Source organism: Leuciscus leuciscus, assembly GCF_965113295.1.
Source record: "Leuciscus leuciscus genome assembly, chromosome: 7".
NCBI classification, from domain to species: Eukaryota; Metazoa; Chordata; class Actinopteri; order Cypriniformes; family Leuciscidae; genus Leuciscus; species Leuciscus leuciscus.
In genome coordinates this window covers 31038737-31182915 of record NC_138731.1, presented here as the reverse complement: position 1 = coordinate 31182915, position 144179 = coordinate 31038737, and the positions used below count along the sequence as shown (strand labels likewise).

Sequence of the window (144179 nt, the reverse complement as noted above, 5' to 3'; positions counted from 1 at the left end):
ATGACTTGCAGTAGTTTTTTTTTTTTTTTTGACATATGATTCACTGCGTAAAATCTTAATTTCAAATGCTTAAATCTTTGGGGAAAATGATTTAGTTGCTACAAAACTGACAGCCACAGAATGTTCTGGCAACTCCGATCAATCTGTCAGAAACCGAAGAGCTGTGAAGAGCTTTTTTTCCCCGTTTACATGCATGTGCATTTGTGTGAATTCGTGGGTGCGTACAGTGTTGACGGGCATTCAAGCAGACGCCAGGTTCCACTGGCTGGACACATCCACGCCTCCCCCGTCAAACGTCCACCTGCAGAGATGTGAAGACAAGACTGTTAGCACGGAGACAGACACAAACCAGCTCTCAAGTTCATCTCCCTGTTACCATGCGGCAGCCATTTTAAACAGATGGTACCCAAACAGCCTGTCATGTTTACTGCTGCCGCCATAAAAGACAAGAGTCCAACAACACGGTCCTGCAGAGGCCCCAAGGGAGCAGCCAGGGCCCCGCAAACAGCTGCCTGGGGGAGCGAAGGGGCCTCAGCCCAGGCTGTACCCCCTCCTTCACAGGCCCTCAAAACTCTTTTACCTATGCGGACATGCTACATTTACTACAATTAAACAAGCACGCCATTTGAATACTTGGTGACACCTCGCAACCTGCTCAACGGGGCCTGCATATAATCGTGTCCCCATGGAGCCAAGAAGAAATTGTCCGTGTCACTATTAATGAAGGAATTTGCATTGTGATCTTAATTAAGGGTGGAATAATGAAGCTGACTTCTGAATTAGTTAATCGGCAAAAACTTGTACTAATACGTTTGCGTGGCCTACAGTATAGGAATGGCCCTGCGGATGATATATATATTCCACCAGAGGTTGGCGGAGGTTACGTCAACTGAAGGTGGCACAGTGCTAATAAGGCAGGTGCCGCTGGGCTTTGCTTCTCTTCATCGAGTGAGCAAGATGGTGGCCTGACCCCCGTGCAGCCTCCTGGCACTCACCGACTGTCTTTCCCCGACATATCAAAGAAGTTCTTGGGCACAGTGGTCCAGGTGTTCCACTTCACTACTTTCTCAAATAACAGGTTCAGTCAATTCAGGCTCTGCAGCCTCCTAGATGTACAGGACTCACTATGATCTGCCTCTTACAGTGAGCGCCAGCATGTTTTCACACTGCAAACAACCCAAAAGGCCATCAAAGTGCTTATGGTGGTTCAAGAGTCTCAAGTGCCCAATGAATTATTTATAGGCCCTAAAATGGACGGAGCAGAGAATTATTACACAATAGGTTGCGAAGGAGACCAACACACCATATAGTGAGTGACATCCCAAATAAGCTTGAGTCTTAAAGACATTACTAGGAGGAGGAGGAGGAGGAGGAGGAGGAGGAGGAGAAACAGAATGATCAGGTTTGAGGGGGCACTCTTGGGATTCCTAGAAACATCTTGAGCAACTGACAGACAGAGTAGCAGGAAAATGAAACATGCATTTTGGCATCTCTGTTTCTTCTTGGTGGATTGAGAACATGTTTTTAATTTGTCTAAGGCTTTAGGTAGGTGTTACAAAAAATGGCTGAAAACAAAACAATTTTAAATGTGTCAGTAGTTGTGGCTACCTGTGAGACAGCCTAATTCAATCTGAACTGTAATCCCACTCACTGTACCAACAAATTAGGCATAATTAAAGTTGCTTACATGAGATTCAGATTTCTCTTGCAAATTTGTCAATGGCTAATCTCCTTGCCTTATGCTGTGTGTTGATTCAGGCCTTTGTGCTGAATTTATAAGGTTAGAAGGAGCAGCTATATATTTCCCACAAAAGTAAACACACAGTAAGTTATATATTAAATATTTGTTATCTTGTTCAAAACCCTTGAAAATCCTAAAAAACGAAATATTATAATTCCAATATATAGATATTGTACATGTAAATGGACCACATAAACTAGTCAAAATGTGAAAAGTGTATTTTAAGAGTTTTTCCAAAATGTTCACATGGTCAAAACGCACATTATCGATGAAGAAAACCACCCTATAGAAACAAGCTCTGTCTCTCACTCATTACTCCATTCCAAGGAAACCCAGAAAGTTACCAATTACTTGCATGCTGGACAGTGACACTGAACTTGCCAGATGTCCCAAAGGCCAGATCTAATGCAGAAGTTAAAACGGAGGATAAATGTCTCAAAATCAAGCTTGCAACTGCTTTCAGCTAAAGAGACCTCAGTCTGACGGCAGCATTATTTACAGATGAGGACAGAAGAACCAGGGGGAGATGAGTTCCATGCCAAGCCAGTTGTGTAAACACTAGCTCCCGCTTGGACAAAGAGGAACTCTGACTTCAAAACAACAGTAAAACTGTGAACCTTACAAAACCTTTGGGGACTGGACCGTTTGAAGTCTTGGCAATTCTGGGTATGGGTGAGTGGAGTATGAATTCTATTGCTACAAACCATCATCAGGCCCATATGATTCCCTGATTAAGACCATGTGTCAGAAGGCTGTTGGATTATTGTTCCTGCTGAGTGTCTAGTGGAGCAGTGATTGGTCCAAAGCTAGGGGCACACGTGTCAAAACAAGATGAGGATTGGACTCTTTGGTCCAGCATGTTCAAATATCTTAAAGGAAGCATCAGGTGTCAACTGCTTCGGGATCCAAACACATAAAATAATTCTAATCGACTAACAATTCAAGTCAATGTAATGACTTCTATTCACTTCAGTTCCATTTAGAGTGTAAACCAAGTTTAAACTTACACAAAATATAATTTTCAACAGCCATTACTCCAGTATTTAGTGTCACATGATCCTTCAGAAATCATTCTAATATGTTGATTTGACACAGATTTCAAGATTCTTTAATAAATAGAAAGTTCAAAGGAACAGCATTTCTTTTCTTTCTTTTTTTTACCAGTAATATTTATTAAATTTTTTTGTCCAAAAGTTTGTTTTAAAAATGCTGTTCTTTTGAACAGCATGAACGTTCTATTTATTAAAGACCTTTTTACTAAAAGGACAGAAACACCCCCCCCCCCCCCCCCATTTCTTTTTTTATAGACATGTTGAGAGAATATTTGTCATCATCAGCGACGGCGTATAACACCACTGGACCCTTTAAATTATTCTACTTGGGCTGCTTTGATGCAACATGACAACAAAGCAAGGGTTTTACATTAAAGGTCAGGCCTTACAGACCAGCCATCCAAATACACTACAACAGATCAGTCCTCATTACCAATCCATAAAATAAAGAAGTGTATTTTCATGAAACTATTCCTGTCTACCACACAAAGGTTAGACAATCCAAACAAAAATCTAAGTTTAAAAGCCAAAAACATATCTGCTTTGCAATGAAAACTACATACACCACTGGAAATGGAGAGATGGATTATGTCAGGACCTTTGAGAAGAGAGGAGGCCAGGCCTGGTGGGCAGTGAAAGGGCAGAGGATTCCACGAATACATATGCGATTTTCTTTTAACATGTTAAAATTGTATTGGCAGTAATCAAGGCAGATTCAGGGAGAGAGGGGTCACGGAGCTGAAGTGATTGGAAGAGGTAGGATGAGGTAGATCAAAGGGCTTGGTGCGGGGGCTTCTCGGGGGGGATTAGACCCCCTCCCCGTTTGCATTTTCCTGCTGTTTTGCTAGCAACCCTGCACACGCCGCCTTGCCGAGATCAACCTTGGCTTGTTATGACAACGGGAACAACAAACAGAATAGCAGAATACAGCTAAATCCACCAGATACCACTCTACCGTGACTTTGTAATGAACTTTTGTTCAGATGGCAGGTGATGGATGTCCTATTGGCCAGGTACCCTGAGCCCCGCTGCACCCCAGACAGGTGCAGCTCAGAATATTGACGAGCCAATAAAACATGAGCAGCACAGGATGTGGCAGCCTTTCTGGTTCCTTTCTCTTCACTTTGTAAATGCAAACTGGACGTTTGACAGCTGAAACCTTTGGGAAATCACAGATATTCATTCTCTATCAAACAGAAATCAAAGGGAAGAGTCTACAGCATCCATACCTTGAAGAATCTGTTGTCAAGCCGTTGTCACTGTAGAAATATTTAGTACTCTGGTTATAAACATGCAGCTTTTTACCTACTGAAAAATTTCTTATTTGAAAACCAAAACACAAAATACTATTTGTAACATTTGGAAAGACATTGACAATGTTAAAATCTCTTCAAATTCTGACTGCCTTGAGCTTCCTCCTCTTTGTAATGTATATCAAGCAAGCAAACGCATGTAGATCTTTAACTTTTATCAGAAAAAGCGACTTTTAATTGAGCTAAATGACTTCATAAGGCTCGCACAAAGCGCATTTGGTCAAGAGCGCTTGTAATTAAACAAGTTTTAATGAGTTTTGTAATGAGATGTAAGACATGTAATACTCTGTGTACATGTTCTGTATTTCCTCCAACGTGTATCCAACACAGCGCTCTTGTTTGATTAATTCTAATCCACTTAATTAGAAACCATAAGATTTCCCTGAAGGATTTAATTCACAAGGCTGCATTCGCTGATATTAAGCCGTAGGTTTATCACCGTGTTGCCTAGTACAACACCGAGCGCACCAAGAGCAATATAACGCTAAGGACATAATGTCAAAATTCCTATGTCCCCCAGCCAAATTTCGATAATTTCTCACAACGTGACATTTTTACACCATTACACAATTCCGCCAAGAAAGTGCATGCTGGGATCACTGGTGCACAGTTGTATAAAAACAAGACAAGGGGATGAAACACTCTCAGAATGAAATGTTTCAATACCAAACACCATAAAACCAGTGAGTGTGTGATGTGGGTCCAAAAAGATTTTACTGCTCTGTGGGGTGAGGCATAAAACCTTGTGTATCCCACCCCCACACTGATGTTAGTGTCAAAGCAGAGAAACATGGGCATCTGTGCCAGCACAGAGGTGAACAGGCATCTCTTGGACACAGCTTCCATGTTAATTCTAATGTTATGCCAATAAATTGGTGAAAATGCCACCAGTGAATTGCATCTTACAAGTTGTTTAGATTTAATTTCTTAGGTCTGAAAGTTTCATGACAGACTAGCCAGTAAGTAACCATTATCTGTTTGTGTATCTGCCAGTTAGATCATCTCAATTGTCGCAGTTACACAACCCCTCCAAAATGTAATAAACGGCATTAAAATTGACCCTTTTCACATTTTTCGGGGTTCTCAGAATCGGAAGTCATCATTGTTGGGTAAACTTCTATCATTTGCAATGATAATTATTTTGGAAAAGCATCATCATAGTCTGTGATAAGGTTCCATTTATATGACTGGCATTCACAGATAAAATGACTGTTTGCAGACAGATTTCCATAGCTAACAAACAGGCTTTTCGCCTTCTGCATGCATTGATCGGAGTCCATGGCTTAGGTTTACTGATAGGGATGCACACAGATTAAAATTATGGCTGATACCCAGATAAGCCAATATTAAACATGTACTATTTGTTTATTATTATACAATTATATAATAACAATTATATATAACAATTAATTATATATATATATATATATCTCATCCTAAAATTTCGGACCCACTGCTCCTTGTTAAAGCCAATTTTTAAACATAATATGCTCCCACCAGTCCCGAGATCTCTCTCGCACACAATAACTGAAGCATACGGTATGCGCAGGCTGCAATGATGGCACTTTTTGTCCTCCTCCGCCTCAAAATCATGGTGATGTTTGGCGAACTTCGCATTTATTGCAGAGCTAGCATCAAGCATATTTCGTTCATATTTCCCGTTCGTCCATCTGTGCAAGAGAAGTTAACCATTTAAGCATGCGCAATGTTTCAGATAGTAGCCTATGGTAAGAGTTAACACATGAATCGGATATGGGTCACAGTTGAAAGAAAGTGTAAACGGACGGTCAAAAAAAAATCGGATAAAGGTAACAAATCAGAATTGGGCATAAAGATCTGCAGTATAAACGAGTTTTGTGCTGTGTTTCAGTCCGACGCAGTTATAATTTTTACGTCCTGCGCCACATTGTTTAAATAGCAAATGCATTTGCGCGCCCATGGGCGTGCTGGTCTGGAAACAAGGTGTGTTCTGGCGCATTATTGGCGCATTGCTATTTTGAGGCCACAAATAGACTGCGCCATTGACCAACTGAAACCTGGTCAAAAGTCAATGGTGCAGTATTTTTTATTTTGTTATTTAAAGGGCGTGTTAGTAATGTGCGCCTAGGCGGGTCCACAACGCGCGTACACTCTGCTTATTAAACACACAGGGATGCACAACAGCACACAAACATGCCAAATGTTTAAAATAAAAGGATTACAATGTAAAATATTATTATTGTGTACATAAAGATATGGTGGAATCCAGCTCGTCCCGTAGATGGTCTGCTTGCGCACTTTTACCTCGCGCACGAGCAGTTCCGTTTGCACTCTGGAGGCGGCTTCGGTCTTTCCACTATCAAATTCCGTCATGTAAATAGCGAATCTGCCATGGCGCGAGCGCAACTGGCATTTAAAGGGAATGGGAGATGAGACTCTGATTGGTTTAACGAACGTAAATCTCAAAACACACCCATTACTCATGAAGAGAATAGTGATAATCCTTTTAGACCATGCGCTGGGCGCGCCGACCATTTTTCCCATCGTTAAATTAGCAAAAGTGGATTCGGATACGCCCAAAGTGAACATGCGCCGTGTGCTTTAGACCATGCACCTCGTTTACACTGTCAGTGAAATGTGACCCAATTCCGTTTTTTTGCTCATATGTGACACAGATCGGATGTGTTGTGTTCTATGACATGGTAAACAGTAAAAAAACGCATGCATTCGGATATTTCGAGATCGGTTTCAGGCCTCATTCATGTGGAAATAAATCGGATAGGCTATGTGCAATGCGACTGTCATGTAAACAGGCAGATCGGATTTTCTGAGGCAGAAAAGTCTCCGTGGTTTAATTACGAGAGAAACCCCGACGCACATCTGCAAAGGGACGGATGGCCCGACGAAACGTTGTGTCATCATAGATGAATGTGGACAGGGGCACGGGAAGTGTTTTCACAGGATTGTAAATGTAACGAAATTTTTTGTTCATTTACATTTATTCATTTGAAGCATTTAGTAATGTATTTGTAATAAACACTTTAAGTAGGCTATTTAAAAAGTTCTAGGACTATTTACATGTTCAATTATATATTTAAAACATGCGCGCAGAGTGTGACGTCATATTGTGTGTGCATAGATAGAATTCATCCGCAGCCGCTCAAAAAAGAAAAAGAAAATCTTCCACAGCTGCTCTACTCCTGAGCGCAACTCCACTGTCAAGTGTTGTGTAAGTAGGCTACAGGCTCTAGGCAGTTTTTTGTGTTCATTTCTATTTCCTGTCGCTGTGCAGGCTCTTTATTGTATAACAGTGAACAGCCCAATAACCCCTTATTTTAAGGCTTAATTTATGTCTCGTAGATCGGTCCCTTGCATTACGAATGATGTGCAGTCAAGTTCGGGTGTGTGTATGCTGTTTTAACGAGTGTTCTCACCCAGGCCCGTCGCGACAAGGCAGGCAAACCAAGCAATTGCTTGGGGCCCCGAGCTGGCCTGGGGCCCCAAGACAACGACTGGTTAAGAATAAAATGCAACGACAAACTGTGTGAGCGCCCCTTTGATAGTCAATGCAGTAAAGTGCAATGACACTGTTATCGGGATCCCCCTCAAGGGGGCCCCTCTCAGTAGTCGCTGACAGCAGCCAGCCAACCACGGTTCGTTGGATCATTTTTCCTGCCGACCAAAATTTCGTTATTTCAAATGTAGGCGCGTTGCGCGTGGCAAGCGCGCTCATAATGTAGAGACGCCGGCGCGACCACAACAGCGCCCAACATCAAATGGCAAACGTAATGTAAGCGGAACGAAACTGAGCTACTCGTTATTGTGTGGTTGACGGACCGTTGTTTATCAGTTTGGACCAGTGCAGCGCGAGCCGATAGTGATCATGCGACACTGTTACTACACAGCGCTAATAAGAGATCCAGTAAAGAAAGCATTTGAATTCGCCACAGAAGTAATAACATCGCTGCGAGATCTAGTGAGAAACATTCACATAGTTTGGCAGGAATAGTAGGCTATAATGCCTTCAAGTAACATTACGTCGGTTTTATTTTGACATTATGAATAGGCTACAATGCAAATGTTAATCTTAACTAAAATAAACATTTGTTTATAACTACTACAATATTACATAAATTTTTTTCCAAGGAGCTGTTTTGTTTTATATGCTCCTAAGAAGAGCCAATTATAGCTCCAGAATTGCTCAAAGTAAAAAGAAATCATATTTTATGATAAAAAAAAGAAAGAAAAAGAAATAAATCAAGGAAATTGGCATTTCTTTCTTTTTGCTGTATCGAAAACATACCAAACCGTAATATCGTGTATCGTATTGAACCGAACCGCGAATTTTGTTACACCCCTAGTGGTAAGTGATAAATTACACTGGATAAAATAGCTCCACTTGTCTTGTACAAATGGTGTAATTTTGCAGCAGGTAGGCTAGAAAAAATATGTTTATGTTAGCTACCTGCCTGACGGCAAATGCTGCTTGTAACAAACAGTTAGTGCAACTTTTTTTCGAACGGACGGAATATGGTTACATATTATAATATGTTTTTTATTGGGGGGGGGCCTCCATGTCCATTTTGCTTGGGGCCCCCAAATTCCTTCAAACGGCCCTGTTCTCACCGATACGCTTGTGATTCGTGGAGTTTTATAGACATTGTTTCTTATTCAAAAGAAGTGTTTGGCAACTTTGCATATGCAGAGCATTAAGCATATTTCGTGTTCGTCCATCTGTGCAAGAGAATTCAACCCTTTAAGCATGTGCGATATGTTTCAGATAGTAGCCTATGTTAAGTGTAAACGCATGAATATGGGTCACAATATAATGTGTAAACAGACAAAAATCGGATATAGGCAACAAATCAAAATTGGGCATCAAGACCTGCAGTGTAAACGAGGCCTTAGATTGTTAAAATAGAGCCCAATGTGCTACAGTATGTTTTGCGTATCACAAGAGTGTGTTAAAAAAGCAAAAATCTCTGTTTGGAATTAAGTTCAATATTACATTGAACAACACTGTCATAACTATACTTTTTACTATAAATGAAATCAACAGAAGGCAGTTAGCGTAAATCATAATTTTCTATTTTAGTGAAGAATTTATTTCCGTGCATCACACAATTGAATGGCTGTTGAATCTAGGAAGCAGGGAATAAACAACAATGAATATGTCTGATATATAGAATGATCTAGAATAGTTGGAGGCAGGAGGGTAGCAGGGGGTTGTCTGTATAGGATCTGAAGGTTGATGTGAAGTGCAGTCAGACCCCTGTCCACCAAGATGGCTTGCTATTCCCACAACCTCCCCCTGTCCTCCTGCTGAGACATGGCGACTGGGTGAAACAATACTTCCATTATTCACTGTCCCTCCCCAGCATCCAAAGAGTAACGTGTACTGAGTCTGTCGATTAAACCCAACACTTTCTCATTTATCACTCATCCTTAAATGTAGGCTGGAGTGTGGAGCACACACAACAAAAGAGGTGCTGAGTCGGACAAAGGTACGTCCTCGGCGCAGTCACATCAGACTGCCGTTTGCCTTAAATATCCTTGAAATTTGCTTATCTTCTGATGCAGATGTACAGATGCTTGTCCTTAATTCTGAAATATTGCTTGGGTTTATTAAAAAAACACAAACATGATCCATTACAGCTCCCTTTGCTACCCTCGTGCACCCACATACGTAAAGCAAACGCATTAGGAACCGACAGCCATTTGTTTGCATCCACTTTACAAGCTTCTGGGAGGTTCCACTTGGTATCAGGTTCCGTCAAAATTTGTAATAACTTAATGTGACCTAAACTAGGTCACGGGCAAATTTGGAGTTAGCTCAAAGATGCAAAGCAAACAAGAAAGAAACATGAAAACAACAGCAAATGAAAACTATTTTAATTTATATTGGAGTACTTTGAAGTCTACTTGAACTACGAAAATCCTCAAACAACTATAACAGAATGTCTGTCATGAGTATGTCTTGTCTCATCAGTCAAAGCAACACAAATACTGGTTCATCTAACATATGGTGTGTCTTTGATGTCAATGACTACAATTATGGACTCTAAAAGGCCCAAATTTGGTAAAACATTTATGTTTGAAACACAGTCAGTTAAAAGTAATTATTTCAAACCAACTATCATCCCGATTTTTAATATTTGTCACCAATGTTCCTTTAACGTTCCACCAACATTCATTCAACAATACTGCATTTAATGCACTTGGAAGTGAGACGCTTTGAGTTCAGTGAGCTCCTCGTCCACCGTGAGGGTTTTCTCTAATGCTTAGCTGGCTACCGGCCTACAACGGTGATTGTAGACTGGCCTGATTCCAGTTCCTGTACCCTGCCCAGGAGAAAAAGACACGACACAGCATCCTCCTCTTCCTCTGCCCGGCTTCTTCCAGACACAATGCTGGCGCCCTGACAACATCCATTTGATCAAGACAACTCTGTCACTCAGAAACCACCACACTACAAATGAATGGCAATATGTTTTAATATTTTATACATTTGTGGCAGAAGATCTGTTGCGCTGTTTCTCATCAAACAAGAATTCCCGATTTGAAGACTGAAAAGCAGAATACTAGAGAAACAAAACATTTAAAATCAATTACACAACTGCATTACCAGGCACAGACATTCCATTCAGAATACAATGCCTTGGCTTCACTCTCACTTACCATCCGTTCCTCTGCTCTGTTTAGTTAATAAAAAGCTCTAACTGTTATTTTTAAACCTTTTGCTTACTGAAAATAGACTAGACTAAAACCCTTTCCAGATTGTCTGTGTTGGCACTTGCCCAGGCTATTGTGAGGGGCAGATTGTGACACCAGCCGCTAAGCGCCGCATCCCCAGTCTGCTTACTGTGCAATCAGCTAGATGAGCGCTTTAAGACGAGCAGCCACTGAGAAACACCACAGCTCTGTCTTCCCGAGATGACCTGTGTGGTGCCTCTGTGAAAATACTGTCTTTGGCAGTCTGCCAGGGGATTCAGGCAAAAGCAACCTCGCAGACGACCACGGGTCATTATCATTTGAGGTGTGCCGTTTAAACAGCGCAAACATGCATCGAGGTGATGCAGCTAACGCCCGTGTGGGATGCTGGGAATTCAGAGCGTGGCACAAGCACCGTATTTGGCTGTGATTTGACTGACTGGAACATTCCTGCATTAGTGTCTGTGACATCCTGATTCCATAACCATAGTTACAGTACAAAGCAACAATCTCCTCCCATCTGTAAATGAGAGTCATGTAAAACATTTTGAATGTAGTTTGCACAGTACATAATGTGTAATGTTTGCTAAGGCAAACATCACTTATCTATTGCACTTATACACACACACACACACACACCACACGTTTACATACTGTAACTGTAGCTGTCTAAATGGGGACATTACATAGACGTAATGGTTTTTATATACTGTACAAACTGTATATTTTATCCCCTTACACTAACCCTACCCCTAAACCTACCCATCACAGAAAGCTTTCTGGATTTTTACATTTTTCTTTATACCAGATTTACCAATGAGGATGTCCCTAAAGGGAGGTTTTTGGAGATTTTGGTGACTTCTGGGTACAAATTTGTCCCCAAAATATAGTTAAGTAGACACACACACACACACACACACACACACACACACACACACACACACACACACACACACACACACACACACACACACACACACACACACACACACACACAAATAAAGCCTACAGGAAATAAATGATGATCCACTATTAGACCATTATGAGGCTGGTAGTAAGCCATGAGAACCTCTACTCAGCTATAAGTCTGACCCAGTTGCATTAAACACACCATTTTTAACATTTATTGGCCTATAGAGGGAAAACTAAAAGAGACATATTGACTTAAAACATTGTTAATAGTCAAAGTGTCATTAAGGGATCCTTCTTTATAACTCACACAGCAGGGCGTCTGAAAATGATCTGGAGTGATGTACTGTGCTTTGTGGCCACAGCAGTGATTTTCTGCATTCAAATCCACAACGAAGGACACAACGCAAAGGATAAGAGAGTGAGGGAGGGTGTAAAGAGAGAAAAAAGCTTCAGAAAGTTGGGCCATTCATGTGAACAGAGTTCAGAGAATTTGTAGGCAGAGTGAAAAAGATATTTTATGCAGGCACATAGCTGTATTCAGTGGGGGTAGGCCGAAACGGCTACATGGAGACTACAAAGCGTGGCTCCCATGGCTCATGAATAAGTCGAGGAAATGATCAGAAAAAAGGAGGAAAAAATTGAGAGATGTTTAGACAGATGGGCACTTAAAGCAACTAGGAAGTGGCAAAAAAAAAAAAAAAAACCCTCTAATGCAACTTCAAATTCACCTAATAATTGATCTTTATTCTCTCTTTCTATCCACCAAGAAAGGTTAGATCAAATCTGATGTGTTATGAGAGCCTGTCAAAGAAACATCAAAGGACATAGCTGCTTGGAGCCCCCTAGATTAAATTAAATTGCTATCAAGAGAATCGGTTAAAGAGAGAAAGAGAGGGAGTCGTGGAATCAAATAAAGGACTTTCAAAAAAGACTGGGGCACAAAAAGAAAATAAATAGCAAGGGGAATTTGTCGTCTCTTTTGGACCAAAAAAAGAAAAAGAAAAAGAAAAAGAGCAGCATATATTTGAGTGAAGCATGTTCCGCAGTATTTTTAGAAATATGATTTGATGAGATTCTGGCAAAAAAAAAAAAAAAAATTCCTCAAGGCCTTTAATGTAATATCAAATGTTGCCTTACTGGGGACAAGATGATATTATGAATTTAGAGAACATGATTTATTAATGCCAAGCTCTGTATCAAATGCGTGAGTAATTACTCAGGAAAAAAAAAATCCAGGATATTAAATAGTAAGATTAAATCCAATAAGTGATTTCATTTGCCTTTACCAAGCATCACAAACAGCGACCTATTTTTAAATGTTGTGGTAAAAAAATGCATTTCAGATCAAAGTTGAGAAGTCGCTACTGTCTTTAGACTGAGGAGTATGGTGCTGGCTGCTCTACCAAACCTCATTCATCACATTCGCCATATCACAGTCTCTCTGTAGTGATCATAATCCATTTCCACAGCTAGCGTCCCCTACGGCCAGGCTTCTCTCCACAGGACCAACAAACAGAGGTTAGGGGAAGCCAACCTTCTGCTTAACTGTTTTTCACACTATAAACCAATGCTTTGGTTCACGCCCTCGCCCCTGTGCCAGTCATATGCTCACATGTGAGCTAGTAAAAGCACTAATAGAATAAAAATCCACCAAATATCTATAGAATGAATTGGGTTTAGGTGGAGAATTTACCAGTGTTGCGCCATTAACCCCTTTTAAATCCACCCACGGCCCCTCCACAGCCCGTCGTGACCCAAAGGCGTTCTGCTTGGCTAGTTGAGGGCGAAAAAACTGCGACTCCTGAGAAAATTAGTTTGTTGCAAATCAAATTAGTAAGATCTTGTGTTCCTCACCACAGAGAAATGAAAACAAAATTTGGTAGACAGACCTCGACTTCTAATCAAATTCGTCAGCAGATGCAGCCCACCATAGCTGAATCTACTCTTCCAAAGGAAGCATCACTTAAAATAACCTGAATAAAGACAACTGAAATACTAGTTACTAAACCAACAGCCATTGTTATTCTTCATTACAATAATAAAGTACCTGTAGTACTGTATAGAGAGAGTGTAATTTAGCAATGATTGATTTACGGGGGGCTTTGTGATGACATTTAGTGCCTTCATTACTTATTCTATAACAATCAGGTGTGCACCTTGCTTAAAACTTGTGAAATACAAAAGAAAGTTGCAGTGTGCAGAAAAAACTCTGTACAGTGATTACATAAAGCTGTATGCAATTTTCTCTGAACTGTTGTTCATGTGACCACCAATTGCCATTTCTCATTTATAGAATTATCTGTAGCTGTTAGGTACTGCTTGAAATCACAGCACCACAACAAAGAACTGCACTGCAAGATAAACATGCTCCCGTTTGACCTTTAGGGGGGTGTGTGATTGTGCCAGCATCGCCATTAACGTAAACACCTGTGTTACAGGCAGGGGTTGGCAGCACCAGCTCAATAGATCAACATTGATTTCCACTTAAGCTCAATACAGCTACTGTGCACCTCTGTCTCAGTACTGGCAATATTTATTCAGGGGCCAACAGGGGACATCCTATTGTGGTGCAGGCAGAAGAACAAAGGAAGTCACAATGGCTAAGAATCATCCCACCTGTTGACACCAAGCTTGTTCCCCAGCTTATTCATCCAGGCTCCTCAGGGGACCTTTGTCTGGCTCCTTTTTGTCCATCCTTGGTCTCCCCGATCTTTTTTTCTTGATCTGACTTCAAGCACTTCAAGGTAGAGAAATACTCTCAATTGTCATGTCATATTCATTCAAGTGGATTCAGAATGGATGAACAACCAGGAAGGATGGAAATTGATTCACTGGTTGGATTTGAACTAAATTAAAATACTCTATAGAAGATTCAATATAAGATGGTGACACATTTATCAAGAATTTATGACATAACTGAATTAAAAACTGATCAAACAATGTTCTTATACACACACACATATATACACACATACATATATATACACACACATACATACATACATATATATATATATATATATATATATACACACACACATACATGCATACCATACATACCATACATAAATAGTGGGGAGAAGATGTATTTGATACACTGCCGATTTTGCAGGTTTTCCTACTTACAAAGCATGTAGAGGTCTGTAATTTTTATTATAGGTACACTTCAACTGTGAGAGATGGAATCGAAAACAAAAATCCAGAAAATCACATTGTATAAGTGCACATTTTAAATAATTAAGGGCGCTTTCACACTGGCAGTTTAGTGCGGACCGGGGCACGGTTCGCATGAAAAATCGTTAATGTGAACGCTGTCATCGGACCCGGGTGCGCACTAGAGTACCGAACCCGAGACTAGCTGGAGGAGGTGGTCTGAGCTCGGTTGCTCCCGAACCGTGGTGCGGTTCGCGTTAATGTGCAAGCAACACGGACTCGGGTGCGCGCTTGTTCAGGAAGTATATTATCCCGCGCATGCGTATCATTGTCGCATCAGTGAAAAATCTTCTGCGAGCAGCAGAAACACGGCGTCCCCTGGATATGTGCTGAATTACACCATGTAATGAACAGAAACGTAGTTGTCTCTCACTATGTTGTGCATAATAGCACCAAAAAAACAGACAAATTACAGCTATGCTCAGTCGAGTTGTATTCTCCATGCGTTTTCCGTGTGCGTTTGCGATGACGTAAGATCACTGCAAACGCACCTGGGTTCGATACAACTAATTGAGTGTGAAACCAGACCAACGCTGCGGGGGGCGCCGGGAACTAGCGCACTCGGGTTCGGACCGCAGCAAACGAACCCAGTGGAAAAACGCCCTAAATTGCATTTTATAGCATGACAATTTGATCACCTATCAACCAGTAAGAATTCCGGCTCTCACAGGCCTGTTAGTTTTTCTTTAAGAAGCCCTCCTGTTCTCCACTCATTACCTGTATTAACTGCACCTGTTTGAACTCGTTACCTGTATAAAAGACCTCTCCACACACTCAATCAAACAGACTCCAACCTCTCCACAATGGCCAAGACCAGAGAGCTGTGTAAGGACATCAGAGATAAAATTGTAGACCTGCACAAGGCTGGGATGGGCTACAGTACAATAGGCAAGCAGCTTGGTGAGAAGGCAACAACTGTTGGCGCATTAATGATCATGAGGAAGGTGTGGGATCAGCCCAGAACTACACGGCAGGACCTGGTCAATGACCTGAAGAGAGCTGGGACCACAGTCTCAAAGAAAACCATTAGTAACACACTACGCCGTCATGGGTTAAAATCCTGCAATGCACGCAAGGTCCCCCTGCTCAAGCCAGCGCATGTCCAGGCCCGTCTGAAGTTTGCCAATGACCATCTGGTTGATCCAGAGGAGGAATGGGAGAAGGTCATGTGGTCTGATGAGACAAAAATAGAGCTTTTTGGTCTAAACTCCACTTGCCATGTTTGGAGGAAAAAGAAGGATGAGTACAACCCCAAGAACACCATCCCAACCGTGAAGCATGGAGGTGGAAACATCATTCTTTGGGGATGCTTTTCTGCAAATTGGACAGGACGACTGCACCGTATTGAGGGGAGGATGGATGGGGCCCTGTATTGCGAGGTCTTGGCCAACAACCTCCTTCCCTCAGTAAGAGCATTGAAGATGGGTCGTGGCTGGGTCTTCCAGCATGACATCGAACCAAAACACACAGCCAGGGCAACTAAGGAGTGGCTCTGTAAGAAGCATCTCAAGGTCCTGGAGTGGCCTAGCCAGTCTCCAGACCTGAACCCAATAGAAAATCTTTGGAGGGAGCTGAAAGTCCGTATTGCCCGGCAACAGCCCCGAAACCTGAAGGATCCGGAGAAGGTCTGTATGGAGGAGTGGGCCAAAATCCCTGCTGCAGTGTGTGCAAACCTGGTCAAGAACTACAGGAAACGTATGATCTCTGTAAATCGCAAACAAAGGTTTTTGTACAAAATATTAAGTTCTGCTTTTCTGATGTATCAAATACTTATGTCATGCAAAAAATGCAAATTAATTACTTAAAAATCATACAATGTGATTTTCTGGATTTTTGTTTTAGATTCCGTCAGAGAATCACAGTTGAAGAGTACCTATGATCAAAATTACAGACTTCTACATGCTTTGTAAGTGGGAAAACCTGCAAAATCAGCAGTGTATCAAATACTTGTTCTCAATATACACATATATACACATACATATACACATATATACACATATATACATACACACACACTTTTTTTATATTATTTTTTTTTATAAATGTATAATCTTACAAGAGGTTAAGGTTAATTTTATAATATAAATAAAATCTATGTCAAATAATGCCCATTTATATTTTGTTTTAAACCACTAGTATTTAAAACACTGGGGTCAGTATGATTTTTGCTTTGTTTGTAAAATAAATTAATACTATTTATTCAGCAAGGATGCAATAAAGTGGATTTAGAACTTAGAATATTTAGAACTTCTTTTGAACTTTGTATTCAAAGAATCATGGGAAAAAAACATTTGTGTCTACAAAGATATTAAGCAGCACAAACATATTCAACATTGATATTGATAAAATGTGTTTCTTGAAAATCGAATCAACATTTTAGAATGATTTAGACACTTGAAGACTGGAGTAATGGCTGCTGAAAATTCTGTTTTGCCATCACAGGAATAAATTACATTTTAAAAGATATTTAAAAAGTAATATTTTGAAGTATTATTAATTTAAATAACACATTTTACTTTTTTTTTATCAAATAAATGCAACCTTGGTTAGCATAAGAGAGACATTTTTACCAACACCAAACTTTTGAACAGTAGTGCAGTGTAACCTTGAAATTCAAGACATCATGGATTCTATTGTGTAGAGTCAGAACAAGTGTGGCCCAGTATCTATGACCAGCAGCCTTTTCTGCAGGGTGATGGATGTATCAGGACTTAGAGGAGACCAGAATCTCTCCAGGTGGGCAATGGTAACCTGGTGACCTTTGTAAAGGAATTTCTCGAGCAAAGGTCAAGCGGCAGGAGCGAGGTAGCATGACATGTGTCTGGGCTTAACACACTACAGATTAATGCATGCCTCCTCTGTCCCAAAATGAATTTACCAGCCCAGACACCACAGGGAGCACCATACCACAGGAGGGCACTCTGAAAATGTAATCAATAGCAAAACAAAGATCAGAACTGGAGATATTTGCAGCGAGAGTCCTCCCTATTTTTCTGCTCATCGTGAATCCTAAATAAGTAGATTCACAGCCATGACAACTGCTGAGACAGTGGGGGTAGGATGCTGTTATCCAGGTAGCCAATAGAAATGCATCTTGGTCACAGCCCCAGCCAATTGAAATGGACACGACAATGGAGAGGCAACTTAATGGCCTAAAATCTCAAATTACCATGCAGTGCTGATCAATTTATTCAGTCAGAACTAAAGGGATAGAGTAAAATAACTGCAAAAAAGCATAAGAAATGGAAAATGGTCACTCCACAGGCATTTGTCCAATAATTTTTTTTTTTTTTTTAAGAAACATCAAACATTCCATGCACCTCTAAACATGCATACATAGTTAAGGCTGAGGCAAAACTGGGTTGCAAACAATAGCATTACGCTGTAAAAAAAAAAAAAAAGATCATGAATTGCAGCATTAGCTATTTTAAATGACAAACTGAGAAAGCAGCCAAAACCATTGAGTGCACAGTCATTACAGGGTACATCACAATATAACCCAAATATAACTTCAATAACTTCAAAGGAATATCTCCAATTCTGGGACTTCATTAACAGCATGCAGCCAATAGCCAGAAGCAAGGGTCATCATTTGACCATCTACTCATGGATAAAATAACCAAACATGGATTCCAAAATCAATTCTTCACTTAAACATAATGTTAACAAAAATTTGTAAGGACGTCAGATCTATTCAGAAGATGTTCTATATTCAGATGTCTTGAAATTTGATCAGATTGTCCAAATTTTCTATAGTGGTGCTTTCCTTCCATGTTGCAAGGATGTGGCTGATTGCTCTGCTAAACCAATAACAGTCATGTATACAATGGCATCTGTGAGCTGTTACGATATAGCCACTCGCAGACCTCCTGGTAGGCACTTCAAAGATGTGCCACTTAAATCTATTAACATACAGAAACAAAATCAGACACCACAAAGAACGCCCCACCACCCACCCCAACAAACACACGCCCAAACACACGGTAAACTCCATATCCCCTGATATGTCTGAACCGCACATCAAAGAAAACATCCAAAGCATTGTGAAAACATACAGGAACAAGCACTGAATAAAACAGCACAGCATATAGAGTCTGCTATCCTTTGTCCTTGGCATAATACCAGCCTTAAATCATCTTCTGTCCATTTGAACATCATTACAAACATCAGACGTCAGGAAGAAGAAAAACACTCATCATCTGAGAGATTAACGACACAATTAGATCTGGAATTTTGTAATGATTAAGGCAACAAACCGTTTAGTCAATGTTATGCCTGATCCACTTAGTGAAAGAGACCGAATCAGAGGAAGATAACGAGGGATGGAGATGAGAAGCATAGAAAATCTTATTGTTATAAAGATGGGAATTATGATTCATCCTAACTTTTTCAGTAGGGCTCTATGAAATTTCTCAACTTATTAAATTTTTTCCTAAATTCTGTTTATTTTCTGCACATTTTTTTTCCATATACATTTTTTTCTGGATTCTATTTTAATGGCTTACTTAAATTTTAAATATAAAGGATTTCTAATCAATTGAATTCAAAGATCTTTAACAAATTAACATTTTTCAAAAAATAAAATGTCTGTTTAAATTTTTCTGGATTCTGTTTTATGATTTAACAAAAATGTATTATCAACTGTGGTAATTTAAAGAATGAATAAAACTCCAACAATTTAATTAATCATTTAAAATCAAATGAAATTTTTCATCTTTCATCTTTCTGCAAACAAAGTACTGCACAACAGAGGCTTACAATTCAAATTAAAACATGGAAGATTTATGATATTCCTTAACAAAATATTTTAATAAACTGGATTATTATTAAATTGAAAATTCTACTGTACAATAGTAATACATTTAAAATATCATATCAACATTTTAGAATGATTTAAACACTTGAAGACTGGAGTAATGGCTGCTGAAAATTCAGTTTTGCCAAAACAGGAATAAATTACATTTTAAAAGATATTTAAAAATATCATAATCTATCTGTATCTAAAACAGTTTGGAGTGTCCTCTTATAATAAGATGGCAGATGCTGAAAACATAAGAGTCACACGTGCTTGAGTATGACAAAACTGCACTGCTGACACAAAGAAATTTAGGGCATGTGGACTTCATGTTTAAATTTCATTTTGTGGACTCTCGACTCTAGTCCATAACGTGGATACAAATTCACTCATTCGGTAATCTGACTACACTAGTTGTGATGTATATTTTTGTCACTAAAAAGAAGTTCATAAGAGTCATTCGTTTGGGAATTGGACCACACTGATTGTGCTAGGCTATATGTTTTATGTTATATGTTTACTCACTAAAAAGAACTGGATCATAGGAGTAATTTATTCAGGAATCAGACAACATTAGTTGGCAGAAGAATGCAAGAATGCAAGAAGCTTTAACAGAACTGAACGTCATTTAGTTCTGGTATTTTTCCCAGTTCCAAAGCCCATCAAGGTGTTGATCTGATAAGGATATCAGACAATAGAAGAAGGCATGGAATTAACATTATCAAGTGAAGCAGCTGCAGAATAACCTGAGACTAAAGGATAAATACAAAGCTCTGTCATAAAACTCTAGATAGCGCAGGCTAATGGGTTCTTAACTCAACCTGCTTGCATTCACATCATTCTCTAAATCAATCAGCTGTCCCCTTTAGACTCTATAGGGCACAGCTGATTGGTTCCTGCTGTATCAGTAGCCAATGAGCTTGCGTGCTCAACTTTCAAATACTTGGTCTGCATTTTCTGTAGCAGTGCAGCAAGTTTTCAGAAACCCTCCACCTTCCCAAGCTCCACCTGTATAGATCTGCTGGGGATAATTCATGTACACAATATTGTACAGCAGCAGCAAGTCTTAGCAGCAGCGTGTATTGGCAGTAGCAAGTCCCGTACTTTCTCTGCAGCAGCAATAACCAACAGCAGTTTAGCAGATCTATTCCACCAAGACCAAATATATCAACATTGTCATACCCATTACCATGCCAAACACTCCGAGAGTTGTCATGACACAACAATAATACTGATAAAGTTGACGTGCTTTCAGAGGCATTGTTTGAAAAACCCCTTGAACAAAAGGTTTTACAAATGCACACTAATTAAGAGTTCACTAATTAAGAGAATTAAAATTAGCAGCAGCTGGATCCAGTGGCAAACAGTCAACTTTATCAGCAAAAGAGAAGAAACGCCTATCATTTGTTTCCAGTAAGAAAACATGTACAGTTCAATCCTTCATGCATAAAGTTGGTCCTAGCATCGGTACCATGCTCTACTTGACAGGTCAAATGACACCTAACACTTCCATAAACATAACATAACAGGCTGCCTCTTCAATTTGATGCTACCTGCACACAAGCACAGAGGGCAACTGGAGATTTAAAAAAAGAGGCAAGGAAAAGGAAGGAGAGAAAGGTACATGTCCCATCATCTATTTTTATGCTTCTTTTAATTTACATTTCCCTGCCCAGCTGATAAAAGCGGACAGGGAACACAAGGACGCTGACACCTGGATATCTGGCGGGCGGCAGAGGTCAGCTTTTAACCTGTCAAAAGTGCAGTACTTATTAGAATAAATCTCCAGACTCACCAAAGGGCAGCACTGGCCCCTGGTTCTGGCTGACCCAGGGTGGGGCAGAGGGCCTATGCTCTGATGTGCAGATATGAACTGAATGTCCATAATGAAAAGCATGTTCAATGAAGGAGGAAAAAAGAAGGGAGAGGGCTGGAGAGATGTAAGGGTTGAGGGACAGCACAAACATAAAGCCAATGTAACAGGGATTATCACTTCTTTTAGACACCTTTCTGTGGTTTCTGTAAAAAAAAAAAAAAAAACTAAAACTAAAAAAAAAAAAAAGTTATAAACACTAAATTCCAGGGCAAATGTCAGTGGGATACAAAACAAAAACTGACATTGCACAGTTGAGGTCAGGGCACCATTTTCAATTAGGAAAGTACGTCAGAGGAAAAACAAACGCACCCAAACCCTATAAAATGTTGATATGGATACTGGAAAATATCCTGAATAGTCATCAAACTTTGGATCGTTTTAGGTATATTTTGTGTTTTATATACATATGCATACATACATACACACAGTGTGTATGTGTGTATGTATAAATAAATAAAATATCACTTATAAAGGAAAAATCACTTCAGAACATTTTTACATTGTGCATCATTTCCAATCAACTTCTAATTTTGTCAAATTATGCAAAAAGTGGGAAAATATTTAATTGTGTTGTCAATACGGTCTCAACCATACCATTCCAAAAGTATTTAAAATGTTATTTCCAAAAAAGAAAAGAAGAAAATTTATTTTTTATTCTCAAATGCATGGATGTCCACTCTTGGTCAAATGATGACCCTTGCTTCTGGCTATTGGTTACACATTGTTAATGAAGTTCCAGAATAGGAGATATTCATTTGAAATTAATTGGGTTATATTTTGGGTTAAAGTTTTTGGCTGCTTTCTCAGTTTAACACACAATCAGAGAATGGCAGAGAACGGAGAGACAACACTCTACCAAATAGATAATTGCCCTGAAAATACTGATGACCTCTGACCCCACCAAAGAGGATGAAAGCAAGAGATCGTCATAAACGATAGAATGGAAAAATCAGCCAGCCCGCAAAGACAAACACCACACAGGAAGAGCTGGAGGCAATCGCTCGGCACTGAATCAACACAGCGTCAGTGCCCTCCCGAGAGAAACCGCATTACCACCACACCTGAGGATCGCTCTCTGAATCGCCTATAACACAGCCAGAGGGAAATGACGCCTGTGTCAGGCTGCGTGTCTGAGCTGACCCTAGAACAGATCCAAAGCTTTAATTGTGCTGCTTCTGCTCTGGCTGTGGGGAAGAATGAGGTCAGATCCGATGGATTAGACTAGAGCATAAATAGGGAAAAGTTAAACAAAATGGTGGCATAGGTTGAACAATGCAGCCATCATCAATCACTTCGAGAAGTTTCCTGCAGGAAGCACACTCACTCTGCTTCCCTACACGCTTGGTGCGGCCGTAGGGTCTGGTCAACCAGGTGACCCCCAGCGGCCCTTTGCTATGACATCAGAGGCCCCTGATGCTTTGCTGGCAGGCACTGAGAGGAAGCCCCTGGAGGTGGCATTTGCCACAGGGCCCTGGAGTGCAGCCCATCCTACTCAACAGGAAGCAGAAGCATATCAAATAGTAACAGGGCACTTTGCGCAGAACTGCATGAAGATAAAACTCAAAACTCTAAAGCCCGGACACACCAAACTGACGCCAAAGAACTAGCGCTGATGAAAGCCGACTGTGTTGTCGCCTGCGTCGGGGGGAAAAAGCTGCACTTGAACACACCGAGAGAACTACAGCCGACTGTCAGCTAGAACGCACGTTCTGCGCCTGCGTGTAAATGAGACAACTGTCTATTTCTGAAGATAATTCATCTTTATTCGTCATTCAAAAAGGGAAACCGACGCTGCAGATTTATGCTGCATGAGTTGTGTTGTTTTGTATATTTGTTTATTCTTGCGTACAGCACTTTGGTCAACTTCGGTTGTTGTAAAGTGCTTTATAAATAAAGTTTGATTGATACACAAACCATAAACAAAGCAGTGCGTGCTAAGCGGTTTGAATATCAATCCTGCTAAACACTGTCTTTATTCCACTCCACTCATGGTAATATTGAAATATTCGCCAAGGAACACTCAGGTAATGCTGGGTACACACCAAAAGATTTTTTACATCTTGTAAGATTTTCAAAATGTGATAAGACCACAAACATGAGGACTAAAAAATCCTAGATTTAACCGTTTTGCTCCTATAGTGTGTGGTGTGCCATGATATGACAAAGACAGCACACCACACACAAACAGATTTTCAACCAGAGTCTCGACTGTGAACACAGGAAATCTCGCAAAATCTTGCGAGACCTCAGAATATGCATGGTGGACGATATGCAGGAAGAAATTGCGATGATAGTGTTTGGAAAGGTTTTACACAACACGTTGTATAAACATTTGTGCTGTTGCCACAAATCAACAAGCTGATCCTCCACCTCTGCTGTCCACATCAATTTCACTTTGTGCTGCGCCATGACTGCGTTTGTTATTCTTCCATCATCTCGCTTTCTGATTGGATATTGTTTCGTTTCACGTGATAATCTCCAGAGCGTGCGCGCGTTTGTCCTCGGGGTTCCCCCCACACATCAGGATTTCTGATCGTAAATATTAAACATGTTGAATATTTACGATTCGCGATCGGGGCGGCTCCGACGTTTTTCCGATCAGGTTCGGACACTCTTAACACACCTCACACCAAGGGAAAATCTGATAAGATAATCTGTTGAACCATCAAGATAATCAGGACATAGATTGTCGGAAGGGGGGAAATCAGCCCAAAATCAGCCCGATTATCTTTTGGTGTGTACCCAGCATAAGATGACGTAACATTAGAACAGCCTTCTATCTGTACCGTTTTGACTTCTTTGCTCGCTGTTTTGCTATTATGTCGAATCGGCCGAAAGCAGACAAGGACCAATTTCAGCACGACTGTGCGGAACACACTGAGAAAACGTAGTCAGCCAACGCACAAAAACTGCCCGATGGCCGACCGTCGGCTTGGTGTGTCCCGGGCTTAACACCCAACGCAGAGACTGTGGATCATGCCTTGAAACCTGCATGTTTAGATCCAGCGATGCTGAGAAGATTTCCACATCATGAGAGTCTGGCCGTTGATTTAGTAGGAAGTCTCCAGCTTTAATGAGTGGGTTTTTCGATCATTTTGAAGCCATGGACCCACAAATATAATGATCTTCTGCCTAAAATATAAAGGCAGCCATAAGTTTTAGGTATACTACCGATCAAAAGTTTGGGATTGGTAAGATTTTTTTATGTTTTAGAATGAAGTCTCTTATACTCACCAAGGCTGCATTTATTTGATCAAAAATAAAAACAGCAATATTGCGAAATATTATTGCAATTAAAAATAGCCGTTTACTATTTGAATATATAATTTATTCCTGTGATGGATGAATGAATAGATGAATTTTCAGCACTTTGTGTCACATGATCCTTCAGAAATCATTCTAATATGCTGATTTGGTGCTCAAGAAAAGTATATATTTTTATTATCATCAAGGTTGACAGCAGTTGTGCTGCTTTATATTTTTGTGAAAACAGTCATACAACAATGCATTTATTTAAATTAGAAATCTTATGTAACATTATTAATGCCTTTTCTGATCAATGTCACTTCTGATCAATGTAATGCATCCTTGCTGAACAAAATATTAATAGTTTTATTTAAAACAAAACAAAAACACTTACTGACCCTAAACTTTTGAACGGTAGAGTTTAACAATAAACAACAACAAAAATTCACCATTAGAATACTTTTAGATGCATTATGCCAAGGAGATACAAAACTATTACTGTCAATATAACAAAATAATTACCCAAGGATCCCAGTTTGAAAATCCCTGCCCTAAGTATTTTCTTCCCCAAGTAGAAGTACTCTGAAATTATTTAGTAAAGGTTAAAACCTTCAATTTTGTGGCCTCCAATTAATTGAACATTTTCAAACAACTTGAAGAGCTGTCACTTTTAGGCAACAGCACAATTACATCAGTGTAAGTTATAGAAAGAGGACAGGAACACTTAAAGTGAAGATGCTGCAGGAAAGACAGAAGGTTGCTGCTTCCTTCCCCTCAATGAGTGAGCCATGAGCTACAACCACTGATCCTGAAAGCAAAGCACCAAAACCGCACTTTAAGCTTCTTCTGATAAAAATGACTACTTACTCGGTAACGGACCAAAAAACAAAAGCAAATACTCTGGCAAATCCATCCTCAGTCAATCAAACACACGTGGCTTTGTCACTGAAGTTGACACCACTGGAGAAGATCAGAAAAAGCCTCTTTTGATCTCCTGACCTGCTTCCTCTTCAGAGGAACACAGCATGACCTGAGCTCACCCCTGCTTTGGACAGAGAGAAGATCCCCTGTCTGCAGCTTTCAGGGCTGTTCGTCATTAGTTGCTTAAAGACAGCCCTCAGTCCCTAAAAAAAAAGAAAAAAAAGAAGACTACTTCAGAACTTTCTGGTTCAGCCCTCTCTTTACGATTCTGACACATCCATCTTCTCAAGGCCACAGGTTCACAACGGCTAATTCAATTTCACCCTGCTGCCCTGGCCGCCAGGCTGCAGAGACGTGCATCTACAAGATACGGCCTTGCAGCCACCGCTGGAGATCCAGGAGGATTTTGGAAGCCCTCGGGCGGCCTCGAATGTAATAGACACAGTTAACGAGATTGTAGAGGGGGCAGAGGAGGATGAGGCGCAGGTACAGCATGCCATAGGCTTCCTTCGCACCGGTGTGGTGAATGTACGGGCTAGACCACCCACGTGGAGAATGAAGACTCTCACTCGGCAAACTTTTATCAGGTGGAGGCCGAAGTGTGTGCGACTCTCTCAAGGAGATTTGGAAGACTTAGAGGGGAAAGTAGCGGGGGCAACATCTGTGTGGTGCACCATCGGCTTCGGTTCACTTATCGGAGCGCTCGCTCCTTGCACCAGATGTGACTCGGAGGTGGGCGTGTGTCGTGGCGAACGGCGGCGCAGCAGCGGGCAGCCCCCCTCTTCTCCTCTCAATACCTGACAGCTGCTGACCCAGAGGAGCAGAGGAAGAAGAGAAAATTAAAGTCAGACAGAGAAGAAAAGGAAAGAAATCACACTCTATAAAATGCATTTCGGTTCCTGGAGGGCCACTGATAAGATGTGTCATTCCACAGGTCTAAGTGTGGCCAGTCGCTGGAGCACAGTAAGTTGGTTACTGCCAACTCATTTACATCTGGATCTGGAACCTCAAAATGAGGTCACGTTGGTTATTATAAGAAATGCATAAACTTAATCAATAATTAGCACTAATTTGCTGACTTTTGGTTAGTTCATTTAAAGCATACTGATCGCTTCAAATGAAAATTTAAGGGATGAGAACAAAATTTATCTATTTTTAGCAATATTCTCTCTATTTTTATCCACAAACACTACCCCTCCCACTTCAAGCTTTGACGAACAATCACACAATTAGACAAACAATCTGATGTGACGATGAAGAGACAAGATTGGAGGAGAAAAGAGAGAAGAAAGTCTTGCTGTGCTGAAACACACCCCTTCAGATGCTAGTGTATAGACCCTCAGCAGGAAACACTGCTGACTCCTGGAGAGAAGTGTGGGTGAACAATGCCCAGCGCAGAGAGGGAGTGTGTCACTGAAACCACAGGACTCAAAGGGACACTTATAGTTACCCCACGCGTCCACTATAACAAACACTTCCTGCCCTGTTTGCACAAACATGCTGAGAGCTTCCCATGTAAATGTAGCAGTCGATATGAATGTGTGGAGGTGCACAACTCAATCTACATTCAATCTGTATAGGCCTCTATCTCAATCATTATTTACAGAGAGACACAAAACAAAGCAGCACTCTGGATTCTGGAAGAGGTAAAAGAGAAACAGTATTCGCCGGAAATAAACCATGCACGCACCTCATTGAGTGGTTTTTGCATTTACAGCATAAAACTGTGGCAGTACAATATGATTAGGGCTGGGCAAAAAAATCGATTTTTCGATTAATCGTTTTTTAAAATGTGGTCGATTCAAAATCGATTCTCAAACGCCAAGAATCGATTTTTTTCCATCTTTATGTATTAGTTTTCCTCCACTGTTCATAGGCTTGCAAACTCAATTTTATAGCTAATGCTGTGAGATTTTATGGTAGTTTTATCTAAATCATAAAATAACCTCAATTAGTGCTGCACGTTTAATCATATCGCAATCGCTATGACAAGCCTAGACGCAATTAGGCTATATGACCAAAATGCTGCCAAAATGCTGTCGTGACTGTGACAGAAAAACTTGCGATGATATCGTGCGTGCGCACAAGACAGCACAGAATAGAATTATCTTTCGCGCTTGAACGAAGAACACACACAATTATGCCAAAATGTATTTTTGTCGAGTATCTTTATAACATAAGAGCAGTCTTATGATGAACGTGAAGAGTTGTGCCTCGTGAGAGAATGAGTCCGCGTGTGAGTTCCGCGTCTCTGTCAACAGCGGCTGGTCTTAAAGGGACAGTACACTGTAGCCACTAATTATCTCTGTCATTTAAGTTAATCAAAGAACAAAGAGAACAGAGAAAAACACTCACTGCTCTTGAATAAAGAACTTTTGTAACTTTGATTAGTCAATATATAATTTATAATTAATGCAACACAGACTGTTTGATAATTTTATTCAATTTCTGTATGGCCTAGCTGTTAGACAGGAAGGGCACATATTATATTATATGCAACGTTTTTATATGTGGGTTTATGTGAGGATTGTTAACCTGTTTGATCAAGACATGCGACTGTTCTGACTTGTCCAATTTTCAGCATCAATTTTTCATCTTGCATCAAAATCCTGTCTATTCATTGTATGCATTTGAAATATAGAGTTGGGTTCTGTTTTAATGTACCCAAGTGTACCTAAAATAAAAAGAGTTTAATATACAGGTTTGTAGCTCTTAATTTCTTTTTATTAATTAAACACTTGAAAACTGGTTCACTTTTTTTTCTTTTCTTTTTCTTTTTTTAATAAATATAGGATTTGTATTTAATATTCATTGAGTGAGTCGAATCGAAATTAATTTAGAATCGAAATTGGAAACATCGAATCGAGAATCGAAATCGAAAATCGAATCGAGAATCGAAATCGAATCGAATTAGAGCTTGCGAATCGAAATCGAATCGAATTGTAACATCTGAATCGATACCCAGCCCTAAATATGATCAAATCCAACATTCAATAAAATGTCAAATTTTTTTAAGATCTAAAGAAATTTAGACCAACTTCGACTTAAAGTGCTACTGTATATATCAGTCAATGTGTGTATGCATGTATGTCTCTAAACAACCATGAGGGAAACATGAGATGACAGACAGCCAGACACATCAAAAACACATGCAACTGAGAGAGAGAGAGAGAGAGAGAGAGAGAGAGAGGCTGTTATCCACTTTTAATTAATATTTAAAGCCAAGCCCACAGTTTAGGTGCACCAGAATCTCATCAGTATTAGGGCAACATGACTAAATATCAACAGACAATATCAAATGTCCCCCAAGTTGTCACACTCTTATACACTCAATTGTGGCCAGGTGGAGCCACCTTCAAACACAAAAAAAATGGATTCTGAATCGGAAATACAGGTGTATGTCAGATATCTAATTGGGTAACAGACTCTACAAGTTTTAGGACTATAGTTAGATCAGTTATAACCACTGCCAATAACTTCACAATCCTCTGGTGCTGGTGACAGCCATGTCATCTGCTAAAAAAATGTATACTAAAGCCAACTTCACCACATCTAGTTAACAGACAACACGTCCTTGATACCTGCAGGCGCAAGCCAAAAGGCAAACCAGTGAGATACGGTTTCTGGAGATACTGCCATGTTATAAATTATCTAGAGATCATTCCATCTACTGTTTGTGAAGCTAAACACTGTTCTGAAGTCAGCTGAGAGACAAACATCATGAAAGCAGAGAGGTTTGAGCCTCCAGCTCTGTCCTTACCACCTTCTGTGAGCAGACGCCTGATGAAAGACTGGTGACTTCACTCAAGCAATTGATCACATCAACAGACCTTACATCAAATGAGGTATGAAGTAAGCCTAATGCCCAGCCTGAACTAGATCCTCGGTCATTACAAAACGAAGAAGGGACCACCCTGTAGAAAAAAAATAATAAAAAAATACGGAAAAGAGGTCAGCTACATGGTGGGCATACAAACTGTCAAGAATCATACTGCTTAAAATCGTACAATGATGATGGCAGTACGAATAATGTGTGTCATTAACTCAACTCAAAAGGATCAAAAGGATACTATGAAGTCCACTGCTTTGTGCCTACTGCTCAGTCTGATTTACTATTGACCAAAAAAAAAAAAAAAAAAACCTTTTTAACCTTCCATTGGCCAATTACAAGATATTCAGTCCATCACATGACATAATCAGCACAGTGAGGTTAAACTTTCAGCTTGTCTTTGATGTGAAAGAACACTAACAAGCTCATGGATTGCCAAAACAGTAGTACTTCCTCAGAGAAAATAAGACCACTAAAATACTAAAATTATAAAAAAAAAAAAAAAAAATAACTTTTATATTATAACAACTAAATTAATAAAATCAATAAACAAATTATTTTAATATTACATTATATTATGCCTAAAGGAATCAAGTGTATAGAGTTCTCTTTGTTTATTTTATTTCTAATGTTAAGATGCTTTTGTTAATGTAGCTTTTCCACAGACAGTCAGAGGCACCCCGCCAGTACTCAAATATAGCATGTAAAAAAGCCATAAAAGGCTTTATCAAACCTGTCTAGAACGAGCTGGACTACTGCCAAAATGTCTACCCGCCCCCCAAAAAACAATGCTCTCCGAGCAACAAATGACATTTTGTATAAAAACGATATACATAAAAGCCCCTTTAACTTCAAAATGACCAGTATCAAAAGAGTGTAACATGTAAAAAGTGCTATTTAAGGCTAATCAATAATGATCTCACTGTAGGAAAACAAAACCTTCACATACAAAACCCTTACAGGGTTGTGTTTTTCTCTCAGATCTGTCCATAGATCATTCCCTTCAATAAACCCAACCAAAACAGAAATTTATAAAGTAATAGTTTCAAAATGACCTCTGTCAAAGTTCAAAGGTCTCCATCTGTGTATGAATTACAGTGACACAAAAGAGTGATGACCCTAGAACGGCTTCCCTGTGACTACCTGCTGCTTGAAAAACACTGGCCAGACATTAAACCCAAGCGTACTGAAAGGATCAAATGGGGCCAGCAAATACTCCTGATCTCAGACAAAATGGAAGACCGGAGCGAAGGAGACCCTCCTTCAGGACGCTTCAGACCAGATGCAAGAAGAGAAATAGTCAGGCCAAAGAGAGGAGAAAGAGACAAAGGGCAAAAATGGTGATTTTAATGAAACACAGTTAGACTGATAGTTGATAATAACTTTCCAATTTAAAATTTAAACAGACCCTGTTTTGCTCTGATAAGAAAAACTGGCCATTGTGCAGACTATTAGTCTGTAACATCTCATAGAAAATAATGCAAACTCTTAAAAAGGATCATTCACCCAAAAAATTTAAATTCTGTTTTACTTATTCAAAACCTGTATGACTGACTGACTTCTGTGGAACAAATATATTTTGAAAAATGTTTAAACTATTTGGTTACCAACATTCTACACAATATCTTCTATTATGTTCCACTGCACATAAGAAGAAAAAAAATCATACCCTTTGTAACAACATGAGAATGAGTAAATGACAGAATTTTTTTTCATTTATGGGTGAAATATCCCTTAAAGCTACAAATTTACACTCCTATATCCACTCATTATAAATGACTGATGCAAATGCACACTCACTGTGGCATCAGGACACGCTTACATTATCCCTGTTTATATTACACTCTGCTATAATACACACACGCAAACACGCACAACAGCTGATCATCTGTGGTAAAGAGCTGACGGGGCCGTGAAATGTCCAGAATAGATCCTTCCTCCTTTCATTCATCCATTACCGCACGGACGAGAGCAGAAGGACAAAGAGGTATGGAGAAAGATGAGCTGAGAAGCTCATGATTCAGATGTGTGATATATAGGAGTGCAGAATGAGGCAGAACGGCCACAGGGGCTGCTCTTGGAACATCAAATGCTCCTAATCTTAACCATAGAGATAATCTGAACTGTAGATTAAAATATAGTATTACACAGTGATACGGCACTGGTTACGTAAAGCTTTTAAACTTGGAAGCTTACACAAATCAAAAGACTAACCATTACAGCTATTTTTGCCAGTCGTGTCATTGAGGTGATCTAACATCCGGAGGAAGCAATCCAAAGCAATAGTTTTATGTTTAGTTAAGTCTCATGATATCAAGATATGTTATTAAGAATCTTTCCTGACCCGATTCTGTAAATGCATCGGCCACATTTACAATTAACACTGCACACGCTAACACCAAGATGTTCTGCAATCTCACAAAAGCGCGATGCACAGATATTGAAAGTCACAATGAAACCGAAGCAGCAACAAACCTTTCTTTCGTGAAAAAAAGAAAAAGACGACTTGGTTTTATCCATCGGTTGTCGATTGGATGGACTATGGAGGCAGATCTGAGTGCAAGTTTGCAGGCAATTGTAAAAAAGGGACAGCGTTTTTAAGCAGAGTAAATGAATGGAGAAATCTGGCATAAATCACCAGAAAGAAGTCTTCATCATTTCACTGGAAGGTTTAAGGTTATGACATTTTGATGAAAAATAATTAACTAAAAAATTTTTTTGAAGAAAATTCAACATATGCATGGATTAATCGCTTACAATAAGATCAATAAGATGGAATTAGATGAATTTAGATGAATTTCCACTTCATGCAGACTTAAAAATTCTGAACAAACAATAAATGTCAGATATTATTATAAATAGGCTATACTTCTTTGTTAACAAAAAGAAAATTAAAACACACAAAATATAGGTTGTATGCTACAAGTAAATTTAGCCATTAAAACATTATAATGTGTATCGAAGATGGATAGATATCCCTTTTGACCGTTAAAATTGTAAAAAATGTCTTTTCAGGAAAGATTTTTGAAAATCCTTGGTAAGATAATCCTTAAAAATATAGATAAAAGAGGCCAGAGGGTGATAAATTAATTTAAATTATAAGTTAAGATAATGAAAAAGTACTTTAAGAGATAATGCTCTTATTGGGTTAGTTATTTTATAAAGATAAAAAAAACTTTAAAAAAAACTTGGTGCCAATATATTGAGCTTTCCTGTCAAAAAAGGGCTAAAATTCAGTTTTACATATAGACTCATTGTTTAGATACAAAAATACTTAATTCCTGCAACAAACATGCACAAACACACCACACCCACATGCGCCTTAACCAAATATAAAAAATAAGCAATTTTTTGGTGTAAATGTAAGTCTTTGGGCTTTCAGTAAAGCAATGTGTGATATAAACATTATCTTTTAAAAAGAGATGAGCACAAAAGCAGATCTTCACTGACCCAACAACTTCATCAAGCAATAATTTCTAATTTAGAAGCCTGTTACCGGTGTTGTGTTCCTGTGTAAATCTCAGAGCTGGAGGAGACACCTGGCTCGATGCTTTCCTCTCCCCCTGACACTGCAGCTATCTCACTGTAAGCATCATTAATGCAAGCCTGTGTCCCACCTGCTGGAGGTGTGAGATTGACCTCTCCCCTTGGCCGGCAGGACTGCTGACACAGGCACCTGCCATGGCGCCCTGCCCCACGCTGCAGTTCCCTGCGCTGGGCCGAACTTACTCCAACCTGCCCTGGCCAGCCCGGAAGTCAGATCCCACAGTACTTCATTATCTTAGCAGTTAAAGGACAACGTCTCCCCTCATCGGCTCTGTTTACTGAAAGCTGTTACGGGGAAATGAGTCATTCCAGATGACCTGAAATGGATCCCAAAGATTAGGGTTGAACGCTGAATGCGATCAGTAAATTATTTAAAAGCATGCGAGAGAACATAATAACGCACCACAACATAATAATAATCATATTGGAAATGAACAGATATGGAAAATGTCACCATAATCACATAACTGTGGGGGCAACTGATAGCAATTGGCAAGAATGATAAAAGCACTTGTGAAAACCCTATAATTTGGTAAGATGTGTATTATTTTCTCTATAGCTTTTTACTTTGTACTTTCATATCAGGCTAAGTGGTGCTAAATTCTCCTGTTTTCTTGCTTTTAAAAACCGAACAGTAAGAGATATAATTTCCATTCATGCAAATGAATGCAAGTCTTTACACATTCCAATTTGTTGTTAATCGACTAAATCATATTCAATTTGTTAGTTAGAACCTGTTCCAGCCATTTCGTCCTAACTTCCACCAGCCCTTCACACCGGGAATTTGGACCACTAACCGACAGTGATATAATTGTTTTGTGCCAAAGCCGTTTCTGAAACTCCACATATGGTGCCAGGTATCTCATCTATTTGACTCAAATCTATCAGTACTAAGAATTCCTTAGCAGCTCATTTTCATTCAGTTATGCTTCAGTTTTATTCCAACGTGGAAAAAAAAAAAGAAAAAAAAAAGAATCAATTTGATTCGAGCTGGTTTCAATCATGATACAATGTTTAGAGGCCTCACCATGTCTAAATGTCATTGCATGCCTTGTTTAAAACAGAACCATGTTACTTTAGCAGTCACATTTCAGGCTTACCTTGGTTTAGAGAATCCCTGGAGGGTTTTTCACACACCTCATCCAAGTTTATGTTCAGTGAAATTCTTCTTCTTTTACACGTTATAGTATATTCAAACACTACAAAGGTCTGCTCTATGAATTCAAAATGAGCAGCTCAGCCACATTATCTCTTGGTCAATTCAAAAACAACGTTTCAGACTAAGCAATGTACACTACAGCAAGGAACCCACACTGGACATACTTCATATGCACAACGCTTCTCAGTAAGGAGTAAGTTGTAGGTTTAAAGAGCAAGTAAACAAACTTCTACAACTTGAAATGATTAAGGCAGAACAATTATGAAACCATAATTGCTAAGAAAATTCAGATGTGTGTCATTACAGCTTACTTCAGAAAACAATATTTGTCAAATGAAAAATGTATAAGCTTAAATTGTCATTGTGGTTTCTTGACATAAACGATAGATACACACTATAGATGTTTCAAAACAAAGTGAGTAGCAACCTTTTAGACATTAAAAACATGAAATGGTTTGACAAACATGTTTTCTTTCCTGTGTTCACACATTTCCTATTGAAACAGGAAGTTGGGGCAGGACATATCACTGGACTTTTTTGGTCAATTTTCTTATATAAGAAAAACTACATCTAATATATCTATAACTTTTATTTGTCTTTTAGAAGTACTGTTCATCAGCATATAGTAAAAAAAAAAGTTTAGACAAATTTGTATTGTTTTTTCAGGTAACAACTTAAATGTTTCACATAAATTTTGTATCCTATAAATTCATGCATAAATTGTCAAAACTTGCCATTGGCTGTTGCGTACATGAAATTGTGGGCGGAGCAACGTCATCAGCAGCAGAGTCTCACATCTCTCGCTGCTGATTTCTGAGCAACATTGATGCACTGTGTACTAACCAGCTTCTAGTTTTGATCTTACGTGTTTATCCCAGTTTTGTTTGTGCCAGGCCCAGTAAAGTGCAAACTTGAGTGACCATCCATCTGCTCTCAGTGTGATTTCATCCACACAAACACACACAGTCACATATATAATTTTGCCGATATATATATATATATATATATATATATATATATATAATGCATGATTTTCTGTCTTCTGCGGAGCACCAAATATATTTTGAGGAATGTTAGCCAAATACTTTTGGTGCCCATTGACTTCAAATGTATAAAAAAAAAATTATAAAAAAAAGACATTCCTCTAAATATCTTTCTTGTTACAAAAAAAAAAAAAAAAAATCATATTGGTTTGGAAAGACATGTGTGAGTACAGAATTTTTGGGTGAACTATCCCTTCAACCAGAAGAATTAGTAAGGTTTTTGTGTACTGTATAATACAGCCTGAACTGTCTCTCTCTCACTGCAAGACATAACATTCTCCTCCTGTCCTACTAAATGTCTGCCATGTTTTCCTGAAGCATGTGGAGGGAATGTATATGTCTCTCCTCGCAAAATGGCCACAAGCACAACCATTAGTGTCAAACCTGCGCTCCTGGTAGAGAGAGCCAGGGTAAATGGCAAGAAAAAGTTATGGATTCACTTTTAATCTGCAAAGACTGGCCTCACCCCAAGGAGGAATGGTTGTCTCTGGGCTGTCCATCAAACATACATTCCTTTGAGACTCACCCAAGTGTAAAGGCAACACTGCAATCACACCAAAAAAAAAAAAAAAAAAGACAACATACAGCGCTAATCCATATCACTTGATATTTCAGTCATTAGTTGGTATACTGTATACATCCATTGCACACAAAGAAAAAAAATGCACCTAACCCATGTTAACAATAGAACTGGGCTCCACATTTCCTTTAACAACATATAAAATAGCCTGGTTTCTTGTATATTCCACAAGGCCAGAAAAAGACTGTAGACAGCATGAACGGCTCACAGTGATGCTCAGAGGCAGGCTGCTGGAGGAAATTATCCCTTTGATACTGTATTAAAGAAGCCAGACTTGGCTCACCACAAACTGTAGATCTAGTCTCATTAGCAGTCCATGGACTTGCACCTCAGACATTCTGCTTCCTGTACACTGCAACAAAGAGAAAGACAGAGGCAAAGGAGTTCAGATAAATAACCACACAGCATCACCAACAATCCAAATGCTTAAGACGCATCTGTGAGATATAGATGACTGGCTGAAAATGTAAAAGCCATCTGTACATATGGCCTTTGTTAGAAGTTATTACCAAAGAGGAAGCTCACAGTTAGAATAAAAAAATCATTGCACAGCATTTTGTGATCATGCAGAAATATTATGAGCTGTACAAATAATAGCAAGTGCACATTAGAGTAAGACCAGGCTTATCACTGATAATGAAAAACAACATACAAAGGCACAGTGGGCGACTGTCTTTTTTGGGATTTCAGGAAGTGCATAAATAAGGGCGCTATAAATGAATCCAATCCAAAAGCACTCTACAACAATGCGTTTATGTTTTCCTTTTTCCCTAAATATGAATTAGCAAGCCATAAAAAGCAAAGAAAAACACCACTGATGCACAGGCTTTCATCTTACACATTAAAGGACACGGGGGCGCAATAAAAACAAGCCTCCTTCCTGTTGGGGCACTAAGAAGGTTATGAGGGTCTCTATTCACATTTTCAGCCCACGCTTTGTAATGTGTTGGACGTGTCATGATGTCCGTATCCAATTTAGATCAGTGTTCTTTTGAGATAGTGCTTTCAGAATATTGTCTGACTGAGTACATGGACCTTGTTTATTATCTACCTGACACTGTGAACTTCCATCTTATAAACGCACAGGAATGTAATGTCACGATGAAACAGAAATAGCGACAGAATTTTTCTTCCGTTTTGTGACATACATCCAAGTGAAACAAATGATCATAGGCTAAAAAATCCATTGGTCATTGATTGACTGGAGGCAGATCGGCTGGATGTGAGCTTGCAGTCGATTGCGCAGGGTCTAAATGTTTAAATGTTTTAAATGTTTTGGGTCTAAATGTTTGGTGAAATCCGGCATCCGTCGCAGAGGGATGACCTTTGATATTTAAAAAGGCAAGGTCCAAAAACACTTTTAAAAATGAAACGTGTGCAAGGATGAATCATTCACAAAAGGATATAAAAACATGCCTTTAGAAAATAGATTGAGTTTAATGAATTTTTATTTCATGCTGACTTTAAGATTTCTTAAAAAGAAGAATTGTCATTATTTACACATCCTCATGTCTATTTGTGGCTTACTTTCTTTTCTGAAACTTACTTAAAGGTATAGCGGAGGATGTTTTACTTCCTGGTGGGTAGTCTAAACTATTGGTCCTCCTAATTGTCAATCATTCTGGTGAATCAATCAAACTTTTCAAAAAGTGGAGAGGGCGGGTCTTATCTAAAATTTGGAAAGATCCTCCGCTATACCTTTAACAAGAGAAATACGATGAATCTACACATTACATAAATGGGACTGAGGCTTTCAGTTTCAAGGATCAAAAAGGACCATAATCAAAAGTATCAGACAACTGTATTCCATGTCTTCTGAAGCCATACAAAACTTTGTGTGAGAAACATACCATAATGTAAGACTATTCACAGAAAATTGACATCCACAGTTGCACTCCTTCATGAGAGTTCAGGAGAAAAGAGGATATTCATGAACAAATTATTCTTAAGTTGGATCTTTTCAATGAATGAGTTTGCAAAACAAGTCTTAATGATTCATTCTTGAATCAGACTCATGCATTTCTCCACTTCAACCCACTGACTCAATTGTTTAAGGTAAAAGCTTATAACACATAATATAATGTATATATTATATAATATTATAATCACATAACCTCAGAGAACATGGACTTCAGTGCTAAAGTCAGACCACTTATGATACTTTTACAGTGTTGCAGAAAGAGAACCACCCACTGAAGAAAGTCATACAGATTTGGAATGACATGAGGGTAGGTAAAGGACAGAATTCTATATTTTGTGTGGCTAAACCATTCCCTTAACAAGATGCAGAACTACTTTCATGCTCATGCACAGTATGTGTTGCTTAAACTAATACTTAGAGCAGGGGGAAAAGAGCCATGCGTTTTTTTGTTAGGTGAAAGAGGGTGCCTTTCCTCTGCTTGGCTCTTCTCTTTCAGAGATGCCCCTCTTTGAGAGCCGCATAAGACAGCTTACAACCAAACCGGCCTGTGAAGGAGATGCAGGATGAAAGAACGGACCAAGCTAGGGGTGTAGACTGAGAGAGACCGAGAGACAGAGAGAGAGAGAGGGCTCTGCCGCATGTAATTAAACATTCTTCGCCGTTTTAGGCACAAGTGGTGAGACAGACTAGAGACACCCTCCTTACGCCCTACACATACACACAAACACACTCCCACAAAACGCACACGATGCCCCAACCAGCCGCCATCCACCTGACAAGTGACAGCACAATCTGATTAAATGCCAGAGGAGGAGGAGCCAGCCTGGCCACCACTACAGGCCAAAAGTGATCACCATGGAGATACATAATTACAGCTGTCAACGCGTCCACCGTCCTGCTGGCATCACCCTGATTGCTCACAGCAATAATGATAGACAAAGCTTTGCATGCTCTCGTCCACCTCAAAACACAATATAAGCATCCAGCTAACATGCGACAGTCACATGAGCGCACAACAGTGGCATTTTAATTAGTTTTTTTTTTACCCTACTTACTTTCTCTCTCTTTCCACACCACCTATACCCTCCCTCTTTCACGTGGACAGGCCACAAGCGCAAGTGTTATTACATGAAGCTCCCGCTGTAGCATTAATTGAAGAAAGATATGGTGGGACAGAGGCAGTAGGGGGTAGAGCGCGTCCATTATCACTTGTGCCTTCAACAGGTCTCACGTTTGAAAACTGCAAATTGCAAAAACTTGCAAGGGCAAAATTTTTGACATTACTTGATCTGCAACCATATGGTGAAAACCTCCCTAAGAAGAGAAGAAAATAAATGAATAAATATAGGAGGGGGAGGAAGGGTGGGAGAAGATGAGGGACAAACAAATCCAGGAAATAATTATTTAAATGGTGTAATTAAGGTTTTTTTTTTTACTTCAGAGGGGGGGAATGTCAAGTGCTCTCTTCTTTTGGCCTCTCCTTTGTGGATGTCCTTGCTTCCTATGCTATATATGACAGTGACAATAAACATACTAAAGACGTTAAAACTACCTCCTGTGGGACGCTTAGAGGCGAGACAAGTTCACGCTGGGTGTACACACTTCTCTTTTTTTCTTGCTGAAGGTTGATTTGAGTTTGTTTCTTTAATTAAGTTGGACTCACATACATATTGGGAAATTAGTTCATCCATTTATTTATTTTTCTGTGCAATTAACAAAGCTCTGTCACCTTATGGTTGCTCTCTTTGGAAGTGAATGTGACCTCAGGTGACAGAATGTATCAAGACGCCTTTGCCTGTGCCCTTTAGAAACACCAACATTTGCAGAAAACAAAAGTGTCACATTTCTTCTGTCTTTAAGTACTTAAATTATTGTTCAGGTATATTTAGTATTGACATTGAAACTTGGGTATACTGTATCTCAACATTTTCTTTCTCCTCATATTCAGCCTCTCCTTGATGTCCTTTAAAAGCGATGCACATATCAGAGGTCATGAAAACATTGTTTCTTAAAATGTATTTTTCCTGGCAATTCTCTGAATCATCTGCTAAGAAAAAAGAACAAACAATTTCATAGAGGTCTTTGTGGATGCTGTAAAGGGGACAGCGTATGGAAAATTTTAGAAAAGGATGTTATTGCAGCTGCTCCCATGCTTGATGCTGAAATGTCTGCTATTAATTACATATTTACTTAGAGCTGCTCAAAGGTTTAAAAGACAAGATAAGAAAGGAGTAGGAAGGGACACCGACCATTTCTGGCCTTGTTATCTCAAAACTCAGCATTGTATCATGCTGTTTTGTGTTTATGAAGAAGGGTCTTTGTATTGTTGTGTTAAAGGAAAAACAAGTAAGTTTTCCTTCCTCTAATATAATTTAGAGAGTTGAAATATTTACAATTCCAAAACTGTAGACATTCTAATAGTTCACCCTGAACTCATTAGCATACATAGGTACGAAATGTTTACACATACATTTTTGTATGTTTGGTTATTGCTGAAATGTAAAAATTGGGCATACTGACAGCATCTAAAATTCAAGTATTTATGCACAGCTATGAATTGTTGATTTTCTTTTTTTTTTAAGATTTGTATTGTAACATTTTACAATAACAAATTTTTTTGAGCCCCTATCTGTGCTACATTCTAAAACTAACCACTTCTTGATATAAAATGCACAGTTACAATCACTGTAGTTACAAAACACTATTATATTGATATTTTTATGTTATGAGACTAAATGTTCACTCATTTTAACATTTTAAAGTTTATAATGTGTAATCCTTCAAAATGTGTTTAATGCGACATCATAAATCACACAGAACAGAATGAAACAGTTATAAAAAGGGATATTAATCGATTCTCATTTTGATGAACCGTTATCGATTCTTAAATCCCAAGAATCTATGTAGTCTCTGTTGTTTTCAGTTGATGTGCGACTGCGAACAAAACAAAAATTATTTGTAGAACGCCTGCAATCCAATAAATCACAATAAGCTTTGTTACTTTTGATATGAAACAAAGCCTCAGCTTTCAAATTCTGTCAATTATAGTAGCTGCCTTGGTTCAAGCAAAGCATGCAGTACACATGACATGAACCGATCATCTCTTCCTCTTTACTACTAGTTACAGCATGAAATAAACATGAATGAACATCAGAAGGTATGTTGAAAGATACATGAAATGTATCATGTCTAAAGTAATCGCTCAATCTGTGTTTCAAGAGCAGAAAAAAATATATAATATAACTCGATTCTTAGCAACAACAACAAAAAAACTCTAGAAATGAGCATTTTGCTAAATGTATGAATTATATAACATTACATTTCTACTTGTTCTTCAATATTTAAAGGGCCCTTATTATGGATTTTTGAAAATGACCTTTCATGTAGTGTGTAACATATCTCTAAGTGAATGAAAACATCCTGCAAAGTTTTAAATCTGAAAGTGCACCGTATATAGTTATTGTCTTTCAAAAGTAAGAGTTGACTCTGAGTCAATGAAATGAATCGTTTTTCAAACGAGTCATTCGCCGTTTCGTTGTGACGTCAAAACGAAACATTAGCATATTGCCCGCCCACTTATTGCACGCGCAGACACCAGGGAAAACTTGAACGCCCTCAAACACTGCAGCTGATTCTGGAGGATACTAGAGAAGAAGACCCTGTGCTCTAAAATGTGAAGGTAAAGCCCGTTTTTTTTCACTGTCCAAGGATGAGCATGTGAAGAATCATTGGTTAAATTTCATCTTTACCATGATATCACAGCAGTATAATCCTAAACTTTTGCTGTTTTCCCTTTTATTTTACTGACGACTGCTTCTAAAATCTCGGAGTTCAATGCAGGATTCGCAAACCGCTTGCTCTTGAAAAATGGTGTTTAAAATACTTAAGTCTTGACTTTTATATTGTGTAGGTCTCCTGCTAACTGGTCAACTCACATTTTTACTGTCTTACTGAAATACTTCAGCTAATCAGTTGTGGGCCACTATTACCTAAAACTGTGTCTTAATGCAGATTTGTCGCTCTCACTACTTTGAGGAAAGATTAAGCATGGAGCAAGATTTGTTTTACCAACGTTTATGTTTCATCAGTCGTTCACACTAGAGCTCGGCTAATTTATTGCATACATGGACTGTTATTGATACAGTTTCCACGTGTTCACCGCAATATATTACAAAAAATACTCTGTAAATAAATTAGTACAAGTAAAATAATCGGGTTGTTGATGGACATGCACTTGTTTATGCTGATGGTGAGGAATTACAGTTGCAATATCTCATAATGTACCTCAAACTGAGTAGTGTATCACTGAGAAACGTCCTGCTCAAGTTGTCCTTGCGATGGAGGTTCGGGTTGAATAACTAGTTCTTCCAAAGTTTCATCATCAGACTCATGCTAGGATTGATATGGTAAAATCGACGTCATTGTTCGTTACTGTGTTTAGTTTATGGTACAGGAAGCCTCAGGACACGCAGAGCTGACATTGTTATAGCAATGGGCGTTTTTGTTTTCGACGCGCGCGCTGTACGCGGTAAGCCAATCAGAGCAGAGTAGCTCGCGGAAAGGAGGGATTTAGAGAGATTGATTCATCTGACGAGTCGTTTGAGAATCATTGAAAATGAGGTGTTGTGCAAATGTGTCTTATGAGGAAATAAAAAAAAATGTGGACCTTTGATGCATGTAAACCTGTTCTAGGAGACTCCAAAACAACATTAGTAAACTTTAAAATAACATAATGGGGCACTTAAATGTTTGAACAGGCCTAAATCCACCATGAAAACAAATTTAATGACAGCCACCGTTTAAATGTTTATATTTCAATGTGCAATTTAAATGTTGGTATAAAAATCAATTGTTAATTTTAAGCTTTCATATTATAGTTATGTACAGGGTTCCCTAAGCAGTTTACAGCATTAGTCATGTCATGTACCTGATATATCCAAATGAATCAAGATTGGAATTAAATTGCAAGCCTGTGAATCGAAATCGAACTGAATCGCTGTAAAGAAAAACCTGGTGAATATGTTAAAAAAATGTCATAGCATTTAAATAATTTAATAATACCCACTAATTAAAACAATTCATATGCATTTGTATGGCTTTAAAGTGGTTTTATATTTCAATACATTATTAATGTACATTTCGGTATAATGCAAATGTACAAATGCTATACAAATACCTATGATTGCATATTTCATAGTTCCACAGGAGGGTAAAATTGACCAGATTAGCTCAAGACTTATGACTTAATGTAATATCAGATGAGTTCAGGTAGGGCCGTATGAAGTAACACAAAAGAAATTTGCACATACCAATAGATAACAGTCTGTGCATGTTGCAAAGGGAGGTGGCAATGCCATTAACTAGCAGAACCCTGTGGCCCTTTCAGGCAGGCCTCCTGACACTCAGGGAACAGGGCTGGCACATTTGCAGAGATCCTGAGAGGAAGCAGAAAATGGAGGAAACATTAACTGTTAAATAAAACACAGGAAGCAGGGTTAACTGCCACTCCTTAAAGCTAAAGCCATTGGCGGTGTCTACTTTTTTGCCCAATTATCCTTGGTTAACAGGATTAATTACAGCTAACACTTTTCTTTTCGTTCCCTCTCAGTCAGCGACTAATAAATCTACAAACTAGCTCTCACAGACTGAAAAGGCCATCATAATTAGCATAACAAGTCACAAAATCATTACAGGCCTAAATTGCTTACAGAGAAAATCAACATCTTATGGCTTACAGGATGTTGTATGGATGATTTTTGGGGTGGGGGGACTGTTTAATTGAATAAAAATGTTGTGGTGGTCCTAACAGCTAAACCACATAAGGAGGCGGGGCAAGGGGACTGACTGACACAGAGACTTCAGTCGTCAGCCACACCCACTTCAGACAAGAGGCTGCATTAGCAGCAGATGGAGTGTGTATGAGAGAGTGAGAGAAACAGTTTTTGTGTGTGTGTGTGTGTGTGTGTGTGTGTGTGTGTGTGTGTGTGTGTGTGTGTGTGTGTGTGTGTGTGTGTGTGTGTGTGTGTGTGTGTGTGTGTGTGTGTGTGTGTGTGTGTGTGTGTGTGTGTGTGTGTGTGTGTGTGTGTGTGAACATTCGTTCCTCTGCCAAATTATTTGTCATTTTACTCAAATACAAATGCTAGATTGCAGTTTTGTCATCTGTTCTTTCATTTCCAATGAAGCCGAAAAGTAATTGTGACATGACAAAAGCCTTCTTAAAAATGAAATGCAATGTTTGCATAAATATTACAGTCTTTGTGGTAAATATGTACCAGTGATTTTGGGTCATTCATCCAGTGTCTCCTGCTACTTTATTCAGATGATGTGCAGTCCCTGAAATACCAACAACGTATGTCACTACAGGTACAGCATTAGTTTGAATACATTAATATGCACTATACGTACTGAGGTAAATTCCACAGTTCGGCATTGAGATCACAGTCAGAAATTAGTCCTATTCATCCTATTGCTTTGAATAAAAAAGCTGTACAAATATCATTTCTAAATGCAATTGTCTAACATCATACCAGGCCTGCATGAGGACTTAATATGGATGACTGGTTCACAATTCTGATGCTACTGAATTTTGTTACTACAAAGTGATCATCGGTCTCTTTGAGGCTTCTTCCATAAGTCTCTTTGTTTCAGACGAAGGTTTAGAGACAACCTTTCCTAGACAGTGCCTGGGTGGTTTTATTCACTTCCTCTTAAAACAATGCCCACTGGGACTTTCAAACACTTTAGTTTTGGTTTTGTAGTCTTTTATGCATCTGTTTTGGGGTTTCTCCATAATTTTGAAATGTGAGTTTGAAGGACAGTGAAAATGAAGCTTAAAAACTTTCGATATTTTCCAAAAAATTATGCCGCACAAGTAGACACAACAGTGTTCCTGTTTGATCTCCATCTGTACAAACCCAAAAGCTCCTGCAACCCAATAATAAAGAATCTTCTGAACGGCATATTTATTAGCGTTTTTTATTATTATTTTTAACAACTATTTTTACAATGCTATTAAAAGCATGTTTTATGTGTGTTTAGAAACTAAAATAAATCACTGAAAATTGCAGAATTAATAGGATAATTTATTAAAAAGAAAGCATTTTCAAGGATGCTGCTTCCTCAAAAAAATAATCTGTTTACTTTTTACATTATTCAGAATTAACAGAACAGATATAACTCATGACCTTAAGGGATGAATGCAATAATTATAAATGGCTGCTTGATTACATTTTCCCCATCTGCTTAATTATAAACACTGAAAAATATTCAAGCTAATTTATTCTTTAAAAAAAAAAAACTTTGTAATCAATTTATTTGTAATACCTTTAAAATGTTTATTAAGAAAGAGAATCAATAGAAAGAAGACAATGGTATTACTGGATATTTAAATATCAGAAAAATGTGGTTGATTGTTGAGCCTGTTGAGAGGTTTGCTTCTAATCACATATGTACCCTGTGGTACATGTTACAGCTGTCTGTTTGACAGTTTCCATCATATTGTACAGACCAGCCCCATGTTTGCCCATTAAAATTTACAGCTCTATTAAGAGTCCAAGTAAGCTAGTCAGGTGCCCATTAATTTCCCTCATAATATTTTCATAGCATATAAAAATGTGTTGAAATCTCATGAGGCCAAGGAATTCGGCTGAGTAAGTAGCTAACTGTCGAAAAACAAGTAAATAAATATACAAAAGCTTTTATACAAAAGAATAAACATATGTTTGTATTGCATAACTACTGCTTTAAATGTCTTTACATTTTTTTGCCCAATTTAAATTTCTTAATATTTTTATATTCCCATTTGTCTATAATGTATGTCTTTCAGAAAGATTTAAACGAACATATTTAACTAAGGGTTCTTAAGTACACTTTAGTTGAAAAACTCCTTAACTCTTCAAATTTTGAAAGTTATGGCTCATATTATAATCATGTTTTCTGAAAATCTGAATCTGAGTCTGGCATGTATACATTTATGCATCTAAAAAAAATGTGTTTGTTCTTAAACGAGTCTGTTCGTGTTGACAGAAAACAGTAGCAGCCCTCTCCATCAGCGCTGGTATTTCTTTGGTGACAGACTGGCTGGTCTGTGGCCGATCTGACTACAGGCGGCCCGTGCCAAATCTAGCACTATCGAGTCTGGGAGATAGGACACAGCGCAGCCAGAAGCTGACAACCAGTTTAGCTCTAGCCTCCTCCATTCGCCTGCTTTCACTAACCTGTCCTGACAAGTAACCAGATTAGCGTAGTCTTCCATCAGTGCAGGGGAGCAGAAAGAACAGATGGATATTTCTGTATCGCTCCCCCCTCGGCTCCGAGCTCACCACCGCAGTGCTTAGCTCGCACAATGGCTGGGACCCGGCCCCGTCGCAATCGATGTGCTATGAGTTAATTGTTGCTAACAGCTTTGCATAATGCTGTTCGGGGAATACTGATCTTCATCTTCATATTCCCCTATCCTCCCGTCTTCTCCCCACAAACCACGAGCGCCTCAAAAAACGGAGGAAATTGGCAGACCCGTTTAGCGAACGCCCACCTCTGAGGGAAATCGGAGACCTGGATGATTAGGAAAAGCTAGACAGATTCAGATCATTGAATTAAAGCCATTTATAGGCATTGCTTGTGCGTACACCATGGCACAACAATGATACATGTACAGCAAACGAGACAAGGCAATGGTAAGGAAATAATTGAATGAATGATGTCAGAGGTGGAAAAACGGAGGAAAAGAGAGCAGACGGAGAAAACAAACTGCAATTTATAACACTTGTCATCTGCCGGGGAAAAACTGAGCTTGTCTTTTTACAGTTTCTCTGGTATGTATCACTAAGTTTGCTCTAGTGAGCAGATGGGCGCGCTAATTAGCTCAGTTCATGCCGCAAGTTTGTTTATAAAGAGAGAATGGGAATCAGACATTTTGACACATTTTATTAACATATCATACCTTAAAGCTCTGCCTCCTGATACCCAGAAGGTGTTTTCCATCTATACATACACACACACACACACACACACACACACAGATGGCCACAACACCAAACATACATATGCGCGCACACACACACTATATGCACACAGGTCTTGCAGCTATATACACACACAGGTCTTGCAGCTGTATACTTTAGACTATGGCAGCATAAAAATTTAACACATAAGTGCATCCCACTGTTTCCACTTAAAGATTCTCAAGAGAAGCCAGCCAGGTTACGCTGTTATATTTTATGTTGATATGAAAAATCGTGTACATTTAGCAATATAGCGGGTGAATTATGTATATGATATATTACGATGTTATGATGAACTATATGCCTTTCTCCACTGACATTCTAAGTTGTTCAAAGCGTTTCTAAGGATACTGATTTTTAGAAGGCAGCTTTCTGACTCCGAGATGACAACTATTCCCACTATAGATCCCACTATTTACACTTATGAATCCAAACATCAATTTGATCTGACTTCATAGCGACTTTAAGTGCGCTTAAATGTTCCCTGGCAAACAAAACCTTAACATTGGTGTTGCTGCTAGCGCTGTGCTTTACCAGTTGTGCAGTTGTTGTCCTGAATGGTGTGACATATTTCTGACACCTGACAATCGTCCCTCATCTCTCCCCACTCTGTATGCGCACATGGAAGAGATGATGTCACTAACAGAGTTGCAGAGAAGGAAGCATAGTGTTTCTCTCTGCAAGGCTTGGGGATTCCTGCATGCTGTCATATCTGTGTCACCCAGAATCCCCACTGCGTCTCACTTGCACAGTCTTGCTCTGACCAGTCTGCTCTGACTGAACAGACAAAATAGTTTAGTAGTTTCTCACTCCTAGAGGTTTGTATGATAAACGACTTATCATAAACCATTTTATGATAACCTTAATGGTTTATTGTAATTCAAAAAAACAAAAAAACAGGCGTGTTAATTTAAAATTAATTTTGTTTAAAAAATATATAATAATTAAAAAGTGCATACATAGACCAACGATGAAAATAAATAAATAGGGCGACAACACATCATGTGTGAACGGCCGCTCCCAGAGGAAAAGTTTATTCCTTAGTGGTTGCTTTGCTAAGCTCAGGAGATTTAGTTGTGATTCTCATATTCAGATGTTTCTCCTAAAATGGAGATGATGGATGTTGTTGAGATATCTTCTGAAACTTAGGAGTCAAATATGAGACCGACGGATTCTTTAGTTTAGGAGAAAAATCTGAGCACAGTTTGTGATGTTGTTGAGATCTCTTCTAATACTTTGTGTTAGAGTTTGTCTCAGGAGACACGTGTGAGAAGCAAGAGACTCAAGCAAAAGTCTCAATTTGATGTAAAAGTGTAAAAGTGACCACATTTTTGTCTAGGAAAAACATTTGACATATTAAATCTCTTCTCTCTTCTAAATCGACATCAGGTTGATGGATTGTAAAACTGAATTGTAAAATAAATTGCGATGGACTATTGACCAGTAATGACAAGGAAATAAACAAAACAATATATTTACTTCACTTTTGGTAATGTCTACTCAATGCAAGGCCATAACCATGTATTGAACATGGGGGGTGGGGACCAAAGTTTTTTTATTTTTTATTGATCTGTTTATTTAATGAAATTAAATTAAAGAATTAAAAGGGATTTAAGGGAACAAAGAAAAATAAATAAGAACGGTAAAAAAATGTCTAATTGTGAAGTAATCCATTTAAAACTATAATATTCACTCATTCATATATCTAATATGTCAAAAACGCAAAATGTTTCTTGTCTCGTCACACTCAGTTATGAATGACAAATCATTTAAATAATGAAATTTCATTAACAAGTTGAGTCGTTTACATAAATGGATATTACTATTGGTCACTGATCATAAAACAGTTGTCAAATATTAAATGTTTAGCTAGGCTATACTTGCATCTTACCATACAATCTTTTCACTGTTAAAACTAAAGAGTTTTATATATAAAACTATATACAAAGTCACTTTGTATTGTATGTGTACTGGAAGCTACTGTCACCAAGAAAAATTCCTCGTATGCGCAAGCATACTTGGCAATAAAGCTCTTTCTGATTCTTTCTGATTCTGAAGAGTCAGATTGAAATTCGCACTCATTTTCTGTGAACACGCCCACCTTCTCTGATTTGATTGGCCATCTCAGTCATTTTGCTGAGGCAGACCAGCCTAAAAATGTAACTTTCAAAACATCCTAACAACAAACAGAGCTGTGCATAATGTGGTTTAGCAGAGCAGCATATCAAATATTGTGTGTGTGTGGGGGGGGGGGGGGGGGGGGGGGGTAACTTTTTGTAATAACTTTTAATGATCTTAGTTGAGGCTTTTCTCAGCGATTTAATTATAATTTTTATTAATAGCATATGTAATTACTTTTTAAAGAACAACAATTAAAAAGAAATCTATTAAATCAATGACATTTATAAAATTAATTTAATGTGAATAGATTTATTTTCCTTAATCGCCATTAGAGGGCTTGTTGCCTCTGCTGCATTTGTTAGTCCCTTACAACCATGACACTTAAATGCTGACCAATCACAGTGGCATAATCATAATTGTGCTGAGAGAGGTGAAGTCAGGGTCGTAGGTATATATCAACCCGTTTCATCATCCTCTGTTTTGAATCACACCCCTGTTCCTTTGTTTAAGTAGGATGAGGAAAGACTGAGCTTACTTGTATTGCTTACAGGCTACTAAACAGGGGCATTAAAACAATTTCCAACGATAAACGATAGTGGGTAACAAAAGTCATATCATGAAACGTCTAGTTTTGATCTAGATCTTTTGAAATAAAAGTTTCCTTTTCTGTGAAAACATTCTATAACTTTCTGAACTCAAAGTTAATGCCCTGTCCAAAAAGACCATTTCAACTAAGCTCACAAAATGATTTTACACATTTATACTCCAACTGTTTAGCAACTTTTAGTGAACTAATAAAAAGTAAGTAGTATATATAGTAACTTATGTGTTGTTATTTATGTTGCATGAGCATAGTGCGTTTACATAGAGGGTTTAAAAGTGCAATAGATAAAATACCTAGGCTATTTAATTCTAAGGGTCAGAGAAAGCATGAAAACCTCAGGAAACCACTTTGAAGTATGAATATTGATTATTTCCCAAAAATCGAAGGGAAAAACAAAATAAACGTGACATGCTACTCTGTTAAACAAGATGTAACATGCTACGCCTCTGCCAAACATGATGTAACTACATGCAATGTCAATGTTGCTAAGGAGGAAAGTCAAGGTTTTCTAATCACAGTTAAACACTGTATTGCCAAAAAATTGTTATATATATACACATATATACATAAGATTTTGGTAAAAGCCAAAAAAGCCAAGTTATTTATCCTAATACTATCTAAATGACACATGAGATCAAATATAAATCACAGTTATGCATTAATCCCATTTTAAGGGTGAATGTCAATTTAATTTAGTTTTAATAATGGAAAAATACAAGGTTTCTGCAAGGTTTCAATATACATTAAATCAATGGCCATTTCTCAATATGCGGTCTTAAGCGATCTTGAACTTTGTCATCAAAAACAGTCAAAGTCCGGTTCCAATACTCAAGAATGCAAGTACAGAGAACACATGAAAGTACCCGGATGTGTTCTTGATATTGAGAGGATGCATTAAGTGCAGACGTGAGAGAAATGACGTACGGAGGCCTGTAAGCTTGTTCTCTCTCAAGAGATCTTCCGCTGAAAGCTCGCAAACACGTGACTTGTGAAAGTAAACATTTGTTGTTTTATTTGGCATCATTTTAATAAAGTTTTAAATAGAAAGCCTGTTGTACTTTTTAATTGGCATATTTAAAAGAACCTTAAAGTTGAAAAAGCGTAACATTAAATATACTACACAAATATCATGTAAAATAAAAAGATATAAAATAATAACAATAATGTAAGTACATATTTTAATAAGTTATGACATCTGTGATGTTATGTCTTAGTTATTGTGCATTGAATGGTACTGTCCGACTGCCTACAATATGTGCTGAACCATGAATATGCAAATTTAATGAATATGCAAATTAGCCCTGCCTCCACTCAGAAATCCACTTTGTCAACTTTACTGTAGTAAACGCTATACAATGGCAAGAGGAAATACTGGTTTAATTCAGCCATTTATGTTTGAACCAGACACTGATTAAGAAGTGGAAGAGTGAACAATACAGGCTACTCTATGTATCAGAATGGTAACCCCGGATTTCCACTAACTGCGGAACGGCTGCGGATCGGCTCCGCTGCGTGTCGGCTCCGTGCTCCGCCGTACTTCAATACCCACTAGGTCCGGATTTGTTGCGGAACGGCTGAGGCCATGACTGACAGCTGAAGTCACAAGGACCCACGAGATCTCGCGAATTCACGTATGATTGCGCGATATAAGTGCTGAATTGCTGCGGAGCTCTCAGGCATCCGGCAAAAATAGAAGCTCTGCGTATCTGCTCCGGAAGGCTGCGGATCGCCGGAGTCGGAACGCAGCCGTTCCGCAGTCAGTGAAAATACACACATTGACTTTAATGGAAACCTATTGACTCCGCCGCCGTTTCGGAGCGGATCCGCAGCCGTTCCGCAGTTGGTGGAAATTAGGGGTAAGGCATTTTATGTACCGCTCTCTACAACGTTGCACACATAAAGGTAATTAATATGATTAGCCTTTTGCTAGACTGTGTTATCTTATCAAACAGCTAAAGTGTTGCTAATGTTACACAAACCATGTTCCCGTTTGTCATCTCAGAGTCAGAAAGCTGCCTTCTAAAAATCAGTATCCTTAGAAACGCTTTGAACAACTTAGAATGTCAGTGGTGAAAGGCATATAGTTCATCATAACATCGTAATATATCATATACATAATTCACCCGCTATATTGCTAAATGTACACGATTTTTCATATCAACATAAAATATAACAGCGTAACCTGGCTGGCTTCTCTTGAGACTCTTTAAGTTTCAAGCAAATATCTGCTTTAGTGTGATACAAGTGAGTTATTACACACAGGGTTTGACAAATGTTCAAATTAAACCTACAAGATTACTACTCGCCTCGCATTTCTTGCCTTTCATTTCTCTTTCATTCAGCCTGTCAGACCTATTCAGGGAAAGAAATTATCAAAATGGCCATCTGAAAATTATAAGTAAGATTTATCGACTATATCTCTCCTGCTCATGTACAGTTTGGAAAAAATGTAATCACAGGGTTTAAAATTCCCATGAATATGTCAAGGAACAATGACAGACATGTACTTGTCAAATTGCGATGACACAGACTTGAATAAGGAAAACTGTGATCATTGCCATGGTTACAGGGGGTGGGTGTACAAGATATGCTTTGTGCACTTTTGTAGTTTTTTTGGTTTTGAGAGCAACAACTGCAAAGGTTTTAAAATGGTAATTGAATGAAAATAGAAAAATAAAGGAAATTTGAAAATTAAACACATTTGACATATTGTTAATGTTGTTGAATGTGTAGCACGAGTTTGTGTTTTGACCATGCTAAGCTGTGTTTATCTTTTAGTCAATACATTTTATTTAGAATTTTATTTCATCCAATTTTACATAAACTGTTACAGAGTCGATTGCAAACTCACCTGTTAAGGATTATAAATGCAGTCAATATACAAACACAAACACAAATACACAAACATCTGTGGTGAGTCATGTCTTCCTTTCAGCTGCTCATTTGCTTTGAGCTCAACAAGTTTAGCTGATTTTCATCTTTCAGCAGAGAAGGCTTTACATGAAGTGATTATAGCTTCGATGATAGTGAAGAGTAAAGATTTAGAGACACAAATCCGAACATTACTGGACATTAATGAGATATGAGAAAAGGGCTGAGTGGGTGAATCTTTCGCACTCGTGTGCAATTGACAGTTCGCAAAGACCCGCTCCCTTTAGTTACTGTTGCTATGTCCGACAAGCCATGTCGCTCTCATGCCACACACCATGTTCTCAAGCAGTGAAAAATACATCGCGGAGCAAAGAGGACACTGACAATGCACTGATAGACAAGACAGACCAGGTTACTTTTGATATGAAACAAAGTCTCAACTTTTCAGTTGGGTCATTTTTTAAAGAAATTTTAACTATAAATACCGTTTTATGTCTCTGACAGATCGCTGTAGAGCCTGCTCGTGAACCGATAATCTCTTCCTTCCAGTTAATTTATAGCATCAAATAAACATGATAGAAAATAAGAAGGATGTTTTAACCGCAGAAAGACATCAGTACACACCGTTTTTCAAGTTCAAATCCTCCAACGTTAATCTACTAACTCTCCTGACTGCTTTGTCGGACAAAAATGGCGGATTATGATTGGTCAGATCGCCTGTCAATCAAACTCCCCGCAAAGGGTCAATTCCCAATCGCCTGGATTCCTATTGAAATTAGATGATTTCCCCTGTGAAAATTTACCAAACAACAGTAAATATAGACAAAGCTCCATTAACTATCCATCAGTTCTATCTCTAACACTTAGTGTACAAATATGTACTGGAGTGACAAGCTGGACCTGAAAGTTACCAGGTCTGCATATTCTGCAACGTTTGACATACAGTGGGGAGAACAAGTATTTGATACACTGCCGATTTTGCATGTTACAAAGCATGTAGAGGTCTGTAATTTTTATCATAGGTACACTTCAACTGTGAGAGACGGAATCTAAAACAAAAATCCATAAAATCACATTGTATGATTTTTAAATAATTAATTTGCATTTTATTGCATGACGTAAGTATTTGATCACCTACCAACCAGTAAGAATTCCAGCTCTCACAGACCTGTTAGTTTTTCTTTAAGAAGCCCTCCTGTTCTCCACTCATTACCTGTATTAACTGCATCTGTTTGAACTTGTTACCTGTATAAAAGACCTCTCCACACACTCAATCAAACAGACTCCAACCTCTCCACAATGGCCAAGACCAGAGAGCTGTGTAAGGACATCAGGGATAAAATTGCAGACCTGCACAAGGCTGGGATGGGCTACAGTACAATAGGCAAGCAGCTTGGTGAGAAGGCAACAACTGTTGGCGCAATTATTAGAAAATGGAAGAAGTTCAAGATGACGGTCAATCCCCCTCGGTCTGGGGCACCATGCAAGATCTCACCTCGTGGGGCATCAATGATCATGAGGAAGGTGAGGGATCAGCCCAGAACTACACGGCAGGACCAAGTCAATGACCTGAAGAGAGCTGGGACCACAGTCTCAAAGAAAACCAATAGTAACACACTACGCCGTCATGGATTAAAATCCTGCAGCGCACGCAAGGTCCCCCTGCTCAAGTCAGCGCATTTCCAGGCCCGTCTGAAGTTTGCCAATGACCATCTGGATGATCCAGAGGAGGAATGGGAGAAGGTCATGTGGTCTGATGAGACAAACATAGAGCTTTTTGGTCTAAACTCCACTCGCCGTGTTTGGAGGAAGAGGAAGGATGAGTGCAACCCCAAGAACACCATCCCAACCGTGAAGCATGGAGGTGGAAACATCATTCTTTGGGGATGCTTTTCTGCAAAGGGGACAGGACAACTACACCGTATTGAGGGGAGGATGGATGGGGCCATGTATCGCGAGACCTTCCCTCAGTAAGAGCATTGAAGATGGGTTGTGGCTGGGTCTTCCAGCATGACAACGACCCGAAACACACAGCCAGGGCAACTAAGGAGTGGCTCCGTAAGAAGCATCTCAAGGTCCTGGAGTGGCCTAGCCAGTCTCCAGACCTAAACCCAATAGAAAATCTTTGGAGTAGGGCTAGGCGATAAAACGATAACGATATGTATCGTGATATACACGTAATCAATATGCAATTATACAATTATACCTATGATAAAAATTACAGACTTCTACATGCTTTGTAAGTGGGAAAATGCTTTTCAGTTGAACTAGATATTCTCTTGTAAGATTACTAAGCTAACACTAAAGCTGCACGATTCTGGGTAAATTGAGAATCACTTTTTTTTCCATTTTTTTTTTTTTTTTCAAATAGAGATAATGATTCTCCCACAGTTCTGAACAGACAAGAGACCACTAAACAAAACAACATGTAACATGTAGGGGTGACCCCGAATAGTCGAAGATTCGATGCTTCGATAGGAGGAGCCTGATTCGACTACCGATCTCACGGTCGAATCTTCGCAGAGGTGTTATGAAACGAGGATCATGCCACTTTGGCTATATGAGGACGCTCAGTGACTACGTTTACATGCAGCCAATAACCCGTTCAAAACCGGGATATTAGCAATAACCCGGTCGCGCACGGCCATGTAAACACCGGCAAAAACCCGGATATGCTCATATCCCGGTTTTTAAAAACCCGGATATTATACCTGGGGTACCCCCTTTCTAACCCGAATATTTGGTCATGTAAACGCGTATCGGCATATCCCCATCAAAAGGGACATTGATTTGTGTTCTGCGCATGTTCTATTCGCAAGGAATCTTGGTCTTTTGAGTAGGGACGGCGCATACAGAAACCCGCGTGCAGTATACCGGAAGTAAACAAGAAGTAGAGGTAAACATGGCGAGACGCAGCACAGCACCACACTTTTGGAGCGAGGAGGAAAGCGCAAACAAAGGCGATCGCTATCTGCCCCGAACTATTCATTATCCGCGTGCTGCTGCTGTTGTTGTTGTCTTTGGATACAGGAAAAAGAATCGGAAATGACGCATATTGCGTCTTAAGGAAGTCCGTACGTCCAGACGCTAACCGTGCGTCGCCGTTTACATCGGGATATTGCAAATTCCATGTATACAGGAGTAACTCTCTCTGCTCACGCATGTAAACGCGTTATTCCGAATGTTTCAGAAACCCAAATAGTGACTCTAACCCGACCATAACCCGGATATTGGCTGCATGTAAACGTAATGTCTGATTTCACATAGAACTAGCTTTTATGTAAATACGTTAATATTCAGCCTATTATGATAATGCTGTAGGCCTATATAAAAATGTGCAAAGAAAGAAGCTTTTAATAAATATTTTTTAACGTGCGTGAATAAATCCAAACACCCCGTGACAGATTTAAGTTTCACTTTCAATCCGTGACCGACAGAGGAGCGTCTTCGCGGCAAGGATTTAAATCTTTAACAATGTCTGGGATAAGAAAATCTAAAGTGTGGATGTACACGATTAGGATATTCTCCAAGGCTGGATTTAGCATCAGGAAAACGTACTCGGTTACTAACGTAACCTCGGTTCTCTCTAGAAGAGGGAACGAGTACTGCGTAAGATATCTTACGCTAGGGGAAAATCCTTTTCCGCGAGATATTGAAGCCAAAAATTATCCTTAATTTTGTAATAATGCAAAACGCGTTGCAGCAGCAATGCAGACATAGGCGAGACAGCTCGCGCGCCTATTGGCTGCTCTGCGGCAACTGCAGCAGCCTATCGAGCGAGGCCTGGCGTGACGTCAGACCCAATCAGGGCACTTCGCGCCCGCTGCGTCACGTCCCGCCGAAATGGGCGTGGTCTAGGCCTATAAATATCGCTCGCAGGCAGCTATTATCTGGTTTTTCATCATCGAAGCAACCAGAGCGTGTGCATGCACGGCAAGATACGCAGTACTCGTTCCCTCTTCTAGAGAGAACCGAGGTTACGTTAGTAACCGAGTACGTTCTCTTACGAGAGGTCTCTCGTACTGCGTAAGATATCTTACGCTAGGGGACCCAGTGTAAAACGCCGTGCATGCTGAGATCTGACACCAAAGACCCAAGGGCGAAAGCCCGGGGTACATATAGTGCACAATCACTCAGTGAACTCACAGAGAGTCCGGGAAGAAGGAGGGGTGCAGCCTCACTTTTCCACATAAAGTAGCGTCGAAGGGACGCAAATTTCATCATACAGACAGGGCGGGGTACGGCCTGAACTGATGGGAAAAAATGTGGGTCTTACACAGTTTGCCCAGCTTTAAACTGTCGAAAATTGAGCTGTGCTCAGTAAACGCAGCATTCTGAGCTGAACGCATCAGGTCAGATAATACTGGTAGTTTAGACCGACAGCAGCCTGGCCTGCAGGGCGGGAACCTCTAGGTTATAAAACCTTATAAATGTAGACGGGGAGGCCCAGCCTGCCGCCATACAAATATCTTGCAAGGCAATCCCACTTGACCAAGCCCACGAAGAGGCCATGCCTCTTGTGGAATGCGCTCTGACACCCAAAGGGCACTGCATGCCCTTGGAGGCGTATGCCAGCGCTATAGCATCAACTATCCATCTGGATAGGCTCTGTTTCGATGCGGCTAGTCCCTTAGAACGTCCGCTAAACGAAAACAAAGAGCTGTTCCGTCTGTCTGAAAACAGACGAGCGAGACACATAAGCTCGTAATGCCCTGACTGGGCAAAGGAGGTTCGCGTCTCTTTCCTCATCAGGGACCGGTAGGGCTGACAGAGAGATAATCTGCGCCCTAAACGGTGTGTTGAGGGATTTTGGAACATAACCGTGCTTAGGTTTGAGTATAACTTTTGAGTCATTGGGCCCAAACTCCATGCACGCCGCGCTCACAGAGAGCGCGTGCAGATCCCCTATGCGCTTCACCGAAGCGAGAGCCAGCAAAAACACCGTTTTGAAAGACAGGTGTTTCAAATCGATTGACTGTAAAGGCTCAAATGGCGCACCTTTCATGGCTTCCAGAACCGTAGAAAGGTCCCATACGGGGACTGAAGGAGGTCTGGGAGGATTCAGTCTCTTAGCTCCTTTAAGGAAGCGGATGACTAAATCGTTCCTTCCTATTGACTGACCAAGCGTTGTTTCTGAGAACGCTGCTATAGCCGCCACATAAACTTTGAGCGTGGAGGGGGCCCTGCCCCCATCCAACAGCTCTTGTAGGAAGGAAAGCACCTCCGTCACATCACAATTTGTGGGTGACACACCACGGGCTGTGCACCAGCCCGAAAACACTGACCATTTCGAAGAATAGAGTCGTCTTGTAGACGGAGCTCTAGCCTGCGTGATCGTGTTTAATACTCCTTTAGGGAGTCCAACATGTACCCGTTGATGGCCCAGACATGAAGGGACCATAGTTCCGGGTGAGGATGCCAGATCGAGCCGCGGGCCTGTGAGAGGAGATCTCTCCTCACTGGTACTGGCCACGGGGCAGTACTTGCTAACTGCATCACGGCTGGGAACCAAGGTTGGTTTTTCCAGAACGGTGCTACCAGCAGTACTGAGCATCCTTCTTCCCTGATCCGTTCTATCACCTGAGGCAGGAGAGAGACGGGGGGAAAAGCATAGAGCGGGCGGCGGGGCCACACATGGGCCAGCGCGCTCCTGCTCTTGGAGAAAAATTCTTGACAATGAGCGTTTTCTTGAGACGCAAACAGGTCCACTTCCGCTCTGCCGAATTTCTTCCACAGCAGTTGGACTGTCTGTGGGTGTAGAGACCATTCGCCTGCCGGAACATTGTTCCTGGACAGTCTGTCCGGTCCTAAATTCAAGATCCCTGGCACGTGCGCTGCTCTGAGCGAGCGCAGGTTGCACTGAGCCCATACCAGGAGGCGTTCTGCCAGCCTGTACAGTTTCTCGGATCTGATGCCGCCCTGGCGATTTATGTAGGACACCACAGACATGTTGTCCGAACGGACCAAGACGTGGTGACCTTTTATTTGGGGACAAAAACGCGTCAGCGCGTTGTCTACTGCCAGCATTTCGAGGCAGTTTATGTGCAGGAGCTTCTCCCGTTCTGACCACTGGCCGAAGAACGGTCTGCCCTCGAGCAGCGCTCCCCATCTCGAGGTGGACGCGTCCGTGGACACCACTTTCACCCTCGAGGAAGTCCCCAGGCTTACACCTGATTTGTACCAGTCGTTCGCTTTCCAGGGTTTCAGAGCTGTAACGCATTTCTGATTGACCCTGAGGCGAAGCAAACCGGGTGCCCACGCTTCGCGTGGGACTCGCGCTTTCAGCCAAAACTGCAGCGGGCGCATGCGGAGCAGACCCAGCTGGAGCACTGACGATGCTGAGGCCATGAGACCTAGCATCTTCTGAAATTTCTTGAGCGGGACAGACGCGCCGCAGCGAAAAGAGTTCGCTGTGCGTCGAATGTCTACCGCGCGCTGTTGTGATAGTCGCGCTATCATGGATAGTGAGTTCAGTTCTGTGCCCAGGAAAGATATTTTCTGACTGGGTGACAGGGAGCTCTTTGCCCAATTGACACTCAGACCCAAATCCTCGAGGTGATCGAGTAAAATGGTCGTGTGTTCTATGAGCACTGCGCGAGATTGCGCTAGAATCAGCCAATCGTTCAAATAGTTCAGCACTCGCATGCCTCTCATTCTGAGGGGTGCGAGCGCCGCATCCATGCACTTCGTAAATGTACGGGGTGCTAGGGACAAACCGAACGGCAGGACTGTGTACTGATATGCCTGGCCCTCGAAGGCGAATCTCAAATATCGCCTGTGACGTGACGCTATCTGTATTTGAAAATACGCGTCTTTCAGATCTATTGACACAAACCAATCTCCTTGGCGAATCTGCACAAGGATTTGCCTGGTCGTGAGCATCCTGAACTGTCGCTTCACAAGCACTTTGTTCAGTTGCCTTAGATCTAGTATGGGTCTGAGACCCCCGTCTTTTTTCGGTACCAGGAAGTATCTGCTGTATAGCCCTCCCTCGCTCTGATCTTGAGAGAGAGGTTCTATGGCCCCTTTGCTCAATAGTTTCGTCACTTCGGCTCGAAGTAGATGTGCTACTTCTGTTTTTACCGTGGTCTCGACGCGCGCCACATAGCGGCGAGGGCGTCGGCGAAACTGCAGCGAATAGCCTCTTTCTATAATGTTCAGCACCCACTTCGAAAACCCCGGGTAGCTTTGCCCATGCGTCTGCATGGATAGCTAGGGGTCGAATACGAAGCGCGCTCCGCTCGCTCAGCGATGGGGAAGCTTCGGTGTGCTGTAACACAAGCGTGTTGCTCGTGACATTTGAGGCATGGGGCGCGCTGATGACAGCGGGCAGATTGCCCGCGCTCGACTCCTCTGCGGTGGTTAACCGCGAGGGGGAGGGCTGGGCGGTTCCCGTGGGAACTGTCATGTCTATGTGTGGATGTGGGCGCGGGACAGCGGGCACATTTATCACACCGAAAGCATCGTTCGCTTGCGTGAAGCGAGTGCACGTTGGTTTCGTTTTTACAGAAACCGTGAGACATGCATAACGTGGTGTTAGTGGGCACATTCACCATGTTTGAAGCGCAATCGGTCTGAGCCGATTCATGTGCGCGAGCCCTGTGTGACGGGCTGTGCTTGTGTGTAGAGATGGGCACTGGGCAGTGGGCATTCTTCTTACACATAAAGCACCATCGGCCGTGGCACCAGAAAAATACACACTTATGGGATTTATCTGGGTAGCCGTAAAAACGGCGTTTGTGTGCAGGCAAGCGGGTGACAGAACCGACTTGTTTACTGCAGGATACACTGGAACAGTCACATTTACTGGAACTGAACGAGCGAGAAGTTGCCATAGAAACAGAGAGCGTCAACATGCTGGCGTTTATTGCAGGCCTGCGTGCATTACAACAGGCTTGTTCACTGCAATATTGACATTTCCAGTCGCCTGAATTCCAGAGGGGAATGGGAAATGTATAGGAAAAAGGAGGTTGGTCCGTCCGCAGCGGGACCAGAAAAACTCCCTTTTTTCCTTACGCCAGTGACGCACGGAACACCATAGAAACGGTGTTTGGGTGCAGGCGAGCGGGTTGTACAACGCGCTCGTTGGCTGCAAAATACACATCTGCAGTCGCCTTTTCAGGGAACTGACAGAGCGAGCATTGACGGCATAATTTTATCTGCCGGTAGACCCGGGGATCGAACGCGGGTCTCTCGCGTGCAAAAACCTGAGAGTCTGCCACTGGGCCACAGGGGGAGACACATTGTAACTCAGTTAGCGCGAGTATTATAAGAGAGCGTCAACGTGCTGGCGTTTGTTTGCAGGCATGCGTGTATTACAACAGGCTTGCTCACTGCAATACTGACATTTCCAGTCGCCCGAACTTCAGAGGGGAATGAGAAATGTACGAGAAAGAGGAGGTCGGTCCGTCCGCGGGGGGACCAGAAAACGCTCTTTTCTCCTTTCGCCAGTGACGCACGGAAACCATAGAAACGGTGTTTGGGTGCAGGCGAGCGGGTTGTGCAACGCGCTCGTTGGCTGCAAAATGCACGTCTGCAGTCGCTTTTCAGGGAACTGACAGAGCGAAGCATTGGCGGCATAATTTTAACTGCCGCTAGACCGGGATTCGAACTCCGGTCTCTCGTGAGAAAAACCAATGATTCCGCCACTGAGCCACAGGGGGGAACGCAAAGGTTTTCGGATGCACGAGCATATAAGAGCGTCACATGCTTTCTTCGGCGTATGCTTGCAGGCGCGCTTGTATTAAAACAGGCTCGCCTGCTGCAATATTGATATTTCCAGTCGCATGATCAGGGAACTGGGAATATGTATGAGAAATTGAAGGTCAGTCCATCCTCGGAGGGACTAAAAAACACATCTTTCTCCTTTCGCCGGTGAGTGACGCATGAATGGGGCGCAGAAGGCAGGGTAGCTTTCTTATAACGTAAAGAAAAACTAACCCCGACCGTCCGCTTCCAGCCTCCCTTGTGAGCGGCGCAGTTTGCGCGGCTTGAACAGAGGGAGAGAGAAAGCTAGCCCCGTGACCGCCCGCTCCTGACATCCTCTGTGAGCGGCGCGGTGTGCGCGGCTCGAACAGAGGGAGAACAGGTATCGTCCCCCAAGCAGGCAAGGCAAGCGGGCGAACCGGCAAGCTTTGCGGGTTGGGGGGGGGGGGGGGGGGGGGGGGAGGAGCAGTCTCGGAGAAGGATGCCAGGTGAGTCCTCAGAGTAACCATAGGCAGTACCTAACTCGCAGTGAGGGCAGTCGCCGTCAGCGAGCGCGAGAGCTGCGTGATCAGGAAAAGGGGCGTCTTGAAAAAGACGCCCAGCTCTTTTAGTGCAATGGGAGTGTGTGTCGCGGCGGCGAGCACACACACATACATAAACACAGTAGCAGAGAAAGGATATAATGCCGGAAAGCGCAGCAGGAAGGCAAGGAAGGCGGCACGGCCAGCGACTTCAGTGACTCGTCCCGCTGAAGGTGCTCTCTGTCAGACGGCGCGGCTTCTAATCCAGCTCCAGCGATGCGTGTGCTTCGCTTGAAGGATGAAAAATCAGATAATAGCTGCCTGCGAGCGATATTTATAGGCCTAGACCACGCCCATTTCGGCGGGACGTGACGCAGCGGGCGCGAAGTGCCCTGATTGGGTCTGACGTCACGCCAGGCCTCGCTCGATAGGCTGCTGCAGTTGCCGCAGAGCAGCCAATAGGCGCGCGAGCTGTCTCGCCTATGTCTGCATTGCTGCTGCAACGCGTTTTGCATTATTACAAAATTAAGGATAATTTTTGGCTTCAATATCTCGCGGAAAAGGATTTTCCCCTAGCGTAAGATATCTTACGCAGTACGAGAGACCTCTCGTAAGAGAACCATGATCGCACTTCTGCCGGCCAACGTTAACATGTTTCACGCATAGACTGGGTTTCACGTTAGAATGTATTTTATCCGCGCGCACAATTTGAAAAGACTCCAACGGACAGACAGAGTGAAAGACGTTCAGGATTTGTTCTCTCGATCAGGTAACGTTAGGGTACAAATGATTTCAAAACTTTTCAGCCGGTTCTAATTTTATTTTTGGATGCTGTGAACATTTTTAGCTAAAAAGACTGCGACTCCAGTTTAGCATTTATTGTTGTTTCTGCAGTTAAAAAGACAAAGTTGAAAATTCTGGTTACTATCGTTATTTTAATAATTTCTTTATTTTAATTGTATTTATTAATCTGTCAGGGTTATCTAATCTAACTATTTGTGGCTTGTGTTTTGAATATATGTTCCCCTGCACTTCAGGCATTTTGCACACATTTGCTCCTCATCCTGTGACTTGATTCTGATTTATTTCGTTTTGTATTTTTATTTATTAGAAAGGTATATTCTGTTCTAATTTAATTTAGTAAATTAATTGTTTATTTTTTCGGTGCATCGATGTTGTGCTGTAGGCTGGCCTGCTCGCACAGGTAATTTAGCCGATTTAATTTGATTTGCATGTGAAATGCAAATCTGCAGTGTGGCCTTTCTGGAGTTATTTATGTTATTTCTTAGTTTTATTGATCAAAAATGTTTTTATACATTTTCTTCTATATCTTTGTGTGATTTTCTGTACATCGCGGCTTTGAAACGTTAAAGCCCCGCCCCCAGCCCCACCCCCATACACATGATTCTATTAGTCGACTATAGGCAAGACATGACGATTCTGATTCGACTATGAAAATCCATAGTCGGGGACAGCCCTAGTAACATGTAACTTAAAAGAGTTTATGACAAAATGTTAATTGCTGCAGTCTATTTAAAATGTAACATTTAATTTGAATGATAAAAAATTAAATAAAAATCGGTTTGAATGACTGATTCAATGACTCATTCATAAATATTTGTTTTATTACTGAATGTATCAATGTTTTTGAACAAATTTCTTGAATGAATGATTCAATGGCATACATTTTTAAGTCACTTGTCAACACCTAGTGGCGTATCTGAAGCCGAGTTACTATTCTAACCCTTTTATCCCAGTACATCTGTGATATTTAGAATATTTGTAACACAGAAATAATGATACTGTGTGGTTAAAAAGACTGTTTGTGAAGCCGTTTCATACCTATACATAACTGCTTTCTCTGGATTGATCTGAATGTTCTTCTGTGATTTTGGCAAAGTTTAAAGGACAGCCAAATCGTTGTCATTTAGGAATGAGATCATGTGTGACTGTTTGAATCGAGACCATGATCTTTTAATGATTAATCAGGCAGCTCTACCCTAAACCCACTAGACTTAAATTATTCTAAACAATATGTATTCAGAACCCAGCAGCCTCCATAAACAAGGCTCAGTTGGTTCAAAACCCAGCAGCTAGAGTTACCAGAGTCCAAAAATCAAGATCTGACACAGACTATGTGTTTTGTATCGATTATAAAATACTGCTACTTCCATATAAAGCTAAAAGCGATCTACCTCCTCAGTACTCTCAAAATCTCAGGATTTAAAATTCTAAAAGGAGAGTGTTAAAGTGTGATTACAGAAAGCTTTGAGTGGAAATCGCTGTCGCTCCACTTAGACTGTTACTGTAAGACACCCATAATGAGGTTCACTAGATCCAGCTCCATATCCCACCTCATCTGTGCTGCTGAGCCATGCCTATGCCAGCTACAGTCTTTACCAGGCACTCAGGAACACTTCACTGACTGCTGACTTGAATTTACTTTTGCTACCCAAGTTTGTTTTCATTTTGCTTGATCAATAAAATCTATGCTCTTGTTTCCTTAAAGAGAAAATAAATCCAGAAATGTGTAAACAAGTCAAAACGGTTAAATATTTTACAAGTTCCAGACAGAATATTTTTGAAACAATCAATAAAACTTTGAAAAAGAGAAAATAATATTTGTTAACATTTTTGCATTAGTCTATTGGTAAAAAAGCAGCAGTCTATACTTTTTCAGTGTTAGGGAGTAAGTAAATTCCTAGTAGCACTACAAGTTAGCCGTTTTCAAAATAATGTACATTTTACAGTAACAAAGCTACATTATACATCCAGTAGCATTGCAATGTGAAAAATTACAGCTTTTTTTTAACACAGTCAAATATTCTAAAGCAACAATTAATCAATCTCTTATTATGTCCTCTTTCTCCCTCTGTCATATTAGCAATGAATGCCTGAGTAATTTGACTGATTTGGTTAATTCAGACAAAACTGTTGTTTTCCCTGCACAAAAGTCTCTTTGCAGCATTTTTGAAACTAGTAAATAGTTAATAGTACTGTTTGTCAATATATTTTTGACTTGCGTAAAAAAAAGAGTTATGTTTTTTTATTTGTATTAGTCATAATCAATTATTAGTTTTTCTATTGCAATTATTATTAGTGCATCTACACTACCGATAAAAAGTTTAGAGTCTGTAAGATTAATGTTTTTGAAAAGGAGTCTCTTATGTTCACCAAGGCTGCATTTATTTGATCAAAAAATACAGTAAAAACTATTTGTAAAATATTACTACAAATTAAAACAGTTTTCTATTTTAATTTATTTTAAGTTCTTATTTTTTCCTGTAATAGCAAAGCAGAATTTTCAGCAGTCTTCAGTGTCACATGATCCTTAAAAAAAATATGGAGCTTGAGAAACATTTATTTTTATTACAGTTGAAAATTAGCCTGACTACGTCAGACTTCGTGCTTACGCTCTATTTCATTTCGCTCCTGTACTCAGTCTGAGACCGCGACCTATCTCTCACCCTGCGTCCCAATGTGCATACTATCCACCCTATCTGCCCTAAATAGTATTGACAATCACTAATGTCACATACTATTTAGGATGGATAGTATGCACATTGGGACGCAGGCTCAGTTTTCCTCCGGCCTGAAAACAGCCGGCCAATCAACGAACAGAGGGCGGGCTGAGAGCCGTGACGTAGTCGCTGATTGTACCGTGGATGCGTAGATTTACTTCACATAATCTGCAAAAGTCGTTCACAGCCATGTTCACTCCGGTATTTCGCTCGATGGTTTTGTTTTCGCATCATACATGTGTTTACAGTGGAAGTTAGATGCGGCTGAGCCAGCGCATAACACACGTCATAACCAAACGTTATGTGATTGGCTTACGGGTAACCAATGATCGGTAAAGAAAACGTTTTTCTATTACGGAACTCCAGACTCTCTCTACGAAGCAAAACGAAGTAGCAGAGTCTGGTATTACCAGGCTAGTTGAAAATGGCTGTACTGCTTAATATTTGTGCTGCGGAAACAGTGATTCAACATCATTTTTTCTAAATATTAATCTTTGATTAATAGAAAGTTCAAAAGAACAGCATTTATTTTAAAAAAAAATTGCAACAATGCAAAAGTCTCCTTTAATGCAATTTAATGCATCCATGTGAATAAAAGTTGGAATGGCAGTGTACATTTGTAATATAAAAAAAAAAAGATAAATACTGCTCTGATTGTAAAAATAAATAGTATCACATAGTATAGGCTAGATTTGAAGGTACACTGCCAACTTAAATAGAATCAATATACTTCAAAAAGCATCAGAAATGTTATGACTGTAGCATAACTACTTTCAATTAGAAATGTAGCTTGGAATACAACACTGTAGTATTTATTGCATGATGTGTGAATGAAGAAGTCGAGCTTTATTAACCAGATCTCTCGGCATTGTCTCTTTCTGCACTCCTTCCTACAGTGAGTTGGACATTCCTCTGGTGGAGCAAGAGAGACTGAGAAAAAGAAAGGAAAAGAGGGCTGGGGAGAGGCCAGCCGTACCAACCCTGCAGGCATGGCGCTGGTCCAAACTCTACACTGCTTAAGTGTGAACTCTGCTGGGGGTGCAGAAACCCACGATTCAAGCCTTCCCTTCACGTGCCAAAGCTATCTCACAAATATGATTACATATTTCCTCTTCCAACCACCATCATGGATTACATTAGATCTTAAATGGTCCAAATGCACACCACACTTGAAACATACTGAAACACACATATGCGCGCACACACAAATTCAGGGCTCTTTAGCGTCCCCCTGCTGTGCCCCTCCCCTTCAAAGCTAGAGGGGATTCACATGAACCAAAAATGCTGATCCTTCACAAAAGCACCGGGCAGAGGGAAAGGTCATCCACAACAGGCCGGGAAAATGCATGCCATCCTGGCTTTCCCTCTAATACCTTAAAACCCCTTCACATTCCAGCCTAACCTACCTTTCCTCTAATGTACAGATTCTTCCGTGTGAGATTGCCAGCTCTCTGGACATCAGCCAATAGGAGCACAGGATGTGTGTTATCAGTGCCCTTCAGGCGATGCCACTTTGAAGAGTGTGTGACCGAGCGCTTGGGACGACGAGCTAAGCCGTTAACCACACCTTTGACCACTGTCGTTCCCCACGAGTCAACGGAACAGGCGAGATGGCCGATAATGTTTTCACAGGGAAAATCTAAACACAAAACACAACAAAAGACTATGTTTAGAGAGTATTCAAACATGTCACAGCTTTTGACCATCACTGCCCTCAAGGATATCTGGTACAATACTGGTATAAAATATATAGGCCTATATATTTTAGGGGTGTAACGATACCCTTATGTCACGATTCGATACATATCACGATACTGAACTCAAGACACGATATTATTGAGATACTCCAAGACATATGGTAAAAGGTTAACAAAAAATGTACTGTTAATTAAAATGCAAAATTTGATATTACATTATGGGTGTAAATGAATAGGCTTGGACTTGGTGCTGGTAACCCAATGCACAGGACAATGGTGACACCAGAATAAAAAGTCTGCACTCTGTCACTGACTAGATACATTTAAAATAATGTAGGCCACTTTTTACTGGTAACATATAGGACATTTGGCATTATCCGGACCCACAAATATCGGGTCGGGTAGCCTACGGACTAAAATGTGTGTTTCTGTCGGATATAGGGTCGGGTGTTCTGTTAAAGCGTAACTCTCACCAAAATGCAACCACTATGGTCTTTTTGTAAACCTACCCGAGGCAAACTTTCGTTTAAAAGCATAATTAGGATGGAAACGCCACTTTTAAGATTGACCGTTTGTTTTCGGTCAAATTGCCTTTTGAATGGGAGTGCAAGGGGCAGACTATGATAGCATCAAAATCACTATTTTTAAAACACTAATAAGGCGGCTCGACACAACATGAAACTTTGCTCGAAGTATCACCAGAAGCTCTACACATGAACTCGAGCATTCAGAACATTGATCTTGCAGGTTTGGTTTACATTATTCCATTATTTTTGTTCTTTGAGTCATAAACTAACTCATTTCGTCTCATCTATTGAGAAGAGAAGCCGCTCGCTCGACAACATGCTATGCACGTGAGTGTGCTCGCCAGAATGATACAGTGAATTGCGAACCAATTCAGACTGATATGCTATCATGCTACCCATTTTAACGATTTGTAATATGGTTACGCTCACATACAGCACCGTTATTTACGGGAGTGAGAACCGCATTCCATAAACCGAACTCACCCGTAAATTTCCAGGACTCACAATCGCATTCTCGGAAAATTCGCGTGTGAACGGAACCGCAGTTTCCGAACTTGACAGTTAGTTGTCTGTCACGTCACACAGTGTGAGAGAGCCGCTGTGCAAAGGTGTTTTGTGTGTGGTTTTGCTTTCGGTAACTTACAGCGAAGGAGTTATGCGCTGTGTATCATCTGAAAGTTCTTGATCCAGTCACTGTTCTCCACCGAAGCGGTTCACGTCAGTTTTGTGGTCTTTCCGCGACTCAAATGACGTGTCATGCGCGAGATGCTGCGAAGGAGGCGAGTGCAACGGTTAAATGCGTCCAGCTAGGGCCTGTTCACATCAAAGCTTAGGTCCATAAAAAGAAGATTTTGAACTCGCGGCTCAATTGGACTGATCATGTCCAAAATGATTAGACTTTTCAGTTTAATGGACCTCGCCATCTTTGATAGTAATACATTTTTGAGCGCTCAAAATGCTAGTACATTTCAGTACCGACTTGGTACATACTTTTGGCAACACTAGTTGGAACATAGACAGTGAGTTGGAATGATAAACCACCTCCCTCCCAAAGGTGGCGGCTATACTATAGGCGGCCGCCTATGTAGTGGGCCTACCTGTGTGTTAGGTCAATCCTGATTGTGAATAATATTGCATTTAAATGTTTTATTTTAAGGACATTTCCGTTCAACTTTAGATAATAACTTTGGTGGTAGCCACTTGGTGTGCTCACATCGAAATCTTTTCTTTTTTTGGTTTTACACACATATTTAGTCCTGTAAAAACAAACAGATGTAAAATAGAGGAATACAAGTTTATCCCGCCCTCCAGCTCAGATCCCACCCAGAGAAAAGACTTTACAAACGTGTGTTAATAATCTCTGCAGAAACAACATTTCACATCATGTGTGAAAGCCGCATCGTCCCAGGCTGGGGCTTTGGAAAAATAAATCAATAAAAAACAATATAAAGGAGGAAGAGAGGGTAGAGAATGAGAAAGTGGGAAAAAGAGAGGTGTAGAAGAAAGAGAGAAAATGGACGGACCGCTGTTCTACAAATATTTGGAGATGTGGTGATGTTTTCATTGCTGACATCAACATAAATTTGTGCAACGGGGCCCAATATGCTCAGCAGGTGTCACTTTCTGTGAAAGGGTAGAAGTAGAAAGAGAAGTAGAAGATGGCAAGAGAGGTTTTGAGGGTGGGAATGGAATGAGAGAGGTGGAAGACAATGACCTTTGCATCTTTGAACTGGGCTTTCTCTCCCTCAGAGAAGTGTAGGTCATCTGCTCTCAACCCTCGGCCTTACCACCTCACACCGCAGTGCCTTCCTTCTGTAGCCATCTCATCTGCCAAACCTACAAACTCCACTTTAAACCACAGTCCTGACCACAGCATACACAGGCAGAAAGAAAAACACACACACACAAACTCCACAGGAGGCAGAGGTTCTCTTTCTAAGAGGCTCTAACAACACATTTACATTGCAAAAAGAAAATAATATGAATGGCATCAAGTGGAGTGTTTAAAGAGAATATGAATAGACATGGCACTTTTTAATTGGTGAACATGTTAAGCAGTAGTCAATTATAACATGCCCTTGTATTGATTGAGAGTGCTTCCACACACATATATCCTACTGTTTATACATTATATATTGTGTGTGTGTGTGTGTGTGTGTGTGTGTGTGTGTGTGTGTGTGTGTGTGTGTGTGTGTGTGTGTGTGTGTGTGTGTGTGTGTGTATTTCGCATAAATTTGATTGGTCTTATTCATTTTATTAATTTCTCATCTTTATGAATCTTATTAATCTTTTTTTAATACATTTGAGGTACTTTTTATGCCTTATGTTACATGATTATTCTTTTACATGTTATTGATTCCTTTTATCATTTACATATATTCTTCTATATGCTCTGATATGTTTGATTATTTCCAAATGTAAGATCTTTTGTGTCTCTTCTGCGCTGTAAGATCGGTGTATTTTCCATCAGCATTGATTACACGATGTACCAAGGTATCAAAATATGTCTGTTTCTATTTTTTTATTATCAATGTGCTGCTTAAGTGATACATTTTGATGAATAGAAGTTTCAAAAGAACAGCATTTATTTGAAACATGAAATATTTGTAACAATGAAAAATTCTTTGCTGTCACTTTTAATCAATGCTTCCTTGTTGCGAAAAATATGAATTTCTTTTAAAAAGAGTCTTACCCCAAACTTTTGAATGGTAGTATACTGTATGTAACAATAACTATTTTACAAAACATTTTTGTACAGAAAAATTATGGTATATGTGGCATGAAATAAACTTGTTTTGACATTCCATAACATTTTTAATGTAACATCATCATAAACCTAAGATTAGAATTAATAGCAGAGTATCTCCCACAAGTCTGGGTATCGACCAGACCTGTTGATTCATTGCTTCTAACATTGCTTTCACACACATTATTTATTCAGCCATCTTGTCCAAGTCCCTGGACACTTCCTGGGTCAGGACTTCCTGGGCAGCAGCGCTGAGTCAGCAGCCAATCAGACAGCCCCTCTGGGGCTTGCCATGTCCAGAGGTATGCTTCCTGTTTTTGTCAGAACTTGTCAGGAGCCACCTGGCCAGTGCTGACCAAAGAGGGTCAGTTTGCTCGGGGGTCCGTCCCTGAAGGGAGTTCAGGGGGTCAAGGGAGCGGGTAAAAGCGACCCAGAATGACACACAGCATTGCCGTAATGCCACGCATGAAGCGTGACCTGTTTAGTTACAGAATAGCAGAGGCAGCGAGGCTTAATCCAGTTAGTTCCAACAATCCCTGGGTCACTTTTTCAATGACAATTGATATACACAATCGAGGCTGACTGGATCTTTAGTATACCATGTACATGCTCAAAATAGCCAAAGTAGAAAGGAATCAGGCCTCCATTCACAGCTGCATCAGTCAAACCCTCACAAAGCCACAATTTCACCACATAAAAGATCATTGTGCAAAAGTGCAGGAGCAACAGTGCAGTAAATAACACAGCAATTAGCACAGGTTGCGGCAGCGATTAATAACTGTCCTGGCTCTGGGTCACGCCTGCTCCTCTGTGCAAGCGCAGAATGGGAGTTCGGGTTCCTGCTGCCCACAGCAGTCTGGACCTTTCCACTTCACCTCCTCCTAAAAGATGCCCCACAATGGCCTCCGTCTCTAATGAGTTGGCTTTTTGCGTGGACACTAGCACGCCGAACAGGTGCGACTGGGACTGGAGCCGTGGGGAGAATGGGAAGAGGTCTCTGTTTGTCCCTTCAGTGTCTGCCGGATAAACAGACCGACCAGCAGAGCAACCTTAAATTCTTTCAGGGAATAGGTGAAAGACTCTACAGCTGGAGGGCTTGAATGGACCCTGCCACACTTCACCAAACTCTCTAATGAGCAAAAGCTTGGCACAGGCTATTCGAAAGGACAAAACAAAAAGCCACTGTGGAGATAAAATGAGAAAGAAAGAAAGACATACCACACGGGTCATTATAGGGACATTCTGAAGGTTGAAGTGAAGACATTGGGATGGGTAGTTCAGGATGTGTGGATGCCAACACGGCTTGTCGTAATTAAAAAGCTTTTTGAGAGGTTTTCTGGGAGAAAAGTCTATTCCTGATCACTCAACCACTGAGAAGCATCATGTGAGTCTAAACCAAAGTCAAGAGACAATGGGCATCAATGAATAGAAAGGGTGCTTATTTTCAGTGAACTCTCTAATGCAATTTAGATGAGTGTATGTTTGGAGTAGCAGACGTGACAGGGTGGTCATTGTGTCTCTTTAGTAGTAGTGGGTGGCGGAAGCTTTAAAATAATGCAATTAAACACTGACCTCTTGGATACGCTAACACACCCATCTGGGTAGGCCTTGTCAATCAAGTATGACAAGAGGGTGTTCATTGTTGTATTCTGAGTTTTAAATGTAATACTTCAGCCAAAAAAATATGATTTGAAATATTATATAAAAATGTTATTTATTCCCCTTAACGTTAACTTCAAACCCATCTGATTTCTTTTTTCCATGGCATACAAATTGGGAAGTTTTACTGGTCGAAAGAATATCCATACGACTCATGCACTATTCCATGTCTTCACCCACATAGCAAAATAAATAAAGCTGTCACTTTTAACACACAAATTGAATGCATCCTTGCTGAATTTTTTTTACATCTTACTGACCCAAAACTTTTTGTATATAAAAAAAAAAAAAATTAAAACATTCAAAACTATTTGGCTAATAGCTGTAATCGGACTTATTCAACTCCCATTGCAAATCAGGTTTATTGGCAAAATGTACAGAATTTCAGCTCTTTGCAATGAACAAAGCAAAAGTAATTGAAATAGCTCAATACAACAAATGTTTCAAGATGTTTCCCCAAATTCAACTGAAAATGCTACTTTTAATGACTTCTGCGGTCTCAAAATAATTCAACCCCTTCATGGAAAGCATCTTTAGTACTTAGTAGAACACCCTATTGCTGTTATGACCTGCTGCAAACGAGATGTATAACCAGACAGCAGCTTCTGGCAGCGTTTCTGAGGAATCTTAGCCCATTCCTCATGAGCAATGGCTTCCAGTTCAGTAATATTCTCGGATTTGTGTGCTGCAACCGCCTTCTTCAAATCCCAACAGAGATTTTCTATGGGGTTCAAGTCGGTTGACTGTGATGGCCACTGTAGAATCTTCCAGGACTTCTTCTGCAACCAAGCCTTGATGGAATTTGAGGTATGCTTGGGATTATTGTCCTGTTGGAAGGTCCAATGACGCCCAAGCTTCAGTTTCCTCACTGACGGCAAGACGTTTTCTCCTAGGATTTCCTGATATACAAAAATTAATCAATCTTGCCTTCCACACGCTGCAGGTTTCCAGTGCCAGAGGATGCAATGCAGCCCCAGAGCATCACCGAGCCACCATCATGCTTAACTTAAGGCAGAGTGTTTTTTACAGCATAGGAGTCATTCTTCTTCCTCCAGACATACCGCTGATCCACAGGGCCGAAAAGTTCCAATTTGTTTCATTGCTCCACAGAACAGAATCCCAAAACGTTTGGGGCTTATTTAAATGATTTGAAGCACTTTACTTGTGCTTTTGGGTTTGTAGTGGTGTACGTCTTGGAGTTCTAGCATGGAAACTGCATGCGTTTAGCACACACCTTGTGCAAGCTGAAACCTCAGTGCCTGTTGCCACCAAGTCTTGCTGCAGGTCTTTTGCAGTCACTCAAGAGCAGTGTTGGGGTAGTTACTCAAAAAAAGTAATTAGTTACTAGTTACTAGTTACTTCTGTAAATTGTAATGAGATTACTTTACTAGTTACTGCATTTGAAAAGTAACTTCACTTATCACTTATTACTTTACTTTCCCATTTCTTAATTTACCCTGTAGATACGGACAAAAATCATAGCCCTATCATCACTTAGCCTGTCCGCATAGTGTTTATAAATGTAGCCTATACAAAATGGCATGTAAAACCATATGAAAGAACAATATCCATGTCTGCACAAAGAAATATGCCTCACTGTAAAATCCACAGACAACAGGATAAAGGACAAATGTCTGCGGTGGTAGACACATAATCAGGGCTGGACTGGGACAAAAAAAAATCGGCCCTGGCATTTTGGCCATAATAATAATAGCACACTAATATGCATATATTGTAAAACAAATGCACTGAAAAATAAAGGAAACTTTCATAATTAGTTTTGTACTAATTTCTATACTTGAAAGAGATATAAGCACATGATCTTTTATTTTGATGGAAAACATGGTTTACAAACGCGTCTCATTAAATTTATAGTAAATTACGGTAATCGTCAACTATGCAGATGTGGAAATAATGTGTTACTGGGTAATGGGTTCCTACACTCATGACATCCCATACACAAAATAAATATATTTGAAATATATTTTCAGAGTATATTTTGGAATATATGCAAATATTTGAAATTGGCCCAATAAATATATTTCACACTTAACATCATATATTTTTGTTATATTTCAGAATATATTTCAATGTATTTGGAATATATGCCACATATATTTTGACACTTTTGGGGACCCATACAGAAAAAAATTACATTGAAATATATTCTGAAATATAACAAAAATATATGATGTGATATAATATGGTGTGAAATATATTTATTGGGCCAATTTCAAATATTTGCATATATTCCAAAATATACTCTGAAAATATATTTAAAATGTATTTATTTTGTGTATGGGATAGCCTAAGTGTTTTGAAAGTAACTGTTAGTTCTGCTTACCGCAGGCTCTACACTTTCTCATGTCTGTCCTGATCCTCATCATCAGCCACGGGAGCTGATGAAGGTCCTGCTGCTGCAGAAAACATTTTGACACAGTTTACAGTGTCTGCTTGAAGGGTCTGTGTCTATTTTTCACGCTAATTTTCTCTGCACATTCCTTGCGTTTCTTCTCCATCTCTCAGACTATTTTGACAGATACACACTGAAACACTTGTACGCTCGCTCAAAGCCCAAAGGGGGAGGTGTTTAAAGATGTGATTGGACCAGCCCAGTGTCAATCAAGAAAAGATCCAATGGGCCAAGGTGTTTCCAGTGTTGCCAACTATTTTCAAAGGAAAGTAGCTAACGCCTCCCCTAAAAGTCGCTAAATGTCGCTAGATGACGTCATACGTCAATTAGCATAATCATGACGTCATCGCGGCTATTTGCGTTCTGCCTGCCTAATGTTTTTTCTCGTTAAAATCATGCTCACATACTGTGTTTTTGTATAACATACTATAATATAATATAGCCGAATTGTTAATAAAGCTGTTCTCATTTACTATATTTTTTTGTCAGACAATAGAACGAGTAGCTGTTGAATGACTATTTTTTTATATGTGTAAAATTATCTGAATTGAGAGAGTTCGGGAACTGGTTGAACAAAAGCATTGTGATAGTGAGTATTACAAGTGATAAGCACAAGTAATAAAATAAAATGGTCAAACTAAATTCTTTAAATATAAAACAAAAGATAAGTGATAAGTCCGTCCGTGGAAACAACACTGCTCATTCACGTCTGCCAGCTGCCGTGCTGCTGCTCCTCTCTCAGCCATTCACTGAACAGGGTAGACGCAGAGAGAGGTGTGTGACGGCAAAGAGAACGCAAACCTCGCGCTCGCAGGACTGTGCTGGCAACATTTGGAGGTTACTGAGGTTTGTCCAAAAAGTAGCTAGATTTGTCGCTAGTCGCTTTTTTGAAAAAATGTCGCTAAAGGGGTCTGAAAAGTCGCTAAAAATAGCGACAAAGGCGCTAAGTTGGCAACACTGGGTGGGCCGGTCAGCTATCAGGAAAAAAAAAAACTGACGAATACTTTTTTTAACTAATGCATTACACCGGCACGCACTTACTTAACCCAGCGCCGCCAATTAAGCAAAACGAATGGGCCGCCGATGTACGAGTTTTATGGTCCGTTAAAAAAAAAAAAAAAAAAAAATTTGAGATGTCGACCCAAAAGGCACGTCAGCCCACTGGGAATCTCCCGGTAGTCCCGATGGCCAGTACTTGCTGCCTGAGCATATAAAGTGCATTTCACGCGAATATTTTGGTCCTTTCGAGCAATAAACTGAAAGAAATGTGAATATCGCCACTGGCCGAAACCCCCTGTCCGTCTCCTCCGTCTCCATTTCCCGCTCCCCTTCGCACCAGCAGCTACGTCACTCAAATCGATCTCTATGACAACGGTGCCGCGCGCGCGCACACACACACACACACACACACACACACAGACAGACATGCACGCAGCACAAACAGATCAGAGCTTTACACGCAGGCAAACACGAATTGGGTAACGCAGGAAAACGCGTTCCTATAGTCTAGTAAAGTAGTGTAGTTACCGATATTTTTAGTGTAATGCGTTACTTTATTTCGTTACCCAAAAAAGTAATATCGTTACTGTAATCCGTTACTTTGTAACTCGTTACCCCCAACACTGCTCAAGAGTTTTTCTGAATCTGCCTTCTCAGAAATCTGGTTGCAGCCGTTGATAGCTTTCTTTTTCTGCCCCGTCCAGGTAGTGTAACCACTGTTCCTTTAACTTTGAACTTGCAAATTATGCTTCCAATGGTGTCTCTAGGAACATTTAATGTCTTTTTTATCCTGTTTCTTGTTTGTGGAGAGCGATGATATCTTCTCTTAACTTTTTGGACAATTCTTTTGACTTAGCCATATTTCTAACATTCAGTCAAACGTGACATTAGACAGTTCAGATATTTTATGTGTTCTAGCTCAAGCACACCTGGTGCAACTAATGAAGCCCCTGATTAGTTGCATCAGGTGTGCTTGAGACAACACCTGTTTTGCAGATTTGTGCTGTTGTGAGGGACTCCTATCAGGGGGTTGAATAATTTTGATACTGCAGAAGTCAATAAAAGTTGCATTTTCAGTTGAATTTGGGGAAACTACTTAAAATATTTGTTGTGTTGAGCTATTTCTATTACTTTTGTTTGATTTGTTCATTGCAAATAGCTAAAAGTTAATGTAAATTTTGCCAATAAAACTGATTTGCAAAGGGGGTTGAATAATTTCGATTACAACTGTATAGATTTTAAATATATTAAGACTTGATATATTTTTAAATGCTTTATTTTCTTAAACTCCCACAACCGCTGTCATGAACAGCAGTCAGAACAAAGTCCCCTAAAATATTTGTGTCCAATGTTGCAGGTGGAAGTATCTCTCTCCACCTCACAAAGACCTCCAGAGCAGCTATGAAGACTAAACAGTACATTAGCATTATGCTAACATAGCCCAGGATTAAGGAACATAAAAGGCAGTAAAGCCTTGGTAAGACGGTCTTCAGCAGTTGGCAGCAGGAGAAATCGATGTCAGAAAGACAAGCAAGGCAAGTCTACTTGAGTCTCTAATAGGAAGAAGAATAGCTGGGCCACACAGAAAGAGAACCTCCTTTTCTTAAAACAATATTGCACTCGCATAGTAGAAACTCGATAAAATACATCCAAAAAGTGTGTAGTTCAGCCTCTGATGAATCAATAAATATCATCATAAATGCACAATTAGGGAGAAATTTAAGCAAACTTTTAAAAAAATCTCAGGGATTGGCTGCCATTCAGTGCTTTTCACCTGTCAAATTGACATTTCTTAATTTTTTGACGCTCTCACTGCTTTTCTCCACTCCACAATCCTCTACGGATGTTTCTACTCCAGCCTCTATAGGGAAAGAATTGAAAACACTTATTTCTGCTGAGTATTTTATTTTATTACATTTTATTTGATGGAATGCTAAAAGGAAGGTTTTCGAAAGTGATGTGAAAGTGTCTTTGAGATCACATGCATCTCTGCAAAAACAAAAAAAACAGATGAGTGTGCTTTCTGACACAGCAACATGGCCTGGCTGCAATATTGAGACAAGTGCACGGCATATGAATGCGGATCACCCACTGAAACGCCTACAGCACAAAACATTCCTGCACCTTCCTGCCTGTCTAAACAAAATAAATCAATCACGTTAAAAACCCACACAGAAACAAGCCATGTCAACACTAGGCCTGATATAAGATGGATCGTAATTTTCTAAGTAGCTTTTCATGTTACATCCTTGGCCATTACAACAGAACACAAATACAGTGGTGAGCTTTGATCACAGCATGGTGAAAAATTTATGAAGAACAAGATGGCTAAGGGATACCAGATCGAGGTATCAGTAGGCAGGACAGAAGGTTCTTGGATGTGCACAAAAATGTGCCGTCACACTTGTCTGCTGCCAAGCGAGAGACGAAGGGCTTCCAAAAAACCTTTAAATCACAAGCTGGAACAAGACACATTTGAGACATTAAATACCTTAACACAATCTGGACGTTAGGTTTTAGCAGTTCAGTAAATTCATGTTCCATTTGTTTATATTTGATGTTAAAATGTGTGTGTGTGTGTATAGTGTCCTCAAATTTTGTTTTTACGTGGCCGCATAAATATTATTTTTTTTCGCATCTATTTTCTGATTCCCTTTCTTCTATAATATGGGTGGCAGTAAGCACAAATATATGCATTTAAAATGAGTATTAGGAATGGAAGTGTTTTATATACTTACATACTTTAAAATGTGGGTTTTGGGTCAGACAAAAACAAACAACAAAAAAGGTTATTGGAGATTTTGAGTTGATGAGCAGCCCTCATGCATTCAGTTCCACTTGGTTCCACACAGATAAGACAGGAATTTTAACACACTCAAGCGTGGACTAATTAAAACCCCACACTCTGTGTTGCCAGAACAGGAATCAATATGCTTATTTAATTAATCTATACATCACACAGGCACACACAAGATCAGCCCCAAAACAGCTCACTTGGCTAAAGAAAAAAAAAAACAGAAAGAGAAAAAAGACAAACATTCTTGGCTCTCCATTGTGCTTGACGATAACATTGAATGTTTGAAACTGCTAAAAGTTTGTTCCTTGAGGGCTTACAAAGTCAATTACATACAGAAACACGTATACTGTGCACGCTATATCACAAACATGGGCCCTTTTCACTAATTGAATCGAGTTCAATGGCATTAACAAAAGAATCTCATTATCTATCCTTCTCCAAATGCTTTGCCCTCTGGAACTCTTTCACACTTTCAGGCTGCTCAGAAAACTCGGCTCCGTAACGCAGGTCCCAGGCCTGTGAGAAGTGCTAATTTGTAAACGTGCCTGTGAAAGAGAACAGAAGGTTATTAATAATTCCCTTGACCTTGTTCGAATCAGATATCACAATGAAGGGTAATGTTCAATAATTGATTTACTCAGGCTCAGTTGTCTCTTTAAGAATGATGATTTTTAAACATGTTGACACTTTCGCTATAGTTAAGGAAACTGTCTTATTAAGGGATACTGGCAAAAACTGCTTGAGATTTAAAACCGAATGTGGGCTTACTTTTCTTGAGGCCTGGATTTTATATTCTAATGCGCTGTTTCTGGCAAATTGCACTGAAACCCCTGAAGGGGTCTTGAGGGGGTGTTCTAAATTCTGTCATTTGAAATGCAAAAGGTTTCAGTTATATATAAAGCACAGAAAACATCGAAAGCTGATGTACTAATAAACTTTAGACAAAACTGCAGCATCTCTTCATTTGCCTCAGAGAGTTCCTTTGTAAATGATGAGATGCAAATTTTTTACATTTATTTAAAAAGCAATTCAGAAATCGAAGAATTAAAAGAAAACCATTAAGCAGTTTGGGGGGAAATTAAAATGGTAAATAACAAATTGAGTTCAGACATACAATCTCATGCAGTGAACGTACATTTTTTTCATATATAAGTAAAAAAAAAAAAAATCAAAACCGCATAAAACAAACAAGAGTACATTTCTAAACGTTTTAAAGGATATTTTTTCATTCTTTTAAAAGATGTCATAGACCCTCCTACATTGGCTTTAACCTGAAACGAGGATCTCAACCACATATTTTCTCTCTCCTCAGCTGAGACTACAGTTCACTCCCCTTTCACTTTCTCAATTCAGTCTTCCCCTCTGTTATCTAACCCTCGTTTCTTTTATTTCTCCTTTTGTTTTTGGCCTCAAAATCCAATTAGGCTTCATCTGAAACACCAGCAGTGTGGGAACTTTATCCATTCATGAGGGGAGATAACTAAACTAATTAAGCCTAGGTTCCTCTCTGAAGCTCGCTTGAATGTGCAAATTAAAAATGAAGACACAGCCTAGATTAGATTAGATAGGCCATGTAAATAAGAGGAGGACGTTATCTTTAAATGCCACTAAATTGTTTTCTGCTCCCTCTCGGCACCCGTTTTTTACACCTCCTCTCACAGACACTTTTAATGACGCCACGGCGCAGGGAGGGAGGGGAGAGAGGGCAGAAACAGTGAGAGATCTGGAAAGCGGGGCCATCTGGGCACACTGGCTGGGTGTTAGTGGTGCCAAACAGGAGTGAATGAAGGTTGGGGTGATTTTCAGCAACATGTGAAGAAACGCTGGCTGTTTGCTCTAATGGCCTCCTCTCCAGCAGAGTAAACACAAACACTAAGCCTGCTGAGTCCTGTTTACTCCAGTTAGCTGCCCTCTCTAGCCCACAGGACCACCCTGTGCTCTCTAACACACCCACACGCTGCAGCCAGGCCCAAATAAGCTTCCTCTTGGGGCTTATGGCGCGTCCAATCAATGGACGGGGGACTGGACAGAATGCTTCTGTTTGAGAGAATGAAAGGTTGATTAGGAGAAGATCCAACATTGTCGGGCACAATGTGTTCATCAGTCAGTATGTTAACATGCACTGTACAACATGACACAATGCGCCATTTAATATTTGAAGGATTAAATGCGTGTCAGGCATTACCTCCAATCCACCAATTGTAGTCTGATTAACAGTGCATACATTGCCATTCAAAAGTTTGGGGTTAGAAAGATTTTGTTTTTGAAAGACGTCTCTTATGCTCAACAAGGCTGTCTTTATTTGAACTAACATACAGCAAAAACAGTAATATTGTGAAATATTCTTTTTCAGCATCATTACTACATTATTCAGAAATTATTCTAATATGCTGATTTGGTGCTCAAGAAACATTTCTCATGATTGTCAATGATGTAATAGCTTTGCTGCTTAATGTTTTTATGGAAACCATGATAATTTTTTTCAGGATTTTTCGATTAATAGAAAGTTCAAAAGAACAATTTAAAAAACAAATTTTATATATATTTTTTGTAACATTACATGTGTCTTAACTGTCACTTTTGATCAATTTAATGCATCCTTGCTGAATAAAATAATTTAGACAATCACATTAGCTAAGTCTATTAGTCCAGCTTCACAAAAATCAGACTGGTATGATCTGCAAACGACAATTTTTAAAAAGACAAATTATTACTTTTAAACCGCATGTAAAAAATTCTTAATGTGAACAGACACACAGGACCAAATGTGAAGTCAAACTGTGAAAATGTTAATCTGAGCTTTATATCTATTCAAAATCTTTAGAACTACATTATATTCTAGTTTTTCAGCCCTGTTTGCTAGAAAATTCTGGGAAAATTCGAATGGCTTGCTTTAGAAATTTCCTTTTCACACAATCAAAACGCGTACTGAAAGCAAAGCCTACCAGCAGAGAGCAACTTAATTTGAAGCTTTGATCAAGTAAAATTAAGAGTATGACAACTGACCATGTTTAATATTACATGGGATCCGTACTATCACAGTGAAGAGGCCTAAAAAAAAAAACCATTTACAGCTCTCAAGCATGATCAGATGAACACAGAGTAACATGAAGACCCAGTAGGATGTCAAACACGAAAATCGTGCGTTTCAGAGGCGGATGATTGAGTTCAACGGGACTTGATGACAAGATGATTACAGTTATTATGTTGGCACGCAGAAACATTTCTAACAGGAGATTCAATTAAGCAAGCATCAGTACTAGTAAATTTAACCCACAAACGCAGAGCCGGAAAACAGCAGCTGTATTCGTAGGAACGAGCCTCCGAGGTTTCTTTTCTCTCTCACTAGCCTTACAGGCCTCCTTGATAGTCCTCTGCTCATGTCAGCCACTGTCAAACGAGTATCATCAGGATCATCCTGACTGTTTCACTGCAGAGAGAAAGAGAGGAAATGTGAAGGGTGATGTGCCAATGGAAGGGGTGAGGGAAGAGGAAGTTGTAGCATGAGATAGGCAGCAGGGGGAGCAGCTCTTCTATTGATTGGAGGTAGTGATAGAGGAGGCTTCAAACCTGCTGTGGGGCGGCCGGGCGAGACCGGCCAAAACACCCAACTACGGCTTCACTTCAGCGGGCTCTGGAGGGGCCGTCTACACGATCCTCCTCTGTCTCCCCACTGCTCTTATGTGGAAATCATTGGCTTTGTTGCTAAGCAGGGAACAGATGACAGCGGTGTAAATAAACTTCATCCTGTATCGCCGTCTTCTAAAATGACTAATCAAAAATATTGCAATTTTAGTCAAAAATGGATGCTAGAATTGTGAAAAGAAATTCAAAGAGAATTAGCCAATATTTTAACAATTCAAAAGCTGTAATGACTAAAATGGATGTGCATGTGAGTGAGATAAAAACTACATTTCACTGCAAGAAATTAAACAGACTCCTCTGACAAGTCTGCAATTGAGTATTGGACAGCATAGCAACGGAGATATGAATGAGACCATCTGACCACAATTAATACCTGACTCATTCAATTCCTGGAATGACTTATCTGTTTATTTAGTATAAAGTAAAAGTATTTGTCATTTTAAATTGTGAAGTAAAAGGCACCTGAATGGAAGGGGGAAATTGGCAGAAAAGGTAATTTCCTTTCATTAACTCGTCTGCTCTGGTAAGTGCTTGTTAAATTTAGGGTTCACCAGATCACACTGAGGTGTGTGTGTGTTGTGGCCAAAAACATCTGCTAATGAGAGATTCCTGATGGAAAATTGGCTGGCGGACAGAACTAGGCGCAGCTAAAATCTCAAAATTTCTCGGTGGGAAATTTTCTCTTGGCATGTTTAATTCGGTCACTATGGATTTTAAATATATTTGCATGCATGTGTATGTGTGTGTGTGTTGGTTCTGCATCTAGGCCTTTCCTATCCCCATTCATTTTTAGCTATGCAAGGGCATTCAGGCGAGGCCACTCAAGTCAGGAAGTGTTAAACTTGCCAAATACAGACAATTAAGAGCTTTTGACACAAAACCGAGAACTGAGAATCTGCAGCGCTGCTATTGAACGAGGTTTAATACTCTTTCATACTTTCAGAATTACACACACATACACATACCGCAGGGTTGTTCACCTCCTCATCTTTGTGTTAGCCTCTAACCCCAATATTTTAACAACAGGAACGCAAGACTTAAATTGGGTGAAACAATTTTTCCACAGCCGCTAACCATATTAAATCACGGCCCCCGGAAGAGGCTTTGCTTTTGCAGCAGCATCATTAGGGCTTTAAATGTTTTCAAAACATCCCTCATTAGCAACGGCCCTTCCACCACACACACACACACACACACACACACACACACACACACACACACACACACACGTACATCCAAAAACAGAGAGTTCCTGGATCTCATTTCATGGTAGGTAACAATTTGCAACAGCGGCGACATATCAAAAAAGGCCTAATCTGTTATTCCCAGAGCTGACAGCTAACTGACAACACCTAGTCTTTATAAACACACACATCAGTGCCGATGCCCCTGTGACGGAATGACAGACGTGTGATGAGTCATTTGAGGTGGCTGGAAGAATAGATGTGTGTTGGTGTGTGTATGAAACTCCCCTCACCTTGACCAGCCCACGCGCATGGGGGCACGACACTGACCTTGGCATCTTGGCGATTAATTTGCCCCTGATCTTGTCTCCCATGGTTTGAGTAGCATGTGTGTCAGGTCCGATGAAGGTGACACCTTCTGCTGCCTGCCGGGATAATAAAGGCTTTACCTTTACAGCTCAAGCATATCAGGTAGAAGCAGAGCTTGTTCACTCGCGAGTAAATATGCGTGTGTGAGTGTAGGTGGGCAAAGAAATTCCACTATATATGCTCATTCCTACCCATTTTCTTCAGAGCAGCTCATCGTCATGCGAACAAAGCTGGAGATATTAGCTTGAAACAGAGCGGTGGGTACCGTGGCAGACTTCCGGGCCCATCTAGATCAGAGAACAGTGGTAGTGAAGGGAATGGTTAATTACAGCCTGACGCCTCGAAGAGACTCTGAGCTGAGCAGGAAGGCAGGGCGGTACAAGACGCAGGCCGGTGGAAATGTGATCTGCACACTGAAGATGAAACTGTGGAGAACACAATGTCTGTCTGCTCATTTCTGCTTGGATGATCCTGCACCCGGACATCCCCACTGCATTTCGGAGGTCATACGGACTGAGAGGAAGTTATACTGTAAATATAAAAATTGACATTACAAGATTACCAAATTACAAAATTATGGCCCGGTTTCACAGACAGGGCTTAGATTAAGCCAGGATTAAGCCTTAGTTCGATTAGGGCATTTAAGTAGCTTGTGTAAATGTGACTTAGAAAAAAAACATGACAAAACAATGGCACTGACATATTTTAAGATATATCAGTGCAAGTTGCTTTCAGTTAAAACAGCTCAAACATGCATTTTAGTTGGGGACTAGGCTTAAGCCTTGTCTGTGAAACTGGGGGTAAATACAAGGAATATTTATTTATTTGATTTGTTTACTTAACAGAGAATGCAGAATAATATTGCTACAATTTCAAGCAGCCGATGCTATATATAGAGGCTTCTAGCCAAAGGCTTATTTGCAGCCCCAGTCCCTGGTGAGGCTTTAAAAAAATAATAATAATAACAAGAAGCTGAGACTATCTGCAACCATCAATGATCACAAATATATATATATTTTTTTTTTTTTTTGGAAAACTGCTCAACTCTGTTTGCATTTTCAGTTCAACTGGCAAACTGTTGCAAAGCAGTGCACATTTGACTGAAATAAGAACTGTGCAAATTTAGTTTTTCTCTTCGATACAATGCAATTCTGATTAGTTGCACCTCTGTAGTGATCCCCTTATTACTCTGTTTGGATATTAATTGGCATATGGTACCTGGAGCAAGATTGTTTATATTAAAAACATTTTAATAAGAGACTAATTTATAACATTTTCAAAACTAACAAACTATATTTTTGGTAAAATATTACAATGATGCCATCTAATTTATTTCTTGTCCAAAAAGTTAAGTGTTTGTTTATAAAAAGATCTAACAGGTTTAATAGTCAATTAATACCAGATTATTTTTGTATTGTTGACGACTGGAGTGATTTCAAAACTTACTGTGTTTTATATTATAAAGAAATATTATCCAGAAACTATTACACACAGTAAGAAATTAATACCGTATATTTTTTTTATATGATGATGATGATTTATTATTATTTATTTTATATTAATTATAAATTAATAAATATCATTATTCATATTATTTACACAGTTAATATTATTTTAAATTTTATATTAGTTACAGTGTGTATATATATACACACACATTTTATATTTATATTATTAACATTCCCAGAGGAACAATTTCTTCTGCTTCCCACAACAGCGGAGACTTTAGCCAACCGTGATGTTGTGACATCTTACAAATTAACCACAATTAAAAGTTCATGCTCTCCAAAATGTCACTCACTTTCCCTTCACAGGTCTCTATTTACTTAAAACAAACCAGAGAGGGGCTGGAGGGGGTGACAGGAGCTGTTCTTCCACTGAAAACAGGTGTTTTACTGCCAATGACTGTGAACAACCACATTGCAGAACACTCTGGCATTTGTGTGTCAGTGTGTGTGTGTGTGTGTGTATGTGAACTGTGTCCAATATCACTGTTATCATGCCATTGAGGCCCTGCAGAGGATACGTGCCCCCTCCCCAACACACAACCTTTACTTTAACTCACTTTTCCCTCATCCCCATTTACTACAGACTCGTAACATAATAAAGGGAACCTGGAGAAGTAATCCTCAGAAATCTGCTTTCCTCTCTCGACTGCTCCTTCAGGCAATACAGCACGAGAAAACACTTCATTTGAATTCTTAAACTGTACAAACTGTGAATGAGCTCCTTTTAGCTGCAAATGTCATTACATCTCCATTTCCAGGGGAGAGCAGTAGGGGAAAAGAGGCTCTCTCACATTCATGACAAACCCTTTTAAATAGGGCACAATGGGGCAAGGGGGCTGATGAACCCCCCACCCCCAAAAGGCAGGGGCCATAATATAAAATGTATTTACCTGGCACTTATGTTGCAAATGGGGTTCTTTGCTCTTACTCCACAAAACAAATACACACTCGAGTGGCGCTGATCCTTTTGAGTGCACTTGTATCGCTGTCTCTTAAGAATTTAAAAGGATGAAAAATGAAAATTTGGTCATAATTTACTGACCACCACGTTGCTCCAAAAATGTATGAAATTCTTTCTCAAAAGATATTTGGAGAAAGTGTTTTTTTCTTCTTCTTCATATTATGGAAGTAAATGGTTGCCAACATTCTTCAAAACATGTTTGTTTTTTAGAAGAAAGAAAGTCATACAGGTTTGAATCAACATGAGGGTGATTAAATGACTACAAATTTTTCATTTGGGGTGAACTAAACCTTTAAACCATGAATTGTGTCATGTTTAAAATAAATAACAATAGTAGAAACTCTCTGTGATCATGTTTTTTTTTTCACTACTGAAAGTCTTTATTCTTAAGAAACGGTCGGAAAATCCATTCAAGACTGGTGTGTGCTTGTCACAATGACATGTGAGGTGTCCGTCCATATTCACAAACAGCAGTGAGAAACATTAAACATGACATGAGAGAAATCTTGACAATCCTAAAAGCCGCAAAACACAAGCACAACATCTTGCGGGAAACCAGCCAAACCAAACATGGCATATGGCAGCCATTAAAGTGATCCGGCATCAGAGCCGACTTCAGCCATTAAAAAAGCCACACACAGTATTTCTGCTTGATCATGTCACTTTAGCAGATCTAATTGGCTACGTTCTGTCCATGTTTCACAGCAACAGTAAACCACACTTCCCAGCCGGTCCCTTTCATCTCAGCAGAATTACATTAGCGCAGCTGTGTTCGACAGAGGCCGCAACACATCACGACAGCTAAGAACACTCGGAATGATTAGAAAAGCAATAAATCCCAGCTTTCACGAGCTGTGCATTAGCACGTTATGATATTTAAAATCACAGCCTCATCACTGTCAGCCGTCAGATGGCATTTGAACGCAAGTCTAGGTATTTTGAAAATTATGAAATGTGAAATTTGAGGTTCAGGTTTTCAGATAGCCCATTTTCTGAGCTACGTTGCGAATTAGCACATCATGCTAGCAGGCAGTCAGGGGCTGAGACGATTAGCGATGCATTGATATTCCCTGAGTGTACGTCCATTCACGACTTCACTCTGTTCACCCTGGTAGCGATCGGATCAAAGGAAACTTTCCTCGAAGCACATCTGATCAAACTCCGCCGTGCTTCAATCATACACAACCACATTTGTATTCCAACAGTCATTCTACTCAAAGATGCTATTTACAATACTATACTTGTAAACCAGCACAACTGTAGGACTTAAAATGTATTTAAAATCACAAGTTCTATATATATATATATATATTGAGTCGTTTCTAGATGGAAATCGCCAAATAGCCAGTCATTCAGTGAATCTGAATAGGGCAATACACACACACACACACACACACACACACACACACGTTTGACTACCACTGAGCCTGGCACAAAAAAGGAGAAAAAAATGGCAAAGATTAACTTATTGAGGTCTCCATTGCCATAGCAACACAGAATAGTTTTGATGCGTCTCCCTTCACAGTCAATGAGGTTTGAACGTCTCACGGAGCAGATAGCTTTTCCGTGGCTTGTTACTAAGGGGGCTATTTAATGCAGATACTGCTGTGCGTCTGAGCACAGATGGCTGAATACTCGAGCATGGCCACTTTGAAGAGAGCTCCCGTCCACATTTTCAGGGGGCCGCTTTGCAACATTGATCTGAAAGGGGGGAATGGTTGTTAATAATGAATAAATCAACAATGGGGAGAATAGCCCAGGCAGAAGCAGTTAAAATGGAATAGCGTATGACTCTGGAGTGATGCAGCGGATTAAAACATGATGGTTGTCATCGCTCGCTGTACGATCGGGCCGTAGTGATATGACACACCAGAATCAAGTAAATATGGGTTTGGGAGAGATTCTAATCAAGCGGATGTCATCTTAATTGAGCTGTCTGTCAAACTGAATACTGTTGTTCTGTTTTTTGTCACGGCATATTACTGTATTACTCGTAGATGTATGCTCTTACTGGACAGCGTAACGGCTTCGTTTAGTCGCTCTGGTGTGGAGGAACACGCTGTGGGTTTGGCCCATTCAAAATCGTGCTCGCTAGCTGTCATGGAATCGTAGTTGAATATTTTATTTCCTCTTTTTGCGGTTTATTTTTGAATATTGTATGAGCAGGGAGAAATATAAGAGAACAAAAATCTCCCTCACATTTTTTGAGTAAACAACGTGCTCATTAACATGCTAATTTTCTCACCAGGAATATGAAAAGTTGTGCAAAATACACTCCATTTGCAAAAACACTTCCGTCCTCACAAAAGAATTTAATTACGCCGTAGGACACGAGCCATTCAGTGCGCACCGGCAGCACTGAGACAAAACAGACACACACCAAGCATATATCCAAAACATAGCAAACACCTGCCCTCACTGAAAATCCCCACACCTGTGAATGTTGCTGTGTGAACATCCATGTTTGACACGTTTTCCGCGGTTGTTCATACACGCACCTGAAGATATTGTTGACCCTGTGGCAGTGCCGCCACCCCTTTCCCGTCGCTCGGGCCTATCCCCCCGACGCTGAAGGACGTGTCCGACAGGTGAGTGTAAACAATTCATCACTACTGTGACACCTCCACATCTGCCAGGCACAACAGGGCCAGGGAAGCTGTCAGTCACCTCAGCCAGCCTGACTCCCCTCAGCCTCGCTGGAGCAGGACCACTATTACAAGCAGATGTTTCCTTTTATGAAAGCGGCATGCAAGACTTTCAGACCCCTTGGAGACCTATAGGAGATCATAATAAATATCATTATTGCATAGATTTACCAAACATAAACACAAATATAAAGTAACTTTTAACTTTTAAGTTTTTTGTTTGCAGTTTGTTTGTAGATATGAAACACACAGAAAGTTTAAAATCATGTATATAAAGGCACCATAAATTCAAGAAGCACAAGCTATCAAATATATGCAATAATAATAATACCACCATCAAAATAGGATTATTATTATTCATTAGCTGTTGTTAAAATTATTGTAATTGTTATTGTAATTATTATTATGTAATTTCTTAGGTACAGTTGTTCAGATTCTATAGCATTAATAAAATAAATACAATCAACAAACTTATACATTTGTCCCTCCTATTGTATTTATTTTATTAATATTACAGTATTTTTTAGCTGAACTATACCTACATAATCATATTCTAAAAATATTGAAATAATAATAAGTGAAACTCATCAAGTAACATCTAGTTTGTCTATAACTTTAGTAGGTCAGTCGGCGGCTGAATGTATTCTATCTCTGAAAGACATCGACCTCTGCTTGATATGAAAAGCTCTCAATTACAAGTGTCACTTTGTGATGGCCACCATTGTCTAAATACACATAGAGGCCTGAAGGAAAAAGCACCTACAGTGCTGGAACTGTGGCAGGGTAGGATTTTCATACGAATGAGGCTGACTAACAGGTGATGAGTGTCAGACCCACAAGTGGCCCATTGTCACACAGAACAAGGACAATATGAAGCCGAGTTGTTCCATGCCCTCTCCAGCAGGGGCTGGGATCATGTGCGACCACAGCCATCCATCACCCAGGCTTTAACAATAACGCAGAGCTATGTCTCCCCATGTACATGTACTGACCCCCAAACCCCCTTAAATACACAATGATATAGTAAGCAAACGAATACAATTACAGGACATTCCAGATACACACCCTCCGTCGTACGCCAACCTCATAATACACCTTATTCTTACAGTGGCTTTTTTTTTTTATCAATTTTGATGTAAATCAACCCCACATGGTGGTACAACTCAAACTAGATCACGTACTTAAGTACTATACGACAGATTAACAAAACCATTGGCATCAAGGTCTTACAGGTTGAGAAACTCAAGAGCAAATACTCACAGGGGACTCAATAACAATGCTGGGGTCCTGGTGGGCCACAAAGCCCATCGAGGCCTTTTGTTTCCAGAGGAGGGCTTGCATGACAATTACAGACTGACAAGCAGAGCAGGGGGTCAGAGGAACCTGGGACAAGGCCGTATTGTTCCTCTCCCTGTGCACAAGGTGCACCTCCTTCTTACCGACAGGAAACAGAGAGCCGACTAAGAATAATCTGGGCAGGCCAGAGGGTTTTCAAACCAAATTACAACTAAAAAAGGCCTTCATTTAACAGTAGAGCTTACCTGTTTTGGTTTGGGGTGGAGAGTGGAGGAAGGAGAGAATGAGGCAGGGAGTAAGGGAGAAAGAGACAAAAAAGATAGAGAAAGCCACTGTGTGAATTAACCCGCCATTTTCCTACTCTTTAAAAGGTAATAATTATGGAAGCAGCTGGAAACTTTTGCGGCTAGAATGAAAAGCTAAAAGCATAGCTCCCATTTGATTTTTGTTTGTTCTGCCTTGAATGGCCATTGGCTGGCCAGCAGAGGGGTTTCATGGTTGCAGGGGGACTGCTCTTCTTTAAGGCTTTTTTTTTTTTCATGCCTCAATTTTTTTTCTTATCTAACACATACAAATTGAAGCAAAAGGAAAGACATGTAAATGTTGTGACATACAGAGGGGACTGCGAGTAAACAGAGGTAGGTGAAAATTGGGCAGGGTGGGGTAAAATCCCCTCAGGTACCAGAGGCAAAGATACCCCTCCCCTTTTTTGGAGATTCGCCCCCTTTTCAACAAGCTCGTCAAAATACCGAATGCGCATACGAAAAGCTGGCATAGATGGTGAGTGTCTGATTATTAACATAAAAGCCAGATATAACAAGTTAACAACCATGGCCAGGAAACACAAAAGAGCCTCTATTAACTGGATGTTTACAGTTATTTACTGCTACAGAGAGTCCTTTCCTCCTGCTTTTCTCTGGACAATAGATGAAAATTGCCTTTTTAACATACGTCAAGAGCAGTGGTGAGGATTTCCACTACTAAACTGCTGAGGGCTTGACCTGAGTCCAGGTTCCCTTTAGACTGCTGGGAGGTTGGACGGCATACTTGGTTAAGATGTGAGAAGCCAGACCAAATTAACCTAGAAGTCGGGCCATCGGCCAAAGACTGCAGCTGCAGACAACAGGTGTCTCCATCAGGGTTGTGTACCATTCAGAACTAAATTGAGAATGGCTTTTAAAGTCAATCTCTGAATTTGAATTGAGCTAGCAAATAGGATGTAGAATTGCATAGAATTAGAAAGTAAAATTATAATAAATTGATAGATAGATAGATAGATAGATAGATATTGAACAACTCTAGATAGATAGATATTGAACAACTCTGAAGTGGAAACGTATCTTCAATTTGATAAGATTAGTTTCAAAGCTGCACTTGACAGAACAATCTATGCATTTACCAAGAAAGTATACTCATGCATTAAATATAAAAATATAAACATAATTAGTGTATCAGACTCAATATCATGATATTTTGTGGCAGACAAAAATCTGGCAGTCGTTTGTAACTGCTAGGCCTTTAGGAAAAATCCTTTCATTATATGAATAACTTTTTAAGCCTGTGATTTTCCATATTGAAATACTTTCCTTTGTACTCACAGTTTGACAAACTCCAGTTTCAAAAGCTGTGCTTAAGTTGCCTCATTTCATACAACGTTTGCCACAATGCTAATCTCACTTGTTGAACTAGGAAGCAAAAACAGAGCCAAGTATTCTAACATTTATGTCATTTTACGCTCAAAAAAAAGTATTTGATCCAAATGAGAGTGCTTGGCTTCAGGGAGTTTTTTATATATTTTTATCTTAACTAAAAACTAACGATTTCCGATTCAAGGCTCAAGAGAATCCGAAAGAATCAAGGCTTGTTCGACTTGAACCGGGGCTGCACAGACCGAATGACATCAAAGTACCGCGACTCCGCGAGAGCAGACGGCTCCGTATGCTTTTTGAATCGCTCTCGCGGTGGTTTGATATCATACATCGATCGGTCTGTGCAGCGCAGATTCAAGTCGAACAAGCGTTCACTCTTTTAAGTCGAATTGGAATAGCATAACGATCTGAATCGGTTCGCGATTCAGTCTGAGTAATTCATACAGTGACGCTCTGAAATCTTTGGAGTGCTTTCTCACTTCGTATTACCGCGATACTTTTGGACACAAAGAGATGGCAGGATTAACTATTTACCTACAATTATTTAGCCTAACTTACCTGATATAATTGAAAAACACTCATTGTGAAAAATTATCTCTCTGGTAATGGAACTCGGTCGCTGTTGTCTCCCGCTCTCAGATCACCGGAAGTTTTCACCGGAAGTACTGGCCCACACACTCTTGTGCACGGAGCGAATTGCTTCTCCGTGCATCCTGTCAGCGACGAAGAAGGTTCGACCAGAGTGGGTTCGACACTTCTACGTGCAGCTTGTTAACGCCCCTGTGCTGCAGGTAAGGCTACATTTTCCTACCACAGAGTAATGTTATAGTAGGCCTTACACCATTACCATGTTTGGGGTTGCGTGCACTCGATTTGATAAGTTGTAACTTTGTTTATTATCCGTCGCATTACTCGCATAAGTTGTGCTTTATACTTAAAGGAAGACACCGACTTTTTGGGGACTTTTGCTTATTCACCGTATCCCCCAGAGTTAGATAAGTCCATACATACCCTTTTCATCTCCGTGCGTACCGTAACTCTGTCTGACGCACCCACCGCTAGCCTAGCTTAGCACAAAGACTGGAGGTAAACGGCTCCAGCTAGCACACTGCTCCCAATAAGTGACAAAATAACGCCAACATTTTCCTATTTACATGTTGTGATTTGTATAGTCACAGCGTGTACAAATAACAAGGTCACATGAGACACAGCCATCTGATCTTCTAACCATATACATATTGGGAACTATATTCTCAGAAGGCGAAGCACTGCTACTTGAGTGATTTGCTTGCAGCACCTGAGAAGCCCCGTGGTGAGGAGCAGAGTTCACTCAGAGTTGGAGTTAATCAAGCCGCCTTTCCACTGCAAACGACAAACGACAGCCGTCGGACCGGAAGTCATTCATTTCCTATGGAGAGACGTACGGGAGCTGCGGGGAGTTCCGATCATATGCGTATGCGGAAATTTCGGATCCGATTTGAGCTTCGGATGCGTTGAAATATCTGAACTTCTGCGGCTAGACCGTATGCGACCGGTCGACCGGATGTGATGTATTCTAATCAAAACTATGAGCGCGAAGCTAGAATTACCAATATTTTAATACTTTAATGTAAACGCTATTCCTGCAAAATGACGGTTATTAATAATTATGGCTGAAAAAAATATTTGTATCATATTAAATAAATATTTATATTGATTAGCTCTATAAAATCGACTGTTTTTTATATATAAGATGTATTGAGGGTCATTTGTTTTGTGTGGATATATTCATGCATGCATTACATTCATTAAAATCATTAATTTTACCATTGTGAATAGCCGAGGGTAACGGTTGCATCACGACCAATTTCAAAGTTCCGTGCGACTGACACCAGGGGGCGAAATGCGACAATCGAATGCGAATGTCGTGCGCAGTGGAAAGGCGGCTTTAATCACTCCGCAGAAGTAGCCGTGCTTCGCCTTCTGAGAATATAGTTCCCAATATGTATACGGTTAGAAGATGGCTGTGTCTCATGTGACCTTGTTATTTGTACGCTGTGACTATACAAATCACAACATGGAAATAGGAAAATGTTGGCGTTATTTTGTCACTTATTGGGAGCAGTATGCTAGCTGGAGCCGTTTACCTCCAGTCTTTGTGCTAAGCTAGGCTAGCGGTGGGTGCGTCAGACAGAGTTACGGTACGCACGGAGATGAAAAGGGTATGGACTTATCTAACTCTGGGGGATACGGTGAATAAGCTAAATTCCCAAAAAGTCGGTGTCTTCCTTTAAGTATAAAGCACAACTTATGCGAGTAATGTGACGGACTGCTGATATTTACTACGCCATGATGCACTACGCCACTTCTGACGTCATACATTTTTTACATTTCGTAAATAGGGGCAAGTACACTGCGTATGGCCATTTGGCCGGAAGTTAGAATTTTACTTTGTAACGTGTTCAAAATTAACATTAATTAATATGAATAATATTTTTCTTACACGAACTCCTTGTTTTGCTTCAGAAGGCCTTTATTAACCCACAGGAGCCATTTGGAGTTCGTTTACGATGGATGGATGCACGTTTTTGAGCTTCAGTCTGTTGGTTGCAATCTACTGCCATTATAAAACTTGGAAGAGCCAGAATATTTTTGGATATAACTCCCATTGTATTCGTCTGAAAGAAGAAAGTCATATACACCTAGGATGGCTTGAGGGTGAGTAAATCATGGGCTAATTTTCATTTTAAAGTGAACTAATCCTTTAATGTGCATGTAGGATTTTCCAAATTTTGTGGTCAGACCTGTTTTTTTTAACTCAATGGTTGATCGATTGATATCTGTGATGTTTTCTATATTTAAGTCAACATAAAATGAAAGTTGCAAAGGTCTTTTCTTCACTATTGTGATGTGTATCTGAGTGAAATGGCTTTTCAAACAAAACAAAATGTAGGGCAGGCCTCAGGACTTTATTTTGTCCATCAGGAATTAATTGTATTGTTGTCAGCCATTTGGATTGTTGTGGTTTGCTATTGCTGTGATCTCATGTGATTGACAGTTTGTCTTTCTCTCGTGTCGAAAAACACATCACTAGAGAAGAGATGTCATTGCAAGAGGAAGGGGGTGATATGTTAATTCCATAGTGTTTTCAATAGGAAAATACAAGCTTCAAATGTTTCAGATAAAAAAAATGTTGGGCCCCCATTTACACCTCTATTTAGAGCTGATTACTTGAGATTGGATCACCCAAGACGGATGATAATACAATATGTAAATGGTCCTAAACCACTAGTTTTTTGTTCCCAACCTGTTAACCAACAGTTGAAGGCAAACCTTGGGCAGCCTTACCGCCATAATAGTGCTTGTGGTTTGAACAACACAGCATGTACTCCATTAGGAAAAGATTTGCCTCTTGTTAGTAGGAATGTTTAGCAAGCAAGTGACCTTGTATTTGACTAGGACTATTGTCATTGCAATTGTCTTATGATTGGCGTTACCAGTCAGGCCATTGACTTCATTAACACAAGAATTGATCAGCCATTTTCGTTTTGTAAGTGCAGTTTACTGGGTATAGCCACAGCTAAATGTTAAACAGAATGACTCATGGGAAAGCATACAAATAGAGCCTCTACTCCTTTGCTACTCCACATCTTCAGGTCATCGGATGAAAGAAGCACCGGTGAGCTCTGAGATAAAAGATAAAGATGACAGAGCTCTTTAGTGCCCTGTTAAAAAGAAAAGAGAACAAGACGCCACTCATCCTCACCAGGCCAGCTTCATTTGCTTAATGGCACACAGCTTGACTAGGACCAGCTCCCCTAATAATGCTCTAACAGTGCAACAAGGCGAGAACTAAGATATGGAAAAATTGAAATTCATATAGGCAGGCTGAAAGCATCTCAGCATTGATCTAGCCTCAGCATGGGTAAAAAGCTGTGCTCCTTTAATCAGGGCAGGCCAGGAGCCTTTGGCTGCACAGAGGTCCCTCTCAAGATAAGCCTGTCCTACTGTACAGCTAGCTGAGATGAGGAAGAGAGAGAGTGAAGCCTGGGGGCCTGAGCAGAGAGGAGAACCAGGACTGAATCTCAAATCAACTCATTATTCCCTACCTGCTGCACCTTTGTCGTGCATGGAGTGTGCATCTGTATTCAAGCTCCATTGCAGGACCACAGTATTTTTGTTTCTTTTTTTCAAAAAAATTTCTAACCAGGGAACAAATTATGTTCCTTTTGTTTTGGGCTAAAGGCATGGCAATTATATTCTTTTTGTTGTCTATTCACTTATTAAAAATACATTTCCCATGTATACAATGACTTGAATACACCTCTTCTAAGATTTAGATTATTATTATTTTTATTATTTTATTCATTTGAATATTTTTTGGTGCAAGTCAAAATGTCAAGGTGATACAACTTTTCTGATATAATAATGAAAAAAATAACTTTATTAATAGGTTCTGGTTGTAAAATGTCATGTTGTGTGACTCCCCAATAACTTGAGGGAAGAAAAATATATTTATGAATTGATGGTATACATTTAGCAATTTACATTACACATTTGACATTTTCTTAAACTAATGATTAAATGACATTTTAAATAGTCATTAAGTATTTTTTTTTTCTTAACTTATGAAAATTTAATGTTTTCCAAAATCAACATGAATTCAAAGAGAAGTCTTATACTAGATTTTCTTAATTTTTGAATATTTATTTTATTTGATGTCATTGGCCCTTTTGACCAGTTTTCTGTTAGTTTGGACTAATTGTTCTTTCTTTCCTCCTTATGACCTTTCCTATTTCTTTTTTCTCCTCTGCATGTGTGCAAATAAAGTTTTCAACTTGGCAATCACACCTTTAATTAAATTAAAACAAAAGGTGCTAAGGCTGTTGATTGTCATGGCAGAGGACGAAGGAGGGGAGGAGAGGGTTGCAGAATGCAATGAATATCAATGTGTGATGAATGACTGGGCTCCCCCAGCTGTCATCTAAAATAAATGAACGTGAATATTCAACTCTTTCCCCTCCACTTAGCTTCCATTTAGCTCTGATGACATTTCATTAGCTTGTCCCATGGTGCTGTGAAACGATAAGTGATCCGCGGAAAGCTGTTTCGCCTTCATGTTTATTCTAAAACAATACTGACTTCGTTCTGCCACGCATTTCCTTTTCTTTCTTAGTTTTGGCGTACGTCTTCACGACCAGCACAGATCAAAGTTTGTGTCATTTTGCTGAGTGTTTTAATTTGTATCGAATTGATTAGCAGAACAGACTTGTCCCTCTGGGACAGAGGGTTTTGCGTTCACTCATTGCAACAGTACTTTGTAATATGTGTAATATTTTGGCATCCAGAGTTTCACTACACATGGGAAAAGGAGATTTTAGCCAAGCTTTAATTGAAATCATACAAATCCGTGCAGAGCTAGAAAACATTGTTGGACTAGCGTCAGGACTTCAGACTGTGACAAAAATAGCTGTAAATATGACAAAAAAATTAATCTGCAACAGTAATTGAAAAGTCCCTTTGAATGATTCTTGTAAAGCCGTTCTTTTTAATGAGTCAGTCAAGAAGATTCTCAAACTCACTTGTGAGATAGGGGTTTGAATCAGACACACTGAGTCAGTGAATCATTCAGAGCCATTACTAAGTTTACAACTTCACTACAAGCAAGGAGTTGTATATTAGAGCTGTCAAGCAATTCATTTCTTTTAATCTAATCAACTACATGATGTGCCGATTAATTAATTGCAAATTAATCACACATCAAATTTGGCTGAGAAATTATCCCCAAAAGATAATTCTAAAGTCATTATTGTGTTGAATGAGAAAAACATCAAATACACATTATAAAAAGTAGTTTTAGAAAGAAATATTTGATTTGATTCAACATAGAATTTATTACACATAAATGTTTAGACTACATCGGCCTTGATTTAATTTATCTATTTTTTCACAAGCTGCGTCTGAATTGTTATTTAAATATATACAGACCAGAGATGGTTTGGTTACCAACATTATTCAAAATATCATCTTATGTTCCGCAAAAGGGAAAAAAAAAGTCATGCAGGTTTGAAATGACATGAGGGTGAGTAAATGTAAATAAACAGAATTTTAATTTATGGGCAAACTATCCCCAACATATGTTTTTTTTTAAATTTTTTATAAAGTGATACTTTAAATAGGAAACTAAAACTGCCAGTAGGTGTCAGAAAATGTCTAAATGAGTAAGTCATTGAGTCATTCATTCATTCGATTCGTTCAAACGGCTGATTCATTCAGGAATGAAGTAAATGGCTCTCTTTACGAATGACCATTAAATAATTGGTTTACCGATTGATTTGCTCAGAATGCGGATTCATTCAGAAATGTGTTGCTCAGAGACGCACAACAGTTCTGCTCTGGCTTTACAGGTAATATTTCTGTTGGCAAAATTGAGACCATAACAAAACAGTAAATACTGTGCCTAAATAGGCTATTACACAATATTAACTTTGTATTTATTGACCTCTTGTGTAACATCAATATCCCATTTGTACTTGTGCTATTCGGGAAAAAATATTGCTTAACCATATCATATAATTTGAGGCAAAAAAGAATGCAGAGGCAATTTTGCCCTTATATCTTGAATTTTAGGGGCATTCTTTCTAACTGCATTCATGGTGCAGTTATGACGTAAATTTGTAGGCCTAATTGGGACGTTTTTTTTAGCACTTCCGGTTCCAATGGGTTTTCTTTTAATGGGTTGTTGGTTAAATGGCTAAAAGAAGGTCTGTGGTTAACACAAGCTCAAATTACTTTCAAGTTGTATTCAACGGCATAAATATATCAGTATTACCCCACTCGTGATTTTTTTTTTTTAAGCTGTTACGTGTCTTGAAAAGGTGGTTTCTGACAAGTGGCTAAATGGGGCTACAGAGATTATCATGGAGATTAAACAAAGGTAAACTCAGTCCACTTTTACAGCCTTGTTATGCTTATGATTGTGCTCTTACATACTATACATTCTATTTTTTCACGTAGAATGTAGGAAATTCACGTACAATGAAGTCGTGGGACTGTCGTATAATTCGTTTATAGACATCCTTTAGCTTTTTACTTCTGGCGACTGCATTTAGGTTCATAAGTAATAAAAGGTGTTCATTTGTGAAAATAATCTTGATGGACAAAACGTGTTAAAGTATCATAAACTTTTGTTGATCACAGAGCTTGTTTTTTGCAATAATCCCTGAGGAATTATTGCCTTATTAAGAGGCTTAGAAGAGATTTCTCTTATTTTAAATTTCTCTTAATAAGAGAAATAAACATTAAATATGAGGCTTATTTAAAATAAGCCTGTGGAAAAATCCTAGTTGAGGGAACCAGTGTGATGCTATCTGCCGGTTGTAGGCCTATATTATATATAAGACTGTAAAGTGTGTGACACAATTTTTTTTGTTTTTAGACTGGCAAATGTAGACATCTATCTTTTGCAGATGCAAGGTACGCTTGAAAGAGCAGCAAACGGTCTTCTTTCTCTCTTCATTTGCTTTCACCTGCTCTTAGCCTATCCGCTCCACCACACCAATGTCAACACATCCTCTTCATGTCAAGACAGATTGGTGCATTATCCCGATGCTAAGCCTTGCATTTCAATCATTGCTTTCCCATTCCTGCGCCACGTATTGATTTTGATAAAAACAACTTGCTAATCCAAATAAACAACATCTCACTGAGCCATTCAAGCTAACAGAAATATTAGCACAGCATGATCCCTTGACTGGGCTAGCCCAGGGTCTACCAGAGCTCCTGACCTGGCAGGGGGTTGCAGTGGAGGGTGGGGGCAGTTGTGTGTGTTTGAGGGGGATGCTTTTGCATGAACATCAAACCAGCAGTAGTGGCAGATTCCACTTCATTAATGCACTATAATTCAATGACTGTCAAATTTGCACATACATTTCTTGGCAGATTTTTATTTTAAGCTGTAAATTGAATTCACTGCCTCCCGAATTAAATGGATAGTTCATCCAAAAATGAAAATTCTGTCATCATATACTCACTTTATGTGGATATTCTAATGAATGTTTCAATTGTTTGAGCCCATATGAAAGTCAATGCAACATTGCTAAAACAACATTGAACTATTGATTTGTCATCGTATGGACAAAAAAACATGGATACTGCTACATTTTTCTAAATATCTTTTATGTGCTTCACAGCAGAATGAAAGTAATACAGGTTTGAAACAACATGTAGTTGAGAAAATGATGATAGAATGTTTAATCTGTCAACTGTCCCTTTAAATTCATGCTCTGAATGGGTTGCACCGAAACTAGCCTGACTTGGGCCTCTCATTGCCATCTAAAAACAACATTAATCAACTGTGATAGGCCTATGACCCTCAAACTCGCCTTACTGCTAGATTTACCTCAGACAAATTCAAGTGATGTTAATTTTAAGTTTAGGCCTCTCCCACCTCCTCCCACAGGCCCTTAGCTGCCCCAGTGACCCCTGGGCTAGTTCCACTCACTGCTGCAGGGGAGCGTGTCAGCTTGGGGGCCATCTCGATCACCCCAGCATGCCATGGGGCAGGCAAGGCTCTGCACAGCATGGGAAAGAGAGCGTCCGTGCCGGTTTTAAGGTCATGCTAATTGCCACACTCCTCTGTCGTGCCGTCACTTAGCGGCGGAGGCTGCATTCAGAGTATGGTGCAGGTGTTGGGTGCCCTTTAAACCTTTAATTAAATATCACTGTAAAAGGTTAATGCAGAAAGCCAGGTATTACAGCCTGCAATGAGCGTGCAACCGTAAAACTCTATTCAAGTCTGTTAGCGTGTGAAGGATTGACCTGTCGTTTATTTTATCAAATGAAACGGCAAGACGAGTCAGAATAACACCACTATTTTGTGACATCTAACAGCATTCTTTTAATCTAATGAGAAAACCCCTGTTTGAATAAACTGTTGCCTGCACAATTAGATATAATATTCCAGCATAAACGTGTGAACTGGAGTATCTGTATGATTTAGATCAAATATTTTTGCTGCTATATAAAGAACAATTGTCACCTTTTGATAATCTAATCAGGATTTTGTGTGACCCTTGATAATGAGATCCATCTGCCAGTGGCTTACAATAATGCAAACGAGAAAAAAAATAATAATACAAATGCAATACAACTTCTTTCACTAGGCTGAAAAGAGACTTTACCAATTTAGTACATAATTAAAACGTGACAGAAAATAATGTCAAACAATTACGAATTACTAAACCTTCACAAGGACTATAAATTGCAGACTAAGTAAAGAGAGAAACGAGACAAAAACACTCTGAATGAGGAATGATTTGGAAATGTGGCCAACAATTCTTACATTTTTAGATTCCACCCAGCCACAAATCAATAGACTCAATGTTGCACACTGTGGAAATATTTGGATATATTAGGAAAATATGTCTCTGCCCGAATTCTGAGCTGTGATATGAGACTTTATAAATATTTGCAGAGGAAATTTTACAGTGTCTGTTATTCAGCCTTTTGAGGAGAGCACAGCTGTGATGGAAGAGCATGTATGATTGGTATGACATTAGGTTCCAACACACAATTAACGTAAATAACCCTAATTAACAGCTTTTTTCTGAGATATGGAAATGCTGCCAAAAAATATCTACCTTACCTGGATCCTGTTGTCAAATCCACTCGATAAACCTCAGTACTTTCAATAATAAAAAATAATAATTCTATAAATTTAAATTAATTAAAGTGATAGTTCATCAAAATATAAAAATTCTGTCATTTTTTAGTCACCCATATATTGTCTCAAACTTTAAGGACTTTTTTTTTGGAACATAAAAGATATTTTGAAATATTATGACATTTATTTTGTCCGTCCAATGAAAGTCAATGGAGTCAAATGTTGATTCTGATTCTGAATTCTTCAAAATATTTTAATTTGTCACATGGCATTGAATGTAAGTAAAGTATTTAAATTTTTGGGTGAGCTATCCCTTTAAATGGTAGCTTTTCAAATCATGATGTAAATATTAAGATATTAATTATGCTAATTAAGTTATTTAGCCAGTAAATTAAATCTGTCAGTCTATTTTTTTTAATCGCGTAATTATCACTTACCTTCTTAGTCTCTCTCTAAAGGCATATCATGAGCATCTTATTGCAGTGTATTCAGTATGCATCGAGTGTCTGGAGGCGTCAGCCATTTTCATATGGTATTTTCATACCATATTTCAGCAAGGCAGAATAATCTCACTTAACATAAGAACGGTCCTTCTCTCTGGTGTGCTGCATTGCCCCCTGCTGTGGTTTTGTTGTTTCTAGTTTTGTTAAATAATTAATTCTTCCTCACAATTCCTTCCATAATCTATAGCTCACCATAACCAGGAGTAACAGTGCCAGAGCCTTATCCACCCTGCCATGACAATGAAAATATGGACTTTGTGTGAACAAACATCTGTGGTATAGAGTATTAAAAATGTTTTATTAACGTTTTCATTGCAAAAACATCTTAATTTTTTAGATTTCTATTGTGGCTCCTGGTTTTTCAAAGTTCTTTTGTGGCCCACCAGATCAGGGCATGAAGAGCTCAGTAATTTAATTCTCTTACCATCCACCTCCCAGCCCAACCTCCGGACCACAGCTTCTCTCAATCTCTTGTTTTCTTTTCAAGCCTGTATTTGCCTTCTCCCTCTCTCCCTCTTTCTCTATCTCTATCTGGGCTGAGCTGCCTCCCCGTGGTGAGGGTTGAATCCAGGGGCCACCTGCAGCAGCCGCCGCTAGCGCAGCCAGACGCCGTCGGCCCCCTTTGATATCTGTGCGGCAACCACCCCAGCCACATTTACGCCCGCGCACCAGCCGCAAAAACCACCAGCTAATGTGGGATATCAAACAACAGTCGCCTTCTCTTTCTCGCCCGTTTTTTGTCTGTCTCTCTCTCTCCCTTCAGCCTTCATTCTCTCTTTTTCCCTCTCGTTTTCCGGGGGTTTGAATTTGGAGTATGTTTAAGCCGCCACACCAGCCGGGCTCAGGCCCTTTCAGAGGCACAGCTTGGGCTCCCCGTCTGGCCCATGGCCTCTGTGGCCGCCTCTATATTACACTGGCTTTTGTTAGCGGCGGCCCAGCCAAACAGGACCAGCCATAGGCCGCCATTTTCACCACCACCTGAGAGGAGATGAGAAACGGGGGAAACACACACTCGCACACAATGAAAAGAGCCGCATTTTTCAAGTGAGCTCCTCAGGGAAGCCAAAGCGAAGATGAAAAGAGAGTAAGGAGGGACGGAGAATAAAACGGAAGAAAAAAAATATACTTTCATAAATACAAGTCTGACCAATTGTCGACATCAGTGCGCAAAATTAAAAAGAAATTCCGACTATTGCAACATGTTACCCCAGTGAGTGACAGTCTAAGGCTATCCCCCCCTCCCCAGTGTATATGTTAAGCACCAGTAATTGGCTGAATTGAGAGGACTGGAAATATAGTTTGGTCACGTCTGACAACGTTTATACTTTTCAGACCAAGGAAGCCATGTTCACGGAGGGATACTAGCAGGCACCCCAAGAAGACTGGGATAATTAAATGAATTGACTAAAAGGATGCAATGAATATCCCTGCACAGCATCAGGTTAAAGCCCACAAAATTGAAGTCTAATCTAAAGAGTTTCATATCAATTTACTTGAACAGTAGAATGTATATATACTGTCTCTGTGGTTAATTTCTGTTTGTGATGTATATGTGCACACTGTTATCCAACCATTAGTGGCAAAGCCGCCTTTATAAAGCGACCGGATGCTAATAAAAGATAGTTTCTAATATGTTCTTGAATACAAACTGCAACAATAGCACAGCTTTCACTTTGACGTGCTATTCATTTCAATGACGACTGGGGGGAAAAAACACTATCAGGGTCCTCGACAATTGACAAACGTGTGGGCAAGCCCCTCGGTCTTTTACACGTAAACAAAAACATACACATGCTAAAAAATAAACAACTAACAAGTGATGTGTGTGCAAACACCTACTTACAAAGACGCTAACACACCACAGCAAATGCACACGCACACCTGAGGAACATGTGGTGATAAACTTAAGCTAATTAAGTGACAGACAATTGCACACAGGGGAGACATTCCTAGGAATCACTATCAACAACTGGATCAACATGGCAGGGAAGAGAAGGTGTTTATTAGCCAGTTGTTCGTACTTTGCTTCGCACTAAAGTGTCAAAATGACTCATTGTTTCTGCGATCTCGGGTGTCATCGCAAACTGTCATGAGGAACATTTATATTAGATCCAAGGACAGTTAAGGTGGAACTGCTGGGCTAAGAAGAATAAAAATGAATTTAAAGACACAGTTCACCCAAAAATTAAAATTCTATAATTTACTCGCTCTCGTGTCATTCCTAACCTCTATCACTTACTTTTTTCAGTGAAACACGAAAGAAGATATTATGAAGAATTTTGGTTACCAATGACAAAAAAAACACCAAGACATTTGTCAAAATATCATTGTTTGTGTTCAAACAGGTGTAGAATGATGGGTACATTTTTGCTAATCTAGAACTAGCTGACACTGGGACTATCTTATAATTTTATATTATAAATAAAAGATTTATCATTTATTTCCTGTCTGTTAGGAAGACAGTTTTTTTCTAGGAAATGGTGCTGTTACTGTTGAGATCAGTCAAACACTTTTAGAAAATCTGTGGCCCTGTGAGTATTTTAGTTGTAGATTGAACAATCATGCTGAAAGCGAGATTTTGTAAAGGTAACTGGGGGGGAAACAGAGAGAGACATTACACAAGGGCTGTCTGATGCAAGAAAGTATATGATAATTCTGTCAAAGGGGATAGAGTGAAATTAAACTGACATCGTCAAGCGTTATCGCCAGAGATTTGAGGAGGTATCAAGATAACAAATGCCTGTCAAATCTGTTAAGAGCTGAAAACATCTGATGAAAGCGCACGCCTTTGCAGCTACAACATCTATCACAAACAATAAATGTTAATTCTACTGCTATCTACCAGATAGATCCCAGATAGATGCAGATCCATTGTGCTACACAGGAGGAGTTTGGAACGCTCTGTGGTTATGGCTCTAATGGCTAGTCGTTAGTAATGCTCAATGATTGTCATTAGGAAAACTCGTGGCTGAGCGTGGAAAAGCATATTACAATACACATCAGGCTGGATGAAATACAGAATAAGGCATGAATGTCTCACAAAGGAACTTCATCTTTTAAAAATGTTTTATAGATGTAATGATAAAATCTTTGATGGATATCTATGGACGCAGGAGGGCCACTGTCCTGCAAAGTTTAGCTCCAATTAAACACACCTGAACCAGATAATCAAGGTCTCACTAGGCATACTAGAAACAAAGCCACTTGAATGGAAGCCTCCAAGGTTAGCGGAAAAAAAGCGTAACACCTACTAATGCTGCGGTATGCAGGGAAGAAGACCAAAATTATTATAATGGATGTCAATGGTGGAGAGGCTTCACTACGCTGAATAAACTGCTTTTGTGGGAAACCGGCTTTTCATTGAATGACTCAACAGCCCATCGGCTAATCTTCAACATGTTTGCTCTTAAACATTAGTGAGTTTACACCGATTTATTTATTTTTTATAAGAGAAGTTACTGACTATTGCGCAAAAGGTATGATTCAGTCTACGGCACTTCTCATTAATTTCTAGGTATCCACAAACAGACAACTCTGCACAAAATTCAATGACGTCAAGGCTGTAATGGGATTGGTTATCAAGGCACACGTGATCCAATGGTAGAGCCACGAACCCTTGTATCTCCCAATAATAAGACCATATCTGCTGAAACTTCCTGGCAGGTGTGTTGAGGCAAGTTGGAGCTAAACTCTAAACCCTCCAGGACTGACTTTGGACACCCCTGTTAGAGAAGGAACAATAAAGAGCCCTCTCTGAGTGCCGTGTTCCCATCACTTCACCTTGAACAAGCATGCTATTATGCTGTCTTTTGTTGTAGACTGTCTACAAAAGCTGTGAAAACCCTAAACTGTCCCACTAAAAGCCCATTTCTAAGACATGACCATGGCTAAATGGATTCAGTTGTAAGAAACTGTGTAAAAGGTTGTAGATTACAGCACAGGAAGTGTTTAAGACTGGTACACTTGATATTTAACAATCGAATTTTGGTTATAGAAGTTATCTATGTCAATTTAGAATCTTTGTAATGAGAGGATTAATATTTATGTTAATAAGATCCAGTTACATCTACCATTCTTTCATTTGTTTTCAAAACTGAGATGCACCTGTGCGACATTTCCTGTCATTGCTTAACAATATAGTGGTCTACGTAGCTTAACTAAATAAAGTAGGCTAGAACTAAAGAGCATACAGCAGTTTAGAGTATGTGAGTTTTTCCTTGGGTCTGCAAAGGTTAAACTCAAGTGGCTGGTAACAACTCTATTATGTGGTGAGTCTCTCGTTGGCAAACAGAAGCGTTGCATGTAAAACTGCAGTGGAGGCCTGTCCCTGGAGACCCCTGTGCACAGCAGGTTAACCTGTCAGTGCTTTTTTAAGGCCTGATTGCTAAGCCCCCTGTAGCTTGAGGTAAACTGACAATTTTCCATCAGCAGGGAGGTTGGCTTTATTAGTGATAGGGTGAAAAAAGTAAATTCGAGCGCAAAGGGTATTGTTCCCTCCGTTGGAGGATTAACATATGGTTCAATCTATTATCTTGATGCTAAGAAACACATGAGTCTGGCTAATGAAGAGACATTCAGAAAACTGAATGAGTAGATTTTAAAGATCAAAACATGGTAAACATGTTAGAAATTGATGTATTCAGGTTAAGGTCATTTAAGGATTATGAAATCATCTGAATTGCAAAGAAATCATCACTGAATAACTGGCTAACGTAGCTAAGCTTATTGTAACTATGCTTGTATTTACAAAATATTTGAAAGAATGGGAGACCAACACGCATTTTCCAAATGTAATATGGGATCTTAAATATTAGTGTTGCTCTACAGTGAAGATATGGCCTTCACACTTAATGGGATAGTTTACCCAAAAATGAAAGTTCTGCCAACCGAGTAATGTGCAACTTAAATCTGTATTGTGTAAAACAAGCACCTGTTTTCCTGATTGTTCATGTGACTTCCGGCATACAGCCTATTAACTCATCCTCATGTCAGAAAACACAAAAGCAGAAGAATTTTCAAGAATGCTTCTTTCTTTGTCCATACAAACATCTTGTGTGTGTGTGTGTGTGTGTGTGTGTGTGTGTGTTCTGCAGCTGAAAGAAATTCATGCGGGTTTGGAACGACATGAGAATGAGTATGACAATTTTTATTTTTATATAAACTATACCTTTAACTCGAGGTCACTATTTTTGTAAATAGAGAAGTGTTAGTTCATTGAATATGATGGACATGCGTTGTTGGTGAGGCACCAAGTGATAAATAATTCAAACAACTATATATACATATATATTATATATATACACACACACACTCATCCATAAGTCATTAAGGTAGATGCTGACCCTAATAAGAAGACGTTGAGACTGGAGAATGGGGGTAGATTCCTGACAGCATGGGATCCATTTAATCTAGCCCCTGATTAACTCATCGTCTGTCCACTTGTCCTACAGACATGTGCTAACATGTCATAATCGTCATAATTCTCATCAGCCTCCACTTGCTCCCCTGCTTCCTGATTAGAGTCCTTTTCCCAGAAGTCCCTTGGTTAAAGCTTAATAATTCCCCTCAGCCTCACCCCAGTGTAACGTGGGCCCTTCAATTAAATACAGAATATCTAACACACGCAAACTGACTCAGGATGGACCCTACCTCCAGCTATACGCCATACTGACAACCTGCAATGTTCTTCAGTTTGCAGCAATTAGTCCCCTCTTATCAAACCCCTGGCACAGAGTGTGCTCTCCAAATATGCTTGCTTGTTTTATTTTGTGAAGTGCCACCACAGTGCATTGTGGACAGGGAGGAGGGATTTGTGCTGCACAGAATTCGGCATTAAAAACACAGCTTGTTGCTCGCTGCACCTTCAAATAGCTTTCCTCCCTTTTTTTTATGTGCTTTTTTTGTACGACAGGACAATATGTCAGGAGTGCCACTCTTTTAACGCAATTCCCTCTCTTCGACATCATTGTGAACAGCTGTCAACAGTGTTTCCCATTTATTTGTCGAGTGCTAGAAGGATGGGGGCCCAGCAGAATCCCCTAGTTCGTCAGCAAGCCCACCGGGGACCGTCTTCACTCAGACTTTCCACACGAGCTATACACGAGGTGGGAAGTAAATGCACTCGTTTCCCTTCCAGCTAGGCGCTGTTTACTTTTCAACACCTCCTTTGAGGGCCGCATCCCAGAGACCAGACAGCCAAGAGACGGGAGGGATGTCACTACACAACACCAATTTGTGGAGTAGTGCGTTTGGCTCTCCATGTTTATGAAGCCATCATCTGCCTCACAAGCACTCATGTGATGATGAGATGTGCCGCCTCAAATAAGAATGCCTCTGTCAGGATGAGCGACCCGACCATGTCCTTCTCACCATAAATATGACTGCCAGGAGATTGGGGATGTGCAGCTTTCTCATTGTTTTTGCCACTTGTGATTTGTCAAGAAATCAATATACTCATTATCACCGTGGCTGCCTGAGAGTAGTGAAATAATGTATGTCAGGTGCAGAAATGAAGCACAGAGGAGCATGAATGTGGCTGACGCATACAAAAGTGGGAGTGTTAAGATGACACCTGTGTATCACAAATGACATCACAGATGAGTGTGAGTGTATGAATCAGCCAAACCAGCCTCTACTGAGGTTAACTTAAAGGGACAATTCACCCAAAAATGAATAAATCTGTCCAAACATATATATATATATATATATATATATATATATAACATAATAATATATATATTATTTATTTATTTATTTATATATCCAATGTTGTTTGGACAGATTTATTCATTTTTGGATATACAGTATATATATATATATAGCCTGGCCTAGGTCATGTCACTTTCTTACTTTTACGTTCCTGTTGTTTTTTACTGTCCTATTAAATAAAAATGTATGTTTATTAATGTTTATTAAATGAAATGTATGCAATATTTAATTATAAATACCTGTATATGTTAAATATACAAATTTTTTTTAGGGCTGTCAAATCGATTAACCGCGATTAATCTCATCTAACATCATTTTTTTATATAATTTATGCACTATATATATATATATATATATATTTGCTGGGACAATTTCTGTTCTGTTTAAAATGTAAATTAGGTGCATGGATGGTTAGCTTCAGTTCAGGTTATTATGATTTTATTCATTTTTAAGTGTTTTATTATTATTTTATTAATGAGTTGACTATTATAAACATAACATTCTTTCTAGTGAACGGCAACATCATTTATATTCTTTTGAAATAACACGTCCAAATACATTGACTTTGTTTGAGCTGAGGTCACAAGGGAATCATTAGGTTCAGAACTGTCATTACGATATGTATTTGCACACATAAATTTAAATCTGCTCCATTCATTCAAATCACCATCACTTTGGGCATTAGCTTAGGTTAGCGTGTATTGTTGTTCTAGACATTGACATGTCAGGTGCTACCTGACTAGCCGCTGATGAGCTCACTGACCATGATCGTCGAGACTGTCAGGGGACCCTGGACCTCCAGCATGGAAACTTGACGTTCAGAGTCAATCAAATTAGCTCCTTCCAGTCCACTAGCCTGAGCAATGAACAGCCTGCCCAAACCCAATAGCTTGGAGCTGACGACATCGATGGAGCGATCTCATGCACCTCATGGGGTACGACATACATTGATAAATATGGAGGACATGAACAATACCATTTGAAGAGTCTTCATAGAATAACAGTCAGTGCAGCATAATGCAATAAGTCAGAGATATGCTTTCTCTCTCAGTACCATGAGCATTGTTTTGAAGAGAAAGTATCAAATTGGACTAATATTTGCATGAGACATAGATGTTTTTGTAGTATTCAGAGAGCTCCACAGGCGCGCGGCCTCCTCATGTGACGACCAGACAGTGAAAATAAAAAAAGGATCAGCTCTACAACTTACGGCACAGGAATCCATTCCACACAGACTGCTACTGTTTTGATGTTCATCTTCAACTGTTCCTGGTGTTTTAATAACCTGTGGAGGGCCACTTGTAAACGCTTGATGTGGGCAAAGTCAAAAACTTGTAAGATATTAGATATGCACAGGAATATCAAACCAAATCCTCAGAGCACCAGGGTTTTTTGCTTTCACATTGCTTTTAAGATTTAGTCAAAGGTGCTCAATGAGGAAAGTACGAAAGAGACAGCTGGGAAGAAGCTTATCTGCGAGACGTAAGGAGGGTATCTGCGCACTCCTTGATTTTTTGAAAAGAGCCATCAACACTCATTTCTGTCAGCTTGTGTGTAAATTCTCCTGAATGGCGTTTGCCTGCTCTAAGTATCGTTATACGCAAGAATAACAGCAGGAGATCGACGTGGGGCGTCTCAGATACAGCTTATCGGAAGTACAAGTTTTCTGAAGACTTTGACTGTCTTCATTAACCGATTGAATTAAGTGCTAAAACAAATAGATTTTGACTTAAAATGCGTATTTTTCCTCTTCTATATTTTAGTTTCTCACATGTTTTTGAGCTTGGTGGTATCGAGGGTTTTTTATTTGTGAAAACAGCCAGTTGAGTCCAATTACCTTTCCCTCTTTAAAACTGATTTTAAAAACAAATGCTGAAATAAACAGGTAACTCCAAACCTTATGCTGGTTTCCATGACAAATACAACATAAAGGTGGAGAACATGATGGGTTCTGTTCCATTAAGTCATTAAGTCCTTATAAAACCAAACTCTGAGAGCATCTTTAGCCCTGCTGCTGCCCTCAGGCAGAGAACCGCTGTGTTTGAAGATCAAAGTCATAGAGGTGTGACTCTAGGTTTATATGTGCAGGGAAATTGAAAATTTCCCTGAACTGGAGGGGTCTGCATAAAAAAAAGTAGGCCACAGCCCAGTAATAGTTTTCAAAAACACAGGAGTTTTGTCATGACAACTCCCTCTGAGTGTTGGGCATAGTAATGGATATTACAATTGATATGTTTGGTCTTGGCTGCTGTTATTGCTGCTGCTGCAGCTGCAGAGTAAGTATGGGACTTGTTACTGCCAAACATAAACAACAAGCTGCTGTGAGCAAGTAAGACATGCTGCTGCTGTACAATACAAGAATTACCCATAGCAGATCTATACAGGTGGAACTGGGGAAGGTGGAGGGTTTCTGAAAGCGTGCTGCACTGCTACAACAAATGCTGGCCAGGTATTTGAAGGTTGAGCAGCGAGCTTATTGGCTACTGATACAGCAGAAACCAATCATCTGTGTTATATTGAATGATATGACAGCAAGCAGAAGGACCTATCAGCCTGCGCCATCTAGAGTTTCATGACAGAACTTTGTATTTGCACCTTTTTAGCAAGGTTTTCAGGGCTGAATAATACAAAGTGCACCTTCTGAACTGAGTTTTAGTGAGTAACTGGCTTACGCCATTAGACCTCAGTTAGTGACTCAAATCTGACGTCCATCTGTAGGTGTGTGAAACCGGTTCTTCCAAATCACCTACCACAATCAAAGATCCATTACAGTAAAAAAAGCAAAACAAAAAAATCTCCCCATAAGCGGCATATTTTATGTTCTTAACCTTATACAATAATTACTGAAATTGTTTAACTGACTTTTCTGAATGCGAACTTTCAAGAGAGATTTAACCAGACAGTTTTCAGAGTATCATAAGAGTAATACTGGAATATCAAAATTATTTAGATCTGGTAAAACATTGTGACTCAAAAGAAGTATACAATGTTTATGGTGTGCGCTGTAGCATGAATGTACTTGTAATTCACACTCAACTCCACTTGTGTGACTCTCTAACAAAATGACTCCCTTGAGTGAAAAAACACTCATTCAAAGTGATTGTATATAAAAGGGAAAGTGTTTAGCAGGGGAGGTTTTCAATGGCTCGGTCATGTTTGTCCTGAATAGGCGGTGCCAGCTTGGGTTTCCTCCAGGAATTAGGCTTTTTGTTTGTGTCTATAGGCCAGAAGTGACAGCTATTCCTGCTTGCTCAAGTAAGCTTATACATTTGTCATGAGAAAGGCTGTGTCTACGTCCACCTCTCATGACATGAAAGTCTCAGTTCTGTAACAGGAAGCTCAACTGTAGACTTCCACATAAACATACTATAATAGAGGGGTGGTCTAAACAGCCAGGGAGACAGAAAGAGGAAGAGAGAAAAGGCCTGAGCTGTGCTTTGAGTAAGATGACATACCGTGTGATCCCAAAATAATGTCTTAATTAAATCAAATAGTGTGATATCTATTTGTTTTTGGATTCCTTACAAACCCATTTAGAAACAGGATGAATTTGCCACATTATATTAAACATCAGAGACTATTTGATAATTATTCGAACTGACATTTTATACATTTCCCTACCTTTCTGTAACATATATTAACACACAGCAATACACACTGAAATATATAATTTGCCATGCCTCGCACCTGTTTCTGTGTCTTATTTGTGAGTTCAGATCATGTATTTTGACCATTTACAATGTATACTGGTCATAATACATTATAAATGGAAGATAACTGTTTATGGGTTATAGACATTTACACAGTTTCTTTAGATGTATCGTTACTACTGTCTGGTTTCTAGCAGAACACAGTTCAACATTAGTAGCTCGTAAGGAGCACAAATCATACGGCACATTTCCCCAAACATCTCATCATTGTTCGTAAAACGTCAGTAAATAGGTGGACCTTGAACCACTCATAAATAATGTGCAACTGTTTCTTTCTCACGTTGTCAGAGACAAATGTACACAAAACTATGCATTTTCATTATTGTAAAGCCAATATTCACTTTATTCCAGAATAAAATAATGCTTTTTTGTTAAAATAATCGCCTTTAAAACGATACTCCGCCCGTTGTACACATGACAGGCCTGAATGAGTGACAGACAAGACGTTAGTCTACTGTTAGGCTATAACATCTAGTGCTAAATTATTTTAATCGAGGTATGATAGGCCTACTTATTAAAACACCTGTTTTAATAAATATAAGTGTTAACAAATGAGATTTTAGTGAGTGTTTTCTAAACGAGCACCGGCCACTATCTTTTTTTCTTCATTCTTTTTTTAATCATATTTCTCCGTATAACTGGTTGCATAATTGCAGTTATTGCACACCTTAAACCATCTATGATAGGCTATAACCGTGACATCGTCTTTCAATATGTTGATATAGTGAACAACTACAGTGTGGATGCAGTAGTGGCCATTGTAATCTATGTTTGAACATTGTATTTCAGAAGACAAAATGTATTTATTTTTTATACATTCAGTAATGTCAGGATTTATTCAGCAATATATAGCCTATCAGCTTTATGTGTGATTTCAAGTGAAATTTTTGCGTTTTACTCGCTTAAGTAGGATAATCTTTTGAACCGAGGCGACAAACATCTCCAACTCTATTACCCGGGGGAAAATGTGTTTTTAAAGTTATTTTTGCTGTTTTATTTATTCACCGGAAAGAAATATTTAATTTAATGTTTGCAAATGCCTTTTCCCTAATAAAACAATTTATATTGTTTTTCTCTCTGCTGTTTTACACTCAAATGTAAGTCCATGAAAATGTAATCAAATTAAAATGTTCTCTCTTTTTTGCGTATAGCTAAACCTGATCAAGAGCCCCAGAAATATTGTTCGTTTATTTGTCTGTAAATTCGTTATGAAAAATTATGCAGTTTTATTCAATCATCATTTTAGGTGGTCCAAATTCCATCAATATTTAATTTAAATGAATGGCAAATTAATATAGTCTACTGTTGAAAATTTGCTGTGGACCTCAATTAGAAACCTGTGTCGGATTACTGCAGGTCACATAAGGTTACATGGACTTTCAGTGTTACAGGCCTATGTGTTTGTTTGTTTGTTTTTGTTTTTGTCTTCATCACTCTTTAACCCAGCGCAAGACAAACATTTAAAATGTAGAAATTGTAGCATTTAATGTGGATATTTGTGTTTGTTAAAGCACAGCACTTTCTCTCACATTCACAAAATGATTATTCACTTAGCAGATAACTAATTAATATTTACATAAGTTATGTTATTAATTCGGTGGAATACACGGACAAAACTGTTAAGCTTAGCTTAGCTAGACATATTATTCAGAGTTAAACGTCAATCACAAGGACAATCACTATTTGATTCGATGCATGCTGGCACTGTTTTTAACAAAGAGAACGAAAGACTGTGCGATTTGCGTCAATAAAAATAATATTAATATGAATAAAATTCATTTCAAACATAAAACCTGCATTGATCATGTATTTATACTCATTTCATCTGAGGTTTACAGACACATTAACAGAAATATGTCCGACCTATTCTGTCTCTTTCCTGACTCAAAGAGGAAGCTGACTGTTATCAACATTATAATGTTTATGAAGCATTATTCTAGTTATTCATGGAAATCTGTAAGGCTGTAACACAAAACACGTTTGGCACATAACCTGCTTTGTAAAAAAAAAAAATAATAATAATAATCTTACAAAAAAACAATATAGGCCTATGCGTATTTAAACGATCAAAATATGAATAGCCTACAGAATTAACAGGCTAATCATTTAGAATTAATTTTACTTCACAAAAACTGATTAGACAGAGGTATAATACGCCGAAATAATATGATACCAAAATAGTTCTCGAACTGGTGATCTGTGTTGGATTTATTTATTTTTCCAAATTAATTAAAAAAAGAAAGATAAAGGTTGGAAAAACAATCTGCCAGTTCACTGTTATATCATTCTCTCTCTCTCTCTCTCTCTGTGTGTGTGTGTGTGTGTGTGTGTGTGTGTGTGTGTGTGTGTGTGTGTGTGTGTGTGTGTGTGTGTTTGAGAGAGAGAGAGAGAGAGAGAGAGTGTGTGTGTGTGTGTGTGTGTGTGTGTGTGTGTGTGTGTGTGTGTGTGTGTGTGTGTGTGTGTGTGTGTGTGTGTGTGTGTGTGTGTGTGTGTGTGTGTGTGTGTGTTTGAGAGAGAGAGAGAGTGTGCGCGCGCGAGAAAGACACTGCGCATATACGTCTGCGCATATTTCTGCAGGTTTGGATGAAATCGGCTGGAAAATGAAGGCAGCCATTGCTCTAAGCATTGAAAGTGAGGTTATTTCCACCGCCTAGGAACAGTTACAGCTCTTGGTTAACATTTTGGTGTTAATTAGTGCATGTTGGAACTTTTTTTTTAATTATTATTTTATAATGTATATTTATTTTACAAATAGTGTCCCTGAAATGTAAATTACGATATTTCGGTAGAAAAATACAATATAATGTTATCCAGTGTTTTGTTCGTAGGTGGCCCCTATCCCTCCAGTCTGTTAAATGGTAAGCTCCGCTGAGCTCTATGAGTGGGAGTTGGCAGCACTCACCAGTGTCATAAATCAAAAAGCAAAGAAGAAAAGTCTTTTAAACCATAACGTAAATGCATTTATTCAAGCACACAATGAAAAACTGCAGCAAATGATGCTTTGTACTTTATTATTATTATTATTATCATTATTATTATTATTGTTGTTGTTATTAGGCCTAATAGTTTAATTTGTACATGCATGCATTAGTAGACGCGTTGTTTTGTTTGTTTCGATTGTTTGTTTTTTTCTTAAAATGCCCTATAAAATAATTATTTGAAGTCACTAACCAATATATATATATAATTTATTTTTTATTTTTTTCAGAAGAAATTCACAAACATTACGTGTCTGTTTTAAAGTGGAATGTGCGGTCTTGAACATTTTTTATTTTATTATTATTATTATTTTCTTTTCTGTGGGCAGGTTTTTCTACACAGATCAATATCAGAGCAGCATGCGCTGAGAAGGAAACGCCATCCAAGCACCGCAGGACGCTGACCTTTCACTCTCCCTACAGGTCACACCATCCTCCCCTAAACAGGTCAACACACCAACACACAACTATGTCAAAGTATGCCTTAACAGAGAATATTATATCCAGCGGATAATTAACACACAAGCCAAGGAGTGGGCGATTCAATCAACAGCCGACAACACAAGAAAAGATTGTAGCAGCCCATAAGCAGCTGCACATTAATAATCAGTGTTCTGATGATTTCTGAACGGACCAACTGGCTTTTTGGGGGTGGCTCCAAGTTGTATTTCCTGTGAATAAAATATGTAGGATATACATTTTGTTAATTTCAAAACACTCTGTGGCACCGGGTGGTGATTTTACCGTCAACAACAATAGGGAAAGCGTCTAAAAGCCTATCCCTTCCCCCAGGCTTTACACATATGAATATTAATCTGATCCTTCACAGTATAAAGTTTTACACACTGCACTGGAGATTTAACTCAGATAGTGACACGGATGCGATCGCCCACAGTCTCAAGAACCTGTAGTCTGCTAATTACGCACGCTGACGATTGCTTTCATAACACTTTTCGTGCTGTCACTGATATCATCATACACGAAAAATAGCCTGCGACAATATTCCTTGATGTTGCTGCATAATGTCAAATGCCCCTTTTTACAGTTATTTTATTTTATTCCGCTGAGGGGGGTTATTCATCATCTGGGCCTGGAAAGCACACGAAATGAAATAAATGTTTTTATATGTTTTATTGTTTTTAGTTATAAATGTGAAGCACTTTGGGCAAAACGTTGCTATTAAATGTGCTAAATAAATAAATAAAAGTTGAAGTTGAAGAAAAACCGGATTACGATCGAGCGAACAAGTTGCAGGAACTGCCAGTCACCTCTTAATTCTGCAGGATTTTTCTTTTCTTGTCTTTTCTTTTTTTTAAGAGCTTGTCAAGACTGCCAGAGTCAAGTTCAAGTTCACGGCCGCTTGATTTCAAACTCTATTTTATCCCAAGTGTGGAAGGAAGGGCGAGTGCGGCATTGTCCAAAATTAAGCAAGTGCGTTTTAAGAAGAAAATGCAGTATGCCTCTCCAATAGCGAAGAAAAGTATTAGTACTGATATTAAAAGTCAGATCACTTTTCCCGTGTATCTATTGTATTCGTATTGCACTCAGTATGCCTGCGCAGTGTTGCGAAAGCCCTATTAAAATGTTTGTCTTTTTTTCTTTTAAAATTCTGAAAGATCTCTGTCAGTTCTTGGGGTTATTGGTTTTTGAAACGCCGTGATGTTTATGGAAAGATAATTCACACTCTGCCCAGCAACACAACAGCTGAATGCGCCTTGCTTTCAGACCACTATCAAAATTCTGGTTTAAAGTCTATTTAGACTACAAAAAGAAGGCCTAAAAGTTGTCAAAGTTTACTAATATAATCTGTAGATAACATGGAAAGAACACGACGCGTTGTAAAGATTGTACACTTGCACCACGTTTTATTATATCTGTATGCAGTAAAATTTTTATCACAATAATGGAGAAAACACTTCTCAAACTTTGAACAAAACACATATAACAAAACAACTGCCCCTGTTCAGCCCATAATTGTACATATTTATAGTAAAGAAACATTCTTTATAAATATTGTTTCATCTGTAGCAAGTAAATACCATAATTTAATTACAAATGGATAAATATGGCAGTCGATAATATTTACAAAAAGAAGGGTGTAGTTACAGATATTTAACGGCACGACATTAATTTGCCCCACAATCTTCCAAATATATTTCACAATTCAAACTTGCAAAGCACAAAACATCACAAGTTAAGCCCAGCAAACTAAGATATACATTCACAAGCAAATATTGTGTCTGTCTTTGTTAAATGTTGACTTTGGCACTCTTTCCAGTTAATAGTTGTTTAGTTTACAATCAGTTTGCCTTAATTGGATCACAATATTCATTATGATAATACAACTTTATGGTAAGGTAATATGTGCACTAAAAAGTCCAGTTAGAGAAATAGCTACCATTGAAGGAACATCTATACACCAAAAAACCGACAAAATCTATTACAACCATTGGGAAAGAGAGCGCGTAGTATGTACAAAAAAAAAAAAAGAAGAAAAAAAAGATTATGTTTAGTGCTTTTTGCGCACGTTTCTTCTGTCGATGTGGGAATGTTAAATCCTGCTGGACAAGCGCATAATATAGGAGCGTTCGTTTTGTACAAGCTGTATATGGATCTCCTGGTTTTCTGAAATGGTTCCTCCTGGGATGGCACAGTCTTAAACATACCATTCACTGAAATTGGACGATAAACTGCTGTGGTTGTTGGAACTGTGGACCGCTGATGAAGGCGACAGATTGTTGTTGCTTTGGGTCTCAGTGGAGGGGGACACCAGACCAGGGGGTGTTGAGGACTCATAACCAGAACTTGCCGCTGGCGACGAGTCAGATGCAGGTGGGGATGCCTCGTGAACCTAAACACACACACACACACACAAAATAAATAATTAATGATCCTCGGAATGAATCACGAATAGCGTGTATTGGTATAACTTGTTCATTAGTAGGCTATACATTCTGGACAAATAAATAGTTCCTTCGAATATGACAATATATACATCAAAATGTCATGCCATTTCTAACAATTTGAAGTTGCATTAGCTAATGATCTGTTCGTGTTTTTAATCAAATGTATCATTGTTATTAATACACGAAGTTGGCCTTTAAACAGCTTAGTGACAAATAAATGTATATTTCTCATTATGTGTTCTAGAGGAATTACCTTCATATGCTTTCGAAGAGAACTGGGGTGAGTGTAGGACTTGTCACACATTTTGCACAGATACGGTTTGTCTGACGTGTGAACGTGCATGTGCTTCTTTCGGTCACTGCTGTTCGCGAAGCGCCGATCACATCCCTCATACTCACACTGAAATGGTTTCTCCCCTGAGAAGAAAAAACGATATAAACATTCACACGATTAGTGATTAAGGTTTAATTCAGTTTTTTTTTTTAACACACCACAAAATAGCCCTGTAACAACATATAATAAATCTGCAATTCAGGTATAGCTTCAAGAGAATATCTAAATGTATTTATTTTATATATATATATAAATGTACAGATTGTGTAGCATTTTAAATGAATTGAAATGAAATCACTCAAGGGGTTATCATGCACGTAGTTGTAATACAGAGCTGTACGCCTTACAACGACACAGGGGGTCACACTGCCTCATCTAGCCTTTCAAATATGGGCAGTGTAAAAGTAACAAGAAAAATAGATATATCAATTCTAATTCTGCTGATAATTACATTTGCAAGAATTTCCTTTTTTTCAGCTATCTGTCCAAACAAAATAAAATTAAAAGAAGGGGGAATCGGTCAGAAATTTCAACGTTCAGCTTTTGTCAGCCCCTCACAAAACTTAGCCATTTGCTTAGAAATCATCAAAATGTAATTAACACCTTAACAAATAGAAGGCTCAATACCTCAGTGTATTCTAAAGAGGAAATTGCTCAAATGTGCAACCCTGGTAATGGCCTGTCTAACACATAGACTGTCAATGCAATGGAAAGAATAACAATAGGCCCACATATCGCCCATTACTATAGGAAATATAGCCTATTCTTATTTTTATGTCGTCCTTTTTGTGTTGGAAATGGTCTGCATTCATTTTATAATTCTTATATATGTAGGCCTACATGCATTTGAATATGTGTAGCTCTGCGCTATGTATATACACTTTGTAATCGTTGTTTTGAAATATAAAGTGTATTATTGTAAAAATGTAAAGTGTATTATTAAATAATATAGTGTATCATTTAAATATAAGTGTATTACTCCGTTATGTGGCCAAAAACCATACAAAATAAACTAGAGTAAATTTCACAATCCTGACGTAGTCACCCGAGTGCTCGAGCATTGGTCCACGCAAACATTAAACCGGTTGGAGAGATTTACGGCTGCTCTGCGCACGCGACGAGCCCTCAAGTCGCCTTTGACCCGTTTAAAGTTTATGAACCACAAACCCTCGACAGTCTCTTACATAATTCAGCACATTGTTGCAAAACATCGCATTTAGCCTACTCCGTACGGGCTCATGTATTATCGCTTTCAGCCGCGTTTACTTAAACGAATTGGATATCTGCTCACAAACATCCGTTTTCTTTTAAAGATCTAAATCTGCTTGCGCTCTCAAAGTCTAAAAATACACAATCCTGGCATAATCAGCTTATGTTTGTAAGAACCACTATTTGCGAGACTATTTTGAGGGTTGATAAAATATACTTTTTTAGCTCCAAAACATATGCAAGACCTAGCCTACAGATGTTAATGTGACAAGCACAAGCAGAAATAAATATCATAATTACCTGTGTGTGTTCTCTTGTGAATCTTCAGGTTTTCTGATCTCGCGAAGACTTTGCCACATCCAGGGAACGGGCAGGGGAAAGGTTTTTCTCCCGTATGCACGCGAATGTGATTGACCAGTTTATATTTGGCTTTAAAGGGCTTGCTTTCCCGGGGACACTCTTCCCAAAAGCAGATGTGATTGCTCTGTTCGGGTCCTCCAACGTGCTCGACCGAGACGTGGGTGACCAGCTCGTGCATGGTGCTGAAAGTTTTATTGCAACTCTTCTTAGGATTACTGAGCTGCTCCGGATCGATCCACTTACAGATGAGCTCTTGCTTAATGCACTGCTGCCTCATGTAGCGAAAGAAGGCACCGGGGTGATGGTGATGCGCTGCCATATTCATCCCCATGTTCATATTCATTGAGCCGTACTGGTTGTGCAGCTGAGCGGCTGAGTAAGGGTCGGTCCTCGGGCTGGAGACCTGGTGGTACTGGTCTGATCGCCCGAAAACCTCCCCCGGTAGTCCGAGTCGCATCTGCCCGTTGAGCACGTTTGGGGAGCCGTGGGATCCATGCTGCTCGTGGATGCCAGGGAACAGAATATGGCCTTGGCTGTCTGTGTGAGAGTGATGGAGCGAGCCGGCAGTGGGGCCGAAGAGTGCGTGCTGGCCTCCCGCCGGTGATGATTCCCCGAATCCACGGCTGCGAAAGAGAAAGTCCCGCGTGGAGTTAAACGGCGAGCTCGCGTATGATGTGACATGAGCCGCGTGCGCGCCCAGAGCAGCTGCGGGGTAACCGGGCGCTTGGCTCGTGAATGCAGAACTCTGTCCGGGCGAGAGATCGTGGTTCAGTTTGAAGGCGCCCATGTGCGCCGAGTCGACGAAGCTGTTCTGCGCTAAACTCAAGTCTCTGTCCTGCATCTCACTGGAGGAGTGATGATGCCTGGCAAAGGTGCCCACTCCCAAACCAGGGAACTGATGCCCAGCGTCCAGTAACATGCTTTCGTTGAGTAAAACCAATTCTCTTTCAAGCAGTCTTTGCACGGCGCTTCAACAAAACATATAACAAAATAAAATCGAATGCGCTACGGGAATATTAACTTCCAGATTTGATAACACGACATGAGGCGATGAAGTTCGATCCGCTCATTGAAAAAAAGAAGCTTTGCGTATTAAGTTAGGCTATATTTTTCTTGTGGATAACTTGTTACTCAAAATCCCCAATGCAACGAAACGAGAAGATTCCTTTGCGCTTTTCCTTTCAAACTGAGTCGATGTCGTTATTTTCAGAATACACGAAAATACGAGTCATTATCTTACTAAGTCTTCCTTGTTCTTGAAGCATCTCGAATTGGAATGTTTATTTCTTTCGCTTGTCTATGTTTATCTCGGAGGGTCCCTCTTTCTCAGTGGACTGGCACTACCTCCTCTTACGCCCCCTTTAACTGGAGCCCGGTCATTCATTTTACGCGCTCTCATTGGTTGCCGCTCCTCATCAATCCTAGGTGCCCCTCCAATCCAACGCACTCTTTTGGCAACTAATCGCTGATCGCCATCTTCCACCGATAATTACCGCCTACTTTTCGGAGAGCCTTTTCGGTGTATAGGTAGAGGGAAAGCAAAAATACTCGCGTTTAATAAGATCGTTTAATAATTCTAAAATGAATTGCCTCGCTGGCTCATAAGTGTAACCCATAATTCTTTGGTGGACATGTAAATCCTTGTGAAAAATCAATATAGTTTGCATACTTCTTTAATGATTTAAAATGTCCGAGGCATTTAGGTTATAGCAAAATCCAGTTAGTTACGTTCGCATAATGTAATGATCCAACAAACAACATTAAATAACATTAAGGTTAGCGTGAATGAAATACAAACTCACAAATCTCGCTCGAGGTGCCTTGACTCAATCTGCACGTGAGTATGACACCATATTTTGTTGATATGAAACATTAGTTCGCATCCAGTTTGTATCAGGACGTGACCATGTCTCCACGAGTGTTGATTGAAACAAACAAACGTGTTGGCTACTCATAAATAAATATATCATTCGCCTATTTAGATATGGAGTGGGCCTACTAAAAATCAATGTCGTGGAAAACTAGGCAGGAGACGTGTCGGCAATATATAGTAGGCTACATTATCGTCATTGCCATCAACATCTTTACATAGAAATACTTGGATTCATGTATTGGGTTAAAAAACGCACTTATTCGTTGCTAACACCATAACTCTATTATCTACTCTGAATAACAATGTTAAAATTTTATTCCCTTTATAACATAAACATAAACTCAATATACGGTTTAAAAACACAGCAAATACAACAACAGTATAAATTTGAGACATAGGCTAGGTATTACTAGGCGTTAGGCTACTATCTTTTTTCCTACTACCATAAGCTCATAGCCTATAAACCTAAATGTGCGCACACCGAGTATTCTGAGAATTTTAGCACATCCAAGATCAAAATGGCAATTAATGTATTTTAGCGAGATATGGTTACAATCTCGTGTCAAATAAGCAAAATATGATTTACCCTTAATAAAAAAAATAGTGACGTCATGGACCGAGAGCCTAGTCTTTCCGATTGAATAAATCAGGGAATCTGCATGATTTAAAATCAAGTTCAGTGGTATTTTGTGGTCAGAGAACATGCGTATATGCCAGCTTTTTCTAGCCAATATAGACTACCCTATACACCCCCGGACAATAACGAAACCTTCCAACTGAAGTTATCCAAGCACATGTGGATGGGGTTACTGCATTACGGACTCCAGGCCAATGTACATAAGACACTCCATGGACCATTTCTGATCTAAGAAAAAGTCCTACATGTAACACCCCAGCGTTTATTTAAATGTTAGCATTCATTTAAAGGAGGTTTACTTACAATTTCATTGAACCTAAGTCCCAAGTCCGTTCCAACGCACAACGCACAACACACAACACACTTTGTCTTGTCTTTCCTCTCCTCCGAACGCTTTAAGCTGTAAATAATAGGGCGGAGGATGTATAAAACTTTGGGAATTCTGTGTGCCTCAGCTCAAAGCCATGCTGTTTTAACGTTATGTACCATTCTTCCAAGACTATTTCTACCCTCTCCACAGGAAACACAGGATCTGATCCAAGTTCAAAGTCACGTCTGCCGACCTCTCTAAGAAGTTCTTTATTTCTCCAGAAAACCACAAAAACCTTTCCCCTTTTCAATGGGCAGGGAGAAGAAGAAAGAGAAATTAGACTGAGTGCAGTCGGCCTGGAACACATAGCCGCAGTTTTTGTTCTTCTTTTCTCATGTAGCAAGGAAGGGAAAAAGTTCGAAAAGGCTAATACCAAACACACACACACACACACACACACACACACACACACACACACACACACACACACACACACACAGTACTGTGGAAACGACTTTGGTTTATTATTAAAAATATACGTCATTTGCCGATCCTGATTTTTTTCCTCTTATGTGAAAGCAGAAAATCCCAACTAACCTTTAAATTGCCATAGGCTCCCTGAGGATCATAACTCTGTTTACATGAAATATTGCTTTACATTAATGTGTCATGCTCTTAGACAAAGCGACAATTGGCATATTTTTTTACTTTGACATTATCAATATGGTGATGCGTTGTTGGTTACTTTTAGTGACCTTGGGTATTTCAAGGGTGTTTGACCTTCGACCCGTGGAGAACACATAAGCTACCCTTTGAACTTATTAAGAAACCCTCTCTGTTCAGAGGTTGTAAGACAAGTGCTGCCCTTCTCTCTCCGTTACGTCGTTTAATAAACAACAGCCAACGAAAATTCTGATTTACCCACAAGCTTTTTTAAAACATATGTATTATTTGTGAATTGGCGTCATTATTAACTTTTATTGGAACTGTACTCTGCAATTAATACGATTTTATTATTTGTCAAGACACTGTTGATTACGGTATGTTCGTCCAACACAATTCAGAGGTAAATGTTGGGATGTCGTAAATCTCAATTAGAATGCAGATTGTAATGCTTCTGTTATATTAACCGGCATACATCGTGGTTCCATTCACCCTAAATTAAGACCCTTGACAAAGCTGACAGGCATGATTATGCAGGAAATTTTCTGTTATTAAAATAATAAAATCTCATAAATAAATTTTTTCAACGTTTGATGAATTTGAGTGAGCAGTTTTACACATATCTGACTAAAATATTGATATATTTCATATTTATTCAGGATGTTGAAATTCTTTTTTTAGTAGCCTATTGTTAGAAAGACATGTGACCTAACAATTGGTAAGTAGAATTGTTATTTTCTATTGTTAAGACAGTTGGGCCTGTTATTCCAGTTTAACCTTTTGCTGTACTTTGGTAATTAGTAAAAAAAAAAAAAAAAAAAAAAAAAATAGAATATGGTAACAACTGCCCTGAAGCATTTTAAAAGATGTCTTTGAATTAAGTCATATTAAATCAATGGCATACACTTCCTGCTGAGTTCAACATGGACTTTAAAAGGGTGTGGACGTGCATTGTGACACACACATACAGCACACACAAACAATCATGAGATGAAATTGTGTGAATAGTAATAAGTTTCATTTTTTTCTTTTTTCTTTGTTTGGGTTTTTAAACACTGAGAAAATAACTTTAAATTTAAAGGAAAACGTTTGTTTATAGAATCATGTCACAGAACGCTTTTTTGGAGAGATTATATTTTGTAATATATATATATATATATATATATATTTATTATGTCAAGTGGTGCTTTTTTTCTTCTGTACTTTCTACATCGAAATCTATCAATGTCTGACAGCGCTCAGTGGACCGCAAATCTAGTGTTCACAAATGCGCTTTTTAACCACAGATAACTAAAATACACTGATTGCATTTTAATGTTTTTTATTTTTTTAAATTGCTAATGTTGATTATATAAAATTACATTACTATAAACTTATCTGGACAAAGCAGGTTAAGAATTTCAAGAACGTAGTTTCTTGCAATTTCTGTTAAGGCGTTAAGCCTTTTTGATTCACACACAAAAAAAGTATATTTCTTTATGTATCTAATCATTTAGTTTTACCTAGGCTATACATTGAAACACTTAAAAAACAAGTTTGGTACAGCATGTAGGCTATGTGTTTAAATCCAAATGTTTGTTTGTTTGCTTGTTTGTTTGTTTGTTTGTTTTTTCCATTTTCCCCAATTGATCTTTAATCTGTACATCTGTCAACGTAATAAAACGTAATTAGAATTATTTATTTTTTCGGATTAATGCTCGACATCGTTTTAAATATATATATTTTTTATATATATATAAATATATTTTAAACGGTGTGTGTGGTGTTTTTGCACAATATGCTCCAGCGTGTGTAGTGTCACTGTTTTGTGCAAAGAAAAAAACAACATCCTTCCACGTGTGTGTGTGTGTGTCTCGGTAAACAGATTTGCCTGTAAGTTTGTGAGCACAACTTTCTGGAGTGAACAGTGATGAAGAGAGTGAGGGGGCGGAACCCCGCTGAGCCTCTGCGCTGAAAGACAGCCAATCGCTTCGTTCTCTTAACTGCCAGTCACCGAAATCTGTCCAATACCCGCAGTGCCATTTCTAAACTCTATTCCCCACTGTGTCCTCCAACTGTTGTATGTTCTGCCAATCGCTTGAGGACAGAGTGGGAAAAGGAGCAAGCAGAGTTAGAGGCAGGACAAAAGAAGTTCTATAGACGGCCATATACATATATTTTAATGGTTTCAGAAGGCCCGTAGTTGGCGAAAACAATAGCGGTGAGCGTGGACATGACAGCGTAGTGATGGAGCCCCCTTTAAGCAAGAGGAATTCGGCGATAAGATTAGCGGATTTGGCATCGACTCAAGCCCTTCCTCATCAGAATATGACAGGCTTCCCGGGGATAGGGGGGCATCACCCGCACTCCCACCATGCCCACCTCCACCCTGGGGAGATGGGCAACGACCCCGGAGTGGCTCTCACTCCATTTGGACCCGAGCACATGGCACAGACCAATGCTCTCAAACTTAGTCCCTCTCAGCCTGTTCAAAGCCATCCCGAAGCCCAGACCGCGGCATCCTTCACGTCTTCTCAGACCACAGTTGGTTTCCCCGTGGCTCACCCCCACACAGGCTACACCACCAACAGGGACTTCATCCTCAGGAGAGAGCTCTCAGCCTCTGCTATGCATGCACTTGGCGACCAGCATAGTTCCGCCTCCTCCCCTCATCACCATGGCATGTTCATTTCCCCAACAGGTGCTTATGGGCACGCGGAAGGTGGTGCCCATCCACTTTTCTCTGGACTGCACGAGCAAGCGGCCCCAGGTGCCCACCACCACCATCACCACCACCATGCCCTCAATGGGCAGATGCGTCTGGGTCTACCGGGGGACATCTACGGCAGGCCAGAGCACTTCGGCCACAGGCCCGAGCACTATGGATCTTCTTCACTTCACAGCTACAACTCCATGAACTTAAATGTGAACCTCGCCACGGCTCCTCACGGAGCAACGGGGGCGTTCTTGCGGTACATGCGGCAGCCCATCAAGCAAGAGCTCATCTGCAAGTGGATTGACCAGGAACAGACGTCCAAGAAACCCTGCTCGAAAACTTACAGCACCATGCACGAGCTCGTCAACCATGTCACGGTGGAGCACGTCGGGGGACCGGAGCAGAGCAGTCACGTCTGCTTCTGGGAAGAGTGTCCGCGCGAGGGAAAGGCGTTTAAAGCCAAGTACAAACTGATCAATCACATTCGCGTGCACACGGGCGAGAAGCCGTTCCCGTGCCCCTTTCCCGGTTGTGGCAAAGTATTCGCACGCTCAGAAAATCTGAAGATTCACAAGAGGACGCACACAGGTTAGTGAAAAGTTACCAAATTCCTTGAAAGCAACTTTAGTCGTGTTCATAGGTGTCGCGTATTGAACGTGTTTGCGCTACTTGGCAGATAATCGAATTTTCTTTTTATGCTCAACGTTGGGAACAAAGTCACATTTTGTCCTCCCCCCTCATGCTGAAATATCCCCCTTCGCACAGAACCGAGAGGTTAAATGGGCTGTTTGTTTACAGTGCGTATTCGCCAAGCTAAAGTATCCCTTGGTGTTGTTTTGCGTCATGCACTTTGAAAATGCTGTGAGATCAACGTGCATATTGCTACTAGTACATATGGAAAAAAGTACTCTACAGACACGCTGTTATGAGCAGACCAGTGTTTTACGTAGGCTATTATTTTTTACTAATGCATGCAATGTTGTATTAAGGAGTGCAAAAACTCCAAGGTGAAGATATATGGCTGCAGTTGCATTTAAATGCTATGTGTGTAAATACTAATAAGCAAATAAACAAATAGTTTTATTAGGCTGAAGGGAAAATAGTAACACGAAGTTTTCGGCACATTTGTGACTCTTTTAAAGCCACAGGGAATTACAAACAGTGTGTGAATAGATCCATACTAATGTAAATATGGAGAATGTGCCAGCCATATGGCATTTACACATTTTGATTAACCAAACTATGTTGGCATCTTTGCAGAGCGAGGAAGGCCTCTGCTTCTGGTGTTCCTCTCATACCTGTATTCTAAGAAAATGCTACACGTGTGTGCTGTGTAGCTTATCTGTTGCTACATAGGCTATGGAGAATATTTTAATAAATATAAAGCTCTTCCTCTACTCAGTGCAAATATGCTCTCACGTGAACATTACACACTGACAACTTGTTATTGCCAGTTGTTAAGAAGTTGCAGGTATTGTTTAGGGTCTTTAATTATGTCTACTGTATCATGTTATGCTCTCAACACGTGCTGACGTAAATTGTGCCCTGAATATTGTAGGCTAGCGTGTCAAACCCACCTAGAGTAGCCTACATTTATAATGGTTGTAACAATATGGTTTCTTGAATCAGCAATGAATGTTTGTAAAAAGTCACCTGTTGTATTTTTGTAATAAGGACTTCAATAGCCTACAATACAAAGAATCAATACAACGTGTGATTTATTTGTGACATTATAGCTATGATTTGGATATCTTGTAAAGCCGGGCCAGTTATTTTACTCCACACAATCTGATACATGTGGTGTGCCGAAATGTTTTATCAGTTGTCATATCCAGTAAAAACAATAAAAAAAAATATTTCTTGAGAAGATTTGCCAGATAAAATAAGAGCATTTATAGAGTGGTTGCATAAGTCATGTGGTGCGCCTGAACATATGTAACAGCAGAAAATAAGTACTGTGGGGTTACAGTGGTAATGTTGTGATTTTTCAAACTCTTTCTACTGAAAGAGTATGTGACAGTATATGGAACATTCATTAGGTCTTATTTTCTTGTAAACAAGAACATTTAAAATATGTATGCGTGATTTCCATATCTAAATGCTCTGTTTTTCTCCTTTGCCAGGTGAGAAGCCGTTCAAATGCGAGTTTGATGGCTGTGACAGGAAATTCGCCAACAGCAGTGACAGGAAGAAGCACTCTCACGTCCACACGAGCGATAAGCCTTACTTCTGTAAAGTGAGGGGCTGTGACAAGTCGTACACACACCCGAGCTCTCTACGCAAACACATGAAGGTTCACTGCAAGTCTCCTCCGCCCCCTTCCGCCAACACGGGCTCCACTTACCATCCCTCGTCTACGACTATCGGTGATGCCCTCTCACCAAACCTGGATCCCCACAGGAACCGTTCGTCGAACCTTTCCCCTCAGGTGACCAACCTAAACGAATGGTACGTGTGCCAAGGGAGTGCTGGACCAAACAATCTACACACCCCCTCCAGCGATGTGCCAACGTCGGAATCCGACGACGAGGACTCTTTCAGACACACAGATCCAAGGGCAATGCTCTGATGTGAACAGCAAGGAATATACTCATTGTGAATGGTCCACATTAACAAAAATAATAATACAAAATTCAAGTGTTGCAATTCGAAGAAGTGGAACACCTATGGATGTCAATGGGTGAAAGATTTTGCCTCCCAGTTTGCCCTAAGGCCTAAAACATGCTCAGAGCATTGATGCAATTTATGTTTCATATAATAATCGCATTTATAAGCATCTGTAATTTGCAACATGAAATATCAGACATGAAGGAAACATCGATTTAAAAAAAGAAAGATTTTACCTGACTTGACAAAATAAATATGAGCTGAAATGATTTACAAATTAGGTTTTAGGTTGTTTTAGAAATACTACACCCCTTTGTTGCACATACATCTTTTATAGAGAATCATTCTACACATTAAATGTCTGAGGGGCAAAAATTGCAGTGACAATAATTTTGAGTTTTTGTATTTTGTCAGTTGTCAAAAAAAAAAAAATGAATGGGTGGAGTCTTTGTTAAAGTTTATACAAGATCTGTGGTCAGGACGGTTTTTTGTGATATTTAAAATATTTAAACCTATATTTTATGCAAAATCAATGTAACTCTGATTAAGGAGTACTAAATATGTCCACTGAGACCCTAAATAATGTATCAATTACAGGCCTGTCCCTGACTGATTTGTAAATAGTATTTGGTATTGATGCTTGTGAATGTTTTCGTAGCGTCTCAACGAGTTTTGTACATTGTAATTTATTTGCTGGTATTAATGTTGGTCTGGAAGTACAGATACACCAAAGAATAATATAATTCTGGTGAAAAGAAGTGATGCTTTTTATCGTGTTCTGTAAAAAGGTCTTACTTGAATAGGCTGTATAATGTGAAGAATATTTCGCATGAACCGTGTAGTAACTCTTTCTGTTGAGGTGCATGATGGTGTTGATGGAAAAAAAAACGTAAGAAGGTCGTGAAGAAATGTGATGTTTGTGTATAGATATATGGAAAACTTGAATAAAAGGCAGGACGTGTAAATATGGTCTTTTCAATAAAAAAAGGCCTTGATTCATTCATTGATCATTGTGCGCATCTCTTTTAAAATTCGACAAACTAAACATTCAATGTGTAACAATATTTCATTTTCTGTAAAACTTGGGGCAGTCAAACTAACCAAACGAAACAGCAATGTTCTACAATACATACTTTCTATACAATATACAAATATTCCCTAGCCATTCAATGTCCGTTCAAAAGGGAACCGTCACTTAACTAATAGTGAAAAGTAGAATAGCACAAAGCCATCAATACATGAATCATTCATGGGAATATAAGACATAAAAGCTGCCTGACAATAAGAAGAAAGTAGTATGGAGAATATGAAACAAAGTGCCCCGTCTTATTTCCTTCATTAAAACGCACAATCACACTTTCAAAGTGCCCCCTGTCCCAGACTATAGACTCAGAATTGACCAGCGCAAGTCCTGCACCACTTCAAAGAGTTCCACATCAGAACGGAAGACTGCACGGTGCGTTAGGATTTCTATGGGTCCCATTTGAATATTTGTGGTAGAAAAACTACTAACTGCCGCTAAATGGTCAATCATCAAAGCAGAAACCTCTCCCACGAACCGTTTTGTCCCTTAAAATCAGCATATTCTTTCATTTTATATAAGCGCAGAAACAGACAAACAGGCATCTTGAACATTTCATATGATGGGTGGAAAATGCGCGTATAGAAAAGTGTATCAAAAAGTTATAAGACTCTTCCTAAGAAGTTTGATTTTTAATTTCGTGCTAATGAACATCACGTTAACCCCTGTGGAATAAAGCACACAAGTCGGTGAGTCGTTTGAGATAGTAAATCTAGCGTTTTGTGTCAGTGAAACGCCCCATAAATAGTGTGAAGTTCAAGGGCGCATCATAAAGCGTGTGTGTATTTACCGGACTCTGGAAAAAGGCCACTTCAATTGGAAACACTCTATTAAGATACAGTCGCACTGACCTTTAGTTTCATGCTACGTTAGAGCAGTCAATTCGCTCTTAATCAGAATCGCTCATATTTTTGTTCCTAAATCTTTGAAATCCCTCGCGCGCATTAATGTTTCATTCGGAAATAAGCGCGCGCTCTGTCCATCTTTTGTCCACGAACTATTATTTGCTCAAGGAAAGAAGGATCTTCTATTTATTTAAAACAAGTGCCCTTTGAATAGTGCAAAATAAACACGGTGAAAAATAACCAAAGAGATAGTCCGGTCCGAGTGAAAAGGGGGGGACTTCATAAAAGCTGCAGCAGTCACAGCTGAATGGGAGACGCTTTGAAGTAGAACTTATTATCTGAGGAATACTTTTCGGTCGTCCTAACGACGCTATTGAATCGAAAAGCTACCCCCTTTGTCAGCGATTTGTTCTCCTTTAGTGCAATGCCCGTGGAAATCACTTACATGGTCTACCTTAACATGCAGCCTGCAAATCAGTAACTCCAAGAGTCAGACTCTCAGACGCCACTTTTCAAAAGACAAAGCAGAAGTCAGTGTGAAAACGCAGCGAGTTCTCTCCCGTTTTGCCTTTATTGGACAGAATGATCACATCAGAGGAGGCTGTTTACTACAGTCTAGTCAGATTTCACACCGTCAGCTTCTCATTATGCGTTTGACGAGGGTTCAAAGTACCCGAGTCATTGTGCACCCTGTTTTAAGCGATGCACCGAGAGCATGTGAAGCACTTGCAATGAAAAGAAAACATTATATTTTGCCGCAATTTCCCCATTAGAAAAATGCACTTCACACTTTATCTGTTTGAACGTCGCACATATGTTCAACTCACACTGCCAGATTTCATCTACGAGCTTGCAAAGTCTCAGAGGTAAATTACGGCACTAATGGAATATTTGCCATAGTGTTTGAGGGTCTATAGGGAGAGAGAGAAAGAGACAAGTGCATTAAGTAGGCTATTAAATAACACAAATATAATTCCAAAATTGTACATGATGTTTATAATTTCTCTTTTGGTTTGGTCAACTTAGGGATAATTAAAACGGTACACTTGTCAACCACGTAGAATGAATCAAGTATTAATCTATTTTTATCAGTAAAACGATTAGTGGTATTAACTAAATTATAGGTACATTTTAATCTAATAAATATCATAAAAGAACATAACATTTTATTTGTAAAATTGTGTGACTGTTTATTAATAGATAATTGTATTATTTAATCATAACTTTAAATCACGTTGAAGAATTGTTATATTGCTAAAATATCAGTCTTGCATAAAAAGCCTTTTTTTTCTTTTCTTTTTTTTTCTTCTTTTTTTTCAGTCGGTCTCTTTAAAGAGAGTCACGGAAGAAGGAAAAAAAAACATTTTAAAACAACCAAACTAAACTCTTCTCCTCTGAACTATTTCAAAATAAAAACAACTTAAAGTATGCGAGGTATTATAAACATCCGTTGAGTGTTTTACCACAGTATGCTTTGAAGACAAGAAAACTGGGCACATATTCATTCTCCAGGCACTCTGCCAAACTCTTCCAAGCACCCTACCTGCCTACTATCTTAAGTTTCCCGAATAAGTGAGAAAACACAATCCAGTTGCAGCTGCAGGGCTGCATGTTTCCTCCCTGCACTCCGAGACTGAACCTTAAAAACGGACACCAAAACTTTTGACGCATGGGCGAAAACTCATGGGGTGTGTATACAGTGAAACGTGAGTACATGTTTTATGAGCTCAACTCTGAAAAAAAAAAAAAAATGCTGCATGCTTTTATCGTTGTGACTAACAGTCGTTTAGCGCACTTATTGATTAGGTGTCGTGTTTGTCCTTCGTGCATGCGTTTCAAGATGAGGCTGTTGAGAAAGTTTGCCGTCCCCGTCCCATTAAGTTAGAGGCCGGATGAGTAGTTGTTTGCTATTTGCTCTGAAAGCTCGAGCCCGACTCAGACAGCTGTGAGTTCACCTATTAGCCCCGATGTCTTTCCCAAAAGATTGCTTGAGTTAAACATCTGACAATGAGCGCTCAGGGGTGCCGCTCGCATGACCTCCACTCGCTTTTAATAGTTTCATAGGAACTTCATTAAATCAATTACTCCACGAGCACGTCATAATTTATTTGAACTTATCTCTCAAAAGATTCTTTGCTAACACTTTCATGAACAAGTCATTAACAAACATTATAAAAAGCGTAGCATATATCAGTAGCCTATGCAACTATGAAAATATATGAATCAAGTGTTACCGATTTTACAAAGTGTTTTATTTTATTTTATTTGTAAGCTTGTTTTTATTTTGTTTTATGTAGTGCAGTCCTATTTGGTTGCAGGACGTTTACTTTCACTGTTGGGATTAAAAGTTTTCTTCGACCCATTTTTATTTTATGAAGCTCTCGTAACACTGACAGAGTTTTTGAATTAATGAGGAATACCTGCCCGGTGTGACTATGGGAACATGTCTAGAGGGTCCGTTAAATCTAGAGAATAATTATAATAAAACTGTAAATAAATATGAATTAGCAGAAATGTATAGCCTATCAGAACCGACTGCAAAGGTTTGTTTAAAAACAATTGTCTATAAAGCACGATTTGTGTCAATGTGTATATTTCTTCTTAAATGTTATTTCATAAGAAATGTTTAATTAAACTTTTTAAAAAGAAAAAAAATACTGGTTAATTAGTGATTGCCGTTATTATGTTAGATTTGCCTTTTTTCTCGGCAGCTTTGAGAGCAGAGAAGGACAGTGTATATAACATTATTTAAGTGTAGTGGTACATATTGTGGCCATATATCAACTACAAGATAAAAAAATCTCGATAAAATACAAGATTAAATTTGAATTTAAAACTCAACATATGCACCACATACCCTTTCATCGTTAACACATATGAATCAGCTTGACTGTCTGCATGAGACAACTGTCATAATATCTGGCCTCTCCACAACATCTGTGGGTCTCCAAACTTGGTGCTGGTCCAAATATGGATCCCCAGGATTGGGAGGCTTTCCAAGGCTCTTGGTGATGAGAGCAAGGTCGTCCACGGACATGTCCAAGAGCCAGAGCTCTACACCTGGTCCATTCAGCCTATGCAGCACATAAACCAAATCTCAGAGCCATGCGACCATTTCTCTGCTTGCCTTGTATTTGACAGGTCCTGTTTAAATGCTCCTAAACGCAGGTCTGAACTTCTAATAGAAAAAAACACTTCATCCATGTGGCAAATGTTCAGAAGCTTTTTCAGGCCGCACCTTGACATAGGAAAGGATGTCATGTTTTATATAAAAGCAGTTTGATCTCTCTCTCTCTCTCTCTCTCTCTCTCTCTCTATAAATATATGCTACTTCACATATGTTTTGTTTACCAGTATTTTTAGTTGCTGTATACTTTATAAGACAAGTAAATTGAAACATTTACCAGTAACAGTTCCACCTGCCAGGCCATGAATAAGAGTTATTAAATCAAAAACATTCATAAGACAGATGATAGAGAAAGAAAGTTCAAAGTCCTGCATCTGTGCATGACCTTAAAAAAAAAGAAAAAGAAAAAAGGTCTTTTATCGGTCTGGTGGGATATCACAGGTCAAAAAGTACAATAAAATAAATATATTCATATTTGAAAATGTTTTATATACAATTATATAAATATTTGGCAATGAAAACATTTTCTAAATGAAAAATAGGAGATATTTTGGTGCACAAATAGTGTGCATTCATGTGACATCATCTTTACAGCATTGGCTTCCCATTTTGATTTTACATCCTGTAGATGCTGATCCATGCCACATCTGACGAACTACCATGAGCAGCACATCAGAGTCGTGCCTCTGAATACAGCATCTTTCATAGAGGAAAAGGTCAACATTCAGTGAGAGGAAATCATTCTGCACAGCTGGACAACCACAGTGCTGGATCATCTCAGAAAGAGAAAAGAAGAGAGAGCAAATACAAATATACAACCCTCAAGTGTAAGAAAAGGGATGAGGAAAAAGAAGAGAAGAACAGTTAAAGCCCTCAAAAAAGCCAGTCCATTTCGAATTGACTTTACATTGCTATATTCTTTAAAACTCTGATGGTTAGATTGAATATATAGCTTTTCTTTCCAGTGAAGGCCTAATCTGTGTTTAATAAACCTGTAAACTCACCTATAGAATCCCCTGGACTACCCCTAGTGCGTCACCGGCCACCAGAACCTACCGCTGGCCTCACAAGGGTGGCTAGATGTTCTTAAACATCACAAGCCACTTTCACTGTTTCAAGCTGACCTTGGAATGGCCATTAGACATGGCTTTGAACTACTGGAACTATCTCTCATAGACCAGTGTCAAGGGTCCCCCTGAGTTGATAATGACTTGCTTTCATAACTGCTGTGACATTTTGTGAAGGTGCGCTAGGCGTGCTCACAGGCCATATCTCCAGAATGCAATGCTTCCTTTCCCCCTCAGCAGGTGCGAATCTGAGCTGCATAGTCTGCGATTTTCAGTGCTGTGTTTGCGCATCCTGGAATAAGTATAGGCCCGGGCAAATGCATGTCCAGCCTTGATAAGCAATTTGGCTCACTACAGAGTCAACACGAACTACCACAGAATGGCCAGTGACTGTTTGATGTTTGGTTTAAACATCATTGGCACAGTTCAGAGATTAAGCAAATACATTACATTATGTGTATTTTTGGTATCACAAACCATATGCTACATGCTATTTGTCTCCCTTGGATCAATTGCATTGGCTGCTATTGTTTTCATTTGTAAATCTTAAAGTGCCTGCTAAACTAATAAACATAATGCAATGAATAATGCAATTAAATTGGCCAAAAACGCCACTCACTAGAATATAGAAATTTGGTTTTAGTTTTAATAGGATTTACACTGTCTAATGGCATAAATAAAACAGATTCTTTGAACGTTAATAGCAAATATCTATTCTGCCATTGGTGGTTCAAATATTCGCACTCATAGAAATCGTAAAGCGCTGTCAGGTCGCCTGAAGATATGTATGTCTGTCTAATGTTAAAAGCTGAATCTTGTAGGCTGCTGAATGTCTTCATGCCATGTCAGTTCCTGTGGTTGGAAAAAGAGATAAATGAACTCGCTCACTGTGCCCTTACATAGATGAGGGTTGATGAAACTGATGATAGGCTCGGGCTGCTGAAGAAGTGATCCCAGTGGAGACCTTACAGTGCTCTGTCCCACTCACAAGACAAATTATATAATTAGGCACGTGTCTTAGGGGACGGCCACCTTTGCCCCTTTCTTGACATATTCAATGGTAAATGACAGCATATCTTGCTAAAATAACTGAGCAAATTCATCTTGGTGACACAAGTGGAATTCTCTTTACAGTTGTGTTAATTGTCTGGTTTTGAGAAATCCCATGAAAATTATGATATGCACTCAAGGGAAACATTACATTTGATTATAAAGATGATCATGATTCTTAGGCCGGCCTCTCTGAGAGATTTGCATGAATCAAAAGCAAAATATTTAAACTATACAGTCATTTGCATAAATAATAATGAATAAAATACAATTAATTTGGGAAGTATATAATAGAAAAGTATTTTTGTCCAATTCAAAACTCTAATTTCATGCGTATAAGTGTCCGTTTTAGGCATTGTTTTAAAGTTTGTTTAGCTCTTACGGTTGGGAATCGTCGCACTAAAACATGGGCGCTTTTGTCTTGTTCTGAAACCCACAATTCTTTATGAAGAATTGCCGTGCAACCAAACAGAAACGCCCTCGCAGACAGCTTCCTTTCATCACCTCGTGCTTATCACCGGCATTGTCAAAATGTTCGTTGCGGGCCGCGTGCTCTGCAAGGGGCTCCGATTGAAAAAGCAGAGCCCGGGCTCCTGCCTCGTCCAGGCAGGGTTAAGCCACCTCTCCAACCAGGCGGCCCCCAGCGGAACCCTCATTACTTTGGCTCCTGGAGCAGTCAGCTGTGCTGTGGTTCAGAGAAGAGAAGCTCCTTACCTGAGCATCACTGCTTACACACGCGCCTTCACCAACCTGATTTGACAGCTCCAGCTCAACTACAGCCTGCTGAACATGGACATGTGATAAAAATACATTTCGTTTCGTTCCCTGTGACATGTCACTGTCTTCCTTTTGCTGGGAGTATATGACAGCACTTACCTTGACTTGAGATAGTCTACCTTTTAGTTGCCAGGTTTTGTTTGTTAAAATCCACTTCTAGATATAATTTGGAGTGTTTATGCTGTCTGTATATTCAAATAAAGCTGCCATTTTTCAGCTTACAGGGCTTTGAGGTGTGAGGTTTTATTAAGTTTAAACCCCCATGTGGTTTCTCTTCTGTGGAGGCAACACTTTATATTATGCATACGGTGCGTTGTGGACACTGCGGTTATGTTACGTTGTGGAAACAGAAATTGATTTAGTAACCTACTTTTAAACATTTTTTTATAATAGCGTGATAAAATAATTATTTTAATAAACGTTTTTTGAAGGCTACAAATATTAATTTCAAAGCAATAAGCGTTTATAAAAGGAAGCCAACGCCATTAGCATTTATGATGTGAAATTCAACTTGAAGTGAGAAATGAAGTGAGGCTGTTAACTGCGCAAAGAAAAAGGTAAAACGGGCATGATAAAATGATTCATGAGCCCCATATCCCACTTTACTCTGCCAGGTGTTTTTTTTACGCTGCCCGGAGTCCAGAATTAATTCAAAATAAATAAAGTAAATAAAATGTATTCATTTAATATTCTAAATGATAAATTAAAGATCATTTTATTAACTTCAAATCAGACGTGAACAGATGTCGTTGTGAAACAAGCAAGTGAAGCAAGTAATCAAAAGTGTTGTGATGTCAAATTTTGCGCCGAAAACATTGTTTTATACTCATTTTAGAGTAAAACCAGACTGTTATAGAGTCTTGAAAGGAACAATTCAGTATTTAAAATGACACTTATTTTGGGTAGAAGTATTTTTTTTTCTCTAATCGAATTAAATTTGTCACATCTCTCTCGAAGATATCAAATAGATACCTACGTTTTTTAATTGAAAATGTACACATTGTTAAGAGTACTTTTTCGTTAATATAGAAACAAATATTTACGAAATACTGATTTAGATTAATTAAAAACTTTCCCATCTAAAGTATTTCAACTCAGACATATTTTTTTAATCTTGCAGTCGCGTTTCCAATTTGTATTTTCTGACAAGCAAAACTAGTCAGAAACGACATGAACTGAAGAATGAACATGAAAAAATTAAGAAATGTTAAAATGTCTAAAAACTGCTTTTCTATGCGGAATTATGACTTTCAAATTTCGGTGCTTCTGCCAGGTGCTTCTTTTATAAAAATGACCATTTCTAGGTTTGGAAAGTTCTCCCCCTTCTTTTTTGTTTAGTAATCTAGAAAAACTCTCTCAGGTTTTTTTGGGCTATAATTCAGAAATTCGATCCCTGTAATTCCAGTATAAAGCAAAGTATTAGGCAAAATAATATATATTTTTGTAATCAGTCATAAATTAATTTATACATTCATTCATGTTTACTAAATACAAAAGAGCATTAAATAAGTTCCAATTCCAAGCAAGTTCAACCAATTAAATGTATTTAATTCAAAGGCAGAAATGTGGCTGCCCTGTCTTTAAACAGCGGTATTCACTCTTCACAAAGTTCTGGGTCTATAGGACAAACATGTTTAATTGGATTAGCAGAGATGATGTCATAAACTACAATTAAGAGCTTGACTGTGCAAACACAGGCACGCGCTGAACGTGTTAAGACACAAGCATATGAAAATTACTGTAAATCATTTTTATAGTAACTATACGAACAAGATTTATAAGCTTTTTGACAATTTCTTTCTTTTTTTAAAAAGTCCCAGCATTTACAAAATAACAGATCAGTACCTAGTACTCAAAAAGAGATAATTATAACATTTAACAGATTAATTAAAATACATTTTGGAGGGAGTAATTCAGTCTGCAAATCATAAGAGACACTAAACACAGATAATGTTTATATGTCCCATAGGACCCATTGTCCTCCCTATAGTGTCTACAGTCTTTCTAATATAGCATAATCCATAATTAACTTTGTTAGGCTAATGTTCTGATATAGGATCAAACCCAGATCAATAATTTCTTTATAATTTTTTTTAAACACTATTGAACAAAACATGATCAAACATGTTCCGCTGTTACATTTATATTCATGTCTGAGTTAAAGTGATTTTTTCAGTAGCCTATCACACACACACACACACACACACACACACACACACACACACACACACACACACACACACACACACACACACACACACACACACACACACACACACACACACATATATATATATATATATAAATAAAAGAAAAAAACTATTTAGGAGAGAGAATGTAAATAGAATGTAAAATATTTAGTAAATATTTAGGTGTTTCTAATGGCTTGTTTTAAGAATGTGGACACGGAAAGATCACTGAGTCAAGGGAAGGTAATAAACCAGCGGCTCGCGCTCCCATGACTCAATACCTGACAATCAAGTGAACTGGAAAAGATGTGAGCCTGTGTAGGTGGTTATAGGGTCACTCCAAGATACCCAAAGGGTAGAAACCTCTTTAAATTAAATAATCAGCCTGATCTCATGAAAATGCGTCTCTATTGCACGCATTGTGTTTATCGTGCAATTTATACGCGAAAATTAGTTTTTACGTGCATATGATACGCAGTTTTCTTGTGCATTTGATATCCTACGTACTTTATTGAGTGTAATACACACGCACCCCACACCACTACTAAACCTAACCATGCGTATCCTATGCACGTAAAAACTCATTTTCGAATATAAATGTCATTATAAACACAATGCGTGCCATAGAGACGTATTTGAGACCGGGTTGCAGCAAGAGGGCTTCACTGGCCTCCCGGGAGTTTTATTTTTAATTATAATTTTTGAGATATTGAAGACAATATGGTGGCCTTACGGACACCTTAAAATAAGCCCCTTTATTTATTTTATCAATAGGCCTATTTCGCATCCTTCTCTGCCAACCATTGCATTTCAGTTATAGCCTAGGTCTAAATGTGCATCGAGTTTAATTCACAGTGCACCTGTTACTCATTATAACTTATTGGGAGTAAGCTACAGATATGAGCGGACAACAAACTAGATCATCTATTCCTCTCGACGGCTCAGTCTGGATGCATCTGCACCGTTCTAGGGGGGTTCAACTGCAAAAGTCCTAACAGCCAAGAAGCAATAAATGTCGCCTTTATGAACAGCCATTCTCTTCCAGCCCCCAATTTTGACAGCATCCGGCGGCACACTTCTTAAAGTTCTGTTCTTCTTTCATCAGAAAGCCAGTGGGTGAGATGGTACAAGCTGCGCCAAGCAGTCAAGTCACACAGCAAGCTCACCAGCACTCAAAAGCGTATCTGTTTTATCGCATCCATGAAAGATATAGCAGAATTGTTTTAATTTCTCTCTAATTCACGAGCGGTTGTGTGATAATGAGCCAGCCGCCATAATATACATAAAACCATGATACTCTGATTATCCTGGAGGCTACGCGACAATTGCACCATTTTGTCACAACAGAAGGAAAAGTCAATTTGAAGGGGGGCTGCCATGGGCTTGTAATTGGGGAATCCACCCATGGGCTGGTCCTAAGACTGCTAACAGTGAGGTGGAAATTACATCTGCTCATATTCGTATAGGCCCGGCGATGAAGATGTTATTAAAGTATAAAATATGATTCCGTTAAAAATAGTAATCAGCTTGCAGGAAAACCCTTTTAAATTGTCTTTTTTAATATATAATGAAGTAATGCATTTCTATTCAAAACGAGTGGCTGCACTTCATAGTAAATAGTTATTATTATTCAATGTGAACAATATTATTAAAATAGCAGGCCTAAAAAAGTAGGCCTATAACAGACACAATAATGCACAAATCAACACTTTTTTGACGTTGTATTTCTTTAAACTCGCTTGAATAAAGATACATGGGGTCAAGTCAGCTAAAAACAAAAAGTTTAAGAGACTTTTTGTCGCACTGTAACGAGTCTGATTTACGTGGCCCCTCGACTTGAAGCCATAGCAACCGCAGACAAAGACCGGAGGAGGTTTACTGGGGTTTGTCCTTTGATCTGTCTCCATTTCAAATAAAGAGTCAGCTCAAGTCTGCGCTTATTCAGAGAGAACTATCCTTCACTCAAGCACACATTCAGTAGGCTACTCTGGCAAAACGTTAAGCTTATAATACCACATGTGAATTAAAGCTTTGTAACAGGTTATACATAGGAACAAGGACCATAATTAAACATGCATCAACAAAATATGGAGCATTAGGAAATATGCAGCATTACTGAAAATTACGCTTTCTTTCAAAAGCTTTTATTACAATAAACTCACGCTGGATTTTTATGACATCAAGGTGTGCGCTAGGGATAAAACAAGAGTTCTGATTGTGTCTGGTTCATTCACACAAGATAAAGCTATAGGCTACAATATTTTGAATACGTTGCATTGCACCTAAAATAAAGAATAGGCTAACAAATAAATAAAAAAGCAGAGTTGAGGGTCTCGAATCATTTGCTGACCAAAGAATGAAATAAAGTTTGCACAGACATTTGAAACGTTAAACATTTTTTTTTAAATGTATAAAATGAAGACACGAGAGCAACACAATAAAAAGGTCATAACATCCTCATTCACGCACATTATTAGCCTATTATAATCATCCATAAGGTAATAAAGCGGAGTATTCAGTAAGTTAATACCCCCAAATAGGCCTACTACAGTAATTTGTTGTGTTAATAATTTCTCAAAATAGCTAAAGGCGTAAATAATTACATTTTTCTCAAATGTCACCCAAAAGCTATGAGCATTAATGTAGCATGCACCTATTTTCCATATGGAATAGCCTATTTGAAGTTATTCTCTGGCAATGTTATTCAAGCAAATTCAAAAGTCACATCAACCTACGTGCAAAAAAACGCCAGACATTTTACAACATTACTAGAGTTCAATTTCACTCATTATACCCCCACTGCCAATAAATTAAATTTCATTTCAATTACACATTATTTCCCAAATTGTTCTTGCTTTGCTCTTGTTGTAAACGATTCGTTTTATTGCAGGGGAATTATCTTTGTTGAAATGAGTTTGTCATATATTGTCTAGTAAAAGAATGAAGTCATTATTGGGAGATCCCTTGGCGAGAAATTAGGCGAGCAAAATCCTCCCTGCCACACGGGTCCCATTGAGATTAATGAAAAATATGTAAAACGTTTCCTTTTAATTTTCCTCTGAAAGCACTTTGCATACATGCATTTTCTCTGCTGGGTTGATATCAGATAATTTATGAGAGCAATCTCAGCACATAACCATCAGGACTGTGTTTCAAGCCTAATTGAGTGCTGTCAAGATTAGGTAAGGTCCTATTCGTGTTAATTGTATTGTACTCTCTTTGGGAATACCAGTAAATGTATTTAAATAATTCCGCCTTGTGAGCTGAAAAGATTATGTCAACTTACAGGCATAATAGAAATGTCATGAAAAATGACAAAGAAGTGGGAGGAAGTATTTCGGTGAACTATGAGTCCACAAATCCTTTAAACCCTGAATCATTGTCTACACAGAGCAGTTCCAAGCTAATTAATAAAAGAAATGGTGCCTTTAGTGCAATGATCAGAGGATTAATTCTACTGCTAAATGTAATTTCACTTTATAATAAATATCACATACTTATATTACAAACATAAATGACAATAAAGGCACAAAAACCCATAAGGTAGGTGGTCAGCAAAAAAAAAAAAAAAAAAAAAAAGAGCTAGTTTCAAATTAATGTCATATCAATCAACAGTCAAATTTTCTAGACGCTTAAGTTTCAGAGGTCATCATAGGAGCTCTTGTGTTTTGGTTGGGTGGTGTTAAAGGGATGGTTCACACATTATTATTATTTTTTTATTCTGACATTTACTCACCCCTCCAAACCTGTATGGATTTATTTCTTCTGCAAAACAATATTTCTAAAAAAAAAAAAAAAAAAAAAAAAAAAAAGTTTCTTCTGAATGTTTCAGCAGTTTTTTCATATAGTTCAAATAAATATGGTCTAAAAACATTTCATTGTATGGACAGCAAAGATATTTTTAAAAATATGATGACAGGATATATATTTTGTACTATACCTTAATGCCAATATCAAAATTAATCACATCTAACATTCAACTAACAAGTTTGTAAGTAAATAAATAAATATATTAGTGCTGTCAAATCACATCTAACATAAACGTTTTTTACACATTTACAAATATGTATTGTAAAATTGTATAATTTAGATAATTAAACGCGGGACGGCTCTAGATGAATCTCATCGCATTGGCCTACCAATCCTACGGTCTCAGGATCTGATTGAGAGTCTTCAGACATGCTTAAAGAGCGCTTAGAGCGAAAGGGCTTGTCTGACATGAGTCCAAAAAGACAATTCCAAAGAAAATGAAAAATAAATGAGTGCAAAAGGCAGAGAGCATGGAGGGGTGGGGGGGCGTGGAGGGGTGTGGGACGGGTGCCAGGCCGTCAGCTTACTGTCGAGCCCTTTGGGCCACTCACAGCAGCGGCTTCCATATTTTTGTTTGTGTCCCCAGGCTGGCACGGATCTCAGGCCGAGTCGCTTGCTACAGACACTATTGATCACGCCATATTCAGTTGTGCTTTATGCAGAGGCCTATATTACCATAGTGACCAACTGAACCATCAACCATTCCCCCCACCCCCATCCCAGACAAATCCGCCCCAGACATTTCTGCCAAAAATCTCATCAGCTCGTGGGAGACCAGCAGGAAGGAGCGGGAACATAGCGTACTGTAGGATGCATTCATGACAAACACGACATAAACAATAACAACGCCCTCAAGGGTGGAAAGGAAGGTCATTCATTGGGAATGACATCCTAAAGTTTTATTTCAAAAGAGGCATTCTTGTCAAAGTGAGTGTGAGGAACACTGGTGAAACAGACAACGGCGGCACATCGTGGCCATGTTCATGGTGACTCCGAAGCTGGATGCAGAGATGGGAACCACTGACCGGGTAACAAATCCATAGAAAACTGCTGATATTTACATAGAGGGATCCCTTGCGGAGTTCTTTGTGTACGTGTTTGCGAGCGAGCGTGTGGCACGCCACGTAGAGCTTACGCCAGGCTGCAGACACATTCAAGCCTTGTCTTGAAGAACAAAATGACTTGCTGAGTCCCCCTGAAACAAAGGCCTACAATTTAGAGCGGGATCACAGGCTCATTCTCTCGATGTTGGTTTTAGTAAATTCATGGCGGCTTCTTGGCAAATAGCGCTTTGATGTTCCGGGGCCTGGAGGAGCCTTCAGGCTGAATGGAAGCTCAACGGCAGGGCAGCTCTGTTTGTTTGCCCTTTCGCTGGGCACGCACAACCTTTACCACGGTCAATCGTCAACCCTGTCACTAGACGTGCAAGGGGCGAACATGACGCACACAAACTATTGCATAAAATGGTCATGCACCAGGAATTGCAGAAAACAAAATAATCAATCAATTACTAATTAAGTATCACATAGCACCACATTTCTGTTACTGGTTAAACAAAGCACAGATCGTTTTAGCAATTGACGTGAAGTGCGCGGCACCGCCAGCATGGTGCAAAGTTTGATGTCTGAGGAACCCAGATTTGGCTCATTTTCCCTGAACAGTTGAAGCCATTGTGACAATGTTCTGAGCCTGCTTCAGAGACGGCATGTCAATCATACTGCCATGAAAGGTGAAAGCCCCCTGAGGAGAAGAGAACAGAACACTGGTTGAATAAAAATAAAGGTAGATATTGTCTTGAAGAACATATCCTACTACACAG

The 144179-nt window shown here is 39.4% G+C and overlaps 3 protein-coding genes and 1 long non-coding RNA gene across 6 annotated transcripts in view; 1 reads left to right on the top strand and 3 right to left on the bottom strand.

Annotated features, from left to right (window-relative positions):
* Positions 1–80747: 80747 nt before the first annotated feature.
* LOC309502971 lies at positions 80748–122710 on the bottom strand. 2 transcript variants are annotated; one of them, XR_014207445.1, is made up of 5 exons: positions 122443–122710; positions 83411–83506; positions 83144–83275; positions 81592–81726; positions 80748–81451 (listed from the first exon to the last, which is right to left on the bottom strand). It is a non-coding gene; the product is annotated as an uncharacterized lncRNA (long non-coding RNA). The 2 variants fall into 2 exon arrangements; XR_014207446.1 differs by having other exon boundaries at positions 83181–83275.
* On the bottom strand, positions 116647–122410 carry zic2a (zic family member 2 (odd-paired homolog, Drosophila), a). The gene is made up of 3 exons (XM_082175636.1): positions 119570–122410; positions 117980–118143; positions 116647–117671 (listed from the first exon to the last, which is right to left on the bottom strand). The coding sequence occupies exons 1-3, from the start codon at positions 120546–120548 to the stop codon at positions 117477–117479; spliced, it is 1338 nt and encodes a 445-aa protein (XP_082031762.1). The 5' UTR covers positions 120549–122410; the 3' UTR covers positions 116647–117476.
* Positions 122711–125183: 2473 nt separating the features above from the next.
* zic5 (zic family member 5 (odd-paired homolog, Drosophila)) lies at positions 125184–129419 on the top strand. The gene is made up of 2 exons (XM_082175635.1): positions 125184–126395; positions 127931–129419. Exons 1-2 carry the CDS (start codon positions 125339–125341, stop codon positions 128374–128376), a joined length of 1503 nt encoding a protein of 500 aa, XP_082031761.1. The 5' UTR covers positions 125184–125338; the 3' UTR covers positions 128377–129419.
* A 12890-nt stretch (positions 129420–142309) lies between these two features.
* The window catches only part of clybl (citrate lyase beta like), a 70162-nt gene continuing 68292 nt past the window's right edge, over positions 142310–144179 (bottom strand). For both annotated transcript variants that reach the window (XM_082175145.1, XM_082175146.1), the window contains one exon: positions 142310–144100. In XM_082175145.1, coding sequence (XP_082031271.1) covers positions 144005–144100 — 96 coding nt within the window. In that variant the 3' untranslated portion in view covers positions 142310–144004. The remainder of the gene's footprint in view (positions 144101–144179) is intronic.

Bases quoted from the DNA above. Each gene is read 5' to 3' on its own strand.
- zic2a (XM_082175636.1), bottom strand. From the start codon at position 120,548: ATGTTACTGGACGCTGGGCATCAGTTCCCTGGTTTGGGAGTGGGCACC. The intron at 118,144-119,569 runs GTAATTATGATA...TTTTCTTCTCAG, and splicing joins TCACAAGAGAACACACACAG to GGGAGAAACCATTTCAGTGT. The intron at 117,672-117,979 runs GTAATTCCTCTA...GTGTGTGTTTAG, and splicing joins CTCTTCGAAAGCATATGAAG to GTTCACGAGGCATCCCCACC.
- zic5 (XM_082175635.1), top strand. From the start codon at position 125,339: ATGGAGCCCCCTTTAAGCAAGAGGAATTCGGCGATAAGATTAGCGGAT. The intron at 126,396-127,930 runs GTTAGTGAAAAG...CTCCTTTGCCAG, and splicing joins TCACAAGAGGACGCACACAG to GTGAGAAGCCGTTCAAATGC.